Genomic DNA, 121,896 nt, shown 5'->3' on the forward strand with positions numbered 1-121,896 from the left:
TGGGGTTGTAAACAAAGTTAGAGACACTAAATCTGTCATCAAAGGATCACTTCAAGTTGGAATAGATTCATTTTCAAATACAACACCAGCTGTTTGTAAATGCATCTGATGTAGATTAAACCAAATATTAAAGCAAGACTACCAGTCTTTTCCTAATCTAATAATTTAGCTGCTTCACTTTTAGGTTCCTCATATGGTGTAAGATAGTTCAGGGTCACTTCTCACAAGGACACTTGAATACAACAGAGTGAAAAGAAAAAAAAAACACATTTGTAAAAAAACTAATTTGTTTTCCCAGGTCTGTTGTGGTTTCAAACATAACCACTGCCATGATTAGTATTATTATTCAGAGGCCACACATTTTCAAGTGACAGTGGTTACAGTTATGTACTGCACAGAGATCACCATGAGGTGGTCATAGTGGATGGTGTCTGCACAAAGCACAGGACATGGGCACTGGGGTTCACATCCTGACTCCTGCATGTGGTTAGATTTAGGCAACAATAGCTCTTCAGTAAAGGCTGGTGAAAGATTGTGGTTTGAAAGATTGTGGTTTGTGATGTGTTTATAAACACATCACATCCCATCCTTGGAGTCACTGCATGCTTTTTTCTGTATTAAACAAGGGCCATGATCCCATGCTCGGTGTGTCTAGCCCCAATAAAAAAAAGTTTAATGATATTTAGGCTGCAACAAGCAGAGTGTACACTTCATTGATATGTTCACTATTAACACTTTGTGATTTGCGAGATTCATTAATAAACAACATTTCCTCATTACAATAAGAGAAAACATGGTCCAGCCAGCATTACTTTCCTTCAAAAATGTATCTGCTATTTCAAATTAATAGCATATAACAGTCATTTCACGGGGACAGCTGCCATCAAAGAGAACTGTGAAAATTGATATCTGTGTTATATTTATTATCTGTCTTTTTAGCTTCTCTCCATCACGATTAAACCTGTGGCCACTAAAAAGTGTTATTTTTGCTGTACCTGTGCCTGTTTACCCGCCACACAGGAATTTACGTGTTTTACAGTTTCCAGTTTGTTTGATCACTGTGCTTCCAAGAGGCCCAGAGAGGAACAGAAAATATTCATTAGATCTCATGATGGCACAAAAATCAAACCCGCACAGAGCACAAGATGAAGAGAAGTGGCAGAAAGATGCAGATAAGAATAAGCAACAGGTTTTAGGCTCAGTCCTCTTCCGGCTGCTTACAGCAGAATAAGCAGATTGTTTAGACTGAACAGAAGAAGAACTGCATTTTTAGCAATGACAGCAACAACCATAATAGCTGAAGAGAAAATAGCGCCGCCTCTGGTCAACATAAATTCCAAGAAAAGAGAGACTGTAGCATCGCCCACACAGTCCTGAATGAAAGAAAAGGCTGAGATCTGTGGGATTACTGCATTAAACTCACCCTCACTCACCACAGATGAGAACATTCACTAAACATTTGGAGTCTACAGGAATCTTTCACATCATTTAATCACACCTATACTTAACATATTAATTTGGCATTTGAGGATTAGTTTAGTAAATTACAGTGGCGACTGTTGATTTCTATGATAGATAGAGTGCTTTGGGTTTTAGCACACCCGTCCTAGGAATGAGTCACAGCATTATACTTCTCAGACTGAGACAAACAGAGATTACTGGGCTTACCTACTGCCACACAGGTAGACACTCGTGTCAAACACACATTCATGACATACAAAGACACATGCACACGTACACCAGCAGCCAAAGCTTTAAGATACACACAATTAAAAAGGCATGAAAATGGATCCAGTACTGCTGCAACCGCTTTGAACTTCTGCTCATTTTTGGCATAAAATTAAAGAAAAATAAATAACTCAGGTAACTGCAAATCTGCTGTTTTACTGATGAGTATTTAAGGACCAATGCAGCGTTTGTATCACTAACAAAGATGCATCTGTGAGAAATTGAGCATTGTCACTTATTCTCATAAAAACTATTTTGCGATGTTGCTTTCAGTACGACCAAAACGGTTGTATCATAAGCAAATTTTATTATAAACTAGGTTTCATAACTGAAAATATATGGGTTTCACGAAAAGTACGAAGATATGTCATCATCAGAAAGAATATACTCCTTGTCTTTTTTTTTTCCATCTTTTCGACGATTTGGCAAGAGCTTACTACCTATATTTTCAGTTTCATCAGTGAGACGTACACTTCTACTTTAAATTTAATTGTATTTTTTTAATGCAAGATTAATTCCTTTCACTACAATGTCATTTCTTACATTTTGGAGTTTAATTTTTATATCCACAAACGCAAGTTCTCTCCACCTACTTTGCCACCTTTCTTTTCACATTTTAAGCCTTAAGAAGAGACATGAAAGTGTCTTACTACTGACACAAAACTCAAAATTAACTAATATGAACCTGTCATTTTTATTTCTTTTTATTTATGTTTTTTTACTTATTCATTTTCCCTCACTCCCCTCTAATTTCTACTGATTTTTAATTTATAATTATAATTTTTACTTTGCTATCCCTTTTCTATTGCTCTCTTTTGTCTTTGTTATTGTTCAGCCTCTCTTTGTGTTACACATTATTCTTGTTCTCATTTTGTTCAATTGTTGGAGTTGGAGAAAAGTTGGACAGTTGATGCTACTGTTTGTCCTCCCACCTAAACTCTCCATCACTCAATATCTGAGCAAAGAGCCACCTGTCCCAGCAGAGTTATTTGAACTTTGAATCTCTGTGCAGTGATGAGAGAACAAAAAAAAATTCTTTTAAAGTTGATGTATTTTTTTTATCTAACTTGCAGAGCAACATGTGTCAGACAGTGACATTGATTGAGAATTGCCAGTAAAACCTGATGATAATGACAATGTAAATTCAATTCATTCTTTCATTGATGATTAATGTCTTGTAAGTTAATTCCTCATTTGAAAGCAGAACTGTATGACACAGTTCCTCCTGTTACTGGACAGGCAGGGTCACCCGGCCTTACTGCCAAGAGTTTTATTAGTCTGGGTTTAAACAGAGAGTTTTAGTGTCCTTAGATGATCTCCATGTTGTTTCAGTGCCTCTGCTGCTACAACGATATTATACATCTGGAACAAACAAATACTCCCTGTAATAACTGGCATGAAAACGGTCAAAATTAAAGGATACAATGGTACAAAACACACACATTAAAAAAGAAGAATCTGATTATTATTAATTAAATTAATTAACGATAAAATGTATTCCATTTTATTTAATTCAATTAACCTTTATGGTCATTGTACTTTATCACTTCATCACTATTATTTATTAGGCTGTACAACAAAACCTAGTCTTGTCATTCAAAGATGGGGCAACCTGCTAAAAATAAAATGTACAACAAATAACTGTAAAGATTATGTGTAAAATTTGGTACACTGCTTTATACACCATAAAAATACTGTACAAGCAGACACAGTGATGGAACGAAGGAATACATTTCCATTAAAAAATAAGTTAAATGAAACCTGAACCTCAATGCGGACATTCCTGAAGCTCTGTTCTTCATCTGTTTCTTATGTTATCTTGCTTTAACTTTGATCAGATCAAAAAAACATCAGTGGATGGAATAAATCAATCCCTGTCCTTTCATTATTCTTCACAATGAGAATATGCATTTCAAACTGTTTAAAAGCTTAAAGGTTCAATTTTTACCATGAAAACTGAAGACTGACAAAAAAAATAAAAATAAAATTCTCAACACAAAGTCCAACTTAATTGTTGTTTCCAAAGATTTCAACCACAGCCACAGAGAAGCTTTAGTTTGTGATCATGTGACATAGGCGTGTGACAACAGGTGGTCATATATGGGGGGAGATGGTGACCTGTGTCTCCGTTCAAGATTTTTGACAATCCCTGTCTTTGGCGCCGAATGCGGATTTGTCTCCTTCATGTTTTTCCAGCTATGTCCAACCTCCGTCTTTTACATGATGAAAAATTCCATACTTGCGTCACAAAATGTGGATAAAAGAATTGGATATTGCAAATAAGTTGGATCTTGTGTTGTGTTGTGTTTTGTTTCTTTTTGGCCAAACTGTTCCCTGGTTGAATTTACATTCAGACCATTATATTCATGTGTTTGAATGACACTTTATACTACAGGTACAGTAAGTCAGTGGGAAGATAATAAATGTGCTTGTTTGAATACTCAAATTACAACACACACATACCATAGCATATATAGACAGACACAAAGAAACACTCACACACACACACCCTTGTACACACACACACGCAAACACACACCCCTAACCCTAAACCCAATTCCACAGTCGTCTACTGCATACATTGTCTGCTGCTCCCGAAAAACGAATTAGTCACACATATTTGCATTTGTACACAAAACCCGCCCAGCAACAAACACAACAGGCACTCGAGGTCACACACACATTTGCACACACATGCATGTGCGTACACACGCGCACAAATGTATGAACCCACTCACAGTACACCTATGTGCACAACTACACATACAGAAACGTGAGGATGTTTAAACGAACACACATGAAGACAAACATGCTAACATGCGCATTCTCCTCTGCAACACGAACACACACATGCACACTACACTGGTGGTCCTGCTTGGAGAAGAGCTAAAGCTCCTTCTCTTTTGTCTCTCGTGGGAGGCCCAGACAAAAGCAACAACCTGACAGGTAAACAAGCCGTCATGTTTGGGCAGACCTACCTGAGAAAGGCTCTCACCCTTCTCAGCCTCACCCAACACACCCTCCTCCCACCTCTCTCCCACCGTCACTGGCTCCAGTCTGCGGCTTTTTCTTTTCCGACGTTCCTACCTGCGTCTCCTAGTCTCCCGTTCCTCCCTGTGTCTTCGCCCTCCTCCGTCCAACATTCAACTTTGGTCTTTCTTGCAAACCTGAGCAGAAGTGCTGAGCTATCATGCAAAACCAGAATTGGGGCGCAAATTAGAGGCCTGACAGGGGCTTTGCAGTAAAACACAGGGGATATGTAGTGGCAGCCATATTGAAAATCCAGAGCACCAACTGAATACATTTAAGTACTTACAACTGAACTTGTAAATGTAATTCAGCAAATGTGACTACATACATGCTATTTCTACCTTAAAACTGGCCATTTGTTGGTAAAATGTGACTGATTACTACTATTTGCTAAAGATATAAGCTAGCTAAAATAAAAGCTATAAGTGACTTTGTCTTGTGTATCTGATTAACATGTTATCAGCCACAGCTGTGAGATGAAGTTGCAGTTATGTTACAATAACATACTGTAAGTGAAGGCTCTTATTACGAACTAACCACTTATTTGGAAATTTACATGAACCAGAAGCAGCTTTGCAAATACTGATGGACTTAACACGAAAGAACTTATAGGGATGATGGCCAAAACTATGAAAATAATGTCCAGGTTGTACATGGTTTATCATTAAATGAAGACATAGACGAAGTTGGTTCTAATACCGTGTGTAGTCAGTCACTTGAAAAATGTAATCAGTTACTCTGTATTACTGACTGAAAAACTACTTACATTACTTTCATTGCAGAGGTTTTCCTACCCAAGAATTATGTTTCCACTGCAGTGTTAAATATGTTGAATTGTTTACCAGTCCAAAAACAGCAGCATCACACATCCACATCTGTCAAATATTCAGTATTTTAATCAAAACGGGTTGCAAAATGGAAATGGAAATTTTTGGCCTACTGTCAAATGTATCATCCGTATTAACAAATATCGGTCAAACCCAAATCATCAGAGCATTAGGCCAATGACACTTGGTTTGATATGTGTATAATTCTCCTTCACACGCAGCTCTTGTAAGTGCACAGACATGCATGAACGCACACGCAGACACAAACTGATGAAGTGAATCCCTGCCAACTGCAGGCCTTCCAAACAGTTCAAAACATTTGGGAATAAAGTCTCGCAGCGTAAGACAAGAGTCTAACAAAAGCCACCCACACCTGCTTTATCACTGGAGTGTATTTCTAGTGTTTTCCCTCCAACTAAACATTGGGAGCCAGTTTGTTCATTCTGCAAAGCAGATGTCAGATGGTGGGAGATCAAGACCACAGGGACAAAGAAGGAGGAAGAGAGAGACAGCACCAAAAAAAAAAAATGAATGAGGAGTATATAAAAAAAAAAGCTTGGATAGTGAGACTGCTGAAAAGATGATGATCAGAGATGTAGAGGAAAAAGAAACAAAGGCTTCCTAAATTCAGTTTGCTCACCTGTTTATTAAAAGAAAGGAGAAATGATATATTCTTCCATTCTTGAATTCATAAGCAATAAAACACACCCTTTCTCAATTAAATACACAATTGCCACAATAACCTTATTTGGTCTGGTATAACTGGTGGCTAATGTGAGCTAGCTTTAGATAGATATTGATGTGCAATTACCATTACTGAGTCAGTTTGCTGACTTTATGACTCACACACGGTGGCTGGTGTTGAGCAAAAGTTATATAGACTCACCCACTTTAAAGTATGCTGCATATTTTGTTACAAGTCAGTGCACTTTATATTAAAATAATATACATATGGCACATCGTGTGTACAGCTGACGACTGGGACAGCTGGGAGTCAAACCATTATGTGGTTTAAAGACAGTATGTAAAATATGAAGTTGATTCTGTTGTGCACTTGGAAACCAGTGAAGTAATTTAAGGACTGGAATAACATGCCCATCATTGCATTACCTTGATGAGATTAACCCATGGTACAGTGTGGTCTTAAGCTCAAACAGTAAGCAGTAAAGACAGAAGAGCTGAGAGCTGAATGCTGTGTTGCACGTGAAGTCATGAGAAGCTGTTTGCATGTACAGCTGTGGGAAAACACTCTTTCCTGACTGAGGATAACCAGAGTCCCAGCAGTTCATCCTCCTCCTTCTACCCCCTAACTCCTCTTTAACCTGGCCTGCTGGGTCAGGCTACTGTGTGTGTGTGTGTTTGCCTAAGTGTGTGTATATACCTGTGTTAATCCACCTGTGTCTGCGTGTCTGGCCTAGTACCCAGCATGGAAAAGAATTAAGAACAGAAAATAGAGAAAAGGAGGAATTAAGTTGCTCCCTCCAGCATTAAGGGATACAATTTATAGAAGCTTCTTGTGAATACCATTAGTGCCAAAGCCCAAATCTTAAGAAAAAAAATATGATCTTGGTGATAAAAACTGTTATATTTTGAATATTTTGTGGTATTTCTTTAAAATAATAACTATTTTCAGTCACCATCCAATGTATGCAATGTCTGAAACAATGTTGATCACCAAAATGTTTTTGGTGCTGGATTCAGAGGAGAGTTTCAATGCTCCACAACAGTCAAGATGTTATTTTCTTAAGTTTTTTTCACTCTGGACGAAAATAAGCATCTGGCAGATGCTCTGTCATAGATCAAACCATTTTTTTATTGGCTATTTTTTAAATAACACTGTTATCAGGATAGGTCTAAATCTTTATGCGAGGACAGTTTTATCTCTACTCTTACATAAGGATGAAGTGCTCGTATTCAAAACACTTTACAAAGCGAGCAGTCTAACTGATATCCCTTTTACAGAGCAGAGATTCAGTATTTAAGAGATTTTGATTGATTAAAGTTTTTTTTCTCCACAAGTATGTTGCTGCTTTAATGAGAAGTCTTCAGAAGAAGCTCCAGGCCTCTGTGCACTTTTATTGGCCTTGCTAGTGACACAGTGTTTGTGCGATTTTTATCAGAAACCAGAACGTGAGAAGGAGCTAAAGTGCTTCTTGCTAAAGACTCTCATGTATGTCATGTAGCTTTACAGCAGCAGATACTGTTTTATCTGACAATCAAGATAAAACTGCCAGGGTTAGTTCACTGCTTCGACTTTTCCCTCTCTCCATTCCCATACCTGGATCATGTGGAATTCCCAGAGAAGGGCAGTAAATTGTCCAGCGGGGCGACGTTGTCCTCTCCCTCCTGAATACCTTTCACTCTGAGAAAAGGAGACAAGAGAGCAGGCATGTTGAGTTTCACCTACATGTCCTTACTGAAAAACACATACATCACTTTTTTTTTTCTGTAAGGGAGGATGTGAGCCTGAGGTGGAGCAGCGTCTTTGTGTGTGTGTGTGTGTGTGTGCGTGCGTGCGTATGCGTGCATGCATGTAAATATGTTCTTGGATGTGTTCCGTCCCCGACTTTCTCAGGTCCAACAACTTCCAGGATGAAGTGAATAGGGAGTGCAGTGCTTTGTGAGAAATGAAATATGGGGTTGACCTTTTGTTGATGGACAAACACGGCTGAGGTTCCAGAGCAAATATGTAGAGGAGGCTCATTCAACCTCAGTGGTTTCACTTGATCAATATGTGACGCTTAGTTGCCGCAGAGCAGTTCAAACCTCGCCAAGAACATGTCACCTCCATTAGCTAAAGTGCAGGATACTGTTTTGATGTATTAACCTTTCAGAAAGAAATGAAATCCACAGGTGGTTTTCTAAAGCGATGCTGTGGTCAGTTCAGGGCGTGTTGTCAGCTCTCTCAGAGAAGAGATATAAGTCACTGCACCATGTGCACTCATTATTGGATCGAAGACCCACGTATGACACTGTTCATGACTTGCAGACTCATTTTACCAGCGCAGGAGTAGTTTTGCTAAACTAAATAAAAGTCTGTAAATTTAACCTGACACTGTTGCAGGTTTTTCCATCTTCATATTTAACAAACACATGAAAGCGACATCAATCTTCTAGTCTAACTCTCACCAAGAAAGTAAATATTAAAGTATGTTGCAAATAATGTTTTTAAAAGTAAAAACATTAAATATCAAATAATGTTTTTACTAAGCAAAGTCACAATAACTTTGCTGCAAACACGTAGAAGACATGAATGAAGCCGCCACTTCATGTTACCGTGTTATGAACACGATGGAACTGCGGGGAGAAACAGTAGCAGAGAGCAGCAGCCTTGACTACAACCAAAGCATTTCTTTCCTAAAGTGTCTTTCCTAAAGACACATGGCTAAATCTTCTCTGCTGTAAACATGGTTCAATGGTTCCAGTTAAGACTTACAATTGAGAGAGTAAGAGGTTTTAGGAATCAGCAAGAATTATATTTCTGTGCAGCAGATAGGGAGTAATTTGTTGTTCTAGGATTTTACACACTGACTGTCGAAAGTCCTGGGCAGCTCTATGTGGCAGTGTTGTGCATTCACTCAAAGATCAAAGTGTTTACTTTTCTCACAGAGCGGTAATGGTGACAGCAAAAAGATTGGAAATGGGTTTTCTATATTTGGAAGAGCTAATTTGTCTAGCATTACTGGTAATGAGGGTAACACTGGAAACGGAGTTGGTCTGTTTGCTAATTTCTTTCTTAATTCAATTCACTGGAAGAAAATTGTTGTGACCAGAGGATTTTCTCACAGCAGCAAAGCAAATTTGCAGTTTAACGTCAAGTGTTCTTGAACTTTGACGGGCAAATTTGTGATGTTAAACAACAGAAAACTTTCTTCACTCTGTGACAAAACCCCAGGACAGGCTGAGAATGGAGGGAGTGCACAGAATGCACCATCTGAATCATTTTACAGCACATTCTGGATGGACCCAAAAACATAGGAGCACAGGGAAGCCTAAAAATATTTTTGGGTATAGGTGGGGAGGTTATTTTTGAACAAGAAACATCTATGTTTCATGAAAAATGGTTTTGAGCATAGAAAAGAAACATAATTCTAAAATAATTACTCCTCATCTTATATTTTGGCTAATCTCAGGGCCTTTATGGTTCCACGCTGCATTGTGATGCCACAGTGTTGAGCATCTGGTAAGAACTTTTCCCTTTTATGTATGTTTGCTCTTTTGTCAGGCGCTAGTAATGTAGCTAGTACGCTAAGTCGCTTTAAGCCTCCAGCACCAATTTACCAAAGACATCTAAAGGAATTTCACTCTGCAGCAATCAATTTTTCTCATCTGCGTAGCTAGAACAGCCTATTTCTGAAAAGGTGGAGCATGGCTACTCGCCCTACCTGCACAACAAGCACCTGTGAAACAGGTAACGCAAAAATTCAGTTGAAAAGTATAGATCAGCTTAAGGCATGCAGTTGGTATAGCCTAGTCAGTGAATGACCTCAAAACTGCAGTCATACAAATGTACATGTGTGCGAGTGCATGTGCTTTGAGGACATACAGCTGTAGAGTGTATGTGTATGGGTGTCCGTGCACATGCACACAGGAGTGTGTTTATAACTGTTTACACTCTCCGGGTTCAACCCTTTGCTCGGCCTGGTTCCACTGAGCAGGCAGGTACACCAGCAGGCAGGGAGGCCATGGCAGCTTCTTAATCATTTCTCCCTCCTTTTTGTTTCTCTTTTGACAGTCCTTCGCTCTTGTGTGACGGCCCACATCGCCGCCCCGGCCTGCTTACCTTTTCAGGGCTCCTGAAGCGAGACTACTAATGCACTTGCTGCTCTACTCGCCGCCTCACCGGCCCGCCCTGGGCTCCAACCTCCCGTGACAGTGCAGGACGCTCACTTTGTCTCCCATGTTTGTCCAAAAATTGTTTCAATATGTATTTTTGGGAACGGTAATGTTTGCATAATAAATCTTTGTGTCAGGGGAATACAAAGAGAGCTATAGGTCGAAACCTGGGCGGGTCGGATTGGACACTCTCTCTCTCTCCTCTGTATTTACTCCCCACTCTACTTTCCATTCTCTCTCTCTCTGCCAGGTTGTTTTTCCAGCCTGCTGTCAGTAGGTTTATATAGACATGTATCAGGCCAAGAGCAGAGAACTTCTTCTCAGTAACCTTTGGCAGTTCACATGCCCTAGGTCTTAATGCTTTCACATGCCCAGTTAGAGCAAGGTGCTGAGAATCTGCAGAGATATACAACATGCAACATCCACGTGCTATAAACTTTTAGTTGTTATACACATTTCAAACAGGATCCAAGGCCTGTAAATCTAACATTAGTGGTGGTGGGCCATGGGCCAAAAAATCCAATTATCAAGTTATGTGCTGAGTAAGCTTCAAGCGCTTGGCCCTCATGCCAAAAAAAACTTATCTGGAAATCACTCCTCATGTGCAGTTTCATTATATTTAAACAGATATCTTATGGTGGGAACCCTTTGAACAGGCCAAAAGGATTTAATTTTTTAAATTTTTACTCTAGGCAGCCTTGGTGAAGTTGAGTCAAGAGACAAAGAGGGGAGGGGAAGCAATGCACCTCAAATGATGGAAAATTGGACGCGCTCCCTTTCTCTTAGCCCAAAAATGAGGAAGTGGAGCAGCAACAATTGACACAGGCCAGAGAAACAGAGATTTTAGCCAGAGAACAAGTACCACATTCTCACTGGCAGCGATGTTCAAAAAGTCACAGTGACCTCAAGCAACTGTGTAAACATAACTCAGTTTTCTGAAAGCAGATCAAATAAATGTTGATGACACTGAGCTTTTTCTCCTTCTCTCATCCATTTGGTACAACATATTTGCACCTCATAAGTACAGAAAAAAAAAAAAACACTCCAGCTAGCAGTTTACCCCAGGGTCGCTCGTAGTGATGAACAAAGCATTGTCACCTGAATCTGCAGCTCCCCTCGGCTTTACAAACTTTACTCTCTTTACTCTTTTTTTATAGGCCTTATAGTTTCAGCTCATTGTTTAGCTGTCTGGCTGCAACTTTACTGTTTTGATTCACTCTCATCGCTCTCATTGTGTCTTTTTTGGCTGAAGCTGTTTTCAGTGAAAGATCTCTTAAAACCCGCTGTAGACTACCTGCTCCTTACCAAACAGCAGATGAACACAGTTAGTTGGTGGACATAGTGGAGCGTTTAGCAGCTAAAGAGCCAGATGTTTCCCTCCAGAGTTTGTAGAAACCAAAAACAGATCTAAAAGAGAGTGAATGTTGGGCTTAAACTGACGCCAGGTGGCCAAAAACACGACTTCTAATGAACGATAATGTTGCTCCGTAATTGCTGGATGTGTAAATAAGCAGCGGTTTGCAAAACAAGTTCATCATATCAACTTAAAAGGTGATGATATGTCAGTGTTGCATGTACAACTTGTTTCTGCTGCCCCCAAGTATCCAAAAAAAAAAACCAAATCAGTTCTTGCAGGTTTGATCTGTCAAAAAGATAATCAGCTGTTGATGAAGTAGCCCATCTGTTATAGTGGTTGTGTTAAAGTGCCCGAATGTGAAGACCCATGCAGCATGGTTGGGCTCTTTCACTGCAACAGCCAAAATCCTCCTGTAATCAGAGCAGCCACATGACCTTGGGGTTTTTATTGTCCCTCGCTGGTGACAGGAGCAGACTGAGAGAGGAAGAAGGGGGCGGACAGCTTTTCTCGATGAGCCAGAGGCTGGATTGAAAGCGGGGAAGCAGTGGAGGGGAGAGTGTAGTGATCTTAGTGGGACCGCGCAGGGCAACGCTATCCCAAACACAGCAGAGTGCTATAAGCCTACACCATAAATCTCCGAGCTCGCCGAGCCACAGCCAAGCTTGTTCAGTGCTGTGTGCCGCTCCAGAGACCAGAATCCAGATGTTGGAGAGAGTCTGTAAATAAAACAATCTATCAAAACTGAAGAGGGGAAAAAAAAGAGGACAATTTTTTTTTTAAGGACTTGCTTTCATGCAACCAATATCGGAAAAAGAAAACTACCTTTTTTAAGTGATTATCAGTGAGGTTGTGTGGGATGTACAGCACCAACCAGACACACATCATGTCCAATACAAACTCTCTCAGTGAGTGAAATCAGTACTTTGATCCCATTTGGGACAACACAGATCTCATAGCACCATTTGCTTCATGTAGCTCAAGGTGTTCCTGAATACAAAACAGGCCTGTTCCTCTGGATTAGTTTGTATCATTTATAGATGCAGGTGGATTGAAGGGATAAACAGATATGGAAACCTAATTGTGGAATAAATATCCGTGGCTTAAAATCTTATCGTGCGGAGCATAGTGAAGGTTTATTGTTTAAGACCTTTGCCTCTGGACATGAACTCCTGCTGGCCCGAGACTGAATCCTGAAGGACCTATTTGTATCCTGTGTCCCCGCTGCTGTTGGGTCTTTCTCAGCTTTCAGATGGCTCGATAAACAAAACATGACTCAGATGCCAACAAAACATTTTGATATTTAAGATCTTGAGTGTCCCTGCTGTCCCACAGAAGAAGAAGAGTAGTTGGGGGATTTACAAAAGCAAACGGATTCACTTAATCTGCCCAAATGAACTTCTTGTGTCAGATTTAGTCACTCGAAGGAACTCAAGTCACAGGAAGTGGAAAACTGACACTGCTCGTCAGCACAGTGGTAGATCTTTACCTAATTCCTACTTTTTCACGTTACAGGATTTTAGGATTTCTGGGCATTGAGGGTCAAACAGTTCTCAAACAGTTACCTTTTGCTGCCATTTGGAGCCGCCACCGTGCAGAGTACTTTGGTGATTAAGAATCTCAGCTGGTAGTTTTCTGACGGTTGCCTTTTTTGCGGATGTTTTTCTTGTACCTGACTTTTCCCAAACACAAGAAGAGAATAAAGTATTAAATTCTGTAGTTTGCTCCAAGGTACTACATGTATTACCCAAAGAATTTGAGGGTAAAGACATGTTTTGTAATTGCGGTAAAATATGTTAAGATGTATGTATAACTTGATCCATAATTTCTAGACAACTTTGTTTTCCCCTTCAATTGTCACTGGTTTTGTTAAGAAAGCAAAATCCACCCTCACATATTTGGTGTCTTTGGGAACTTTGGTGTCTCCGCTTGAATTCTAAGTAAAGTCTAAAACTCGATTTCCATAAATGAGGACACTAACGGGTCTGCAGGGTTGGCGAAATTAATGGAAGTTTGAAAGAAAATGCTGTGAAAAATCTTTAAACAAACAATTATTTCAGGATCAGATGGAGTTTATCTAGGTTACTCTAAACTGAAAACTCCAACTCAGGATGTGCTTTGTTTTCACAGCAGAAGTCACTAATAAAGAATACATTTGTGAAGTGATCATTTACTCCTGTGGGGTCATTTTAACATTGCTAAAGTTGGTGTAAAGCTCAAGAGTGTTTAACTTCCAATATCAGGATCCCTGGAAGCAGAACTCTCAAGATTCCGAAAATGGGAAAAAATGGGAAAAATTTCTTGAAGAGATGTCAAAATCTGGAACGAAAGAAGATGACTTTGCATTGATTACTTGCCTGTTTTTTACTTATTAAGCCAAAGGAAGTGATGGAAAGACATTTCTAGACTAGCTCAGTCAAAGTCTGGCACTAGAGCAGCCCAGTTTTGGTGGTTGACCACGTAAAATGCTCCTCCAAAAGGAAATATCACTTTAGTCAGCATTAGGTTTATGCTCAGATGAAAAACTGGAAGCTGGATGTCCGATTCTCATCAGCACTAAGCCAAAGAGGCCCTTCAAGTTTGGGTGAAGTGGAAAAAAGGGATGATGCCTCCTCTTGAAATGATGATCTATGCATCAGACCTGTTTACGTTGGTAATCTCTGAGCCCTGCGTAATCAAAACATCACTAATTTCACTGCTGATTGGAATCTGTGACATCTGCGTTTTCAGCACACTTCAAGGGGGGACTGCTTCAAAGAAAAAAAGGGAACTGGGAAGCATCTATTCTTCATAATAGCAGCAGTGATGAGAGGGTGACTTCATCCTCATCCGCTCACATGTTTTGAAGTGGATAGAAATCCATAGTAGTGGAAACTTCATGCAGTAAATATCCCTCCATGACTTACTGGCTGTCTGTCTAAACAGGCTGTTGTGTGTCTGTCTGAGCGTCTGGGCATGCTTGCTGGCTGGTTGGGTGTTTGGCTTGTTGACATGCAGGCGGGCTCTGCGGCTCAGCTCTGAGTTAGAAATACGGCTGCGACGTTACAAAAGGCTTTCCATCCTGTCAGGCTGCCCAGCGTCAAGCTCACAAAACCCTTCTGATTGATTCTACAGAGTCTGGACGACACACGGTTCAAAAGCACTTCTCTGCTCTTTGCTCAGCGGAAACAGGCCTTACATACCAATGCCACCAGCTCTGCTTTATTATGATTGTCCTGGATGGGGAGCTCGCTGGGAGTCTCTGGTTGAAGGGCTATAGTGAAGAGAAAAAAACTGAAAATGAAGTTGTCTATACAGCAGATTTGATCAGTTGAGCTGTGAACCTGATTCCGAAAAACACGCGACTTGGCAAGAGTGCGTGAAGCCTGTGTGTGTGTGTGTCAAATGTATCCTGAACATGCACACTTGCACATCAAGCCTCCTCCAAACTCAAACCCTTCTGCTGAGGGTGTGAGCTTGTTTTCCACCCCTCCAGTGTGTGTATCAGCCCTTCTGTTATTTAGGAATAACTATTTACACTGTGGAGGTGACCATCAGACAGGTCCTAGCCACAGACACATACCTCCTCCCCCTTCATACACACACACACACACACACACACACACACACTCCCAATGGGCTAAATAATCCCTCCACCTATTTGCACAGGAGAGATGAGGCCACGGCCTCACCTTCAGGGTACTACTTAACTCCTCGAGTCACTCGTTGAGTAATCACAGCATTCTCCTACCTGCCTGCCTACTACCTAATTATAGAGAATGTGTGTGTGTGTGTGTGTGTGTGTGTGTGTGTGTGTGTGTGTGTGTGTGTGTGTGTGTGTGCATGTGTTTGTAAGACTCATTATTTAGCAATGCAGGCCCCACAGGTAGACAATTGCACAGGCTGATACTGCCTATTATTACTATTTTGTGGATACAGTTGCATGCTAACGAGATGGGGTCAGTATTGTTATATGGAGGCCTAATGGGAGCCATAAGTGCACATTAGTATTGTGGCTTCAATCAAACTGGATGACATGCATGTTTGAGGCATGTGCGGACTTAGAGTTCCAGATGCACTAACATTAAAATGATTTGGTCAAATTCAACAGTTAATGTTAACTCAAAGGTGCAACAAGTGGCTTTTAGCTCGTTATTATTGTCTTTTGGTGCAATTCAGGCAAATTAAGTGCGATTTTGACTTTATTTTATATAACAGTTAAGCAAGAGCTGCCACTGACTGTATGTGTGCCTGGGAGGAAAATCAAGCTTCCAAATTGACTGGATTTTTCTGCACAGATTCAGGCCTGAGAATTACATCACTGCATCTCTCACCTGTATGTGCAGGACAAATATTGACATGTCCATTCTGATACAGGAGTATAACCTGGTTTGCTTTTGAAAAAGTGGGGGGGGGGGGGGGGGAAACAGCTGACGTGAGAATAGGTGAAAGAGCCTTCGGTGTCTTTGAGAGGCACCATGGGAAGGAGGTCTGTCCGTGTCCAGGAGGGAGGCCCGCAGCTCCCCTTTAATCCCCCCACGATCCCTCTCTCAGAGCCGGGCTTTGCTTCGTGCGCAGCTCTTGGCCGAGTTAAAAAGGAAAGCGTAAGGGTGGGACAAATTTCACACTTTCTCCCATGTCTTAGGCCAAAAGAAGGAGCTTGTAAACCAAGTATGTGGAGCTGGAAATATTCTTTGCCACACAGACGCTGTGGTGGTTAGCGGGGACTGGCTGTGTCTGGCCTGCACATCTTGGCTGTAGATGTTTGAAATCCAGCCCGAAATTGTGTTTTTGTCTCCAAGATCAACTGCGCAACAAGGAACCTGATAAGAACATGCGTGAAACAACAAAGAAAAAAAAAATCACTTGTAATTGCTTTTCAGGTGTTGAATATGTAAATTAACTTGCATTATTTTAACATCTTTATTGTGTTTATTTCATTTACACTTTCATGTTTTATTAAAAGTCTTAATCACTGAGCCGGTCCCTCCACAGCTTAAAGTCTAAATCTACTTTAATCTCGGTCTCGGCAACTTGACCTACTCTGTTACTTTGCCTTTTTAGGCCTTTTGTCTATTAATAAATCAGTGATGCAATACTCAAGACCTGACCCGAGTCATTAGTTTATTTGCTTTGGTTAAAGAATTTATAAAAGTGTTTTGTTATCACCGTGTTCATCGTCTTTTGTCTTTTCACTCTTTGCTGATCTCTCCGCCGCTGCGCTGCTGCAGCACAGACACACAATGGCCTGGATGTTCCAAGCAAGAGAATCTTCTTTTCTTTCAACAGAATTTTTTTTTTCTAGATTTTATTCATTCATTTATTTATTTTTAAAAAAGGGGGGATTAAAACAGCTACTTCAAAACATCTACTTTCCAGGATTTAAGCCACAAAACAAATAAAATATTGGCACAAATAAAAGGTTTTCAACAGAATAAAACAGCGCTTAAATTAGGACATCAAGAATTAATTGTTTAAATAATTATCCGTTAACGAGGGCTTTATATTGTAATGTTCAGAAGGCACATTGTTTACCAAGTCCATTAATATCGAGAAGACAAGTTTTATTAGTGATGTGAAAATTAGGTTATTTATACAAATGAACTGCTGTCGATTTGTATGAGGAAAATATTGTAATTTTTCGTGTTTGACAAACAAAGTAACACGTTAAGCCCATGTGATGAACTAAGCTGAAATTGGTCTGTTTTGGAGCTTAGCAAAATAAATAAATATCTCAAATGTACTACATCAAAAAGTAAAATATTAGAAGTGTTTTATTATTCTACGCGAAACGACTTCAGCTGAGAAAAAAAACCCATTATGTTTCAAGCTGTGTGGCGGTTTTTTCAAGTCCAAGACAACCTATGTGAGTTTACAAAAAAAAATGTATTCCACACAAATGATGGGCTCTGTTAATGCGCATCATAAAAACTCTTAATCCCCAACTTTTCACACCGAAACTGTTTTCCTTCACAGCGGCTGTCACACAGCGCACACACACACAGAGACAGAGGAAAATATGAGCGAACTTTCACAAGACAGGTTTTTAAAACTATAAACTGCCATCATTAGTAGTGGTAGTATATTACAATAATAATAATAATAATAATAATAATAATAATAATAAAGTTATTTATTGTCACTATTGTTGTTGCTATTATTATTATTATTATTATTATTATTATTACTTTTATTATTGCTATTATTATTATTATTATTATTATTTTACTCTATCTGCTTGTTGTTCACATAAGGGTGCTGAGACATGAAAGACGTGAAACTGAGCGTTAGGATACATTTTGGGATAAGAACAATGAGGAAAAGGGTGAGGATGAAGATGAGGACGACGTCAGATGAGGATGACCATGATAAAGGTGATTTTGAAAATGATGGGGATGAGGAGGCACTTGGATGAAGAGGAGATGAAGAGGAGACTGAGGGTGCAGGAGGAAGAAGAGGATGACACCGGGGGAGGTGTAGGTGACGGGGGGGGGGGGGGGGGGGGGGCGTGACGTCACCGCGAGGCGTGCTGCGGACCGCAGGCGAAGAAAACCAAGACAGCGCCGCGGAGACTCAACCAAAGCGCTGATTACCGCGGACGCAGCGTTTACGCCAAGCCGACGCACAAAGTGGATTTACTGAACACCTGCATGGGGAAACTCTGAGGCTTGATCCTTTTTTTCTGTCATCTGCCTCTGCTGGGAACCAACTGGTGAGTAAAAACACACACCTTGTCAGTCAAGTCGCTGAATTTTAGCTCTGGGGAAAACGGTCAGAAGCTTGGTTGGCACCGCGCTCTCGGCCGTTTCACCCCTCGGATGTTGCAAATATGAAACAAACCCGAGTCCGTGTCAAGCATGATGGAGAAAATTAAATGTTGGCAAGTGCTGAATCCTTTAAGCGGCGCTTGTTGCCGGGTCAGAGAGGCTGCAGTGACCGCAGAGAGGCCGGAGAGTGAGGGGACTGAGCACAGCAATGATTTCTGGAATTAAACAGCTGCATAGAAATATGAGTTAGAAGCCATCTAGAGTGTATGAGCGTCATTGTCAGCCAGATGAAGCCAACCGTTTGCTGTATTATTCTCACTGCACTGATGCCTTCAATGAACCAGAGACATATGTACATATACATATAAAAGGCGCAGGCGTGTGCGCGCAGTGAAGCACGCGGGGACAGAGGAAAGCTTTGTGAAGATTTACTGAGGACATAAAAACAGCAAAGGGATTCCTGTAGATAAGAGGAGCTGTTTCAGCGTGTGTGAGTGAGTGTGTCTGTGTGTGTGTGTGTGTAATAGCATGGCAAAGGTAAACTTCTGTAATAATGTCTGTGATGTTTGGTTAGGAGCTGACACCGAAGGCCCAAAACATAAAGATCTGCGTGAAAACGTTTCACAACACAGAATAAATAACACTGAAGTCATTTGCTCAAAGGCTGTTTGACTTAAAGCTCCTTCGGAGTAAAGGTTATTTTTATTGTAGTATTTCGTTATGGCTTCACAGCCTTGGAATTTTCGTTTTACGGTGTTAATATTATTTATTATAACCGTAGTTTTGTCGTTATTTATCTTGTCACTTTCTAAAAGTAAACTTTTTTTTTTAAATCAGATAAGGACGAAAGAGTACAACACGAATGTGAAGGTTCCTGTGGCAAAGCAATGTTGTGTCGCATTGTCACTGTTTGCTGCATTTGAAACTAACTTCAGTTTATTTAGTATATCACCCAAAAATGATTGATTATAACAGTAAAACGATTTGGTTAAAGAGGAGGAAATAAATGTATTAAACTTTTTTTTTTAAGTGTGATTTAAAGTGAGATTTTTTTTCATGATGCAACTTTTCTTGTTCTGCTTTTCAGGCAACTGGAATGGAACTGAATCTGTCGAAGAATGTGATTTCTTGTGGGGACCCAGGTATGACTTATTCTCTGCTTGTTTAAATAATTAAGTTGCATTTGAGAGAATCTGAGGCGTTTTTTTTTTCTAGATAGATAATATTTACCGTACGTTACAAAACTAGAAACTCTAATGGAAATCTGTGGAAAACAAAAGGATGCTGTAGTCTTGTTCTGGAGCAAGGTATGAACTTCTAACTGGACACAGGCCTTGCGTGCTGACAGGCATCTGCTTTTAGGCTTTTAGGCACAATATGTGCGATATGCGGTGAATTAATGTGCAGGGCACCGACGACATGTTGATATGAGGAAATATCACATAATAAGATGCAAATGGGAGCAAGCGGAAATCAAACGAAAACAGACTGAAAGAACTTTTCCAACAATGAAACCTATAGTTGAGTTTAACTAGAGTAATCTGCTTTACTTTTGTGTCTGGGTTCTGATGATGATTTCCTGGTGGGTTTTTTTTCTCCTTTGAATAGTGGAAAAACATAACGCCAGATGGACAGCAAGCAACAGAAAGCTCCATTCAGGAGGAAAAAAATAGTTCGGTGTAAGATTTGACTTTTAACACAAATAAAAAAGTTTCCTGTGAGCATGTATGTCATCACCGACCAAAGAAAGGGCGTAAAAATGGAGATGTGAAAACCTATTTAGAATATCCGGGGTTTTAGACATTTAAATGCCAGATATGCAGATGAAGCGGAGACTGGTTGTGTACAATCCATTTAAAGTTGAGTTTCCTTCAGGAAATAATAATTTATTGCAATAAAGCAGCTTCGGCTTAAAGGCCAGATGCTGAACAGTACGAATCCAAAGGTTGGAAACATAATTATTACAAAGACAAACTGGCAGGGGAAGGTTGCTGAGTAGGTGTTTGTATTTGTGCTGGTGGAGGAAACTCAGGCAAAATTTACTCTTATTAAAGTTGTGGTGGAATCTATGTGTCAAAAGGAAAGTGCCGGGTTTTACTGGTTTTGGGGAAATCAAAACTTATTTTTGTGTGTATTTTGACATATTGGTGACTAATTCATTTTGAGGACTAATACTATAAAAGCACAGTGAACTGCTGCTGGGATGAGTGAATATACAGTATTTTAAAAAACACAACCATTTTAATAGATGATTTGTTTTGTGGCTGTTATGGCCATTGAGGTTGACATATTTACACCTGCATCCCCTCTGTCAGGTTGTTTGTTGGTTGTCAGGCTCCAGGTCAAACAGGCCTTGGACCAAGCAGGGAAACCATCACCCAGGCAATAATCAGCTCTGTCCTTCTCCAGTTACCCACCGTGTCCTGTTACACCTCCTCTCCTGTCCTGTCCTTCCTTTTGAGTTTGCTCGCCAGCTTTTAATTTTCTATATGCTTTTGTGTTTTTGGCCCCGTGGTCAGCTTCGCTTTGCTTGCTCGCTTTACAGATAAGAGCGAAAAAATGCACCAAGACTGTGTTTTTGTGCGTGTTTGGTGTGTGATTAACGGCGTTCGCCGAGTTTATTTTCACTTCTTGGGAGGAAAAATATGAGTGTTTGCATTGCCACTGGCCTTTAACCTGTCCTGCCGGATGGAAAGGCTTTTTAACTCATCCATCACACGCAAGTGCCCTCCACAGCAGAGGAGGAGCGGGACACAGGCAGGGATGCAGGCTGAGGAGGCTGGGTATTTAGATTACCCCCTCCATCTATCAGCCTGTAATATCTGCTGGAGGACAAGAGGAAGGTAGAATCACAGTAACTCCATGGGAAATCTCCATGTGCTGTAAATCCTATAATATTCCTGCAGGGACGTCAAGGGTCAGTGAGTTTAGTGTGATATTATTATTTTTATATATTCTGTAACGTTAGGAGAAGGGCAGTCATCTTTATAATCCTGGCCTACACGACTCTCCAAAATACATCAGTTTTGCCAGTAATGTGTGATAGTCTCTTTTCTAAACGTGTCGCAGGGTGACTTCAGTTGTTTTTTGTTTTTTTTTAGGATACAGCTGCACTACTACTCTTTTTAAAAAACCACCATGTACTGACCCACCCTGCCGTGGGCACCTCACGGATGGATTCAGTGCACCTATTAACTCCTAACCAAACACGCACTCTACATTCAACCTTCCCAACCTGCATAGTAAATAGCACCTGCTGACACTACGAGATGACCAGGTGGTCGAGGTCACAAAATGCATCCTCTAATGCTTTTCAGCTTACTTCCGTGTTTGGGTCACACGCTGTCCTCTTTCCTCTCAAATGTCTCCTAAATGTCTCCTAAAAACTATTTTACGCACTTGACTACAGCTCAGAAAGCGAGTAAGCAGGTAAGGGATAGAGGTTTCCTGCCCAAGGGCATTTCGGTAGGATAAACGTGAGGATCGACCGTGTTCCAGGCCTGCACACAACAGGCCACCATGATCATGGCGCATGATACTGGAGCTGAAATCTGCTTAAGAAATCATAATTTGTATTATTATTAATCTGTTTTCGACACATTCAGATCTTTTCATTAAACTAATTCATATGACACACCTGTAATGTGTAGAAATGTAATACAGGCCCCTGTATGAGTCCCTGTCTTTATGCTCTGTGCAGAGAGGCCGAACAAATATAGATGGGAAAAGGCAAGTGATTGTTGAGAGCTTGCACAATTGTCTTTTGAAAGGGCCTTCAGGGGAGTTTTCCGGTCGGACGGGGATCTCATGTCAGAAGTCACAGTCATACAATGGCCGAAAATGCTCGAGACTGGCGCCGGTGACAGTCCGAGTCTCAGACGGCGAAGGCCCGCGCCGGTGCGCATTTACCTGACGCATATAGGCTACAGGCTGAGCAGCAACAAGTCAGCAGGTCAGACTGCAAGAGAGACTAAAAACTAGTAGCCTGCAATCAACTGTGAGAAATAAATGTATAAATTGATGATATTTATGTTTTGCAGGCATTTCGTTGACCATCTAGGCGCAAGAGCGCAGACGCACAATAAAGTATCTGTACTGAGATGATTGGCAATTTAGCCACTCGGGAGCAGCTTTTTCTTAAGAGATTCATTTTGCTGTTTGGTTTGGACAGTTTGACTTGTCTCATTTAATTCAGGAAAAAACATTAGTTTCAACATTGAGTCAGCGACCCACAAATCGGCTGCGCCAATATATTAGGCCTTTTTAACGTATCGCAGACGGTATCACTTTCTAATTTAACTGGCAAATGTTTGCTTTTCTTTTAAGAAACACGATTTTAAAACTCTGTAGGTCTGCTCCGGTACATGATTCAAACCGCAATCACACTTAACAGATCTTAGCACACACCAAAGGTCAGTGCGAATATAGGCCCAGTACGCTGATATCCCCGACCACAGCAAAAATGCTCTCATTGCATAAAAAAAAGAAGCTAAAGAAAACTTTGCTGTCCGTATTGGTCCCATCTGACTTCCCAAAATGCACCAGGTCTGCTTCAAATCTTGGAGTAGGCTGTTACAAGGAGGCCTCATCTGGCGCTTTCCTGACTTCAAACTAATTAAGAAGAAGTTTATTAATTAAGAAGTTTGCCGTTTTCAGACAAAGACATTTGTTGAAAAGGTCTCATTTCTCTTGCAGCTGTTGCTTTACTGCAGGTTTTACTGCATGTTCTACTGCAGTGCAGCACACACTGAGAACAGCAAGTCAACATCTGGGAAAATCTCTAGCTCTGAACACATATGTTTGCATATGTGTGTTCAAAGGGTTACTGTTCATTTCAACTGCTCTGTGAGGCAATGCAAAAACTGTGAATGCGTGATCGAGATGACAGACTATAATCAGAGCAGATAACACTGTGACGTTATAACATATGATTTGAAATTCTGATTTTCAAATTCAACCGTAGCTCTTTCCCAGCTTTATCTATATCACCCCACGCGACCTAATTGGATTTAGGTTCCAAATTGCCTGAATAGTTTCAGCCTCCGTGGTGGTTTAACAAACATAAACCGCCTATTTGGTGATGTCCGAACGCTTTCAACAAGCCACCACTGGCTACCATTTATGCGTCAGCGCCAACAAAAGGGACTCGAGGCAAATGTGTCAACCTCAGCAACCATATTCCAGTAACATGATCTGATTACAGATAATCAGATCATATTAGTGGAATATGCGCAGCATCAATCATTATGTGATTTGTGCAAAAAGGTTGGGATCTAGCTGCTCAGTCAGAGTGAGATGACAGGACATAGTTTAGAACAAGTTTTCTTTTCTTTTTTTTAAGTTTGAATATAAACCAGTGACTGTTTGGGCAATGTGTAGCGCTGACACATCTTCTGCTGTCAACAGGTTATTATTCACTGACTTATTAGGTAGAAAACAGCTTGGTGTTGGCGATAGAACAGAAAACAAAGCCCAGGTACAAAACACGGCCTGTTAAGTAATGAGAGAGAGAGAGAGCGAGCACTGATGTGTCTGGCTTTCATTAGTCCTGATTGTTTAGTTGTCAAACTGTACCAAGGGTCTGATAAAGCGACACTTGTCAGTTTACAGTGCGTGTCATTCATACACACAATAGTCTTCATATCATGCACTTTTCATACCGAGGAAACGCGACAGCGCCGTGCTAGATGGTAAATGTTTATTCAGCTCAGTACATAACCGAGATATACATTGCGTGGCAGTGTGTGGGTGCGTGTGTGTGTGTGTATAAGCGCACCCAGCTGCATTGCGCTGAACACATTCAAACATGCCTGCATGAATAAAAGGCCCATTTTACTCTCAGGGAGCAAAGCGTTGCACTGCGCGCTCTCGACACCAGAAAAAAAGGCAACTTTGCCGCTGTAAAAAATGTCCACGTTGAACAGAAATGCAGTCTAATACTGAGCCTTAAAGTCTATTAGATGAACTAACTTCAGTATGGTAGAATCACTTGATAGGAAAAGTCTGTTTTGCTCAGATGGGTCACTTTTTATTTTTGTTTTTAGCTGCATTTAAACACGACTAAAAACATATTTGCAGATTCCGACAAAATGCAAAGTTCTTAATTAATTATTGGCAATTTTTTATTTGCTGGAGCTTGACGTCAGAGTAAATGTCTTGTTTGGGTGGATATTTTCTTGCAGCGGGAAAGTGGGTGGGACTGCTCATTTTAGGGAGGTTAAACCAGCAGATGGGTGGGTCTCCTGTGTGGGTTGGAGAGCCGGAGCTTCCTCTCGATCACAGCGGGCAGAAGCTTTTCGCTGCAGCGGATAGAAGGAGAGCACACTGCGCCGTCACTGCTGCAGAGGAGGGAAAGGGGGGCTCTGTGATTTTTTTTTCCTTTTTTTTTTTTTTTTTTGGTGGAAGAACAAAACTCTGGAAATTCTCCCTGCATGGTTCATCCTCTCATGTCGTGGTGTGTGTCTGGCAGCGGGTGGATTTTTTTGTAGCGTAGCTGTTGAGGAAAGCTTTGTGCACCCCAGGATTCACCCCCGTTTCCTCTTTGTACGCATCCTTCTCTTCAAGGTGGGATGAATTTGGACAGAATCGCAGAGGCAGTGAGAGCACCGCCGCCCCGCGACGTGGCCCCCGCGTTTCATTTACCGAGAACTTCAAACAGCAGTCGAGAAACGTTAGAGAACTCAAGCAGCGAGTCTTCAGACACAGAGTTGGCAGGTACACAGTCAGAGTGCTTTTAGCAACTCGATTCCTTCTTCTGGGTGCAATAACAGTTTATTTTACGTCTCCTTAAGCAGTCACAGAGGCATGCCCGCCATTTAACGCATTAACGCCTATAACGCTACGGAAAAAGGAGACACTATTTTAGTCAACTTGTTTGTCCCAGTGTTTGCTTATTCTCACTGCTACGACGATTTATTTCCGTGTGTTGCGGTGTGTGCGGTGCATCACACACAAGGATAAAATCTCTCACTAACTAGTTGCAGTCAATCCCAGTTTGGTCTTTTTCTGCTCTCTAGGTTAATGCGCATAAATACAACAAAAAATCGTGAAAATCGTCCAGTTTTGATGCAGTTACAGCCCATTTTTTGTTTATTGCGCTGGCTGAACCAAATATTTGGCAGGATCCCGCGGTCTGTCAGAGAAAAATGTGCAGAACAGCCTGGCCTGCTGTCAGTAAATGCATTAAAACAAACTATAAATATTGGGCCCATCCACCAATCTAAACTGAAAGCCAGAAGGTCTGTATTAACAATTCTTGGAGAAGCTTTTTGTTCTTTTACTTTGCCACGTTTTTAGAAAAACGAAGGTTCTTTCTTCCCCGTCTCAGTCCATTTGAGGAAGAAATGGAGAAGAAATTCGTGAATATCATTTAATCATAATTCCCTTGGTGGAAATTATTTATGGGGCTTAAATTAAAAATGATTTAAGTTTTAAGTTTAAATTGCTTTTTTATTTTTGGCAGACATTCAAGGGAGTATTCCTTTTTTTGTGATTAACCTTTGCACGTGTTGACCCTTCAGTTTAATGAGGCAATCTTGTTAGGACACGAATACAAGATAGCACTTGGGAGATAAGGGTGGGCAGACCTCGTCCTAAAGAAAGTTATATTGACCGAAGGCAGATCTGAGTGTGTTTGAAAGAATCGATACAAAACTTCCAGACATGTTTGTAAATGTTTGGCTTTAAGCTGTCACTTCTCTTCTCGGGCTTATTTTTTATGAAGAACGTTGTAAACAATTTATTTATAGCTTCGGCTTTGCTTATTTCTTGCTGACAGTCCTTTTTAGTCATTGACTTTAAGCTTATCTTTGCATTTTGGTGCACTTAATTCCAGTCTGAATCATTTAACCTTTAAGGTGCAAATGCCAACATATTTACATGCTATTCAAAGAGCCTTATAGCTGTAACATGAAGTAATTTCACCACGATTTATGCTCCACAGAAAAGGAGAGGAGTGCTGAACACAGGAGCGATGACGGGAACGCGGACGACCCCAAGAAGAAGAAACAGCGGCGGCAGCGGACTCACTTCACCAGCCAGCAGCTGCAGGAGCTGGAAGCCACTTTCCAGAGGAACCGCTACCCGGACATGAGCACCAGGGAAGAGATTGCCGTGTGGACAAACTTGACCGAGGCCAGAGTCCGGGTAAGAGGCCAGAAGGCAGACCGCCGTCCATGCGTAAAGTGTGCGTAATGCGTGCGTAAAAAAGGGGATTTTACAAATGAATCAGAGCATTATTGATTGGTTTTTGTGGGTGAGGAAATTCTAAATTACTTAAATAAAACAAATACCAAATCGCCACAAAGCCAAATACCACAAAATAAATAATCACAATAAAATTAGCAAATTAAAAAGTAACTTCAACATTTTAAAAGAAAATACAAGAAAAAAACCTCATATAACGGCTTAATACCAGGGCCACATTGCGTATCATAAGCGCGCTGAGTCCAAATGATAACTCCTTGTTCTAGCTATAATATTTAAAAGCTTGACCATCGATTTGCCTAAAACGAGCTAATTTAATATGACAGTTTAGAAAAATCTCCACTGAGGCTGTCAACACGGACTCAAGACAGTACCATAACAACATCCATTGTTATATTACATGTGACATTGAGGTCTATGCCTTACACACTGTCTCGCCTCTCATCGAACGGCCTTTGCTTTTACTTAATGAAAGAGTGAAAATCCAGCCTTTTAACAGAGTAAATTACTGCGGTCACTTTAAACTGCTCAGTCAGTTAGAAACTAAATCTATGATATAATTCAGAGAAAACCCGTTGACAAAAAAAGTGGGATATTTAAAAGAAACTGTAGTGTTAACAGATATTAAGTTGCAGTCATCCCTGACTGTCAGCTGCAATGCATCCAAAAAAAAGTCAGTCTTCCGTTATTAAAGCATGTGCTTAATTTTCAACACCGCGCAGCAATTCTCACACCAGCAGGAATAAAACTGCACGGTTTGGGGTTTTTTTTTTCCCCAAACACACGTTCATATTTCATGTTGAAAATTCAGCAGAAATGCGGGCTGTCTTTAACTATTCGGGTCTGCTGGTAATGTCAGACGCTTTTTAAGGGTGTATGCGCGCGGCTAATGGAGCCAATAGAGGATTTGTCTTTTGATGACATCATCATCAGTCGAGACCAGACCCTTATTTCTCCCCGTGGAGGGAGACTGCTCCTGTCGCCAAATCAACCTGTGGCTGTGCAGTGATCAGGAACAGCGTGTGATTATATTTGTTCAGGGAGGGTGTTTCAGCAGCAGGACGGTACGTTTACAACTTGGAAATGAAAATATTTGAACAATCTCTTATTTAGCTTATTTTAATCATAAGCTATACACGAGTTCCTATAATAAGAACCGTTAAAAGTAGAAATAGCTGACGCACTAAGTGCCTAAAGAAAATGCAGACAACACTGTGCTGTGTTTTTATTCACACAGGTAGTGATGCTGGCTGCCCTGAAGAAAAAAAAATGTAGATGCTGGAAACGTGCGTTAAACACAAAACAATTGCATTCGGTTTTCATTTACAGCAACTGGCGCCTGGCGGCCGGGCCTTGCAAAATGCACCGTCTCAGATTGCATAAAAATGCATACAGCTATTTAAAGTGCAGAGAAAAAAAGTTTGAAAAAGAAAAAGAAAAAAAGTCTCAGAACAAGTTTAGAGAGCTGGATTTTCTTTCCCTGAGCCAAGAAGGGGTGAATTTTAAACAGAGCAGCCCTTTATTTTGGCGAAGTAAAAGACAACGTTGTAAAGAGCGAGGAGTGACACGACTGAATATTTCATATTCATATCTGAGGATTTTATAAAATGTTTTGACATTTTAAAGTGTTTGGACTTGATCTTTTAAGGTCATCGGTGTTTAATCAAGCTTGACAGATAATACACAGACTGAATTATATTTGCGGACTCAGATTTGTTGAAAGTTACCATCGTTTAATTGGCTCCAATGAGGTTTTTTGCTCGTTAAAATGACATTAAAAACCAAGGTTAATGTGTGCGTGTGGGGTTTTTTTTCGGTTTAGTACGTTGAAGCCTCACACGAGCCGCGGCGGTGATGTAAAACGCAGCCTGCGTGTTTCCTCCGCAGCTCTGTCACATCGCTCATGTCTTTGTGGACAATTTGTCCGCAGCACCCTGTTCTCTGCAGGACTATAAATAGCCTCCGCGGGCCCGTCTGATGATACCACTTGTAAACTGTTTCTACTATGAATTAAAAATGACTTGCAGAGTGCCAACTAACGGATATTTTGTCAGGTTTCGATAAGGGGTGAGGATATCCAGAGGCAAGTTTCTGATTCATTTACAGTCATCCACTGTGCCTGTTTAACTCATTGTGTAAACTTATTGGTTTTATTGTGGGCAGTCTGACCTACATACTAATATATGCACACAAAAGTAGGCATTCATTTTACTCGAATGCAACGAAGAAATAAGTAATTGCTGAAAGTAAAGCAAAATAAATAAATAAGTTTAAAAATGATTAACCATATCCTTGGCTCTAGCTTACGTAAAAATACATTTGTGTTGGGGTGTTAGACAACTGTTGTTTTTTTTTTATTTATTGTGACCTACGTTTTGACAAATTTCATAATGACTTATTTACATTTTGTCGAAGTGTACAAGGTCATTTCAATACAATATTCGGAATAAGAAATATTTAAAAATTCTCATCCCAAACATTTAATTAAAACTGTTTTATTTGCGATGATTGTGGAGTTTAAAAGTTGGCAATTTAATTATATTTCTACACTTCCGCACTCATCAGAGCTCAAGGAAACTTCCTGCACAAATAACTAAATATAAATCTAAACAAATGTGGCTTTAAAAAAAAAAAAAGAAGCGAATTATAAACAAAGCCAAACAAAAAGCAGCAGGTTGGAGCTGACAGCCTGTCACTGTTTGACCCTCCACAGCTGCAGTCACATTGAAGACTTTTGTTTTCAAACACAACGATTTTGTGCAAATTAAAAGGATGTTTTAATACAAGGGATTATTTGATGAATTTAAAGAGAAGAATTACAACCGGTCTAGATTTCGGTGATCAAAAACTGAGCATGAATTTTACTTTGCCCAAACTGATTTTTTTGTGACCATAAATAAATAACGGGTACATTTATGGAGATAAATTCTGAGTGTTTTCCCCCCTATGTTAATAATGTGTTGTAAACAAATCTTTAGACATCTGAGAACATTATTCAAAGGAAGCTGTATTAAATGATCTGTCAATCACTTTGGACCTGCAGCTTCACATTTTCAGTTTTACCGTAGGTCCTTTGAATGTTACTCTAAAATATGTTATTTCAAAGATATTTTAAAATGCTCAATGTAAATTAATTATAGTAATAGTTTTAAATAACAATGTATTTTTTTTTATTTCCGTGCTGTGTCCTAAAGACTAACCTACACCGAAGGCAGCAGCAGCTTTGTGGGCCCCACAGAGGGGTTTGCCGGGTTTAATGTCCGCAGGTCTAACCCTGTGTGTCTCTTCCAGGTGTGGTTCAAAAACCGCCGGGCCAAGTGGAGGAAGCGGGAGCGGAACCAGCAGATGGACCTGTGCAAAAACAGCTACCTGCCGCAGTTCAGCGGCCTCATGCAGCCTTATGACGACATGTACCCGGCCTACACCTACAACAACTGGACCAACAAGGGTCTCACCCCGGCGCCGCTGTCCACCAAGAACTTCACCTTCTTCAACTCCATGAGCCCCCTCACCTCACAGTCCATGTTCTCGGCGCCTAACTCCATCTCCTCCATGACCATGGCCTCCGGGATGGGCCACTCCGCCGTGCCGGGTATGCCCACCCCGGGTCTAAACAACATCAGCAACCTAAACGGTATCGGCACGTCTGGCATCAACTCGGCTATGTCATCGTCCGCGTGTCCGTATGGGCCACCCGGCTCTCCGTACAGCGTTTACCGGGACACTTGCAACTCCAGCCTGGCCACCCTCAGACTCAAATCCAAACAGCATCCAACTTTTGGATACAGCGGCCTGCAAAGCCCCGGGTCGAGCCTGAACGCCTGTCAGTACAACAGCTGACGGGCCAAAAGCGGGGCCTAAAAATTTTTACAAATATAAATAAATATATATGTGATGAACGGACACGGTGTCAGAGCTTAGAGGCTACCTGCGGATGGGGAAGAAAAAAAAAATCAAAGACAACTAAACTGGATTAGTTGCAATCATTTTTTTTTCATAAAAACAAAGTATGGATTATGCGGGTTATATGTGTTTACCAATGAACTTGCACAGCAATTAAAATGTCCAGGTTTTGTTTTTGTTTGTTTGTTTGTTTTTTTTGTTTTTTTTTTTGTTTGTTTTTTTTTAATGATGAAGACGTGTTACATTGCTGCATTGTACATATATTAATGTAAATATATACAGGCCTAACATATGAAACGGACGATGGGATTTTTTTCTTTCTTTTTTTTTTTTGCGCTTGCTTGCTTTTGAAGACTCTCTTGGGGGGGTTCTCCACCAAAGATTTTCAAGAAAAAAAAAAAAAAAAGTCGAGCCTGACGTGAGTCCAGACTCAATGAGGGGGGAGGGGGGGGGGGGGGGGGGGGGGGGTCTAGCCTATCTTGTACATATTTTATACTGCTTCTGTGTGCTTTCTATTTACCGTCTATGCAGGGTGCCACCGGCCCGCTTGACTCCATGACGCCTCCCGTTCAGTGACTTTATTTTAAAATGTTTTGTTTTTTTTTTCATTTTGTTTGCTGAAATAGAAAAGCCCGCATGTTTAACTTGAGTGCAACGTGTTTTGTACGATAATGTAAGTCTTTGCAGAAGTAAGTTCATTAGCCTAAACTGTATACAAAAAGGTGATTCCAAGTCCTCATGTGTTTATGGTAACATGTTTGTTTGAATAAACTCCAGGAAAAGAGAGGTTTATTTCAAGTATGTTTTAGAGGAGTCTTTGTTTTAGGAGACGGGGCCGCAGTGGTTCAGCTTTACCCAGAGAGGAGCTGAATAAATAGCTTGGCAAAATATCTGCAACCTATTGATCCACTCGGTTTTAAAAAGATTATCTCAGAAATATGAAGATTTTTACGGATTAATGGGAAAAGCCAGTAATTATCTGGGCTTTTTAAAATATATACATATATCTTATTCCTGCATTTTTTTTTCTTAATACACACCAAATTAAACTTTCTCTGTGGAGGGAAATACGTTTACAGCCTACGCATCTTTCAAAATTCCAGACCTTAATATCTAAACAGGATCAGTGTCCAAAGCCTCTCTTAATATTATTGGCTATTGTTACTTGGTGATTTTGCGGATCACTGCTCAGTGCAGAAAATAGTCCCTGTTGCGCCTCTGGTGTGTTTTATTTTATGATACACACTGTCAGATTTGTCAGTCAGATTTATGATTATTTTCACTTGATCTTTGCTCTCATCACACTGACATAACACACACGATTAAATTTGGACTCACTCAGGCTGAGGTTTGGCAAGCGTCCGCACCTTTCTGTGGGCGTATCTACCGAATCCAGTTTTAAGGAACATACTGTCCGTGGTTTGGCGCGCCTCAACCACAAACGATTATACCCAACCTGTATATTTTAGATTAATCACAGGATGAGGATTAATACTCAATTTATTTGAGCCGCAGAAAATGCATCTGAAACAGACTCTAGTGTCTCAAAATGCTTCAAACACCGCGAAAAATAAACTATCTTACTCCTTCTGTTGGCAACAGTCCCGGGCACGTTTGTCCATGTGAACACAAAATGAATTCAATCAATACCATATCTTGTTTTCTGACACCTGCAGAAATCCCCATATCTATATTACTCACCATTAGACTGATATTAGCGCGCTGCACAAGTGTAGCAGCAACGATTGTGTGCTTTAACTGATAGAGCACAGTGACGGGAGGATGTTAGGATTATAGGCACTTTAATAAACCATCACATGTAAAACAGTCTTCTAATTACTAATAAAACAACCTGTGATACCTGAAGAATTATCACATGATTTATATGATACTGTTAGGGGCCTGCAGTGTTACAAGTCAGCAAATCTCTGATGTAAACCAGTGTATATAGGTATAACACCGAGTTTTAACGACAGAGTCTGTTGTGCTTCACGTTTTGCTCCTGTAGCTTTACAGTCCACACTCCGGGCTATATAGTTCCCTAGTTTCTTTTTTCCATTTTAATTTTACTACGTTAAAATTCCTCTACCTATTATTCCTCTATATGACTACTTAAAAGTTATGTTATCTTGACCCTTTTGTATTAGATTTCCTACAGTACCAATAATAGACCTATTTCTCCATAGCCTGAAGTGTGTCTGTGATACTCAATAGCAAATCTTAGTGACAGTTTGGCAATTATTCTCACAGTAACTCTATACCATTCCTGTAACATGTTATCTCAATTTGTAGAGCGTGTGTGTGTATGTGTGTGATGCTTAAAGGAGAGTTTATGTTAAACTTAAGGTGCCTTTTTGGTAAATTCCCCTGGTAGTGATTATAATATCTTACCATAACAGGTAGCGTGTCTTAAGTGACTTTATCTTGTTTGCATGGTGTTTTTATGGCAATTGCCTTCTTTATGTGAATAATATGTCATTTTGGAAAATTTTTCCTATAATGATTAATATTCCTCCTACACCTTACAATAGTGTGTGAAACCCCAAGTATGTTTTATTGACCTTATGGTGCTTTTCCCTATACTACTTTTAGTACTAGTTCTATATTATAACACCATGTCTCAAAACTGAGATAATCTTGAAATTAAGGTGATTATCTCTTTTTAAAATATCTTCCAAAGTGATTCTACAATATTCCTATAATATTTTTAATATTTTACTTTAGAGTGTCTGACACTCCGAAGTCATATTTTGGTGCTTTTTCTGGTGAATTTACCTCCTACGGTGGCTTTATGATATTTTACTTTAACACGAAGTGAGGTTGTGATACTTAGGAGTCTATGAGTTCATGTAGAGGTTCCTTTTGTTGATTTTGACCTCCTATACTATTTTACCTTAGTGAGTTTGGCACTTTAAAGGGAGTTTATTCAGATTTAGGGGCGTTTTTGTCATTTTAAAAGTCTATTGCAACAAGACAATTTTTTTTATAAATTACATATTTATATGGACACCTGCGCTGTTTCTATTTCTGTTGCTCTTTCTTGAACTCTGTCACAAGGTTACTGAAGCTCTTCTGTCGTTCAGATTCATCATTCATAACAAGTCACAACAGTAACAGCAGCAGCGCGCACGACTTCGAATTCTTTCCTTGGGCGCGCCCGCGTGCACGGCGGGGGAAGAAAGTTTACTTAGGACGGGCATGCGCACTGGTTGTAATAGCAGCCATCCGCTTTGATTTGAAAATGTTTGACCAGAGAACAAAGTCACTCGAAGCTCATGGCGACTCGCAACAAAAACAAAGCGCGCATGGTGCCGTAAATGTTACCCATAATTCTCGTTTCGAGTTATGAATGAGACCGCGCGGCTCCGTGAACGCGCCTGAACCTGGAGGGCAAAGTTCAACACACCGCTTTATAGCCGGTAAATATTTGAACTAGAGTTTCTCTGGTAAGGAATTCCCCACTTCCCCTGAATTATTAGAGATATAACGAAAGGACATAATAGTACTGAAAAGAATAGAGTCTGACAGCTGTGTGTGTGTGTGAGAAAGAGAGAGAGAGAGAGAAAGATACTGGGTGTAAAAAATAATTTAAACTTAGGATGAAAAGATGAAAACGAGTTGGGCACTAAATTAATCAACAGATGTTTTGATAATCAAATAATTGCTGTGAGTAATTTAAGAAAAAAAGACTAAACATTCACAAATGTGAAGATTTGCTGCTTTTTTCTGGACTCTTCTTTAGACAAAACAAAAAATTTGCAGATGTCACCATGAGCTCTTAGAAATTATACTGAGTATTTTTCACTGTTTTCTGACATTCGACAGGAAAAAAAAGATTTATCAATTAACTGAGGAAATAATCAGCAGATTAATCATAGCCACAGAATCTAAAGGGAGGGTTGCAGCCGAACTGGACCACATTCATTTCTAACAATCACTGCAAATGAACAGCTATGTTAAATCAATACAGCATGAAGAAGAGATGATGTTGGACTTCATGTCGTCACAAACCTTTCCTGATTAGCTCTGTAACTGAAGAACTCAACCAGTAAGCTTTGGTTTTAAATTAATCATCGTGTTTCATCTTGATTTTTTTATTTGAATAAGCAGTTGACAAGATTGGCTTTGCACGAGACACATTTCGAGTTTAACTGTGTCCCCCCTGGCCACATTGCTGAGATGAGGCGGGATTCCCAGTTAGACATAGTAGGCAAAAGTCACAAGGACCCAAAGGGTGAAAAAATGCACTTGTCATGGTTTCGGTAATGTTATTTATTGCACATTTGTTTAGGAATTTGCGATATCAAGTGAAGTGCAATATCAACAAAGGCAAGTTGCACATTATAACCTAATGTTGTGGCCCTGTCTTTTGCCCGTTATCAAAATCTTGTTTGACTTATTTTAATTTTCATTGGTCATTAATAGTTTTTAATTAATCATCTCACTGCAAAATAACTGCCGCAAAAAAACCTGGTGGTCTCCATGTCTCTGGACAAATAAAGAACCTGCCATAAGGACGTAATGTCTTGGGGTGTAATTACGCTATCTCCAAAGAAACCAACAAACCAGAGTATTTGCAAATTAGCTTAATGGTTACAAGAGGGTGTCAGCATCATCCTCCTTTTCAAAAGTTAAAGCTGTCTTCATTACAGTGGCATGGAATTACGTATTTGATCTAAGTGTTTCACAGGCAGAATCTAGCAAATACCAACATGATGTAAAAAGAGGCAGGAACTTGTATTTGAAGCCATTATATGAATGTCATTACACTTCTGTGACTGACATCTGAACAGTCTCTACAGCCCTGCCCATCTGATGCATCCTAATTAACAAAACAAGCCCTGCTAAACCGAGGCCTTCCCTCAGCTATGACTACAGTGCTGCTCAGTTTCTTTTAGTTTCCTGCTGCTGTGGCCCCCGCCAGGTCCCTGGAGCAGCTCATCTGAGCCTGAAACCTGCGCAACAGCTGCTGCATCCTATAAACATACCGAGTCCCTGTTTACATCTAAACCTGTAGTTTATCCAGAAGCACTGCCCAGACTCTATAATACAACAATACTGACTCTGTAATCAAACAATAGCAGCAGGGGTCTATTAGGACAACATGGCAGCACCAGCCCTCATCTTTCTTAAAGAGAGTGATATTTATCTCTCCGGGTATGAGGCAGCTGCTGCACCCCAAAAACAAGACAGCAGTCCACACATATCTGGTATAAATACTCTGCTTTACTGCTGACCATGGGTCTCAAGTATTATGAGTGTTTATTCCAATCTTCTGTGAAGCCATTCATTTTTATTTGGTATGAAAATCAAATGGCAAAGAACAGAAACATGAGCGAGATGGTTAATCCATCACAATGAACATCTCATCTGCTTTTATTAACCTCCGAGTTACTGACGATAATAACCTTCCAATCAATCAATAAAAGTAGACACTGTGATAGATTATCTTTTCAAGTGCGCTTCAAGGTTGATTTTGACACCAAACTAAAATGAATCAAAAATAATGACTGCTTGGAAAATAGGAAACATGTTTTCAGTACAAGAAATTGTGGTATGCTTTGAAAATGTGTTTGACAGTAATATAAAATACACCTACATCGTTTGTAGTAAGTGGCATTAAACTTGCAGAAAACAAGACAACTTCACACAAAATGAACCAACAGGCTGAATCCTGAACCGCTGCTGACATTTGGTTGCTTTTGGATTACTGTTGCCATGAAACTCATATCAAAAACAATAGCCCTAGATGGTGCATGTTTAGTTTTTGCTAGTTTCAAACATACTATGGGTTATCATAGCTCCCTGTTCACTTTTGACTGAGCAGAGGCGTCTCCAAAGCACACACTAAGTGGTGTGTGCTGTTTGGCTTTCTGTCCAGTGTCGTGTGTCACTGTGGTGCAAGCTGACCGCAGCTCAGCCAGACTGTCATGGGTTATAAACTTATGGCAACAGCCACAGGTGAGTGACACAAGACTTAACATTCGGACTTAAAAGTTCAGATGCAAATGTAACATCAGTGACACTGAATCAGGTTTTTCCTAATATTCAGACCATCAGTTTTTTTCTGTTCACACTGAGCAAAAAAACACAAGTTAATGTCTGAGGTGCAAGATTTTCTGATTGTGTAAATTTAGGCATTAACTTGCATAGTAAATATAGTGGGAAGGCAAGAGGAACAGGTACAGCTTTAAAGAATCTGATCTGAAAACTATATGGCCAAAAGTATGTGGACACATTGAAGGACTGAGGTTTTTCATGGTTTGGGTAACTGTAGGCCCCTTGGTTTCACTTCACTTCCTTACCACACTCTTTCACCTGAGTAAAATGAACATTTAAAGCTACTGTTAGTGGCTTTAAATGTTCACATTTAAATCATATTGCCATAAATAATAATGGCAGTTTTCTTAAGCGTAAATACCTTTGGTGTTTTAAAAAGCTAGTATTAGTGCTAGTGGCATCTTTCCTCAGAAAAATCCTACAAATGCAGTAAAAGAGATTATTCATTTTACCTGTTCAATTCCAGCAACACCATGTCCCATTTCCACATACACAGATTTCATCAGGCTGGGCATCGTGCGCACTCATTGGATGGCATGTAAGTGATCCATGTCTGCTGCACCGTCCGTCTCAAACCTTAGACATTTAATTTTGTATTCCATCCTGTGGACATAGATGAATCATTTTATTTTGAGAGGTGACTGATTGTAGCCCTGTGCCACTGTTTCAATATGTCCAGACATTATCACACCAAGCTCCATTTAAAAATCTAGTAATTTTATGTGGCTAAATATACCAGCAGACAAACCCTTTAGCACACGTTTTCATCAAATTAAAGGAGACGTTTTTTTTTCAGCATTCAGTATTAACACAATCCACAAAACCTATTTAATCGCAAACTCTACTTTTAGACAAAATAGGTTATGATTCTCTCAAACAAAAGATAACAGATAACAGAAGGGGTAGGTTTCGTAGAGCCTACATGACATGTGAGGGCAAAACAGTCTCACCCTCACAACAGCTTAACTCTGACAAAAACCCACATGATGTTGTAAAAATAATTTTCCATAACCTTCTCATTTACAGTACATATCACTGTGAAGTTGTGCAGGTATCAACCTTACTGTACTTTTCAGTACAATAGTAGTGAAATAATTAAAAAATAAATAAGTAATTTTAAACAACTTTAAAAAAAAAAAAGAACACTACACAACATACAAACCATGTTAATTAAAAACAGAATGTATTGGCCCATTGTCCAGTACATTGCTGATCAGTGTTATTTTAGCACATTTCTATGTCTGACTAATTTAGCAACCGTTGCTATAAACACATTTCTAAGTTGGGGGAAAGTTTTGTTTGTTTCACTGCAGAAAAGCGCTGATGGAGATTCTTCTCCATTTCATGCAGATAAATTTCATGCTGTGTGTGTTTTAGTGTTTGTGTGACATAAGCTTCACAAGTCTGCAGTTCTTGGCAGCCATGGAATTCAGTGCTACACAAGGTCTGAAACAAACCATCAGGTGGGCCACTACCACAACCACTCAAAATAGAGACAGCTAGTGATGGGTCCGGCGGGTCCGGCAACACCGATGCGTCGGCGCATGCGTCGAGCTCATAGTGCAAAACCCCGTGACGGTGCGCGTAGCGCTGTAAGAAAGTCACGTGACCGACTGTTTCGAACTGACACTGACACGCCAAACTGTGTAGATTAAAATTTCACGTTATGATACATGTTCACATTATTTGTTGACTGTATCTAGAAATATCAAATATATTTTAAATTTAAATGAAGCTATAAATAATACAATATAAAATACAATGACTTAAATTATATTATTGTATATACTACGTCATCAAATCAGTGTCAGTTGTCTGTCAACTAGGTTGCCTGTAGGGGTTTTTAAGGTCCAGCAGGTGTCAGTATTCAGTGACACAGTATTGACACAGTATCAATACAGTTTGGCAATGTGTCCACGCTTTAAACGCTTTATGACGCTTCATCTACCCATCACTAGTAAACAGCAAATGTCTACAAACATGCTGTCTCTATTTTATAGCAAGCTAAGAACTGCTAACATATTAGCAGTATCATGGCAGTGTCTTACCTTTGTTTCTGATCCTCCTCAGGCAAAAGGATGTGAAGAGAATTTCCCTCCTATTTGTACTTCCTGGTTCTACCATGTTCAAAGAAAGGGGGGTATGTCTGGTTTGAATGAAAGCTGTTTTTCTGAAGCTAATGTTAACATACACATTTGACACTGTGATTTCTTGTTTTTGTGTGAATCATATTGTATAATTTGTTAATATATATGTGGCCAAACTGTCCATCTGTCTGAGAATTTATGGCAATTTATGATGAGTCCCCCTACTGTTGGTGTAGTCCACTGCAATTAGTTACTTGGAGGGCATATAAAGGATGGTCTGGTTAGGTGATAGTGGATTGAGAGTGGGCACTTAAAGGCATCAAGATTTATTTGTTTATTTATTTTGAGTAAGTTTTTTTGGAAATATTCTGTGTTCAGCTGTACTAGGAAATTACTGAGGCATTTATTTGTTTATTTTTTTACACAATAAACAAACAATACATTTGATACCTGCTTTTAATGATTTACATTGTCGGGAGGAGTATTGAGAGATGGACTATGTTTAATGTTTATGGATTGGATTTTGTACAGTTTTAGCACTTTTAATGCTGAAACTTTGAAACAGATTTGGTGCCTTTGAGTTGTGTATTCTTTGTCTGAAGCATGGTTAAAGATGGCATGTTTTTACATTAAAAAGTCTGAATGTGGACTTAATTCCTACAGGATGACTAAAACGTATTTAAAAAGCAAACAACAGGGTGGACAAGGAAGCTCACAGGAGTGATCTGTGCAACTCCCATTGTGTTTCCAACAAAAAGTCCTTGAACAAGACACCAGCACTCTGCTCAAAATCTTCCTGAACAAAGCATCAGCCAAATGTCCAGAGCAGCCCAGTAACTGCTTATTTTACTTCCTTCCTCCTGAGATATTTCATTGCATTTCCAACATTAACAATGTAGCCTAAACCTCGTGAGCTGAATATATCCATGTTCACAGCGACCTCTTTAATGTATTCAGTCTACAGTCAACCCGGGTGCTTCTAATATTAAATGCTATAACAAGCCAACCATCATGCTGTGCTGCAAAGAGATACACTTTGATTTATGGAGCGGAAAATTTATTACAAAATATTGGCTCAGACAGTCAAAAGAGCATTTGGTTGCTGCTGTTGCAAGCCCAAGTACAACAGCATTAATTACTATAATTATATGTGTCCTGAGAAAATGATGTAATTACCGCCAAGACTCTATCTCAGTACCGCAGTAATTCTTACAAAGCTGACACATGACAGTCATTTTGGGATTAGTGACTGTGCTGAGTCGAACTGCAGCAACTACAGAGCCTAGTTTTTTGTGTGTGTGTCTGTGTGTGTGCTTAAAAGGCACTAAAGAAAGCTGTGGGTGGCTGAGTGAAGAATGAAGCCTACTGTACGAAGGATCTGGTTTGACATACTTTATTTATTTTAAAGCTGGCCAATTATCTGACTTCTTAACTCACCAAAACTCCTTAACACGAGTGGTGTCCACAGTTACTGTACTTTCAGAGGCAGGGATGAAAAACAAAAATCCTCTGCTCATCTGTTCCTCTCTTTGAAACACCCACCTGCTGGGGGGTTAACATAAAGAATTCTGGGAGATGTAGGAAATCACTAAAAGCAGGCTGGGCATGACAGGAAGTCATGCCCATTGTATCTTATCTGCTGTTCATCAAATACCAATAAATTATATGGTTAAAGGTATGTGGGCATTGCATCCATTGGTGAACATATCATTCAAAATCTATGGCCATTACTCTGCTGCTATAACAGCTTCACCTCTTCTGAGGCAGTTTTCAACCCAGGTTTTGGAACTTGACTGCTGAGATTTGCTTCCACTCAGCCGCACAATCATTAGTAAAGTCGGACACTGATGCGGAGTGAAAAGTACCTGGCTCAAAGTCAGCATAACAATTCATCCCGAAAGGTGCTGGATGGGATTGAGGTCAGGGCTGTGTGCAGGCCAGTCAAGTCCTTCCACCAAACAGAGAAATAAAACATTTCTTTATGGGCTTGGCTTTCTGTACATAGGCAATGTTATGTTGAAACAGGGCAGGGCCTTCCTCGAACTGTTGCCACAGTCAGAAGCACACTATTGTCAAATATCATTGTGTGTTGTGGTGTTGAGAACTGATTTATGTTGCAATTTCAACCCACAAATTATGTTAGGATAGTTGTAGCACATTTCTATGTGTCTCAGCTAACATTAAGCTAAACTAAGACAGTAAACATGGTAAACACTACACCTGTTAAACATCAGCACTGTCATTCTGAGCATGTTAGCATGCCAATAGTACTGAACAGTCTCATGAAGACAAACTTAGCCTTATTAACAATATACGTACACTTTCATGTTTAGTCTGGTTCTTAGGTACAAAAAACAAATCCACACTACAAGACAGCCACAAAATAAAATCAGTTCACTGCTCCAAGGTCTGCTTTCCAGTATTAAAAAAAAATCATGTCTCCAAATTTAGTGATTTTACTTTTCTTTTTTTTTTTTTTAAGATAAACCATTTTTTAAAAGCAATGAACATTAAAATGCATTGTCACACTGCTAAAAACAGAGTTTTTCTTCACACATGAAAAGTTGACTGTGGAAAAACATGATTTCATAAGACATAGACAACTGTAATGGATTTTTGCATTGGAGAGCTTCTCTGTTGCTAATACGTTACTTCACTCTGGAATCAGCATGACATCCATTACTGAGATCCCTCACATCTCAGGGAAAATGTGTTTTCCTTTTCACACAAAAAAAAATAGTACTGACAACTTGTCTTTTAAATTGAAGTAGACAGCATGAAACTGCCATTTATCAGCAAAACAGACAACAATATGTTTCTGTTCACACAGATGAGAACAGCCAGTGATCATCCAGTAGTTACTGCTGAACCACATGGGAAACGTACAAACGGGGTGCATTTGATCAAATAACAAATGCCATACAAATGTCTCTACAAATGTTAAGCTCCCGGTTGCTTTTTGGCATCAAGCACACACTGTGATTACTATCAGCGGTGTGTCTGCAGCAAATCCCACAACAGACAAGCCCACATGCTAAACACTGGCCTGTGCACTCCCCCTGGAGACTCCAAAAGCAGACTTAAGTCAAGATTGACTTTCTGTGACATTGTTATCTTTATTTGGCAGTATCAAATTGCAACTACCAGTCCCCCGCCCCCCCAGCCCCATCCTCACATGGCTGGGGAGTAAAATTGCAATTCACACACTAGAGGAGAAATATGGGCCGCTATCACTCACACAGCAGCTACTTGGAAAAAGCCCAGAAAGCCTCTCTCCTGCTTGCGGTTTCTTCTCTCACTAAGTGATGAAGTTCCCACTCCATCTCTCTCTTTTCCTTTCTGTTGCTCTCAGGGGCACTAGACATTTATGCTGGGGAGAATTATTATTTTTCCATCTCAAGGTCTACACAAAAAAAAGGCATCCCCACCTTCCCTGTCCCACTCATCTATTATTGACTCTATTCTTTTCCATTCTCTGTTTGTCGCTCCTCTTATCCCCCCTCTCTGCTTCTTCTTTCTTCCTCATTCCTTCCCCAGTCTGTCTGTCTCCCTCTGGTTCTCATGTGTGTGTCTGTGTGTGCAGGCAGGACTGCTGGCGGTGCAGAATTAGAAGGTGAAGCTGAAAATGGATTAAGGAGCCAGAATCCAGGGAGTCCAGTAATGGGAGGCCTGGCTTGGCTGCCTGCTGCTTCTGGCCATCAGCTGAGGCCAATTATCTGAAGGGGCCACATCTGGCCTGGTCTGGCCTGGCTTGGCCTTCTAGGAACAGCTGTCTGGTCACTTAAAAGTGCCCCTCCTTTTTATACTCAGAAGACAGAGGGTGGCCTAGCAGTTAGCCAATTAGTTGATCAACAGAAATTAATTAATGAACCACCATTTTGATAATTGTTTATGTCCTGTAGCAAAGGAAAACTGTCAAACATTTACTGGTTTCAGCTTCTCAGGTGTGAGGACTGGATTGTAAATTGAACATTTGGAGCTTTTAGATACAAGAAAAGGAATTTGATGCCGTCACCACGGGTTCTCCATAACGTGATTAATTTTTCCAGTAACAATTAATGTAAGGGATTATAACTTGAAATTAATTAATTGCAATATAGTTACATATCCCACTAGTGCTCCGTTGCTACAACACTCTTAGTAACCAGAGAGATGATTGCAGGTAACTCCATTTTTTTTTTTATTAAGACTCTGAGTATTTCTTCAACTATTGCTGACAGGTTTCTGACGCAGCCTACAAATATCAAAGAAGCTGATGAAGGTATTGTCATACTCATGTGTTCACCAGAGATGAGATACACAGTAAAGTCCAGACAGAGACAAGGTGGTTTGTGTCAGTAACATTGAAAAGATTTGAAATGTCTCATATTGTTTCCAGCCTTGCAGTTGTCTTCCTGTACAAAAAGCAGTTTGACGGGTGGCTGCATGGGTCAGTGTTGTGCAATATAATAGATAACAGATGCAACAGTTCTATGATTTTCAGGCAGAACATGACTATACAGACGAATGAACGGGGGGTTAAGTACTCACAAATCATATTTGCAATATGATATATATATATATAATTTTGGCCATGAAATTTAATGTGACCAATGTGTGTGTGGGCTTGGATGGCCTTCACTGTAAACAGGCAAAACAATATAAAAATTTGACAAATTATTTGATCTAATGTAAACGCAGTCACTCTATAGCCCATGAGACTGAAGATGCCATGTTAGCCAAGGCCAAAATGAAATTGGTACATGGAATTTTAGCAGTAGAGAGTTTCATGGGTTTGAATGGAACTGTGATCCAGCAATGTCATCTGACATTTATTGTACATCAACTTTTCAGCATCACCTATTCAAATAAGAGGTAATCTGAAAAGCATGAAAACCTGGAAATCATCTGCAACACTGACAGTGAACTACACACAATGCATTCCTTCGACCAAGACAATATGCAATGCTTTACACCAAGAGATGCTATTTGTTATTCCATTTCAGTTTATCTCTTACCATGGGTGTGATCACTTTCATAAAAAGAAGTTTGGAAAATACAAATGCACCTAATTTTTTATTTCTTTCACTACTCATGAAAGAGATCAGACAAGAGTTAGCTGAATCAAGTGTGGCATTTCTTTACGGGTTCTTATAATCATCAAAGTGAAGATACAATAACATAACGAGCAGCAATCCCTGAGTGTAACTAAGCTTATCCCCACCACATACTACACTGTTAGGGACAAATGAAGATCCAGCTGTGCTAGAAGTAAAGCGGTTAAAGGAATAGTTTGACATTTTTCACATTTTGCTGAGAGTTACATGAGAAGACTGATATCATAACTCCAGTCTTGTGTCTGAATGTGTTCCCCAGTTGAACAGTGTTTCCCCATAATGCTCCCAGTGATTGGGGCTTATGTGGGGTTATTATTAAGCGTAGCAAACATAACTGTTTGGGGTCAGATTAAATTAGGCAAAACACATATTCACAGGGAAACAGACTTCAGTACAATACTGGACCATTTCTTGGCTTGGTGCAGTAACCTCCTGGACTCTCTCATGGTTGCTTGGCAACCTCACGAAGACAACTAGACCCCAGGATGCTGAGCCAGGCCAAGAAGTAATCAAGCTCATAATGGCCAGTAAAACTGCAACGTGTTGTTTTTACACTTTGGTTTTTATATGGATTAAAAAAGATGAGACATAATGTGTTAATTAGTGAGCGTTTGCTAAACTGGCTATAGCTTCATATTTCCCAAACAGACATGAGAGTGGTAGAGAAAGAGACTTTTTGCAACATAGTCCTACTGATTTGGCTTTCATCTCACTCTTTGCTGATCTTCTCCTGATGGCGATCCAGTCAGGAAAACACAGCAGCCCTATCTGACTCATCTCTTACCACACCGTAAATCAAATAAATCCCCTTCCTACTGACTTTGACCCCTTACTCATTTTGCTCCACTCTCCAGGGCCAAAAGAAGAACATGTGGTCCGGTGCAGGACTGACAGGGAAAAGTATCCTCTGGATCATTGGCAAGTACCGGACAGAGTGCTGCAGAGCAATTACACTCCATTCTAATTCCATGTGTGAAAATGAACACTGCTGAAAACAAGAAAACCACACAGTGACACACACACACACAATGAAGTGAAACCTGCCAGAATAAGTTAGTAACTCAGCACAAGGCTACATTCAAATTCATTCCAATTTTATTCTTGCAAAAAGTTTGCAGAAAATATGGTTTTAACAAAAATAAAAAACATGAAAAAAGAATATTTTCACAGATTTTGTTTCAGACAAAAACAAAGGCAGGACATGGACATGTAGAGAGACATTTGACATGTCTTAGCTGGGACTGAGGGGGAAACTAGAAAAACTGAAAAAAAAGCAATTAAACTTTCCAACCAATGACAAAAACATTACATAGAAAGTGAAATTTTGTCAATAAACTTGGCCATTTTGATGTCCCGTTTTGACAGTCCCCCACAGTCGTGTGTAGTCAATGTAATCTGGACCTGTGAGGACACATTAGCAGTAAGCATTGTTTTCCATCACAAAGCAATCACAGGTTAAGCAGAGTACATGATAATTAATGCTGTAATTATAGTCTTACTAACCATTATAATAATAAGTGAGCGGACTGCAGGAGTTGAATACTTCTTCATTAAGAGATACCTTCTTGTGGAGTATTCCTCTAAGTGTCTGGAGTTATGTAAGTGATGCACACTCAGTTGGCAGTTTATTAGGAACACCGAGCTAAAACTAATGCCGTGTAATACAACAGTCCTGCAATAAATCCTCCTGTCATGAAGGTTTTAACGTTTAGTTGCTACTGAAACTGGTGGTCATTTTGGAAGTTGATTGTGGCAGTTTGTGGTTCTGTGTATGTGTACCTAACAAACTAGCAAATGCATGTTAACTGTCTTGTTATTAGGCAGGAACTGTGATAAATTCAGAGGACATCCAACTCTTCCTTCAGCCAAAAACATCCTCTCAGAAACATATAAGGGGATGTTTTTGGCTCCACCCACCAAAGTCTGACTCAACCAATGAAGTTGCTCCTTGGAGAGCAGCTCCAGCTCAGAAAAAAATGTTGATAAACTCACACTTTAATTTTGACAGCCCCAAAAACTGAACAGACCATGAGTGAATATTAACAGAATATTAGCAGTAGCTCAATACACAGCATCTATTTTGTTAAGGCTGAACCTCAGTCCTTGTGGGATTTGTGTGTAAGTGTCTGGTGGAAAGTGCTGTGGGGCCCAGAGACCTGTAGCACCATGCTACAGCCACTTTAATAAAGAGTGGATTAGGAGCAGCATTCCTCTCAGTGCGGCCCGGTCCACCACACAGTAACTCAGTGGCTACAGGCTAATGCTGAGAGATTTTCAAGGACTGGCTTTGTCATATCAACCATTACTTTATTTCTGAGGCACAGAAAGAAAAAGTGAGAGTGTGTGTGAGTGTTGGGGTTCTGGGGGCTTCGTGGAGGGGCTGTAGAGATATTTGCAGAGCTTTTCACAAGAAAAACGATAGGATTAAAGTGTGAGGCCACTGAATTTTTGTTTTTTTTTGCTCTGACTAATGAAGTACGTTTCAAGCTTAGCTTTGAGTGGAGAGCTCTCCAGAACCAGTGAGGATTGTTTGACACGAAAAAATCTGACTTTATCCAGGGTTGATTGATCTCGGTGTGTCTGTAATTTGTTATAAACCAACCTTAGCGTTGTAAATATGGCAGTAACTCAAAACACACAGCCATGATAGCACTGTTTGATTCTACAAGCTGTGATTTCTGTAATGGATACTAAACAAATGCAGCACTGTAAGTGAAACCTTAGTCGCTATAACAAAGTGTGATTTGAACCATAATGTGGAGACAGTTATTACCTTATTATAAACATTGAACCATTCTGGGTGATGGTTCATCTTCTCTGCCTGCAGAGCCACTCGAGACATGAAGCCAAATGCCTGGTTAGGAAAAAACAATCAGCTGTCAATCAAAAACAGTTCAGGAAGAGGATTTGTCTTTTATCATAAAAAAAGGCTTCTTTATGCAACTCTTTGTTTAACTTTTTAGTCTAGTCTGCCCTCACTGATGCAAACTAGCTCAACAACACCATGAAAAAAAAAATGAACATCATAATTTTCACAATGTTAGGGTTTATTGCAGGGCTCTTTTATTAGACTGCATTAGTTTAAACTAGGAGGACCTCATAAACTGGCAACACTTAGACTTTATCATAAAATCCACTTGACACAAAACATTACCGCCCACCAATTGCTGAAAGACAAAGAATTTTACTTTAAGTCCTCCTATTTTTCATTTATACACAATAAACAAACATATAAAAAGAATACATTTACAAGACAACTATGTTTTAATATACTGTCACTCTTTATCTGAGAGACATAAAACGCAAGAGAAAAGGCTGACCTCGGGCACGGACAGTTTCAAAAGAGGTGGACAACATATTTTCATTTTTTGAGTTAAATGTGACTGCTAAAAGCTGCTGTTCTCCATTAACAGAATTCAGAGCAGCATGGTTACACTAAACATGCGGCACAGGAGGCTAGATACAAGAGGAGAGTAATTTAACTCTGTACAGTATATAAGTGAAAGTTGCTCCAAGTAACTGATAGTAAAAATGTAATTTCTAAAAAAAATAATAATTTTATTAAAATATGAAATAAAAACATTTGATTTGTTTTGACAAAATCTTCCTGAGAAAAAGAAAGACTGGATCTTATAAAATTAAAATACTCAATTGTAGTGAATGCCACTGTTCCCAAAAATGTGCTGAGACATTGAATAATAAACTGAGAATGAAAAAAAAACCACGCAGCAGACATATACAGCACAAAAAGCTATGCTGCCACCTGAGGCACAGGGCAGCACATGTAGAAAACCGTCATGAATGCATATGTGCATACTTCCATGTAAGGAGCAGAGAGCTTGCATGCACACACTCAGAAACATACACACTCCTCATATTTCAACTTCGGCATGTGGCTCTCTCCAATCACAGGCCATCCAGGGAGTGATTATGGTTATTCTAATTATCTACAAAGAGAAGAGTGAAATCCCTCGTCATGCCCACTGTGAGGAGAGGAGAGAAAAAAAAATCAGGTAGACCTATTTCAGAGCAATTTCCCACTGCAATCTCAATTAAGCCCCTAAATACTTCCTCTCTGCCTAATTAAATCAACTGAAACGCCATTGTTTACAGGCCATGGCTACGGCCCTGTCCACCACCTGACATGACGAAACAGAATTACTCTCACAGAGGAAATTGCATTTAGCCTTTTTAGTGCGTTGTAACCAATTTCTGAGACGTCCTGTTCGGTGCCCGAGCAGTACGACGCTTGTAACACGATCGGGCGCTCGATCAAATTGGTTATCAAGGAAACCGTCTCCCGATCAATTTAAGTAATTGGCATATTCCTGCAACTTGACCCCACTGGCACCAATTTGGAGACTGAGGCGGTCTGCTTTTTCTCAGGTCTCATTGGCTCTAATGGAGATGGCTAAGCAGCCTGTCATGTCAGGTGTTGTCCAAACATGTCCTCTCTCTCTCTCTTTCTCAGGGCCGAGCTCAGGCTAATCTGCTGCTGAGGAACATTGAGTGACAGGTAAAAGGATTGTGTGCGAACACTTAAGGGTTCATGCACGTTGTTCCATTTCAAAACACCATGTTCTTTCAAAAACTCACTTTCAGTTATCTGAGATATTGGTAATGGAGAAATATAAGAGAGAATGAATGTTGGATTCACATTCGCACACTCCAAATGAATGATATTGTTTCTGTAACTGCTGGATGCGTCCGTTCTTACCATCCTGTGAGCTGATAATACATCAGTGTTGTGTTCACAACTTGTTTCCACTGCCCCCAAGTGGTCAAAAAAGTCAGACATTAAATCTGCAATGACTATTTTTATTTCCTTGGCTAAATTTGATGATTTTGGTTAGCAGTTCAAATCTTGTATGCTGATTATGGCCAGGCTAATGACCGTAAGAAAGCAGGGTTGCATTTTAGTGGAACAATTTCATAAATGAATCACTGGAGACAAACTGGCTCCTGGCCTTGATCAGCATGTGTGAATAATGGGTGTACTCCCCTCTTTAATACAGGGAGGATCCCTTTTAACACTACATGTCTGCCAACTGGGTCACAACACTCAAAATTATGACAATAATACAGTGTATTGTAGATTCACTGACATTAAGATGGGTCTGCAACTACAAACATCTGCAGTCACATCTGTGTGATGCTTTTCCACATTTCCAAACTTGGCAGAGGAAGGAACTTCTAGTCTGGACTGATAATTGGTCACTTCACTTCGGTTTTAATTCAAGAAGTATATTTTCCTTCCAAAGCAACTCATGTCACGATGAAACTCGCCAGTGATTAAGAACAAATGCCGAATTAGTATCCAAATAAGTGTGTTTTTTATTTGCATTTTAAATCAATTGAACTGACAGTGAACCAACCCCGACCAGGGCTTATCCTCATTATCCAAACTTCAATGTGCCGTGCAATACACAGCGTTGCCTGCTTTTATCGAGAGAAGTGTCACGCTTCCCGAAAAATTACATGTTCCTGTTTTAGGACTCATTAACGTGCAAACGAACCACAGAGCAAAATGTAATGTGGATGAGAAGGGAATGTGAAACAGAAGATGGCAAGTTCAGTCTGTATGCAACATGAAGCCTGAGAAAACACTCTTCGTGTCTCAAGAAGACAATAATGAGAAGAGAAAAAGCACGGGAAGCAGTAATCTCCAACTACAAATGAATTGGAGTTGAGTGTCCAAAACACCTGAAATCCTGAAAAATCGTGTCCTACATCAGCCTCCTCTCACAGGTGGTGGTCCCTCGGGGGCAGTAAGCAGAGTAACAGGACACAATACTCGCGAAGTAGCGGTGCTACGCCTGTCTGTCACCTGTAGGTCATCTCAACGCCCTCCACTTGGGCCAAACAAGAAAATAAAACCAACGCTCAACTCCCAGCTAAGGTCTTATGTCAACAGAGGTCAAGGACTCTCCCTCTCAAAGTGCTTTGTTTACCCCGTTTGCATTGCACGGGCCACACTTCTCAAGTCAGCAGGTCAGCACGCCAGCCAGCTATCCATCCTTTCAACCAGCCAGCCATTCTTTGCAACCGGCCCAACAAGCTGTAGCTGTCAGAGTCAAATAATTTGACATGACATTATGCAGGCCCCCATCTCAAATAATCAGAAACACCCGAAGGCAGACCCCCACTATGCCCCTTTCCCCATGCACCCGCTTTTGAGGAGTCATTTTGGTGCTATTACGGCATGATTGTCATACAACACTGGATGAGACAATTTGATGTCGGAGCAGAGCGGTGTTCTCTCTCTCTCTCATTGCGGCCATGGGCTGGAATACAGGACTCAGTTTCAAACACATGTGTCTGTTATTTACAGATCGGTTTTCCACTGCCGCACGGTCCAGGGGCTTAGAAACGCCTGCTCTGTCTTGCCAGGACTAAGTGCATGCAGATTGTGCCTACTCTTACTAGCCTCTGACAGACACACACATGAACACTGATACAAATGCACATAGGCAAACCTCCTCGGCGTACACACAAGTATGCGCCGACACACACAAGAAGACAAGCCGCTCTCCTCCATTACACACCACCATGACTACCCGATGATTACCCTGCAAGCCCCATCATCACCCGCATCAGCGTCAGCCTCCTGGAAAACCTTTGCTCCTCCGCAGTGAAAGGCAAGAACGCTGTGAATTGCACGGTGGTGCTGGTGATGATGATGATGATGATGACCACACCTCTTATGTCTCATTTCTTCTCTTTCCCAAACAGCCCTTCACAAGCTTCCAGCTGGACGGGCAAGGCTGCCCGCTAAGTTGACATGTAACTTCAAGCAAAATATCAAATCATTATGAAGTGAAGCTGCCAAGCGTGGAGGTTCTTTCATGTAGTAGAGGGAGCTCTGCTGGGCATGTGTAACATTAATCTCCTCAAATTAACGTTCTTAAAGTTGAGAAACAAAGAGAAGGGCTTCAATTTGATACTCTGACAAAGGTGATACAAGCTCTGCTATGCTGTGATCACTCGTTTAGTGACGAATATCAAGTGTAACAAATGTTCACGCACGTCAGCTCCTATTTATGTAAAGAGTGTCATGTAAAGCTCAAGCATGGCGTTAAGGCCAACTTATGCAAACCCCCTCATTAACTACAGGGTTACCAGCGAGGGCTTAAAAAGACATTGGGCTCGTCAAAAGACAGCAGACGTCAGGGCCATCTTAGCTTACCCAACGACTGATAGCCAGATTATCTAACCACCTCCGCTTGGGCGCCACACCTCGCGGCTTCCCTCCAGCCATTTTCACAAGATGAGATGAATGCAGAATGCCTCCAATTCCCAGGGAAAGTTCCATTTTGGAGACGGAGGTGGGAACTGAACACCGCTGAGCCGATTAACCGGCCTTTCGCTCTGAGTAAGGGATATGGTGAGAGCGCTTGTGTAGGGTGAGTATGCATATGTGTGTGTACATACTAGGGTTCAGATTAGATTCTGGTAATGGTTTTGCCAATTATTTAATTATTTTTGAACATTTTCAACAATTATGAACATCTTCTTGCCAGAAAATTACCAGTCTACCAAAATTTTATTTTTGTCACGGTGGAAAAGCCGCTGAAATGAGAGATTTCTTTGAGGGTTAGCAGCTCTAACAAGTTGACTCACCACACCCATTCAATAGTAGAGAACGTCTGTGAAACTCTGGGAACAACATATAAAAAAATAAAAACAATTAATTACATTAGAGCTGATTATTTCCAGTACTGACTAACATATCAAGCAGTTTTTCAATGAATAATTTCATGACGCTGTAGCTGGCAAACAATCATAATTCTAAGTATTTGTGAAACTACGCACACTATATTGACAAAAAAATAAATCAACCGATTAACTGCCCAAAGAAAATATAATTGAAATCTGAATTTTGCATATTGTTTGTATGTCAGAGAAGAACTTACTACACAGACAGCGAGAAAACCAAGCAGATATAATGGAAGCGACTGGTATCAGCAAAACAATTCTTCAGTCCATCGCTTGTGCATACGTAGTGTGTGTGTGTGTGTGTGTGTGTGTGTGTGTGTGTGTGTGTGTAACAGGAGGGGATGGCTCTGAGAGTTTGGTTTACCCAGGGGCTCAGTTTTAGTTGTAGGACAACTTATTCAACACAAGCAGAGCAAGGCCCATAACGAGAGGCAGAGGCTTGAAGGAGATTTGGTGTGCAGGGAGCCCCTGACTGGATATAAAAAGGGGGATCAGCCCCCGAGAACGGAGCGGAGGGAGCAGAGGGGGCTGTCTGAACACGGCACCGATCTCCTCAGAAATCAGAGCAGCTGTCTCAGTCTCAAAATTGGAACTTACGTCCAGAAGCTGTGTGGACACAGCAGCTTTTTCCGGTGCTTGTAATGTGGTTACAGGATGTGGTGAACCACAACTTTGGTGTGTTGTTTGTCTCAAAGCTTGTCATATTCTTTTTTCATTTTCGTCCCAATATTTTTTACAGGAATATGACTGTAAATATTGTGAATTTCAACTTAATTTCTGTCATTTAAATATTCCAGCAAACGTTTTGACACCTAAGAGCTTTTGAATATGACTTCAAAACAGTTTCTAAAGCAGCTTTGTTGAATTTTACTCAGTCAGTTTGTGCACATTTTGAGGTTGAATGTGGCCAACTCACCTCCCCATCCTTTAAATATTTGGAGGCATGACTGCTCACCAATCAAAACTTAATTTCAATATACATCCTTGTCTCTTTGTCTCATACGTGGTCATATATAGAAGTCACTGAATGTTTAAGAGAGCATAAATGCAGCAATACGCACTACTATAAGAGGGTATCACCAAATTAATAATGCTACAATATATTTTATCATATTGGTCAAACCATGGGTTTTGTGCCCCTCTCACTTAACATGTCATTTATAAATGCTAATTTTCCCAGGACATGCAAGGGAATGCTGTTTAATATTTGAGTTTGCACATTGATAATGGTTTGACACATGAGGCCGTGTAATATGAGCTGCTAAATTAACTAGGCAACTACCTACTAGGCATCCTAAACGGGGCTAAAACTGTTTCGTAATTGGTCAATGAATCAATCAGCCATTTAGCGTCAGCATACAGTGAAAAACCATTGCGGTTTTCTCTAATCCAAGGTGTGAATGTCGGGAAAACTTAACGAACCCTTCCCTGGTGGACATCCTTATTTTCTAGTTTAACTCGTTAATAAAAATAGTTGAGTGTACTCTGAACACAGACATTTACCTGCTAAAAAGTTTCTGCTCCTTCGTAAAGGAATGGCTTGTTCAAGACAACAACCGATCATTTTTCCATCCCGAACACAGTTTTCGAGTGATTTTATCTGCAGGAAAAGAAGGAATGTCATCGTTGTCAACCTCAGCTAACATAACACAACAGTTGAGCATGCACAGCTCACCTCTCCTATACAAACTGCATCATAAAGCTACCCATTTCACTTGTGTCGCATGCATGTTTCCACTCCATCCACTGAAATGTAAAGCAGATGGTCATCTGTAAACATGCATAACATAAAGCTTGATGTGTAAACAATATCGGTGCCTGCAACTTAAAAAACACGCACAATTCCAACCAAAATTTACGGTATTAAAGACAAACACACAGAGATGTTTCCACATGTGATTGCAGGGATTCTCACTGGCCAAAGCAACTCCAGAAAGAGGATTTCACCTCTCAAACCCTATTAAATACACTGGACTTGACAAGCGAAATAACTCGCATATTCTTCTTAGACTACTACCTCTAGCAACACACAGTACACCCACGTGCTGCAGATAAATTACTGCGCTGGTTACAACAGCATCATAACACTTTCCACTTGCTGTAATCAAAGAAAAATAAACTCAAAAAAGCAAGTCCAGCTGTCATGTTCTTTTTAACTTCATTTGCAGCTCTGAGAAGCTCTGTGTTTCATGTGTGCAGCTCCACTTCAACAGATGGAGACCGTGGATTTACACTGTCATGGGTACAGCTCTACCACCCCCTAGAGACCACGAGAAGAAGTGATCCACCTCACAGAAAGGGGATTTGTTATTCTCATTATAAACTCTCAGAGATCTGATTTCCTCCGGCCCATCACTCGCAGATAAGTGGCGAATGGAAATCAGCCAGCATGTCGCTCCTCATCTTCATTCCCCTCTGCTAAAAGCCCTTTAAGAACAGCCATGAAAAAACAGCTAGAGAGTTGGTGAAAAAGCATCAGAGAATTGTGGGTGTGGGGGGTGGCTGGAGAAAGAATAAAAGACAGTGAAAAAGAAGGACAGAGAGACAGACGGAGAGAGAGGCCAACATGTAAAATTGGAACAACATGAGCTCATTCCCCAATAACATGGGGCACAGAATGGGAATGAGAGACAGACAAAGACAGAGAGACAGAGATGTGGAAAGGAGGGTGGCAACGAGCAAGAAAAAAAACACACAGAAAGCAAAGCACATCTACCAGAAGGAATGATGGGGTTGTTAGTGGTTTGTGAACCAGATGAAACATTTTAACCAATTTGATTGTTTGTGAAAGAAATCATTCTGATCGAAACCCCAATTGCTGCCAACTGGCTGCCTGGCGTGTCTCAGGGTAATGCAGCCTGACGTGTCGGGGTAAGAGGAGAGGCTTTAGAGCCAGGAGGAGCAGATGGGGGAGGTGAGTGCTCGCCCCCTGACTTCAAACACGGGGAAGTGTAAAAAAAGACTATTTTAGGGGCTAAAACAACTAACGACAGGATTAGAGGAAGTCCGCTAAGTGGCCTTGAGATGTTGCAGTTTACTTCACCCAACTACAGGACTGAGGCAAAGTAGCAAGCTGCCTGCCAGTGCTCTGCCAAAAAACATTTCTCTGAGCTTTTCTTTTACCCTCAGAAGTGTTAGAACTAGTATCAACTGCCATGAAGAAGAAAGGTTCTTCTGATATCATTTGACTTGCACTGATGTGATAAACCCCACCCATCTGGTACAACAAGCATATTAAATTAAACATTTATTAATGTTTGCAGTACTTGAGGAGATCCTGAGTTCCATTTGCTGAAAAAGGTTGTGAGATACAGTCAAAAGCACCGGAAAATACTATTAAATGAACTATTTTGAAATATACTGTTACTAATAATATGCAAAGGACGCACACTCATATTATTTCAAATGGGACGAATTACAAGTGGCACCAGCCTCAGAAACACAAAGTGCCACAATGACTGACAGTATCTAAACCGTTCTGATGTGATTTGATGTGACTATATAGCAACATAAAGGTTATGGCATTCAGTATCCACACTTTCAAGTTTTTTATGTCAGATGCCCAGCAAGCTTTGTCTTAGTTAGAGTATGATCATGTATGTCCCGCTGACATCATCAGCAACCTATCAATTTAGCTTTTCTTTGTAGGTGAGAACAAAAAAAAACCCTCCAGGAACCTGAAAGAAAGCAGTGGAAGCAGAGAGGAACCTGCCCCCTGCTACACCTGCAACCAATCAGCATTTAAACACATTTGTGTGTTTCCGATGATTAGCGAGCTGGCCGTGCGTCTGGTGGTCTGCGTCCAAATCCCCATCAAACAAACCCCCAGCCAGCGTACAACAGCCCCCTGAAGACCATAGCAGATCGCAGACGCAGACAAATTTCCACCGCTACAAAGGTTAAAAAAAAAAAAAATGACAGTTTCATCGCAGACTCTACCAGCCGCCTGGAATAACAAACTACAAAGACTGAAGCAGATGTCAGCTGCCTGTGTGTGTACTCTTTCTTTTGAGAAAAATTAATATACACACTTTTAACCAGATGCACACTGATGCAGATTTTGTTTCGATTTTGTGATCCCAGAGAATAGTTATGACTGTTAATCTCAATAATTTGAGGAACTAAATTATTTTTACCTGACTTGTATGTTCTCGTACATTGTATCGGAACAGAAACCTCACACACCCACACCTAACCTAAATGTACCTGTCTATACTGACTAAACTGTCAGTCTTGCCTAAATGAAATTTCAGCCTTAAATCCAAGTCTGAATGAAAAACTAAACCAAAGGAAGAGACTAATATAATTCCACTTTACAAAAATGTCCATTACTCAATGCGCTAACATTTGATCTAAAAAGATAAGAAGTACGTCAACATGAATACATGCACACACACCTGATTAAAGGTTTTAAAGTGAAGCTCTTTGAAGATGGCATCTCGGTCCTCCACCTCCATCCAGCCAGTGGACCTGAGCTCCATCACCAGATCCTCTCGTTCTGCAGGGGACAGCCAGTGGGAGTCTGACGACTGGAGAAAATCAGTACATTGTGCATCATTTAGTGGTTTTTGTCATGGTCATTACACTGGAATAAGCACTTACCCTGTGTTTATTTGTATTAGGTGCAAACACACATTCTGCTGTATCTGTTTCAGTTGTAAAACAAGGAATTCGACAAACCACATTATTATCAGTGGTTCTTGGTATGTATGTATGCATTTATTTATTTATTTATTTTTCAAGATTACTTCTAACCCAAGATCACTATGAGGCAAACATGCGGTGTGGAGCCACAGGTTTAAAGTTTATCACTTGCTTCTTGTACACAGTTTCCTGTGCTTTTCCGGTGTGCTATTAGCACCGCGTCCGCAAGGTGGCAGCCTAGCACCAAAAATGAGCACTTAGGCTGGCCTAAGAACAAACCGAAGAAGCAATGGCTGCACACAATTTACATTTTAGATTCACCTGTATAATTACTGAATGTGAACCTCTTATGTACTCTTTAAAAAAACACACCAAACCTAACTGTAAATTCTACATTTTATTACTGCACTGTTAGCTTAATTATTGGCAAAAGTGCACTCACAATAATATGAATTTAAGCCTTGACTGACTTGTTACAGCCTACTCTTCACTTCGGCAATCAACACATCAGACCTGTATATCAAAATATTCAAAATTATGACATCGCCGTCGTCCGCAGAAATCCCATAAGACGAAATTGTAAATGTTCGGGAGAAAGGAGCAGTAATAGATAAACAAAGTTTGAATTTCAAATTAATATTGTCTGAAATCAAAATATTTACGCCGAGCTGAAAAATAGCTCCAATGCAACTGAAATATTTAACAAATTCTACTAAATACATGTATTCGTTCACAGCGATGCATGGAAACAATTAATCTTGAGTTGTTCGAATGGAGTTTGGCGTGGGTTTTCCCCCCATATGCCAAAGAACACAGTGGGCTCCATGGGGGCTTTGGCCACTTTCTAATTCAGCGCCAACAGGTTTGTACAGGGCTTGGCTGGTCTCATGGGATCACACACTTACCTGCATAACCCCAGCCTCGTATGCAATACGTTAATAAGGTGCTTTTAAATGCTAACGCTACGAGATTGAGTGACACTGCAGAACTCACCATTTTAGAAGAGTTGTTCCTGGAGAGCGGAGGCAGCAGCAGACCTCTCAGCCGGTACAGATGGCTGCAGGGCCGTGAGCTGCCAGTCCTCAGGCTAAACATTAACCCAAACATAACCAGCGTTTTGTCTGCTGTCTTCCCTCTCCACTATCACCTCTTCTGCTCTATGCTTGTCCTCCCCTGTCCTCTCACACTATACCATAGCTGTTCGGTTCACTGCCTGATTAAAATCCCACGTTTTATATGGGAGTCTGGTTATGCTAAATAATTTTTTACACGGTGATATGGGAAGTCTTGCAAATCAGATGCTCTAGTCGGTGATCATGAACAGAATTCTACAAAATAAATTAATTCCAGAAGAGCACTGATGCATATATTCTTACTGAAAATAACCTTGAATTACCTGTTAGTGTGATATAATTTATGTCAACTTAAAAAGGTGGATAAGCTCTTGTGCTCTGGAGTATACTCGCTTTATGTGATCCTCCTCCTACCTCCCCTTAATAAAGTTAAAGTTTACTTGTACTTTGTACTTCAGGATCATGACAGAAAATGTAATAAAAGGAGCAGAAGGGAATTTGACTGAAAACAAACAAGCCCTCTGTAATACAGCCAACAGCCCAGAAATGTTAACGCCACAAAATCATTATATTCTTTATTATAAATCACAATGGCTCAAATAATTAATTTTGTCCATGAAATGCTTAACATATAAGCAAATTAGCAACTGTTAATCTAAACTGTTTATCAAATAATGTTTACATCAAGTAATTTGCAGTGTGTTTGTGGGGGTGTTTTCAGTCCTGATGCTCGTGCTCTTGTCCCGGTATGAGCCAGCGGATGCTGTCTGTTCGCAGGATGGCATACAGAGTGAAGGATGTGATGAAGAGGATGGAGAAGACCAGCAGCCAGTCAATGCTCTTCACTGGGACGCTGGGGAGGGGGCCCAGGCGGTCTGCATCTGTCACATTTCTGTCGGGGCCAGCTTCAAATCCTGGAACAGACAGAGTTTCATAGGAGATACAGTATGCCTATTGAGCAGTGCTGGAATATATACGGTTTAAAGAGTCACAGGGGTTTAGAGCAATGGTCTAAGGAAAAAATCTGTACTTCAGAAAAAACACATGGGATTTTTTTATATATATAGAGAGTATATTTTCACTTTTAATATTATTATTAATATTTAAACACATCTGGTCGTCTGGTGGATAGCTTAAGGTGCAGTTAAACACAGAGAGAGCATTATTTCAGACTGCTTCTACTCCGTTTGTACCTGTCTGGTTAGAAATGAAGGACGTGAGCGTCTCCAGCGTTCTGTCTGTGTGGTTGAAGCGAGCCATAGGTTTGGCCCCCTGGAATAGAAGGATGTTGGGCACAGCCACGGTCCCAAACCTTGTGGAGAGGCTGATAGAAGATGGAGTTGGACAAGACACATGACAACAAATGATGATTCAGATTTCAACATTTAGACGTATGTAGACAATCTTTTAAGATACATGAGGGCACAGAATATTAAAAACACCGTTGACCGTTTTTAAAACCATTCACCTGCTATGTTGAGAGGCATCAAGGGCCAGGAAGTGCATGCTGGGAAAGACCCGTGGCAGGGCATTGAAGTGAGGTGCCAGGTTGGCTGAGAACTGGCACCAGGCAGTGAAGAACAGCACCACGGAGCATTCTGTGCTGTTAGCGTTCAGGAACTCCATCAGGTCCTGAGAGAAAAAGAGGAGCAGGGACACAGACTGAGGAATGGGTTTAGCTTTCTCCTTATGAGAGGCACAGAGGATCTTCTGGACTTCACACACAGTTTTTTAAGAATTAAGTTTAAAATAAAACACTGCTGTCTATAGGTCTATTAGAATGAAAGAAAAGGGTTTACAGAAGAATACAGTGCTGTATTTCTAATACAAAATTGTGTTAAGCAGTAAGTTGTCTTAAATGTAAGAAATTAAGTTAATGGCACTCCTCAATTAGTAAGTGTCAGAGGGCAGCATGAATACCTGTGAAGCGTTGAGGACGTGCACAGTGAAAGTGTCCACTCCTGTGATGTTCCTCTTATCACAGTTCACCTTGTACGTCTTGGCAGTTTCTGTGGTGTTCTGCTCCTCGGTTGCTGTCACGTCCGCATGCACTATGTCAAGGGTGACCTAGAGGTAAACACCCACAGAGAAGTCAGCTGCTGGGTACTACACACTTTACTACACTGCTGTTTTAACTGACCTTACCTAAGGCCTGAAGAACTGGTACTCAGGACGACATGAAAATAGAAATATAAATCAAAACCAAAACAAAACGTAAAGGGAAGCACCACTAATTTACTCATGATAATCAGTTTACTTGTCACAAGAAGTACCACTGAGTGCCTGATAACAGTTTTAAGATGTTTTCTGTAGCTCTGGAGGGAACAAAGTATGAGAAAATAACCCTGATTATGTCATTGAGCCTTGAGATTTCAAATTCTTAACCAACCCTGTGTTACAGAATGGGGGCAAGGATTTTGAGAGATACAGGTCAGGAGATCTCTGGCTCTCTGGTATTAATTTGTTTTTCATTTTAGTGTCTCTCATGAGCCCCTCAATTGAAAACAGAAAATATTATTCTTAAAATCTATTCAATAATACAAACAAAAAAATTTAAAAAAGAAAAGAAATTAAGCAAACATATTCCATTAATCTCCTTGTGACTATGGAAAAGTCAAAAGAGCACTTCGCTAATTTAGGGTCCCAATCCTCAGACTGAGAACCACTGATGTGAAGTACTATGTATTTACTCTGTGTTTACCATTCACAATTATCTGCTGCCAGTGTGGCATTTTTTTAAAAAAAATCAGGCTATCCTGTTTGCTTCTCCATCTTGTCTCAATGTGTCGAAGTAACAAATATTCTCTGGCCATGTTTTACTTATCACCTTATACTGCTTCTAGTCACTCACCTGTTGTGACGGTTCATTGCTTCTCTCCTCCAGCGACGCTCCTTTAGCATGCAGCACAGACGAACCGCACTGGGTACTGCTCTCATCACAAGGCGGGGAGAAGCCTGACTGAAAGTCCTTCACATTTTTAGGGAAGAGAGACTCAATGTCAGATGGATCAATGGGGGTTTCAGTGCCCATCACAGCGTCTGCAATCTCAGCTGTCTTGAACTGTCTCTTCGGCAGAGACTCCAGGTCGTCTGATTCCACAAACTTGGGGCTATTTTCCAAGTCGGAAACTGCATCCTCCGACAGAGTGAGCTCCAGCGACTCGTCATTCTCTGAAAAAAATAAACAACTCAATTTCCAGTCCATGGTCAGTTCAGTTCATAAGACATTTCTCTCTGCATATTTTCTTGATAAACTATCAAAGTGATTAATCCATTATCAAAATTGCTGTGGATAAATCGTCAGTCGATCCACAAACGGTTGAACTAACGAACAGGGTAACATGTTAAAACGTTATGAAACGACCTTTTTGCTTGATCTTGTCATAACGAGAACACCGAGCTGAGACAAACACCTCGCTGACATAAACTTCAACTATCATGTTAACATTAACTATTATCTGTCAGTTCGCAGTGTGAAGCTAGCACTGTGTAGCTAACCACCGGCTATCAGTCTCTTACCTTGTGCTGTCGCTGAAAACCTCAAAACACCAGAATGATGCAACATAAACAATAAAATATACGATATGTAAAACGTGTTCAAAATCCCCGTCATATTTTCAAATGCATACAGCCATACACAAATATGAACGGCTATCACGACATGTTGAGATGTGAGGTGATGTTGTTCGGCTCATAGGAACCAATGTCACGAGCTGTGGCGGAAAAAAATAAATGCTACACCTCCAGCTTCCGGGTGTTCTTCTCGAGGTTTTTTTTTTTTTTTTCAAGTCATTGCATATCACCATAGTCCTGATTGCTTTCTGATTTGTTAAGCAGGTTAGTTTTTCAAAGTACAGTTCCATATTATGCTTGAAGTAGTGAGCCTTAGGTTTCCATTTCAGCATGACTTCTGTCCAGATCATTTTACCATCTCTTTTCTGTAAATTAATCTTTGTCCCACATTACACATCAGATAGACGTTCAACATCAGTCTAGAAGAATTTAACACAAATACCATTTTGTTGTTGTTGAGCTGACAACCTTAGGCCATTTGACTAATATAGCCTTCCTTTGCAGGAAACATGCACGATTACAGCAGCAAAACTATCTTCTGTTTGACCAGTGTGTCAGATTCAGCAGCAGAGACCACTTCCTATTGTGTTCTGTTGATTTCCATTTCAGTCAAAGTATCACAAAAATCTGTCGTTTTCATATTAAACTTCTGTCCTATGAATCCTTTGGTAACAGATAAACATGCGCTGATGAAGGTAATCCTTTGGTGGAAATGACAAGGCTATTTTACCGGAGACAGCACAATCATAAAATGAAGTTTTTGAAACATCAACTGTTTTGCTGAGGAAAACAGTTCACAAAAAGTTTTCAACAGACTATTTTACTTTCAGGTTTATTACACAACTTTTGAACATTCCACAACAATCATGCAGGAATAAAATGGGAATAATACAAAGCTTTACAGGCTTCGCCAATCACACTTTAGGAATATTGGGCTTCACATCTTCTCAAAAACACTCAAAATGTGAGGTAATTTTTTTTTTTTTTTTTATTCATCACCGAAAGACAACGGACGGATGTGTTGATTTAATGCTGAAGATGGTCAGAGAGAAAAAAAAATGCTCAAAAAAACAAACATTATTATCTCTGCCTCATGTAAGCACTGATTTAACTTGACATATTAAAAATAACAGAAATGTCAATAAATGAACCCCTTTATAGAGTCTATTTTAGGTAATCCACCTTCTATAATCATCGTTTAATCCCATATCCTTTTTGCGATGTCCTTCTCTGAGGGTCATGATCCAATGAGTCAGTGCCTTTCATCAAATAAACAAAATTCGAAAAAAGAAATAGTTTTTAGCAACATTTAAGTTCTTACACTTTGCCCAAGCATTTAACCAAATATTTTGGATAAGAACTCAAAGCCACATAGTGAATCAGAGGTACACAGACCTTGAGGGTGCTCTGAGGTGACACCTTCCATGCTGGCAAATACATCAGTCATTACACTGTCATCATTTCAAGGTCTTTGATTTTCACCATGTAGAACAAGTGTGTGAACAGTACAGAAAGTCAAACAGCTGAGATAATATGACACAAAATCGTTGTGATGTTCAGGTGTTCATATGGTGCAGAAAGCCCCACTTAAATTCTTTCCAAAAAATCTTAACAGTGTTGAACACTTGGCTGACGACAGCCATCTCTGATCTTGGTCTAAACATACCATTTTCACCTCCAAAGCCTGACACAGCCATAGCCAACATTTATAACTCAGTTTTTTTTTCATCTGTATGAAGCTGAAACATGTTCCTGCGGTTTTCTGTCCATATTCTGAGCTAAATATCTACTGCTCCTGTATTGGATAATAAACTTTCTACAGCTCCTAATATGCAAGACAAATGATTAATAACCCAGCCCTACCACACAGATTGAACTGCCATTTTGTTTCACTGAATCACTGAATAAATCTGACATGAGGGGAGCATTTCAGAGGTCTGGAACCAGGCTACGCAGGACATCATACTGTTCACTCCATATGCTAGATATTTGTTGTTGTTGTTGTTGCAGCTTTGAAAAATATTCATTTGTTATTTAATTAATTTTTTTAAAAAATTTAAACTAATACCATTCTAAATAAGCTCATGACCTTTGTGCATCTTTACATCTAGCTGTGCAGCAGCTGCTGGCAAACTGGTACCCAGTCAGAGCTTTATAGGAGCTAAAGTCATTGAAGCGACAGTAGATACACAGTCAGCCAAGAATATGGAAAAAAGAAACACAAAACATTTTTCAGCTTTTCAGTTAAGAAGCGTCTTTAAGTTTCAGAACCTATAGCAACAGAGGCTGCCTAGAAGATGGATTGGCACACACAAAAGGCCTTTTTCACATCAGATAATTTTTTGAAAGTGTTACTGAGAACATCAATGTTCCATTCACGTGTCCCAGTAAGCCATGACAGTGTGGCAGTGAGCCACCAGGTGCAGTACCAGGACGCTGAAACTGAAGCAGCTGAATGGAATTAAACCATTATTAATTTTATTATTTATACCTACTGTGACATGTCAAAATCTCTGCTGTGAAAAAGGCAGATGATGTGTAACAGTGCATCCTACCAGCATGTTTAGGCTCCACTTTGCTGTGTGAATCCAAAACATGAAAAAAACAAATAAAAAAAAACAAAACAAAGAAAGACACAAACCTCAGAATATGGGACAGCCAGGCATCATGTCAGTAATAACCTCAACCAAAAATGATCAGTTACATGTTAAACATGGCTACATAAGAATTATATATGAAAAGAGAACTTTTTTCAACATAGAATAACAGTGGATATAAAAACAAAGAAATGTAAAGAATTAAGTTTACATTGTCAATGTCTTGCAATTTACAATGCATTCAAGAAACTGCCATTTCAGTCATTTGAGCCGTGAAACGCGTACACCTGCACGGTTAGAGCTTCAGAAGCAACAATTATTGTATGAATCCTACAATAACACTATCTTTTTATGGGGTAGCGGTCTCCAAATGCTTTTTCATTTACATTTCAAACAGGAGTTTTCATGCTAAGGTTATTTTGTGAGATGTCGGAATATTTTTTGAAATCAAATAGCATAAATACCTACAGTTAGATAGCATCATATTCTTTGGTAAAGGAGAATGAAAAGGATGTTTGTATGTGACATTTCAGTAACTTCTGTTAACACTACACACATCAACAAAACAAGTGATAAAAGGCCCTGTACACCAGTATCAAAATACAACAATAATAAAAAGTGATAGTATCAAAGTTTCCACAGTACAATACATACGACAGATTATTGCACCAAATTGAACAATTTAAAATTCTGTCATGAGAGAGCAACTCAGTGAAGCTGTATTATTTCTTCACTCCACTCATACCAAAAACTGAATGATCATCAGGGCAAGTTGTATATAATAGAGTGGCAAGTAGTCCAATAGCCAACCGGTTATTTTGGATCAAAATTGTATTTGACTACATGTGATTGACTGTATTTACGATGCATTAAGCATGCTGTGAAATAACTAATGTCAAACCAATTAAACTATTGCATCTCTTCATTTTTGTCCTTAAGCCTGTTTGAACTAAATTATATCATGTTACATCAACATTTCACAAAAACACCAGCTTCCCCAAGAGTCAAATCCAAGTCCTCTACAGGGTTATGATAATGTACCTAAAAAAAAAACACAACATAATAAATAGCAACATTAAAAAAAATCAGATGATTTGACCTTGTGATTTTTTTTTTATACTGACGGATTGACTGTGCAAAGTAAGAAGCAACATGTAGAAATTAAAACATGAATACTTAATTCAAAATTTTAAAACATTGTTATAACTTGGTGTGATGATTGTAAATAAATGAGACCATTACTGAGATGATTAGCCACTACCACACCCTGTGGCAGTGGTCATAAATACTCCATTAGTCTCCACAAACATAGCTATGAGTTGTTATTCTCTGGCACATGTTGACGAGGACGAACAGTCTGGAAGTAATTTTTCTTTTTACTGTTAACTGTTCTCCTCTGTCTCCAACAGGTTTGGCTCTTTGCTCTGGAGGAACAGGGTCTGTCTGCAGATTTCCCACCGGCTCACATGGTAAAAAAAAAAAAAAAAAAAATGCAGAATATCGGCCAGCAGTGGGTGACAGCCTCCTCAGTGACGGTCTCATTTGTTCACGATAACTTCCTCAGCATTAAATGTGTGCAACAAAAACGAATAACATAATTGGTGCTTTAGTTTATGTAAATATCTGTCACACAAATGTCACATCAAATAAATGATAATAATAATAATAAATGTTTTTTAAGATAGTTTGGGTAAAATATTTTTTACAACTACAATGTAAATGCCATATCAATCATCGTCAGTGCATTCAGCGACACATTCATGTTGCAAAGATGATATTTTGAATTTTCTTGGGACAAATGTGACATTAAAGCAAAAACTACCTTTATCTGTATTTGAACTTTGCTTCTTCACTAAGTTTTTTTTTTTTTTTCAGACTAAATATGCATCCAGTGGTTTTTTATGTATAACACAAAAGATACAGTCTTTCTTTGGGGGACAGACTTTCATTACAATGTGAAGAGACAAAGTAAAGCAATGTAGTCTCTCTCAGTATATATCTATTAGGAGTCACAAAGATATGAAACTGACCTGATTTGGCCAGATTTTGTTGTATGAGTTGGGACATTACAAGAAAAATGATAAAATTTAGTTGGATTTGATAATAACCACAAAATAAACTTCTTAGAAATATTGCTGAGAGACATTTTAAGACTGGCTGTAAAACTGAACAAAAATATATCTAAGCAGGAGGAATCAAAAATTGTCAGGTATCGAAAGTTGGAAATAAATATATTGTCAGATTTTTAGTCCTGTTTACTTATTCTTTTATCAGATATTACCAGATTTAAATCACAATGTTGCTAATTTAAGACAGTATTTTACTTAGGTGAAGCTTTTCTTTTGCTGCTTTAATGTGAGACAAAATTAAACACAGATGCTTTTGAGAAATTTGGGGTATTACGTAAATCTGAGGAAAAAAATGGGGTTGTGTACAAAAACAGATATAAGACGTGTAATTTTGGTAACTGTAGCAGCACCCGTCCCATGGCAAGCTAACAAAACCATTTCCACCAGAAGTACACAAACAAGTTTCCCATTTTTACAGTGAGTCTAACAGCGAGTAGACTTTTTGAACTGTCTGGTGGCCAAGCTGAGCTACCTCAGATTTTACTATTAAGAAGAGCGATCAAGTATCAAGCATCAAGCAGAACATATAAACACTGCTCTTCCACATGTTTACTCACAAAGAAACTTTTCCATGGTGATTAACGAGCAAATGAGGCAACCGCAGTCCACATTAACCAATTTTTAGGAGGCTGTAATAAAAAGCAGGAGGTGAACTGAGCTGCTGCAAAATTTTGTTTGGAGTTGAATTTCTCACAAGAATCTGTGAGTTGACTCAGCTGCTTTCATAATATTTGCATGCAAATAATATGTAGACATTTTGTGAGGTGACCTTTAGAGAGTGAACAGTCTAAGAGTTTATTAGCAGGAGTCATGTTTCTTTTTAATGTGAAGTCTGTAGCTGTGAAAGGTTGAATTAATTCGATTTCAGTTGTGGGGTGCTGTTAGCCTGAGGGATTATCTGTACATCTAACGATGAAGTGCCATTGAGCAAGACACTTAATCCCCAACTTTTCTTACACATTGCCCCTTTAAAGAGCAAGTGCAAGAACAAGAGTGACTATCCAACAACATTAGCTAATAGGATATTCAAACTGTAGTGTGATGAACATACAAAGTAAAATTTATCCTTGTTTCGTGGTGTAAATCCCAGCAAATCTTCTCAACGATGGTCTCCTTTGTTCACAGAAATTAAACGTTTTAAAATGGATGTTTTAACCCTTTGTTGATGTTAAAATGCTACATATAGCACACTGAAAATTTAACTTGTCATGAATTCACACTACAGTTGTTCACACTACCTTTGCTCCATGAACATCTGGTTTTACTTCTTTCCCCAAGAACACAGATACAGCAATGAGTAGTTCAAACCTTTCACAGGCTTTAGATCTCCAGCAGTAGCACTGAAAACTAACAGTATTATATCAGGTGGCAGGCACACAGATGACACCAACATAAATCATAGAAAATTTCCTCCTCTCAGTCTCAGGGCAGTCTGAGAAAGAATACAGTCACCCCCAGTATCTGGCAGGAAACCTGTACACATGCGTCTCTTATTCCACTGATGGAGGGCGAGTAGAAAGAGGGTAGAGCTTTTACTCATTAGCTGTCTTCTCTTTGCAGGAAGGTTCACAGAGGATTTCTTTGTGTGGTAGAGGATAAGGGAAAGCCGCTCCGCTGCAGTTGCTACCATAAGCCAGTTTGTTGAGGCGAGAGAGGCCTTTGATGCTGCCAGGAGGCCGTCCAGGGCTGACCTTGTAACCCGCTGCTCTGGTCGTACCTAGAGGCCTTCCCGGGCTCGTCTTAAAACCAGCAGCTCTGGTGGTGCCGAGGGGTCGCCCCGTGCTGGTTCTGTATCCGGCTAGCTTGGTGGTTCCCAAAGGCCTCCCGCGTCTGCCCGTCTTCCCAGCAGCCTTGTTCTTCTTCTTGGGGTCGTCTGGTGCTTGATCAGTGCTTTTAATGCCTGGTAGTTTTCCAGGTGAGCGGTGGTCACCCCCTAGCACTTCCTGTCTCTGGCACACCATGGGCTTGTGGCTCTGGGTGGGTAAGGCCATGGGCGTCAGCGTCATCTGAAGCGACGACGGAGGGGGAGGAGGGTAGAACTTATTGGACTGGGAGGTGCACAGGTCAAAGTGGGAGGTGGGGTGGTGGCTGTCCTCAGCTAGGCATGACGGCCTGCTATTCATGCAGAAGTCACTGCTTGTCACCTGGCGCATCATCGTCTGCTGGGAGTTGGAAAAATGTTGTAAGTGGGTTGTACTCACACAAAGATAAAAGGACAAACCTGGACACACTTAGGGCTTTACAAGCTTGCATTTCTTAGGGTTTGAGTAAGTCCAAAGCCTAAGATTTGAAAGGGGAAATGAGGACATCCCTACATAAAGAAAGTCTAGCCTTGTTTGGGACTGTCTCATTCACCGCAGAGGGAGACAGTCCTGAATGATTTAGGGGCAGGCTAATGTGCGCTGCCCTTTATAAGAGCTGAGGAAGTTAACCAGAGCTGCATCTTCTAACTTCAGCAATGTTTTCTGTTCACCTTGCCATTGCTTTTTTCTGTCAGGGTGTCTGGATGTGTGCCTGTGCTTTCCTGAAAATCCTGCGTAGAATCCAGGTTCACATACTGTTTGTTGTATTTGTTGTGAATAAAATTCCCTATTATTATAAATGTATTCATAAAAAAGCCGTTTTATAAATAGATTGTGGTTCAGATGTCCAGCAGCCCTTTCCCTGAGGGTAGGCAATCACACAGTCCTTTGGACAGGTATCCCTAATGCAGAGGTGTCCAAACTGCTCCACAAATGTGGCTGCAGGTTTTTGTTCCAACCAATCAAGAGCACACAGTTTGACCAATCAACTGTCTGAAGACTGAGATCAGTTGATTAAATTAGTCAAGTCCGGTGTTCTGCTGCTTGGTTGGAACAAAAACCTGCAGCCCTTTGTGGAACAGTTTGGACACCTCTGCCCTAATGAATTAAAGAGCTAAAAAGACAAGCCAAGTGTCATGGTGGAGGAGGATTTTCCACAACCCGGCAACCCAAAAGCTCTTATTATTAGCATAGTAAAGTAAATTACATATTAACCATAAACAAAGCTATCAATTAAAGTCTAGAAATGGCACCTTACCAGAAAGTGATGCCACTTCAACAACACAATGCTCTTAACTAACGCGAGGCTATAAATACTTTTCATAAAGCAACAAAGTCGGAGTGCTGCTGATGAGATTCCTGTCTCATCTCCTCTGCAGAAGAGGACACAGGATGTAAGGAGGTGTGGACTTTACTATCACATACACTACACTGTCTGTAGTAATATTCATTCACAAAAAACATGCACAGGGATTCCGCATCTTTGCGTCCAGACGACAAAAAACCCCGCTGCTCTCCGCGTCACTTCGCCGCTTCGTAACAACAGAAGCCTCGTTTTTGGCCTGAATAACGGTTTGTAGACAAAAAAGGAAATAAAAAAGAAAAATGTTTAAAATCTTGACGGAAAGAGCGGAAAAGTGCGCACATACCTGATTTGAGTGTTTACGTCTGAGCCATATAATCGACCTAAATACACCCCCCTCGCCAGCCAACGTTAGCATTAAGGTTACTGTACCTCGATTGTTCGCAGATCTCGGAGCAGAAAGGGTTAAGGAGAAAAATGATCTTTCATCCCTCAAAGCGTGAGTCGATCCATTTTCCCAAATATTTTCGCAGCACACGACATCGGACATCTAACGCGCGTGTCACCACGTCGGATTGTTTCGGTGCGAGCGTTTATAAGACGCGAAAGCTACACAGGGTTTTATTTCCCAGCTCCAGGGGTTTGGATAAGAAACGCAGCCATTTTCCATTAAAAATTAATAAGACGGTGAGCGCAGTCTGAGCATGCGCAGAGAGGCTTTTCTCCTTCCCCTCCTGAACCAGTTTGACATCCAGACGCTGTTTTCACTTTAAAATCCAGAAAACTGCTCGTTTGCGTCCATCAAGCGGCAATAATTCTGCAAAAAAACGTGCTTTATTTTTTCATATTGTTGTCCTCATTGTCCTGAAATTGAGCCATGATCCAGTTGCACTGATCCCACTACTGATGAATAATAAACAAACGAAAGGCTCCTGAATAATTAAAACAGTCGGTATAAGTGCAGTTTCTACCAGATTTGCTAATGCAAACAGCTGGACACATCCAGTTTACTTCCTTAGCAACACATTGTTTTATTCTTAAGGAAAGTAAAAACATCTTTCATCTGAGGATTTCTTCATAAAGACAATGGCTGTTATGTGGCTTTTACATACAACAGAGTATAATCAGACTTAAAAAAAAAAAAAAGCAACATTAAAGAAAATGTCTTACATTCAAAGACATATTGTATTTATTATTGTAGATCTGTGATGTTTTGATGACACTGACGGTGAAAACGGCATCACATTTTGATATTTATGTTGGTATAAAAATCACTGGAAGATCAGGTGAAGCACAGAGGAAACTACGGGGGGGGATAACAAAACATACACTAAACTTAGGTTACTGAACTTATTATTAAAAATATAGACTAAAATATTCTTCAACCAATCTGATGAAACAGTAGAGATGACAAGAGACTGCTGAGAGACGGAAACAACGAGCCTTGGCTTTTCCTCTACAACACTTTGTACCGGCCTTTGCTCGTTGGCTGGTAGGAGTTTTGCTAGAGAGAGAAAAAGGGGAAAAAAGGTCAATGAGCAACTTATTTTATTGATACTTCTATCAATACCACCATACACTTCCTGCTCTAAAATCTAGTGCCAGAAAACAATGTGAAACAGGTTCCTATTTAGCCTGATATCCACATGATATCCACTGTTAGTTATTGATTTCAAGAAGCAAAAGGTACTTACTAATCTGATGAGCTCTTCCTTGATTAACCGTGTAATCTCTGTTTTGGCTTTCTGCACAGCCAGTTCATTAGCACCTAGAAAACAAATACAACATTCATATACAGTACATGCAGTTCAATCAGACACCAGCAAACAGGGAAACTTCCAGACGTAAATAAAGGATGTTAAAAGAAAGAGTGTAAAAAATGTGTGGAATGTGTAAAATTCCAAAAAGAAAAAAAAAAACTGGAAATAATTTCGACACATACTCTCAATAGCCAGGTAGATCTTGCGTTCTCCCTCCTTGGGCTCTTTGCCTGGAGGAAAGTAGGTTCCTCTGATGGTGATAGCAGCTTCAGAGTATTCACCAATCCTCTGCAGAGCTTCTTTAGATGTCACCTTCCACCTGGCCGTCTGGGGAAGAACAGAATAAGGAACATTTTATATGATTTTTATTAGATACTTTTCTATCTGGCAATGAAAAACCCAAAACCAAAGATCAAAAATAAAACAGGAATCTGCTGAATATTTCATGACAATTCTGCACCGTGCGCTGCTGACCTGAGGGAAGTCATTGATCTCCAGCTCTTCTTCATATCTCTTGACGGTCTCTGCCTGTTCAGCTGCCTGCCGCTCCTCCTCCAGCTTCTCCACAGGGGTGTAGTTCAGTTTGGCATTGATCTTCTCCGCCAGCTGCTCCGCGATGGTCTTGGCCGACACTGAGGGTGTCATGATGGTGCCACCCCGCAGGATGGCGTTTGTGGCCTGCTGCATCACATCCTGTGCATGAAGGGAAAGCCCGTTTGACTTTAGTTGGTATTTTTGGGAGGACACATAACACAAACTTATCAAACAATATGAAAAACCAAGAAAGAAACATGACATGAAGGGCAGAAAATAACCAAAAGAGGCATTAGGTGAAGAGATTGTGCGGAATAAATAAAAACTGGTGGTCTCTTTTATTTATATTTATGGTCATCTGGACCATCAACCTGAGGACAGTGACCAAAGGTGGGACAATAATCAGAGTAACTATACATATATATCTTATATATTCCATCAGTTTGACGTACCTGAGCCTCAGCACCCAGGTTCTTCTGAGCGTTGATCTTGAGCGCCAGCCTCTTGGCCATCTCCAGTTTCTGGATGTTTCCAGCAGACGTGGGTCCGAGGCCTGGCAGCCCTCCGGGGGCAGCTGCTGTGGTGGCAACTGTTCCTGCTGGACCAGCGGCTGCACCGGGAGCAGACAGATCCTTCACCCTCTTCTTGGAGTTGAACATGCTCTCGATTTGCTCCTCAATCTGAGGAAGGGGAAAAGTAGAGGAGATGATTGAGATGGTTTGGACTGGTATTGATTAATGAGTAATGGTTATATAACTGTAAGTGGGAGGACAGCACACTTAATCTTTAAAATCATGCCGAGTGCTGCATTTTGTTCCATAAACATGCTGCTAATTTAATTAGACTGTGTCAAACATTTAGATCATGTAAACAACAATGAAATTTAAAGGCTACTCACGTCCAGGGCTCCGTCCTCATCGTCAGAGTCCTGCAGTCCAAGTGCAGCTTTCTGCAGTTTCTTTCTTTCATTGGCAAGGGCATGTTCAGTCTCATCAAACTTGAAGCCTTTTCCTGAGAAGCCACTGCTGCTCTTAATGGTCTTACCCTCCTGTGTGGATGAAGAAGGAGAGAAAAAAGGAAAATAGGGGGGCAAACTTCAATATCAAGGTGATGCTGTAGATTTAACACTTTCAAAAGCTGTACAAAAATATCTTTCTACACATATTTCTAGGTCACCTGCTGGGCCTACTTGCTAATTGAGACACCAACGATTGCCACAGATTAAACCCATTTAACTATGATTCATTTCAAGTAGTGTTATTATCATTCTTAGCAGATATTCTAATACAAAGTACGTGATAAATGAATAAAGAGTGAAATATAAAACAGGTCACTAGTCCTGTGTAACTGTAAAGAAAGTGTTGAAATTCTTCCAACAGGTCTCCAGAATGATGATGCATAAATTCTGGGTAATGATGTCCATTAAAATTTTAGGTATTCAAACTGTGTTCTGCATAGCATTGCTTTGAGACTGCATTTAGCTTTGATGTGCACACACTTTTAACTGTTTCAGATTCCCCTTTCCCTCATCTTACCGCTTTCTGCTGGTCTTTGAAGGAGGCCCAGAGCTGCTCCAGCTCTGGCGGGACAGGAGAACCTGACAGCTCCAATGCTTTGATGATATCGCCAGCATAGCGAACCTGATCCTCTGTGATGAAGGTGTAGGCGTAGCCCTGAAAGAAGGAAAACAATGTAGAGAAAAGCAGACGTACAAGGATTTAAACTCTATCTTGGATGCTGCAGAACCAGAGAATAAACTCTTTTATATTCCATGCATTCTTCTTCCTTTTAAAAACCTGGTGCCTTCATTACCAACAATGCCAAAATCTTCCCTTTCCTAAGGTGTAGGAGAATCTATGGTGGCCCCCAGGTAACATAAAAAAGCAAGAGGCCCTCTCTAGAGCCAGTATTTGGTTTGTCTGTTCGGGACTATTCCTAAATATTATTTTATATTCCTAAACCCTGCCTTTAAGTGACTAACCTTGTTGCCTGCTCGGCCTGTGCGTCCAGCCCTGTGGACGTAGTCCTCGTAGTGGTTGGGACAGCTGTAGTTGACCACCAGGATCAGCTGCTTGACGTCCAGGCCTCTGGCTGCCACAGAGGTGGCCACCATCAGACGACAAGCTCCATTCTTGAAGTCATTGATGATGCTGTCTCTGTCGTACTGGTCAATTCCTAAGAGGAGCATGAGAAAGGAATATATGAAGGACCACAATGCCAAACATACCCATAACCATATCCAGAAAGCAGTCAACAGCCAACTCCTTAAGGTTATCCAACCGAGCTGAGGAAGATCAGAAATCAACTGTCTCTGATGCAGCTGTTGCTCTAGCAAGAGTCAAGTTGCCTTAACCAGATTACTCTCAATTTCTTTCATGTTGACATTTCTGGTGAGTTTACCGTCATAAATTTGGAATTTTGGATTACTACAGGAAACTGCTCATTAAACCTGTAAAAATATCAGTGTTTCACCTCGTCGTAATCAGTGCCTTACCTCCATGCAGTGACATGCACGGGTATGAGGCTTTCATCAGGTCTTTCAGCAGTCCGTCAGCATGCTCCTGTTTGTCCACAAAGATGATGACGGAACCCTTCTCCTGGTAGTGACCCAGAATCTCCAACAGCTTCAGGAACTTCTTATCCTCATCAATCACCAGCTACAGAAACAAATACAAAGAGAAAAGGAGAGAGGAAGGGTCAGCGAGAGGTGAAGGGTCTGATGGGTTACCAATATGAATTTGAAAAAAAAGGACAATAACAAAAACTGAACTAGAATATTGGTAAGCCAGCACCAGCGTCTGTCTAGGTTCTGGACAAAGACCCAACAGCTGTGTTAAAAAAAAGTTTAGAATGAGGGAGAGGTGAAAAATAGATAATTTACCACGTGTTGTTCCACATCGGAGCAGACGACACTGCGGCCTCCCACCTGGACCTCAATAGGCTTAGACAGGATCCTACGAGCCAGAGCCTCCATGGCTCTGGGGAACGTGGCCGAAAACATGACTGTTTGACGGTCTGGGCGCACGTTGTCCACGATACGCATCACCTGGCAGAGAAAACAGATGAGACATGGAGGTTAGTGAATTCTGTCCATTCATTCTTATTTTTGAGTTGTTTTTTCATCTTATGTTTCTTTGTTTTACACAGTAGCATAAAATACAAGACAACTGTTAATACTGTTCTTCACAGCAAAAAACACTTTTGAAACAGGTTCTGTTTTCTTTCTGGGGGCATCAAACATACAAAGTTGACAACTGCAGCATTAGACAAAAAAAATTATGAGAAACCATGTAGTCAAAATATAAATATGGGTAACACCTACCTGCGGCTCAAAGCCCATGTCAAACATCCTGTCTGCTTCATCCAACACCACATATGTAACTCTGCGCAGGTTGGTGACTCGACCTATACACCACAGGAGACGAGCACAGGGAAAACAGTTAACTTCAAGAAAAGTCAGTCCCCATACACATCCTGCCTTCTTCAGAACACAAGAAACTAATCTAACAAACACAGAAAACCTGCAGGAACTACTTGACAATAAAACAAGGCATCCTAAATTCAGCACATTCTTCAGTGGTCTAGTTTCAAGTGGCCAGGGTTTTATTTTATATGTATTAAAAAAATTTTTTTTTTGGGGTTGTCTCTGGTCTTGCGTACCATCTCAGGGGCATGAGGGACCTGTAAAAGTCAGAAAACAGCTTCAAGATACACTACAAGAGATGGAGCCCCATCAAGCATTATCTGACCAAGCGCCTTTTCACCTACAAGGGAAACATATTACAGATTACCTCGCATGTGTGGAAACCACAAAAAAAAAAAACTTATAATAACTGCTCAAAACAGGTTTACATAAAGCACAATTCAAGTCAGCAAATGTAAGAAATACTATTTTCTAAAAACATTTATATATTTATATAAATGCACTGTGCTGCACAGGGCTCTACAATGATAGTTATTCTCAGAAGACACAAGGACTCCAAATGAAAAATAAACAGGCAGGCAGATTATTTTTTCTATGGATGCATGAAAATCTTTTTAGGTTTTCCTTAATGTCAAGTTTGCACGTGTGCCTTTCATCTCCTCTAAGCAATTATGTACTAAAACAACAACACCGTAGAACCCTGGTTGAGCATTCAGACTACTCTCATTTAACATAATAAATTACAGATCCTGACCAATATATCCATATTACGATACAGTTATCAAACATTATGTCCATCTCTGGCTCGGAGACTGAGGAACCATGGAGGCAGCACCAGGTCCACCTACCTGTACTTGCCCTGATCTTCAGGAAACACATCACTGTCTTGTAGATATGACTGATCCCAAAGGTGGTCAAATAATGTCAACAGTTTAGTAAGTGGTACTGACTTAGTTCATTATGTACGTCATCATTTTGTAACATTTGTTCCATGCAAGGTAATTAATGAAAAGTTAACAAGGCATCAAAGGTGCTGATTTGCATTTACATCCCATCAGAATAAAGGAGTGAGAGGGTCACAGTGTATGAACTCACCACTGTTGGCCCCCAACATGTCAATCATTCTTCCTGGTGTGCACACAATGATCTCGGCTCCTCTCTTCAGTTCAGCAATCTGCAACCCAACAACAACTGACATTATTAATGCAATATTCAAAGAGTATTTGTCTTCACACATGACAGGTGTACTGTTGCATAACTGTTATTTACATGCTTGTACCAGTTTATGGTTTTTTTTTTTGAAACAGTCAAGGAGGATTTAATTAAATCATGTTTTAGCTTTAGCTTGCACAAAAAGATTCTAACATTCAGACCCCTTCAAGTATGTAATGCACTGAGGTAATCCACTGCGCAACCACTAATTACGACCTCAGTAATGAATGTATAATTGAAATTACACATTTCTGACGATGCCAACAAAAAAAAAAAACAGAGCACTATAAACTTCTTAAACATCCTAAAGTTTAAACTTCATCTGTTAGATTCACTTGTATTGACAAGCATTAAAGCCCCTTCCACATAAAATAAACAGACAACATTAGTGTATGTGTGTTTACCTGTTCACTGATACCCGTGCCTCCATAAACACACACCACCCTGAGCCCCAGGGGTTTAGAGAACTTCTTACACTCCTTGGTGATCTGCAGAGCCAACTCTCTGGTCGGAGTCATGATTACAGCTGTAGGAGAGGGAGCGAAACAGGATGAGGATCGAAAATTGTGTTTTCTTTCATTTACTAATTTAAGCTCACATTTTCAAACTATTTATAAAATCTGATGTTACATATTTGGCAAGAACATTAACTGAGGTAAAATGGACTCTGATGACTCTTAGGGTGGCTTATTAATCAGATTAGAACTGCTGTGGGAGCATAACAGCCAGGGGTTATTATCCCAAAGTGAGATTTTGTATTTTAGTCTTCCTTTGACCTAAATTTGGGTCATGAACCAAGTCTCTGAAAAGCACAGAAGAAGGACATCATAACTCCGTTTCCAACAGTCTAAGCTCTTACTTTCTGTCCTAACCCACTTCAGTTATTCATATTTTCTATTTCAACATAAACAGAATCAGGAAACATTTTTGTAAACATTGGATTAGAGTAATGACTAAAGAAAACATAAACGGATCTGTTCCTTACAGATGGGTCCCTCAGATTCCTCTAAGGGCCTCTGGTCCATGATGTGTCGGAACATGGGCAGCAGGAAGGCTATGGTTTTCCCGCTGCCAGTCTTAGCGATGCCAATGAGGTCTCGGCCTGACATGATGGCAGGGATGGCCTGGGCCTGGATGGGGGTGGGCTTCTCGTAGCTGTGCCTGGGTACATATTGGAGAGAGAAATTAATATGAATATTACTTGTTCATGTCCGGTCACAAAGAATCAAGTACCATGACATGTACAATGTAAATACGTCATTTCCCGTTTAAGCTGACCTGAAATTGGATATGAGTGGCTATACTTCTTAAAGAGTTACATTTATTATAGATTTTGTCATCTCACATACACAATAAGCAAACACTTAATATTTTTTAAAAATGGAAGCTACTCATTGTGCTCTGGCTCAAGATGACTGGCTAAGCATATTTTCATGAAATCAACTGTCATCTATATTTCCCCAAAAAAAGTTGCCTAGTCCATCACAAAAGCAGCCACCATCAGTCAGACTCACTTCTTCAGAGCGTTAAGGATCTTCATAGACACCCCACACTGCACCCAGGTCTTGATGGGTTTCGGGCAGCCTTTCCCTTTAACAGTAATGCCTTCCAGGTCCAACCTGTATGCGTTCACCTCTGAAAAGATTTTAAAAAAAACAAAACAGACAGAGTTAGAGTTAACAGGTTATGAAGTATGATAAAGACATCCCTGCATTCTCTGAACACTGTACAGGAGCAATACAAGTTTCTCACATTTACACTGTCACATTTAAACAGATCACAGCAATATTCAATAAGGCTACACTGAGCAGTACATAGACAAAATGGCTTCTGTTCCTAATGATTAAATACAATACTTTCAAAACAGATGACCTTTTCGCAAAAAATGTTTGCTGTCTATTTTACAAATGTAGTTACACAGACTATGGATAAATTACAGTTAGATTTTGAGGACTAGATAATTGGCAAAGTGAGAAAAGTGGAAAATCCTTCCACTTTGTGTTAAGAGAGGTATTCAAGTTAGGTACGTACAGTGGGGTAGGACACCAGTGGCAGTTTTCATATTAAAAAATCTCTGTGTGGGGATAACAGCTAATCAAAATAGAAATCACTAAATATTTCCAGTTTTCTGTTTACTGACCTTCTGGAGTCATCTTGGCCAGCTCAGGCACCTCCACATAGAAATTTTTGCGGTACGACTCGTACTGGATCTTCCCGTGGTCAACGGGCTCCAGGATTTTCCTTTGTTTGGTCTGGAAGCCTGTCAGAGCTGTCTGCAGATCCACCTCCTCCTCCTCTGATGAGTACTGTCAAAAACATACATTGAGACATCAAGAGAAACTTTAAGAGAATGTCAAGCTTGTAGCCTAATATATGTGAACTCTTACTTTTAATTAGAACATGTCACATATTTCACACACAAATCATTAAAGTGGCAGAAAACTCACCTCCATGGCATCCTGGTCATTCTCCATCAGCTCACCCTTCTTCTTGTGAGTGTGAGGCCCTTTCTTGGTTTTAACTACTGTCACCACTTTGGTTACAGTCATTGCTCCTTTCTGTTGAAAATGAAAAAAACATCGAAAAATACTAAAGAACCGGACTGTCTATGTCTATTTCACAAACTAAATACTTTGAATAGATGGCTTTCCTATAAATGTTCCATATTCCTGACGACATTAAACATCAGCATCCCTTCACACTCACCTTATCGTTTCCTTTCATTGCTCCCATGTTGAACTTCTTCACCTCCTGTTTCACCTCCTCCATGTAGGCATCCAGTGGATCCACGTCATCCTCCTCAACCTGCTGTTCCATGGGAGTCTCCTTCTCTTTCTCACCCTCCTCTTTCTTCTCCTGTTTTACCTCCTTCTCTTTCCTCTCCCCCTTCCCTTCCCCATCTTCGTCATCGTCTCCCTCCATCGGAGCTGAACTATCCTCGTCATCGTCTGAAATGAAGAGTCAATCGTAAAGCTCTGTAGCGCTAAAGCTAAGGTCTGTACTGGTCAAGAGATCAGTCAGCTGATAAAGGTACATTCATCAATTATAACCTGATTTGAACTGATTAATTTAATTACTTATCAAGCACAAATATCAAACATTTGCTGGGTATAGTTTCTCAGTGCCTTCACTATGCAAAATAACACCTGACTCCATTATACGGGAGCAACCTGCCAACTGAAACTTCAAGTGGATTTGGCTTATTCCTAATAGGTTACACATTGTTGTTCATAGAGATAACTTAGACAGCTTTAGATAGAAGTATTGCAGGCTATTTTTAACAATGCCTCCTCACCATCATCATCCTCCAGGCTCCACTTCTTGCCCTGCTTCATCTCCTCAAGTTCTTTCTTGATCTCTCCGATGTTTTCGATGGCCTTCTTCCTCTGCTCTTCCCTCCATTTCTCCACCCGCTCCTTCCTTTTCCTCATCTCCTCCTCCAGCTTGTTCTGGTCAAAGTCTTGCTGCATGGACAGACAAGAAAGATCTGAAATATTTTTCTTCTACTATGTGGTGACATTTTTGTGGTTAACAAGAATTGAATATATCGCACTTACATCCTCAACCTTCTCGTCTTCTTTCTCCTCTTTAACCTTTTTCTTGTCAGATACAGGATCCAGATTGTCTCTCTCCTTGCTCCTTGACCTGTATGGAAGATTACAAAAACAGAATAAAAGAAACAGTACTGTGTGACCCACAGATTTAACAGGGCAAGGGGCGTGACTACTGAAGATCACAGAGTGTTTGACTTCATTTTTGGGAAAATCTGCAAGGCCTTTAACAGAAGTCCTACCTCTAATCTCATCATAACCAGTTCACAGCATATTATCAAAGACAGTTTCTACTTAATGAGAGTGGTGAAACTACTTATGTTAACTGCACATACTGTATCTGGCCAAGACCCAATTTAAATGTATCACCCTGTGCTGCGACTTATGTTGACTGCATCAAAAAGATGCAATCGTTTACAAATTACACTTTGATGATTCTCCGGGTTTTTGTTACCACAACTCTTAATTATGTCATGAGATGATTTATTAATTTTAAACCTCACTTTTCATCTGTCTTTCTGCTCTTGCTGGGGCTGCCGGATCGGGACCTCCGGGCTCTGCTCCTGCTGCCCGACCTCCTCCTTTCTCTGCTTCTGGATCTCCTCCTGTCTCTGCTCCTGGATCGCCTAAATAGCAAAGGCACACATATGACATAAGAACAACAAAAGACCAGAGGGAAATAGCAGCAGTCACTTTCTCAGGAAGTTAACTTAAGCTGTGATTAAGCCCATTGATTTTTTTAACCATATGCATAGAAATTCACAACCTCCATCATGTCAATCATGAACACAAGTTCAATCCACTTTGGGTTTTGCCTTTACCTTTACAACTTTAACTGGAAAGTACATAAACATCTTAAAGTATGCGTGTTGATTATAGCATAAAACTCCGGTTTTCTCTTTAACACCCACACACTGTGCACAATACAGCATCGTACAACACACACCTGGCTCGTTTTCTGTCTCTGGACCGGGACCTGCGGCGGTCCCGGCTCCGTGACCTCTCCCTCCTGCTTCGGTCTCGGTCTCGGTCCCGGTCATCCTTCTTGGAGCGTTTATCCGGGGAGCGACTCTTCGATCGGCTACCGGACCGTCCCCGAGACGCCGAGCGCTTCCTGTAGTGTCTGAGGACCAAACAGCACAATAGTCACGTTGGCTGACAAAGTGTTGATAGAACATTACATTAAGCAACTTTTTAAATCCAAATTCCGCAGCTGTATGAGATTAACTGTTGGAAGATTCACACCAGCATCTGGACGTCTCAGCTAGCATGCTAATATTAGCCATCTAAATTAAAAGAGCTAAAGTTAAGCAGCAACAGGAGGAAAGACGCCACATAAACCGCACAATTCTTACATACCTCGACTCACGTCCCATTACTATTCCACGACGTTCGGCCTTGTAAAAAGTGAAATCACTTCTCAAATTGCAACGACTGTTGAACGCTGGATGGTTGTTTGTTTCTTTGAACCCGCACGTAAGAAAACTGCGACAGTTCAGTTCACAAACTTGTAGCGTCAAAAGCGTAGTGCGCCACCCCGCGGTGGGAGGTCAGAAAAAAAACACCTGTTTTACATATGTACTTTATTATTTTAAAATCTTTTGTCAACACAATGTTTCTACTGTTTTCTTCTGTCAACTGGTAATCACATTATTCCTCCACTTTTAAAAAAGAAAATAAAAGCAAAAACAAAATAATGATTACGGTGAAACCTAGCGCTCATCTCTCCATCTTAACATGGACGGGAAATATTGTCAAAATCAACAGTGTGATGTTAAAGGAAGAATATTTTTTAAATATCAATTTATATCTGGATTTTTAAAAATCACACAATCACGTATTATCAACAAATTGATGTTTCACTGTCTTGCATTTCTACTACTACAACTACTAAAGACCAGCCCGATCTGTAAATCTTATTTTAACTGAGATCTCATTTGATAATGAATTAGAATATAGAGAAATTTTTCTTAATTTTGCTGGTGGCCCTCATGGAGCCCCACAGGGGCCACAACGCCACTAAACTTCTCAACAAGTCATGACCCCAGCTCAAGGCTTTTCTTAAGGATGGCCTACAAGCAAGCTATCAAGGGTTTTAATAAGGTTTTCAGCAATGTTTATTAATACGCACTGTCCCTGTTACATAACCCGGTGAAATAAATCAATAAAGTGAGTCACAGTATGTCACACAAGTAGTATTTATTTGGTATGAACTGTCCGGTTATTAATTCCCGTGTATCTTCTTAATCAGAAACTGTTTACTTCATGTCAACACTAAATTTGTTCCTTAGGTTCAAATATGTACTGTAAGAGCCATTAAAAACAGTTATTCTGTAAACGTTATCAAAAACAATCAAGTAGGTCAGACGAGTCGTAAGATAAACCACACCAATTCATTTACATGAAGAAAATGTATTCACATTAATAAATTAATTTGGATGAAATTAAAAGTATGCGGCGAGAACATCGACAGCACAGAAGCAGAGGGTATACTGTAGATAAAGCATGTGTGAAAGAGGCTTGAAGAAAGCAAAGCAGGACACGTCACCAGGGTTACTCAACACAAATAAGCGTACAAGCTCTCACTGCCTCACACAAAACTGCAGTGACAGCACTTTCCAGTAAAACCCATAACATTTCCATCAGACTTTTCAGTAAGTACAAATACTGTATAAAGTTTACTGCGTTTTTTTCAGCTCATAGCCGTGCAAAACAATACACTCCACATTCAAGGACTAAATGCTTCTTCTGACTTCACAACTTAAACACAGGAGTAAACTTGTTCATGATGTAGGTGGACCCTTCTGAGCACTTGATGACAGGTCGCAACAGAAAACACAACTTAAAGTGCTGCCTATGAGGAAATCTATCACAACACGAGTACATATGATTCATATCCACCAATTAAAGGAAAGGTTACGTTCTTGAGACACCTATTAAAATCATCAGCAACTCACTACCGTTGCTCTATCAAACCAAGTTCTGATTTTCCGTCCATGTGTTGTGACCTTAGAATAATAAACTTTGAGTTTGATGCGATCGAGAAAAGCTCATTTGTTCTCGATCCATTCACACTCATTTAGCCACAGCAGCTTTGTCTCCTCTAGCCTTCTGCTCGGCCCTCTAGCTGAGTACAAGATATTAAGATCAAGATCTAGGATCACACGGCTGCGTCTCCTACTATCAGATCATTAGTGTGTTTAAATGTAGTCTGATTTCAGGAATGTATTTCCTTCCTGAACTCCTTCCCTCCTCGCGCTCGACAGAAAGCTTTAAGGTGACCGTGCAGCCATGCTGGAGGTCCTTGTGAAAATGTGGTTCTTTTTTTTCTTTCCAGCTGATGTATATATGGCAGGGAAGAGGGCCATGTGTGAAAAAAAAAATGTCAGGTCTCTGAGATTAATCACAGAATTCATACAAAACAACAAAAAAAGAGAAATAATTCAAAGATTTAAATCAGAATCCTGAGAATAAAGTCAGACATCAAATGTTCTGAATCTTGAAAGGAATATCAGAGCACGTGTTTTTAAATGTTCCAAACCTCTTTGTGATTAAGCCTTTTTTTCCTTTTAAGGAAGCTCTCTGTTGCACCGCCACAATGGTTACTATTTGTGATACAACTGTAAAGCCTCAAGGTCGTCCACAGCATGAGGCACAGACACTGCAACGAATCAGCAGAGGTGATGATATAAGGGAACTGTAAACCACCTGCTGTCTGTCAGTTCTCATGTTCTCTGATTAATTCAGTCGTCGGCTGTTGGTCATAACGGAACAAGAACCTCAATAAACCTCTTCACACGAAGGCTGTGGTCAGTTCATTTGCATTTTAGTCAATTCAGGAACTTGATTACGTCAAAATGAAATAAACTGAATCACTTTTAACCCAAAAAGGTTAAGTTAGCTCTGTGTGAAGTATAGACTCAGGTTTTAAAAGGCATAAACTGAAAATGCACTGACCCCCAACCGCTGCTTACTGACTGCAGGGCTGACTAATGTGACAAAAAAGGCATTCATAGTGTTGTATATTAGTTGAGAGATCATTTACCTCCAAAGTAGATTTGGTTTTACAGCAGGGTCAGAAACCAGCTGAGGAGTCTGGCTTGTACTGGCTGAGAATATGACACCTCACCAAGCTTACGCACTGTCTTTGGAGTTTACTGAGATATACATGAACTCAGGGCTGGGCAATAATTCAATATTACTGTCCACTGGCTTTCAGTGGAATTGCATCATGGCAATATGAACTTCTTGTATTATCTTGTAACAATATTCTGTCAAATCCTCTCAAAGAAAGCAGCAAATGTATATCTTTTAGTCTGGTGTTAAGTTAAGCTCCTAAGATACTGTTTTCCACACATGTAGTTTTTATAATGTATATCATGATATGCATCAACTTCAGAAGTTTCGGAAATATCACCCAGCCCTTGAGGGACTCTAGAGTTTCCCATTCGTAAGTTAAATGGAATCTGTGGCTGATGAACTGTATTGTTGTCATCTTTTCAGTACATTTACCATTTTCGGCGCTTAACCTGACAAATATCCACCAGCATTATGAATGGCTGTACATTCTTCACACACGTAAACACAAACTATTCTTCCTTTTCTGAGCTTCTGTCCCGAGCAAAGAAAGCTTGGAGATCTGTAACAAACACTGGACTCTGGTTACATGTAGTTTAGCCTTAGTGGAATCCTGCAGAGCTGAACTGACGAACACTCGCCCAGCTGACGCACAACCCCCAGTCAGCAGGGATTCGTTTCCAGACCATCAACAACAAACCCACGTCAGAAGGTGTAAATGAGCATGCTTTGTTGCTATGGGAGACAGAGGGAGGGGTCAACAAGAAGGCTGGGTCGCTGAGATCCTCCTGGTCCGTCAGGGAGTCTCTGAGCCAATGAAGAGAAGGATCTCGTGCGAGAGGATGAAGGTGAAGAAGTAGACGCAGAGGTCGGCGAAGACATCGCCCATCCTCCTGTAGGTGTCCATGGAGCGGTTGATGACCTCGGCGGGGATACCAGACAGCAGCAGGGCAGCGGTTAGCACAGTGGTCTTGGTCTTCTTCTCTACCTGGAGAAACAGGTAGACAATACAATGTCAAAAAATTTGCACATCTGAAACAGTTAGCCGAGACTGGGTTGTCAGCCATAGCACAAAGCAGTCAGGGCAACAGCGATGGGTCATGTCTAGGTGGAAACCTTAACCTTTAGCAAAATTATGCTAAAAAAGCTTACTGCTTTAAATTTTCCACCATGAAGACTCCAAAGTATCTCCTCACATTGATCACTACTTATTTGAAATCATGGCTAAAACATAAGAATCTGCACTTAACTCATACTGTTTACATAGACATTAAACAGTGCGAAAGGGATCATAAAAATAATTAACTGCAAACTCACCTTTGGAAAGTATTTGGACAGCCCCATGTAGGCCAGTTCAAGGGTCAGAAATGGAGCAAATATTGACTAGAATGAGAGAATATGAGAGTCACATCACTACAGCAGTACAATGTTTCTGGTAGTCAGATTTCTTATCATTGAGATGTCAGCATGTTATTGTACGTAACATCACCACAAAATTAATATCTGATACCATAACACGTGTTGTGGCCTAATGGTAGGAAGTTAGAATGAATAAAGAATGTGAAAATGGATAATGGTTGTTTACTTGCTGTCACGAAACCTTGTGCCTGATCTATCAAATGCATATAAATTACTTTAGTATCTATATTCTCATTGGTTGACACATAAAATGAGTCAATCTCACAGTTATCACAGCAACAAGGTGTCAACAGCGAGTAGACTCACCAGATACTTGCAGACAAAAACCCTGACAAAAACAGCGAGGAGGATGCTGCCGATGAGCCTGAAGATTCTGAAAGGATCAAATTCCTCTGAGTCCGACCCTCCGTCCTGGGGCGGCTTCTCATTGGCCAGCTGACCCCGCAGTTTCATGGCATCGTCAAAACGAGACAGGTACTTCTGGAGGCCTCGGCGCGGGGACCCGCTGAGGTCGTCTGATGCCCGCTCCCCCCTCGGTCTCTGCCGGACCCCTCCAATGTCGTCTTCCAGAGAGCCTCCAGGTAGGTCGCTGCAGTCTGGCAGGGGCGAGCCCCTCCTCTCTGGGGTGGCACTGAGGGAGCGGCTGCCGAGCCCTGAAGCCTCTGGTAGGAAAGGTGACGGTCTCGGTGAAGACGATGATGAAGACCACGGCTCTGTCCTTTCGAGGTCGAGGTGGAAGCGGGGTTCTGTGGGACGCCGAGATGCTCCTGCTGAGGATGTAAGACAACATCAGTGACATCACATTCAACTAATGATGAAACAATATGTCAAGTCATGTCAAATCTATTAATTGTTTAAGTTATTAATCAAAGACAAATATTAGCTGGTTCCACTTTCTCAAATGCATTACTTTGCGTTTCATGTCATTGTAAATTGAATATCCTTATATTTTAAACTGTTAGAAAGACAAAAAAGTGATCTGAAGACATCACCTTAGGCTATTGTGATAGCCATTTTCACTAATTTCTGATATTTCATAGACTAAATGGTTAATGATCAATCGTAAAAAATAATTGGCAGATAAACACTACATAAAGTGAATAACGACCCAGCTTCTTGACTGGCCCCCATGGATTCAAGATGACTTTTAAATCCCAAATCCCAAAATATGTGTGTGTGTGTGTGTTTACCGCACTTTGCATTTCACATGGCTGCGAGATTTTGCTTTTAGCTTTAAAGCTACTTAAATGATCTAGTGATAATCAAAATTGTATTTGCTGATTCACCCTTTGTGAGAGGACTAGCTGACTCATGAATGGGCTGATTCAGCTGTACGGGGAAACAAAGATGTCCAGGAAGTCAGATGTACAGTTACACTGGAGCTAGGGAGTTGCTGGTTTGAATCCCAGGCAGGGAGAATGCGCCACACATCTATTAAAAACACCTGTACTGAGAATGAATGTGGAAATAATAATATGGAGTACTGCCAGTAGAAGAAAGGTAATGTACTGACTGCGGACGAAGCAGCAGTAGCATCGTTACATACCGTTATTTTCAGACTCGTTTTTGGCGAAGCCCACGATCCTGTTCATCCTGTCCTCTGAATTCATGAGCAGTTTTCTCCTCCGGATCTCTGCTCTCTTCTGCGCCGCCGACAGAGAGCCTGTCTTCTCCTCGTTGGCCTCCCCGGACTCCATGTTGAAAGAAATCAACGTTAACTACGACGTCTGTTCACAGTGCAAACAAAAACAGTGATTCAACAGCTCGCTGTGCAAAACACAAAAGCCCCCAGCTCAATGAATTAAACAGTAAACATAGCAGAATGGACAGGAGAGGCTGTACGAAGAGCCAGATAGAGGACGCACAGTGATGACCTCAAAGCCGAGCATGACAAAGTGGTTTAGGTAGTTTTTCAGCCCTCAGCGCTGACTTACAGGAAACACAGGCCTTAACAAAGGGTGGGCCAGGACCAAACGCATCCACCCTACATACTTATTTTATTGTTAAAATGATTTTATGAGGTAAATGCATTATTAATAGGTTATTTGTGAATATATTTTAAGGAAGAATTTTCTTCTTGCCATTTTCTTTTAATTAAAAATCACATGCATGTTTTAACACAAGGCAGTGTTTGGTCGCAAATAACATTGTGTTCATTATGTGAATTCACTGAACTAAAGAGGTGACCGCTGTGCACATGCACACAACAGCAGCAAAGATACAAATACTGCAGTACAAAGAAGAGTGTCCATGTGCTCGGGGTGTGATCCAGGATAGGAAGCAATAATGAATCCTGATGCTAACCTGGAAAGCATGCTAAACACTAACCCTTTTCTAGTTACAGCCCTGTGCTTTGAGGCAGAGGTTCCCAGTCTTTTTTGCTTGTGACCCTTAATATGAGGTTGTTCATACTGAGGTAGAAAATTAAGACCTGATCCAGATCCATCAAAACCTGAATTAAAACATACCTAGACATGTTCATTAAACTCATACACCTGAATTACAGGACAAACTGAAACAGTGAACTATAAATGTATAAAATGAAAGTTGAAAGAGCAAAGAACTTTAAAATCAAACAATGTACTGATAAGGTTGGTAAATATGTGATGTTACTGCCAATGCTGTGTAACCACTCTGCACAGCTCTGGGGACGGGGTCTGACTCTTGTCCAGCAGTTTAGAAGAAGGTTAATGAGAGATATGTATGAATAATGAGAAATGAAACAGTGGCATCACCTTGTTGGATTCATCTTATCTAAAAGTGGAACGTATACTGTTGGTCAGTGACCATACAACACAACACCACTATGTGAAACAAAGTTGACATTATTTCACTTTGATAAGAAACAACCTTATTTAATCCTGACTTTTGATTATAGAAGCAGAATTCATAATGATCAATATGAATCATTAGAAATGGCAACAACTTATCAGCACACACTGACATTGGCTAATATCAGCTTTAGGAAGTAATATAGTGTTCAGTTTTATTACAGATATTTGTCATGCTATTTGAACTTGGTAAAACTGTCAGATTAGCAACAGTATCATGGTCCTCAAGATAGAAATAGACCAAAAAGTCTTGCAAGTACCAATATTTAGAAATTTACAAGTGGTATTGGCTAATTGGTATGGGAAAATATTGAGTACTGATATAAAATTTAAAAAAAAAACAAAATTATAGTGATGCTTCAGTTTTTGGCCATACTCTATGTGGAGCCGCTATACCTCACAATTTACCAGAGGTTTGAAAAAGCTATAGTTTGGACATGAAACTCAAAGTTTCATGTCCAAAACAACTCAAATGTACAATTCACCCAATTTAATACAGTTTTTTCCAAGTACCTTTCGTGTTTTTTAGTGATCCCAGCTGTCTTTACATCAGAGTGATGTTTCATAAACCAAGATTCATGTTTCATATAATAAATCTGACCTAAGTTTCCATGGAAGCACGTTTTTTAACCAGTGTTACATCCAGGCAGGGTGAAAGAGTTTTCACTGAAGTTCCTATTTACTATTGTACTGTAAACCAGTGAGTTTGTACATGTAATAGCCAAGTTTGTCATGTTTTGACATGCACAACACTTCACTTTTTCAGTCTTGTAAGTATGTGCACAATACACTAATCACCACATGAATTGGCTTTATGAAACAACGTTTTTTCCAAAGCTCCTTTACAACACACCCTCAGAATGAGTTAATCTGAGGAATGTCATTTGTCTGCTGGCTGCACTGCCAAATGCACCTTTCCAACCAGCTCACACAAAGTGGTTTGCTGCTATCAAACTGATTCAGAATATATCCGTCTGGAAAATGAAAGAAAAAAAACCCACCTTTTTTTAACAGCACAATTATTCTTCTGTAGGTTTGGGCAAGAGATCAAGTCAAAAGATTAAAGTCCAAGTGAAGTTGCATGTCATAACTTATTTTTTGATTAATTCGCTCTCTTGTGGACAGATGAAGCCACTTTTTTTCGTCTAATTTTGTCAGGTATGAAGTTATCAGGTTCACGATAGGAGTCCAACTCTAGCCCAAGTCATGTCACTCGAGTTCACACCTCTGCAATTGACTCTGTACAAACACAGGCTATTTTATTTTCATCAGTTTTTTTATGAAAGACAATTTTGTGCATGAAGACCAAAACATATTTGTCTGCTCCTAAATACATTTTTACTTATATTATACATAGATTACAAACTGTATGAAATCAGACCAAATCAAAAACCTTCATTTCAATCCAAGTCAAGAGAAATATTGACTATGCTGGTCCATATTCTGTTCTGTAGTCTTCATTTCCACTGAATAAACACTGTTCACTCACCAAAACACAAACTACATTTAAAAAGTCCGAAACATTTTATTTTCTTAGCGTCATTTCACCTTAATGTTTATACTAAAATCATCAGCATCTCTTCACCTTTATATAATGCAGTCTTTTCAATATACAAGTATCAATAAGCATGATTAAAAGATCACAATGGCTTTGTTATGTCTGTGTTAAAGAATTTCCCATATCCTATTATATTAAAATATTTCATATATAGAGTCTGCATTTGAACAGAGGTTTAATAATAAAAAGTGAGTTCCCATACAAGGCAATTATAGAATTTAATCAGATTGGGAGTCTCATAAATTAAACAATCTGAAAAAAAAGAAAGAAATAAACAAACAAGCAGAACAGTGATGTCATCAGAGGTGTTCTGAATGTCCAGAGAGAGAAAAGACGATTTCTGAAGGACAGATCGGACCAATGAAAACGACTTTCCACTGTGGAGTCCACACATTCAAGGCAGCGATGACAGTGGGGTTGATCTGCCTTCAAACACCTTTAACATTTCAGAGTTTACGGATTTGTTCGACAAACAATTATAATGACTGAGAAATAAAAAGCACATGTTCTGTCCTCCAGGTACGACATTAGAGTGTTGTTAGAGCCTCAGGTGTTCTGTATACAAATACTCCAGGTGACACCCAATAACAGTCTTTAAGCGCAGACATACGAACCTTCCTTATAACTCTACCCTTAAGCAGACATCCATCCATCCATCCATCCATACCTTTGATTTGTTTTAGTAAAGACGACTGTGCTTTTTAAAAAAAAAAAAAAACACTTCACACATCATTTGCTGCACCTATCTGAACAATACCTCAGTCAGACAGCATTGTTCTATGAGAATAAACACTGATCCATTCGATCACTGACACAGTCACAATCATCATCATCATCGCTGTGGATTTCTTGATTTTTATTTTCCTTCCAGCACATTGTTTCAGCCGGGTAAAAAGTGCCAAAAAAGCATCAGAATTGATTCTACGTCTCACTCTGTCCTTGTACTGTCCGTCACATGGTTTCACATCAGTTCAGCTTAGAAGGTTTTCCTTAGAGAGATGGGGGACCACAGCTGGAAATGGAGCAAGAGGCATCCTTGAGTCTGCCTCCCACTGCTTTCTCTCTCTCTCTCTCACACACACACACACACACACACACACACACACAGCATATACATATATACGCACACACATACACTGATGTGCGTCCTTGCTTCAGTGTTCCCTCATCTCCACAATCCCACTGAAGATTATTTGGAGATTTGCTGTTGGAGGTGGAGCAGGAACTCATAGTACGACAGGGCCGACTCTGTTCGGTCCTCAATCATGTTCTGCATAAAGCTGGCTTTCAGCTGGCTCTCGTCCCTGAGAATACCAAATGAAAAACATTAAAAAGACATCGATTGCAGCTGCTCAGTTTTCAATTTAAAGTGAGTAACTCCGCAGCCACAGTGGAAATCTGCCAGCAGCTCTTGGTTGGTTTTAATTTCGCCACAAACAAAAAGTGCCCTTACTTTGTGCTGCTCTTGCTACTTCACTACACACATTATGATCTGTTGCCCACCTGATGACATGCAGAGAGGGGAAGAACGGCCTCTGATCCCTCAACCAACCGATGAAAGCTCTAGTTCTCTGCGACTCGGCAGTGTCCAGCTCTGGGAGCAGATACTATGAGAGAAGAGCAACAGTCAAGTTAATCAGCTGTGACCAATATAAAATGCTCACAACACTTTGCTGGAAAATCCTGGAGCACAGATATATGTTACAGGCAAAGTGGAGGAATGAACAATGACTGTGTGACTGCTGCAACATGAGGTTTCCTACCAGGTTATCAGGCACGGCAGCATAGCTGGGAACTCCCAGGACTTGTGTGAGGAAGTTGGGGTGGCAGTTCCGTCCAATCCACAGATACATCACCTTTTGGAACACAACAAGGAATATTTTAAATACACTCACAAATACATAGTGAGTATTGTAGCACTGAGTGCTATCACTGTGAAAACCTGCCTCACCTCATTACTGGGTGCTTGAAATATTACATATATAAAAACTGAAGCTTGCGTTGCTGTTTTACTACACACTGGTACTTCACTGGGTAAAATGTTTACAAATTCTTTTTCACTGTATTGTTAGTCCAAGCAAGTATTTTATAAAAGAAAGATCCACCCGAAAATACTCTAAATCTCTCTTTCTTCCTCAGGATTTCTTCATAACTCAGCCTGGTTTGCGACATCAGCTTTGTGTTTCTGTTAGCTCGTAAAGACGTACTGTTCCAGCATCCATGAGGAAAGCTCCCTCCCTGCTGAGCTTCTCCACAGACAGCTGCAGCACTCTGGGCTGAGGGATGGTCCGCTCGTTGATGTTCAAAGCTCCCTGAGGATGCAGGAAAGAGACGAAAAAAATTTGATTACTCAGTAACAGAGGGAAACTTAAAATAACAAGTTCAGCCCACTGCCAAAAAAACGCAGATAGTGTATTGAATATTTACTAAAAAAAAGTCTTTAACACAAGAAGAAAAAACTTAAACTTCCCATCCACAACAGTGGTTTTCCACATATGAGTAAAGTTTTCAATTTTCCTCCAATCAAATATTCTAAATCATAAAATACTGAAACATAAAAATAAATAATATCAGAAATAACCAATAACAAATAATCTCTCTGTCTACAACTTGTGCCTTCAAGGAATATTTATCCAGGTCGCTACATTTTTTCACCGCTGCATTCCCAGAAATCTCCGCTAGCTTTTTGCAAGCGCTGAATGGAAATGTCATCCTTCTCACCTCATCGGTCAGATCGTCGATACGATACAGAGCAGGGTGGATCATCAGCATGGCGTAGGCCAGTGGCTGGTACTTCAACTGACACATGGCAAACACTCGGTCATCCAGCCTGGTGCTGGTGCCTGTCCTGAAGGCTTTCTGCAGGATGCACACACAAACACATGCAACTGGATCAATAAAGGCTCGATGCTGTGGTTACAACACTTGATACTGGGAAGAAATTTAAAGCACAAAGATTTGCCCAACAGTGCAGTTGCTCTGTAATGACTGGATCATGTGAAAAAGCTGACCTGTTTGAGCAGGGCGACGATGTAGAGGGGGAAGAGTCTGAGGCAGGCCGGGGCCAGCAGGCCGGGCTGCTGGATGGTCAGCACAGACTGCCGGTATGATGACAGCGAGTCAATGCCAGCGTTGGTCATTGCGTCTCTTGCGTCACTCAGACTGGCCGTCACTGAACGATCCACAGCTGGACAGACGGACACGTTTTATTTTATGATCGTTTTAAAACATGTTGTTTATAGATGCTCAATATGTTTTTTTGTTTTTTTTTAATGAAACTATAAGACTTTCAGTATTGTGTAAAGTAATGACTAGTTTAGAACAGTTTTGAGCTATCAGTCAAAGTAAGGCACAAACAACATTCAGCCTTAGATGGGTTAGACTGACTTTATATTTGCAGAAGTAGTGTTAAAAACAGCTGACGTTTTGAGTTCGAGCTAAATGTCAAACTCTTCTGTGCCCTGTTTTGAAGAAAGCAAAATGTGAGCGTCTGTTCTCTAAGTGAATGTGAGATGAGCTCGGACAGATCTGACTGCTCAATGTGCGAGTGTTGCTAGGCAACCGCAGCTGTCACTACTCATGTCCATCTGTCAGCGCTAACAACAGTGAAGTGGATGAGAACCCTGCGAGACAATTTACTACAACAACGAAGAATAATTTCAGAGCGATGCTTTGTACAAATTCAAGTTTATCCATACTGTACACATACAGACGCACACAATGCATAAGCTGACTAATAAATAATTAACTAAATCATTTAAGGAGGAGTTATGAATCATGGACTGGGATTTTACCATGCCCAAACATTTTCAGCTCAAGTGGAATTATAAAAATAACTGGGGGACAAAGTTGAAAGTATTCCTACTCTGAATTAAAGCAAATTATCTGATGTGACCCTACATAAAGAACCAGAACATTTTATCATTCAATACTGCCAGTTCAGTATGTATCTAACAAACTGTACAACCAGAGTAACAATGTCCTCCTTAAATAGTCTCATTGGACGTGCTCCCTTGAAAGAGTTACATAGTATAGTACGTACCCATGCAAGCCAGCAGCCCAGTAATAGCTTGAACATCGGCTCCAGCAAAGATGTCTGACAGAGAATTGACCACAGGGAGACACAAGGTGTGGACACGGATCCTCCTCTCTCCTATAAAAAAAAAAAAAAAGAGACAAATAAATGATTTCTTATTTTCACAGAGGATACAAAAAAAATTTAAAACAATCATGTCTGTGTAGGTGCGTGTACCTTTGCTGGAGGTGTACAGCAGGGCGGCCTGGAAAGAGACAACCTGCATGTCGTCCAGGTTTTCCTCAATGGACATCTGAACTGCAAAGCCAGCATCTGGGTTCACATTAGGGAGGGACAACAGATCTGTGGAGCGCACAAAGAAGTTTCCGTGGAACGTGTGGATGGATAGACCTGTAGAGAGACAGAACGACAAGAATCAATCAAACTGGAGTGGAAGCACCAAACTAAAACGCTCAACTGCAAAAAAGTCACCTCAACAAAAATAAAAGATTTATCTGCCTGGATTCTAGAGACACTATGTCCATTTCAAAATGACTGATGAATTCAAACTTCAAAGTCAAATATCCATCAGGAACATTTCAATGTACACAGGGGCTGAAGAGGCGGAAGATCAACATTGAGAACCACTTACAAATCAGAAAGGAATAAGTTTCAACACCAAAAAAAATGTAAATTCTCTGTCACATCTGGGAATGCATGTTTTAAGTCAATGCTTGACCAAACTCCAGCTCTTCTGACAACAGACCTTTGGTGCAGCGTATCCTCATGACAGCCTCGAAGCCGATCTTCCTGGTTAAGTATCTCTTCAGGTCCTTCTGGAAGCGCTCCACCTGAGCGAAGTTGTGCTGGTGATGGTAGGAAGGGTAGTAGTAAACGCTTCCTGCTGAGTATCTGGATATGCAGCCTGGGAGGGAGAAGGCACACAAGAGGAGAGATGAGGGAATGGTGAGATGCTGATCTTATTTTTTTACATTATAAAAAATACTGCAATCTCCCTCTCTCTCCTCTTGCAAAATTCTTTTCTGCTGTTGTTTCTTATAACCAGAAAATAACCAGATGGTAAATCACAAATTTATCAAACTAGTCAAAACCCAATATATAACCCTCCTTCCTTCTATCCTCCCTGTCACACTCATTCGGTGCAGGACTCACCAAGCGATGCCAAGTCGCAGTACTGAGCGCTGAGCAGGAACAGGTCAACAGCCACCTGCTGGCCAGAGCAGTCCAGAGCCAGCTTCTTGTAGAAGTCTGTCGCTGGGGATAAGTGCTGGATGTCCTGAAGGGGAAACACACCAGGTAGGCCCATGAGTTAAAAATCTGAACATATACCCAAAAGTAGTTAAAATCAAGACATCTTTGGTTTTTGAGTTAATCAGGCGGAGGAACAGATTTGAGGTGTTTCAAAAAAAAACCTTGTTCTCTGATTATATATTTTTCTTTGATTAATTGCTATGCAGGGGCATTTCATGGTGAATTGTGCCTGAATAAATAACTAGTATTAAGTTTAAAAGTAACATACAGCTACTTAATCCTACTGAACAGTGTCCTTCTCATTGATGTCCTGGAGAAACATCAGCATCAGAGCTTTTACCTTGGCAGATGCCCGCTGGTTGGGGTCCTCTCTGGACTGAAGTGTCCCCACACCGAGACTGGGCAGTTGCGTCTGAAAGACAGACATGCGCCCTCCGGTGGGTGACAGCAGCTTGAAGGCTGCTTGGAGAGCTGATCCTAGGGCAGACTGGGTCTCCATGGTCTTTTCAAATAAAGTTGGCAGACTCTTCAGCAGATCCTGCACAAGCTGAAAAACAAACACAGGGTGTGAACCTTATTTCTGTGACTCATTATTGATTCCTGTGGGAAAAAATTTGTCACGTTATTTTTTATTCATCTGCCAGGAGGTCGGAGCCCAGAGTGAGTTCACTCATGTTTATGAATGAAATAACATCTTAAATATACACTAGTTATCTGTGCTGCTTACTATACAGTGGAGAAATAGAAAATACGGGGCTAAAAGCAAGCTTAAAACTTAACTTAAAATATGACAGAGTGAGAAGGGTTTGGAATGTTGAATATTCATGTTCACAATAAAGCTTGAATAAAGATGCAGTTTCTTACTTCTTTGCATTCATTGAGGTTTACTAGAAGGCCGTCTGGTGTTGGTAAAAAGATATCTGTGAAGCACAAAAAGTTATGATTTAAACAAATACAATACCGTCATATACACACACCAATATTACAACGGTAATGAGACTTATCTTTAAAAGTGCAGTTACTGTAAATATACTGATTTAAAAAAACAAAAAAAACAAACACATTAAAATAAAGTCATCTCTGCCAAAGCACAAAGCAAGAATTTCTCACACTTCCATTTTAATCACCCAGGGAGTGTGTGATCTCTTTTATATATTTATATGTTGGCAGTAGGTCTGCAGACAGCTGCTGTCAAGTAGTTGTAATAATGAGCCTGTGACCTTTGCTGTTGGCTGTGTCTCACCTTCGATGTCTGACACGATGAGCATCTGAGGCTGGGAAAGCCCCTCCTGCAGGTTGTAGAAGTGGATGGTGCTGTCGAAGGTGATGAAGCCTACCTTTGTCCGCGAGTCTCCGGGAAGCCTGGGACACACACATACACTTACACAAAGCTCGCACATTTGCAACAGGGTTGATCTACTTTCACCTTCATTTACAAAGCCCCTTATTTACTATGAAAAGACGTCATTCTACTTCAGCTCAATTATATTACTTCACTTTATGGCAATAAATAAATAACTATTTGCCTACATTTACCCAGTTTCTAGCAGAAATATTTAAGCGCATTAACATACAATTAAATATCTTCATGAACAACCTTAAATATACCAGCTCATTTTCACATGAATTGTTAAACACTTAAACTGAGTGTATATTTCCGCCTTCTGTTAGCTTTCAAAGCGAGAAATGACAAAAAAGACACTGTGGGCTTTTCAACATTAGTTATAACTAGAAATCAAATGTTGTACATACGCATTGATGTTGTCGAGCAGTGACTGACAGAACACATTCAGGTAGCCTGTCTCCACTGCATTGTGGGATACGTCCAGAACGAAGAGGTAAACAGCAGGCTGTGGTGGCCTCAGCTGGACAAAATCAAGGCAAACACATTACTTAACACAAGGTAAATAAAAAAAGCACCATCAATCAAACCCGCAGATAACCATACAATTTATACCCAAAACTGAGCATGACAATAACCCTTCAGCTCTTAAACAGGAAAAACATCAATAAAACTGTTGAAACCCACCATGTATTCTGAAGGAGCAATGAACTCAATAGTTGCATTCTGGACCTCGGGTCTTTTGTGTGGTTCACCATATGATCTGCTGACTGGGTTGTACATAAACTCCTCTGGAACTACACACAGACACAAAACATTCAGTAAGATTTTAGTATCAAATAGTGTATCATGCATTTTGTGTGAAATTTAATTCTCAATGACAATAAGAAATCTACAAAAAGTAGATGACTTCTTTCATTTTTCTTATTCTAAAATCTCTTGTTAAAGAGAGACCTGGCCAAAAATAAACACATACATATAATACATACAATAAATAATACCCATGTATTACATGTATATGTTTCCAAAACAAAGTAAAAGCATTGCCCAGCAGTGATATTTTTCAGAAGATTTAAAAAAGTAAACAGCAGCTTCGAGGCCTCCTGGAATAATTCAAACCTAAGTTTTTCCTGTCACACCAAACACGTCGACCCTAAAACTCAGGGCACCTTCTCAGGAGTTCATACAGTTAATAACAAAAAAAAAATACCTGACCTCGTCAACACTAAGTTTTCGTCTTTTTGTCCACACTAAGTCACCCTCCAAATATTTCATGTGAATGTTGCTTAACAGACCTAAGAACTTCATAATAGGATATTTAAGGTCATGGCAAAACAAATAAAAGCCTTGTCATTTTACATCAGTACATTTTGCTGCTGTATTAGTTTGAACACTTATCAAGTGCCTCAAGCACTCTCACTGACAGTAGCTCTTTCAGATGATCATATCTCTTTCATCACATCTCTCCTCTTTCTTACCATCATTGACCCGATAGCACAGGTTGCACTTCCACCTCCTCTGGTCCAGGAAAGAAACGAAGGGGTTGATGTAGGTTCTGCAGGACCGACATCTGACGATGGTGCTGGATGTCACCACAGGAAGTTGCTGTAAGAACAAAACCACAAAACCCCAGTGTGAGAAGAGCCTCCAGGCAAACTCATTTACTTGTTTGCAGCTCACTATAACTGGCATTTCAATAAAGACTTTCTTGTTGCTCTCCAAGGTGTGCAACATCTCTGTTGTGTGTCCTCAATTAACACAAGAACAAATACAAATTCATTCTGACAGATTTTGCCCAGAGGCACATTTAGTCAGATTCTGCTCGGAGACGAGGCGGAGGGAATTCTCAATGTTTAATCAGAAAAAGTCTGATGTAGTTACTTTATTCCAATCAAAGAAACAGAATTGAGGATGAGACTGTAGATGATTTTTAAACTTATTCAGCAAGAGTTTTGTTGAGCACATGCACTAATAATTTCTCCTGGCACAACCCTCCTTCCCCCTACCAACCAGTCAGCTTGCAGTTTACATCCATATCTGTCCAGACTTATATATTTAATGAAGACTTTTCAACGTAGCAGCACAGAAGATCTATAAAATCACCACAGTTTCAAGGTGGGAACTCGAGATTAGTGTCACCAATTCAAACCAAATGTGATTTACGGCTTCCCCTTCTGTTCTTGAGTTTTGGAGGTGTTGGATAATGGCCAGAAAAACTGTTTTTGCATAACATTATGACATCACAATGAAGTTGATCTTTGACCTTTTGCATATAAAGTGTCATCACTTCATCATTTTAGCCTTTTAGACATGTATGTGAAATTTTGGCATGATTAGCATATTAATTCCTGAGTTATGGTCAAAAATGCCTTTTGTGCGGTCACAGTGACCTTTGATTTAAGTAATAAGGTTATTATAGAGAACAGACAATAACAAGGTTATTTAAGTCAATGTACATGCACTGACTGAGGTGCGTGCGTATTAATGATTGAACTGAGGTGTTACCGAGAGGTCTTTGAAGGGGTGGAGCAGCAGGCCCAGCGGCATCTTGGCTTTATTGAGCAGAGACTGGGTCTGAGGGATGCTGGTCAGCGTACAACGGAAAACCCTGGAGACACACAAATACAGAAGGTCATCGTAACCTGAACTGCATGAAGACAGATCACGTGGTCTCTGGTATTTCATGTGTACCAGCACAGTATGTAGGTGACTGAGTTAACACGGTAGAAAATGTAAATGAACATCTGGGGGTTTAATCAACATGCTGTTGGTATTAGTCCACCATCGCTTACTCTGGGTTGCAGTTAATCTTCTGCAGGTCCTGGGGCAGGCAGGGTGTCGGGGCAGGGATCGGGCTTGGCGGCAGCAGGTTCCTCTCCTGCAGCAGGTTGACCACTCTCAGGGCCTCTGGGGTGCTGGACTGGAGGCTCATGGCCGCCAAGGACGGGCTCAGCTGGGCCGGCCCCAGGCCACCAGGTGGCTGAGAGAAGGGATAAAAGTACAAGCTATTAATTTGATCTATTTACCAAAAACAAATGAGAACCAAGCCACCCATACTTTTGACTGACTGGTGTCAAACAAATGCATGACTGAAATGGCAGAGCACACTGCTCCAGAGCCATTAAGAACATGTTTTAAAAAGCAACACAAAATCAATGCAGGGTTGTGACGTCCCTCTCACCTGCTGGTATGGCTGAGGTGCTTGAGTGTAAGGCTGCGTGGCGGCTTGCATCGCAGGGTGCACTGGGGAGGTGGCATTGTGGGGAGCTGTGGTGTTCTGGTACCCAGGGGGGAGGGAGGGGTAGTGGCCCAAGTGCCGACCAGGTGGTCCGGGCTGTGGCAGGCCAGCTGGGGAAGAAAAGGGAACAGTAATAAGATCAGTTCGCATGAGTAATTAGACCAAGTCATTAGCAGGGATTACTGAAAACGTGAACTCTTTTAAATGATAAGGCCGGCCTTATTCAATATACTTCTTTATGTTAATAAACCCCAAAACACAAAACCAACAGCGGCAGTGTTTTGTGGTAATGAAAGAACATGATTTGGCACCCCGAAGAGTTTTTAATAGTTCATGGAGAACATGGGAGGTCAGTGACACAGAGGAATAAGCTACATCAATTCTGGCTACATAATAAGTTAGTTAGTGGGATCAATTCATTGTCTGTGTTGGTTGGGATTTTTTAAACCCAAGAAAATGAGAGATTTGTGTGTGATACTGTGTATTTACTACATTTCTACATAAAAATCAACAGTACTGAAGAAGCGACTAAAATATTGTAAAATGAAATGTACAAATGCTTTGCCTTCTCCAAAAATGTGTCACGTGAAGTGAGAGAGGACTATTTAAACAGGCAAATAGTCCTTAGTAAACCAAGAAATGTGGTTGGTGTGAAAAGAATCCAAAATGGTCTTACCCGTTTTGTTGTCAACATGATTATAGCTGTTTGATGCTTGGGGGCCATTGCCAGCCACAGTTCCTGTTCCAAAGCAAACACAGATGTGATATGAATAATTCTAGTGACACTTTTCAGTATTTCTGCCCTGACTGCACTAACCACAGGCGGTGGATGTGGAATAAAATGAACTACAGTGCACCATATGTACAAGACAGACACTAAGGGGTACTAAAACACAACATTATCAATAGTACTAGTGGTGATGCTGATGACGGAAACTGGTGTATGGTGTTTTAAGAAAACATTTGTGCTTTGGTGCTTATAAGATGTTTATTCAGCAGTCATATGGGAGATATGGAGAGACTGGACCACAGTAAGGCAAACAAACTACTGACAAGAAAAATATGTTATCAGGAATGCACTGCTACTAAAAAAAATACTGGGCTAAAGCAATACTAATACCCAGCTATGTGTCTCTATAAGTTATAGAGATCAAAGCAAAGCATCTTGATGAATATCAACATTTTCTGCATTGTTCTATTAAGGTAACAGATTGGAGCTCAGTATCAGCTGATTCTACAGAGCTTCATATCTGAAGGGATTTTTTTCACCCCAGTTTAGGGATGAAAAAAAAAAAGAATTAGTGCATCCCTGGATACAATGGACAACACCACGGAAAGGACAGAATGGGCACCACAGCACTGACACAGCATCTAACAGCTACTGACAGATTTGGCCACACCTGGACATTCAATATCCCCCTCCTGGCAGTCGGGCTCAGTGGGGGACAAAGTGCTATTAACAGCTGCCCCACACTGAGCTGGCATGTAGAGGAAGGAGGAGAGGGAGGGAAACAATGGACGGTGATCAGAAAAAAAAATGGCTTGTTAAAAATGAAAATACAGTTCCTGGCCCAAACGTGATATAAATCTGTGATTATCATCAGACCCACAAAATGCTTGCAAACATCTCATTAACATCACATATAATAATAATTGCTCACACCAAGCTGTTTGCACCGTTAAGACCTATGTCTATGTTAAAATTACAAAAAAAAACAAAAAAAACTTACCATCAGCTCTGGGGGGTGATGGAGTGGCATTGGCCACTGGGGGCCCAGTGGGAGGTGGAGTAGGTTTCATGGCTGGTGGTGGGCCTGTGGGTAGGGGTCCTGTAGGTGGGGGTCCATAGGCAGGTCTACCTGGCTGATATGTGTGGGAGGCCATGGGATTCATGGGTGGAGGTGCTGTGCCTGTAGACAAAGACCCAACTAATGATTATTTTCATTTTAAATGTATACACATGTATGTAATAAATTGATACATTTTGATATTATTTTTTGATCAATCATTTACTCATTTAGCATATGAAATGTCAGAAAGAGGTGCACAATGCTCATCACAACTTCACACAGAGAAAATGCAGCAAGTCCTCAATTCTCAAAAACTGGAACCAGCAATTTTTGTTTGATAAATGACTTATACAATTAATCGAATGTCAAAGTTTTTGAATCTTTTTTTCCCAATTGACTTATAACTTCACCAGTAATTCCTGTAAGATGATGATTATATGTTTTCATCGACAACCACAGTCATCTCAAGTAAAACTGTGCTGTCAGTGAGGTAATTAAGACAGAGTTATGACTCCCAAAACTATGTCAAGGTTATGGTGTCGTTTAAAACAAGCCAACTCTGGTGTGGTTACATATCATGTATAAGACTGATATGACGCATCGGAGGTGTTGTAATATTATAAGCTGTGATTTGAGGCAACAACAGCTGGTGGCACTTGTGATCCACAGCCGGCTAATGTGAGAAATGTCCATCTCTACTGACAAACCAGCCAGTTCAAATGTATCTGGATGTAAATAAACTCCTAATAAATTTGTTGATTTCTACATTTCTACATAAAAATCAATGCGGAAGGTCATGATTTTTAAGTGACTCAACAGTACTGAAGAATGGACTTATACTAAAATATTGTAAAATAAAGCAAGCACGTTAACTTCTGTATATATAGCGTAGACAACACCAATTCTTTCACAGTTTACAGCAGTGACAGAAAATGATAACTGTCAATGCTAACAACAAATTTATTTCGTCAATCATTTCAAGGACACTGGTAATAAATGTATTAGATTTGAGATTAGACTGAGATGAAGCTGCATCATAATGGCTAAACTGACTCTATTACACCTGCTCCATTTTTGCAATTTTATATTGGTGTTGGCATTTTACATTTATTCTGGAACAATTTACCGGTAAAATAATCACTGTTAATACTGGAGACTAAGCCATATAGAACTGCTCTATTAAACATTCAGCATAAACTGTTCAACAGAATATTGAGGCTGGTGGTGAAATGTGTGACATTTCAAAGCAAGAAAGCAGTCAGAAAAGCATAGAAATTCTTCAGTTAGACGCCATTTTCTTGGGTAGATGTGTCCTGGTGGTGCTGCTGGGGGAAAGGTCACTAAACTCAAGCAAACTCTTAATGTCGTGGGTATGCATCTGTACAGGAATTTTCAAGCCAATCGGATCTTAAGATTGGGAGATATGCTGGCAACAGACAGAATGAGGCAATCAATCTGACCTCTGCTTCTATGGAAGTAATGCTCTAAAGATGGTGTTAGAAAAAAAAATCAAGGTTAATTTACAAAATGCTATGACAAATCCTTCAGACGCTGTGGCCACAGATTACACAATCAACTTCTATCATGCTCATATCGCTGAGCAGAGCCACTTCCTTCAGAGGAAATGTTAATGACTAGTTGGCATACACTGCTACTGAGATTTTCTATAAGTGGTGTTTTGTTTTTGACTCTGTGAGCTAATTACTTCTCAGTGGAGACAACCCTTAAAATCTCAACCCTTAAATTAAACTAGTACTTACATCGATCAAAATGTCATAAATGCCCAGGAGATATAGTTGTGTGCATTTAACTGGTATCAACAGTAGAAAGCAATCATTTTAACGATACAACCAGCACCAGAAACTGAAATGAAAATTTGCATTTGTCCTGAAAGTCAGGTCATACTGCCACATAAGAATCACATTGGAAACAATAAAAATCTTATTTGAACTTTGTACATATTCAGAGTAAATGAGTCTGTGCCTGGGAGGGGGCCAGAGGCAGCAGCAGCCAGCCAGCCAACATGTTCAGTGTAAGAGCAGAGGGCAATGTCCAGCTCCAACATATCAGCATTCTAGATATGAATATCTGCAGCACATGTCACTGCAAGAAGACAATGATAGCAAAAAAACCAAGACACAACTGTGCTATAGAAAAGTTACTGGATGGGACAGTGGTTGATATTTTAAAAACTATGTTTAGTCTATGACTTAAATAATTGTGATATATAATAACTGTGATAAAATAAAAGTGATGAAATGAAGGGGAGCCTTGAGATTAAGTGGATAAAGTTAACTGGTCTGATTTTACTGAAACTTGAAAGGATGATTCATCTTTTTATTGATTTGACCAAATGAGTGTCAGAATCATCAGAGTCTCCTTTGCTGGGAATTGTTACCTCATCTCAATGTAATTATTTCATCAATCACTTGAAAATAAAATTATTAAAATAATTAGTATTGTGCGTTTGGACTGTTCAGTTTGGCTTTCAGTGGAGCCTGTGTGTTCCTACCTGGCTGTGTGTATCCATGCAAAGAGGTGGGGGGCATCCCAGGGCCTGGAGGTTGGGTGACACTATGAGACACTTGGGCTGGTGGTGCAGAGCTGTAAACTGCCGATGATGGTGGCGGCGGCACTGTCGAGCTTGAAGCTGGGTTCACGTGATTTGCCAAAGGCCTACGGGGAGGCGTGCTCATGGAAGTGGGTGCTCCCATTGGTGGGGGGGCTGTACTGTACTGCCACGAGGAAGCCATGGCCATAGGCTGCTGGGGGTTTGGGTAGTAGCTACTAGAAGATGCAGCAGGAGGAGGGGGTGTGGCCTGTGCAGGGGGCAGCCTTGGACCAGGGCTGGGGCTGGCAGACTGAGGAGGGGTATGGGATGGAGGACCTCCCATTGGGGGTCTGGTCAACAACGGCTGGCCTGGGGAAGCTGGGTAGGAAGTGAGTGGTGGGCCTGGCTGGTAGGAGCTGACTGGGGGAACAGGCTGGTATGCCCCTGAGGGGTAGAGTCCAGGGCCGGGGGGTGCGGGAGCTTTGGCCTGCATTGGATTGTAGGTTGGTTGGTGAGTCATGCCATAGCTGACCCCTGGCAGTTGCTGAAGGGCAACTGGATTCTGTGATGGACCTAGAGACCAGAGGAAGGAAATTTCAAGCAGGTTAGGGAACATGGGGTCAAAAACAAACAGCCTGATGTACATTAAGTTCACAAGTGTACACAAGGGCTGCAGCTCTCTACGTTACAGTCTTCTCATGCTTGATCAGAGCCTTTATGGAACATTTCTGCAAGGTAGCCTCATGTTTGAAGCGTAAAACCCATACCATTAGCTTCTCAGACAGATAAAATCAGCAATGCCACATATTCCATGTCTGAAAAGAGCTTTTGTTTGTGATCCAAGTGCCTTTTAATTAAAGAAAATCCCTGGGTCTAAATCTATTTAAAGGATATCTGAAAAACAGATGGCCCAGTAATGGGAGTGACGACACCGAGTGAAAAGCACTTAGATCCACCAAATGACCAATGAACTGACAGCCTGGGGTCTAATCTCTTTACCTGGATTTAATTCAACATGATCTGCCCTCTGTGACAGTGAGTGTAGGGCTCTGAACGAAGTATGGCCTTACTTTATCTAACACAGCAGTAGTGAAAAACCACAGACATGCTTTCACAGTTTGCTTTGACAGTATATTTTTTCAGATACCAGACTAAAATACACCATTTGTTTTTCAATTTGCCAGATGCCAAAAGTAAATACCAAGAACAATGGTGGCATACCTAGTAGATAGTGCAAGCCACTAAGTGACAAATGATTTAAAAAACTTATCAAATATAGTCAGTACAGAAAAAATAAGAAATTGGTCAAAGTAGTAACTCACATCAATTAATGTGTTACCTAAATAATCTAACAGGCATCAGTGCTTAAATTGCAGCATCAGTGTACTACTGCTGGATCCTAAATGATTACATAATGCAAGCAGATTCACTACTATCCACTTAGTCCTGCACTATACATAACTGGAAGCAGAGCTAAGCAAGCAGAGTGAGAAGGGATTAGAAAACAACTCTTCTCAATGAGCAAAGATAGATGAAAGCACATAATCCACCACAAATCTTTGTCCTTCCTGGCCGCAGGGGAATTTTAAGAACTAAAGCTCCTAGTCGGTTATAGCTCCTGTCCAATCAGAAAGAGCCTAATATGGAATCAGACTTCTCAGCCAATCACAAATCAACCCACTGAAAGGTAAACCACAATGGAGGAGAATTTAAATAAAAGGTTTGAAATGGGGAGCATCTGTTTAATATCTGTCTGTAGAACTTTCACTTCCCAAAACTGATATATATGGATATAAAAGGACATGGACTGACACATCATGTTATGGTCAACAGTTGTGGAAAGATTTTGATGTGGCACCATATAAATGACATGCATACTGATCACTTTCTTGTGACTGATTACAAAGCTACTTAAGCACAACTGATTGGTTCATTCACCTTAGAAATATCTCATGATAAGAATTCATTCACAAGCATTGTTTTTTTTTTTGTCCTACTGTCAGAAAACCACCTTGCTTTCAGACTGATCAGAGCTGGATTAACATCCTCTAGTGACACATCTAATTCAAGGGGGATACGAATAAGATCAGGGGAATGCAATGATCAGTTGGAAGTTCAGACACACGTTTATATAGAGCTTTAGAAAACCCAACTCATGCATCACAGAATGGAGATGCTCTTGCTCCCTCTGCTCAGTAGGAGAAGGCTCCCTCACATCCATCGATAAGAAACCCTGCACACAATCCCACCTTTGTCAGTTGTGTATAGATTGTTTACCCTCAGCGTTCATGGGAACCCGTAAGAAGTGCATGAGTAATCGCAAACTGAAGTAGGTAGTTGGCTGAGTCTGGAGAAAGCACTGCAGCAACACATCTGGATCATCCCCAATGTGCCACATGTACAGTAAAACGTACAACGCAAACAAACCAGACCTATTTAGCCTGCTAAAAACCGTATTGCCCAACAGCGATGGGACTAATAAATATGCAGACGGGATTACTCACTGCCAAAGAAACTACTCAAGAAAAATCTTAAGGAAACAGACGCGAAAAACAAGTCAAAGCTCGTTATGCATTTTATCATGATGGGAAAGTTCTGGTTAACAGAGCAGCTTGACAGGACAAGAACACAAGTGCTACGATCACACGTTGCCGTGATATCTACTATTTACACCTGGCTTGAATGTTATTAAGCTCATTCGCCCTTCGGTTTGTCAGCCTGTTTCTTTGCCACCTCGACAATCCAAAGGTAGCAAACTCTGGCTAAATTTTGGGAACAAGATAGTTGCACTAAGCGTACCTTAACAATAGCGACTATTTTGGTTATCTTAAGAAAATAAGGTATCACAGGTCAAGATTGACCGCAGTTATCCCGGCATAACTATATGTGACAGTTCGCTCTTGCTTGGCTGCCTTAAGTTACAGCGTTACCAAGCAAAGCAGTTAGCGAACAGTTAGCAAATAGCCACAGAGACAAGATCCAATACCTGCTGCTAGTTTTTGCTTGTTACTCGCGGTGATAGCTAGTTAGCCCTGAACATACTTTACATAAATTTAAATGTTACTCACCATTCGCATATGCCTGTCCCGTCCCTGTCCCATTCTGTGAGTTGAACCCCGCTGTTGACATCTTGAAACAGACACCAGGGTTTAATTTAGAGGTGCTTGGTTGGCGAATAGCTAGCTGCGTCTTTAGCTAGCTAACTAGCTGGCAGTCGCGGGGTAACGTTCAAACCTCGCTGTGACTATGTGGAGTTTAGTCAAAGCGTCGACAACGGCGACGTTTCCTAGTTTCTTTAAAAAAATTATTCGCTGACTTGCTGGCGATCACAGGGCCATGGCTCTTGCCGAAACCCCGTTCAACTAGCTACGGGTAAGTAACGATAGGCCTTGTCAGAGTAATCGTGTGAGACACTTCTCCTCTTTCACCGGAAGTTGGGATCACCCAGCAGGATCAACGTAAAAATCGTCGGGCATGCGCAGTGTTTACACGTGGCATTTCCTCCTGTGTTCAGGATTTTTTAAGCGTACTAGGAACAAGAGGAAAGAATTTATTTACCTGTTTCATTCTGAATTTATGCACAACCACCGTTTTTAATGCATTTGCTAATTTAGATAGTTATATCAGAATAGGAACGCTAATGTCTATCTAGAGATCAAACGATGACCAAAGAAAAGGTCACCCATAAAAGAAGTGAGATTTAAGTGCCTAGCTATATAGTTTTCACGACTTTACGAGTGAGAAAGAAAATACTATAAACTAGCAAGCCGGGGGCAATCGTTTCTGTGGTATTGATTGATCTTTAAACCAGTCAAATGTATAGTAACAAAATATTGTAAGGCCAAAAGCAGTGAAATATGTTTATGGAAACTTAAAAATAAGGAGAATTCTAGACCACCGGTGTATTTCAGTTCCCGTGCCGGAAAGATGACTGTGAAACATAAACAGGAAGCGGCTGGGCAGAGTTTTGGGGAGTTGTTGGACAGCCATTGCAGTGTCGTGGCTCAGTAACAACACACGAAATAGGAGAGGAAGACCTGGCATCTCGCAGGCTCTCTTTTTTTTGACCGGGAGGCTAATTTACATGAGTATAAGAGCGAACACACTCGTTAAATTAATCTACGCCTAAAACGGGTAAGGTTTTAAATACATTTTCTCCCCGATGCCCAGAAAAGAGTCTTATGTGAGCGGTCGGCATCTCGGCTAGCAAATTATCCCGGCTGCTAACGATGCTGCGTTAGCATTGCTAACATCAAGTTGGCTAACTCGCTTTTATCAAAGATCCTCTAGCTGGATACATATAATGGCTGCTAGCTGAGCAGCCGTTATATGTATTTTAACATCCACATTCATTGCTAGAAGGAAAATATTCGCACTATCTCACGTCTCTGTTGTTAGTACGTCGGTATTTCTCTAGCTAACTCTTAATTAGCTAACGGAGCCAGTAACCCCTCGATGCAACGTCGCCTCTCAGAGAATATGACACGTAGCTAGTGGCTTCCTGCTAGCCAGTCTGTTAGCCGGCCTCACCCAAGTGTTATAACATTAAACTTAACGCTGTATGTCAAACTCTGATTTAATTTGTTGTTATTCTGATATTTAGACTTTTTCAGTTTTAGTTGCCAACGCGGAGATCAATCACCCATGTAACGTTAGCCGTTAAGGTACAGGGTAAAGGTTAGCTAACATTGCTGCTACGATGATAGTGGTTGTGATAACTGGACTGCTTTGACAGCCAAGTCAGACTGCACCTAGTGTCTTTACTGTACTATAGATTCACAGTTGAAAATGCGCCTTACATTAAAATTTGTGAGCTAAAACACATTTCTAAACTAGCGCTCTTACATAACTAACATTTTCACAACACAAGAATTAGTTCAGAAGGTGCTTAGTAATAACTGTAAACTGTCAACACGCGTAGCTTGGGGATTTTTGAGCAAGTACTCTTAACTTGAAACAATGGTCGTTAACCCATTTGATAGATGGATAGATGGCTTGGATATGAGTAATTTTTGTAACATTCTCGGATTCCAGCTTCTCAAATGAGAGTTTGCTGTTTTTCTTGGTTTTACATTTTTATGATATTATATTGAAAATTTTTTGGTTGGGCATATAATGACACTGATTTGTGTGTGAGGATATTTTCATGTAAAGACATTTAGACATGTAAAGATCATGTTGTTTGTGGTTGTTGTCAGTTACTGTCAAACTGTTTCATATTCACAGCTGCATCACGCCACACATGGGAGCATCAGACTATAATGCCAGCCCAACAATGTCATAGCAGCCAGTGGGGGCGGAAGTGGCAGCATATGGGCCTGGAGTGTAGCAGCAGCTGACGTGTAGTTCAGCTGTATTTGCGTGGTCTTGACCTTTGGCTACCTTATACTTTAGCCCTGGAGTTGTTTGCACATTACGTAACCAGGGATAGAGGTTGGCACCAGCGTACCTTGTTCTGATGTCTCTGCAACTGTCACAGAGAAAATGAGATGAATTTGGAAAAGTGTGGGTGCGTGCATTTGCACGCCTGTGTCTTCAGTGGATCAAACATCACGGTTTCATGGGAGAAAAAACATTGATGTAACCCAAAGTTTATCCTGTGGCTATAGAGAAAGGAACTTTTTTTCTGCCCCCTTTTCTCAGATTTTCATGAACATGACATTCGCTGAAGCGTTTGTTCACATGACTTAAAAGAGGGAAAAAGAAGTCTGTGTGAACTAGAATGACAAGTTAACAAAACAAGAGCTTTTCATATTCAGAAATAACAAGTTGTTGCATGTAGCATGTCAACGAACTGTTGATTTCACTCAGTTACAGCATGCTCTATGAAATACAGTTACAGCATGAAATACAGTCTGGCTAGCCTGTTTCAAAAGGCTAAGATTAGGCTTCTTTTCCATGTCTGTTGCAGATGGCTTGTCTTGAACAAAACACTCATGATGCCTGCTGAAGGGCTGTCAGATGTTATGTGATCAGTGCTCTGAATCTTCTGTCCTCCTGTCCAAAGACTCCAACTGGAACAAGCTAATCATTGGCTGTAAAAAGCCAGTCATTGTTCTTATCACCAGTTTCTAATAGCTGCCTGATATGTTTAGGCAGGCTTCATATTCATAGAGCTTAGGGCCATCACATTAATGAGGACTGTGGTGATGGGTGCTGATTGGTTCTTATTGATCTTACCATCTGTTTCCTGTTGTGTGATACTTTTAGTTGTGTTCTATTCATTTGTTGCTGTTTTCAGGTACTTTTCCGTGTAAGCTCTGGGCTTGTAAACCATATAAATATTAAGCCATAATATAGTCCAACAATGTTCCCCTTAAAGAAAAAAATCTTTCTAGAACTGAATATAGTGAATATATTAAAAATACCATTGTTCACGAGAACAGAGGCACTGTATAATGTCACTGACAACCTGCATAAAATGTAACAAGTTATTATTAAATATACCAGCATTAGACAACTTGTAAGTTAATTTTGCTCACTCTCTTTATGATAATGATGCATGTTACAGCTACAATAACATGACCCAGTTCTTGTTTTGCTCCCTCTGTTTGTTTTCATGCCTTCTTATCTCTGTTTTTTTCCCCATTTGTTATTTTTCAGGATTCAACAACTCCGGATATGTCATTCCTATTCGATTGGATTTATAGCGGTTTCAATAGCGTACTACAGTTTTTAGGTGAGTACTGGTGATGAGACACACTAACTTACTTTAAGCAGTAATTCAGTATTGAAGGCCTTAAAATATTACCGGAAACAGTTTTGACGAAGAAGAAGAAATTTAAGTGTTACAACTACTGGTCTGTGTTACACCTCAGTCTCCAGGTGAAAAGCAGGGCTAAGACTGTTGTGCACAATAGTGGCCTTTGTTCCTAGAAACCCATTCCGGTTGTGGGAGAAACTGATAGGAAGAAGCAGAGTTTCTCTAAAAGTGTTTGGTTTACTTTATGCCTGCAGACATATATCTGAAACACAAATACCCTGATGGTTCAGCAGGTACCACTCTATAACAGGAACTCTACAAATTTAAAATAAATCGAAAAATATTTTCAGCACAGTTGCCTACTCAGCCAAAGACAGACAAATAGCAGTTTACTTCACAATCAAAGACACCGTACGGCTGTCTTCACACTGATCGGTTACTAATGCTCTCCATGTGGTAAGAAATGATTGAATCACCACTGCTCCTTTAAGTGCTTTTGTGTAGCTTGAATGGGTTTTTATATCTCTTGGTTAGAGCACTAACACAAGCTGCCTTATGGGTTTGGTTCCTATTGGGGCAACACATGCTACTTCTGTTCCTGTAAAGTGGCACAGCTAAAAGCATTCACCAAATGGCATATGTCATGGAATGTGCATAAAGGAAATGTCTCTCAGAAACATGACATGATTTTTCACCCCAGATTTTTAAATTTGCCTGTGTTAAAAGTGTCCATTTCGGATCTGGTGGAAAATCTTGTTATGTGTACCAGCTGCTCTACTCCCCAGCGTGTGCTGTTCTAGTTTCTCTGTCAGAGCTGCTCCTGCAAAGCAGTTGTTCCTGTTCTCCCAGTCAGACAGGTCGCATAGAGCTGTGAGTGAGAAACGATGACATCTATTTGAGCTGACTCAGTCAGAAATTTCACAAATCCACTGGGTATCTCTACGCTGAGTCAGAGAGTGGTAAACTCAAAGCTATGTAATCTTGTAAACAAAGATGAGGAGGGAGTGACCTTAGTTTCACCTTGTGTATTCAGGTAGTCGGTATGCCCATCTGTTTTCTTTCTGTTTCCCTATAAAGCACTAAGGTGGTTTTATTGTGAAGAATATTGAGTTTTATCAGAGCGACTGAATGCCATTCCTCCATAGAAAAACAAATCAATCTCTACTTTTTACAACTCCACACAGTAGTGAAGAGTGTGGCTTAACTTAAATAAGGGTAGCTTCATTTTGTTCCATTTAACGTTCATAATGTGAAGTAGAGATTAGAGAGTGGCAAAATCGGTATGTGGACTACAGCCACTGTTTTCATCATGCATCAAGGACACTATTTATATGTGTGAACTGAATGTTTCTGGCTTTGTTTCAGGACTGTACAAGAAATCCGGCAAGTTAGTATTTCTTGGCCTGGACAATGCTGGCAAAACGACGCTACTGCACATGCTCAAAGATGACAGATTGGGACAGCATGTGCCAACTTTACATCCAAGTGAGTTGGTGCTACCTTGTCTCTCTCTCTCTCACATGCACATCCACACATGCTCGCTTAGTAATGTACTCATGCAAAAAAAATATCAGGTTGATTATTCACATTTTTGTTATCCATTTTTAAACGAACATTTTCAAATTGTCCTGTTGAATGGGCATTTTGTTGACATATTTGTTCACACTTTACATGTGCTAATACACTAAATTATTGTGTGTCAGTGACTCTTGAGGTGTCAGATTTTTCAGATTTGTTCACGATCATTTTCTTTCCTCCAGCCTCTGAAGAGTTGACGATCGCTGGCATGACTTTCACCACCTTTGACCTTGGAGGCCACGCACAAGGTGTGTGTGGTTTATATACTAATGTATTAGAAGATCTGATACCACTTTACAATATGCCACTCTAGTACACAGAGCAGCCTATACAACTCTCATGTTTTTGTGTTTGTGTGTTGTTCACACAGCCCGCAGAGTGTGGAAAAACTACCTCCCTGCTATTAATGGCATTGTCTTCCTTGTGGATTGTGCGGACCACGCGAGATTGGCCGAATCAAAAGCAGAACTTGATGTAAGTACCTGCTACCTACTTTTATACCATCGCAACATAGAGCAGTGCTTTTTATAGAACCCCCCTAAAATTGAATGCACGGTATTTTAGCTGTACAGTCCTGATGCAGTGTTCAAACAGCCTTTTTACGTAAAAAATTGTAATAAAAACTGTTTAATGTTGTGCATAAAGCAAAAAATACTAATACCTTTCTAACCTATTAATTCCTCTCTCAGGCATTAATGACAGATGAGACTATCGGAAATGTGCCTATCCTGATCCTGGGCAACAAGATCGACAGATCAGAGGCCATCAGTGAGGAGAAGCTGAGAGAACTTTTTGGATTGTACGGACAGACGACAGGCAAGGTAAGTAGACCCAACAGTTTTTTCAAGCACATTATACGCTGCTTTAGACATCTTATCATACAATTTATAAGCCAAACAAATGCAAAGAAAAATATCACATCACGTCATTACCAGAGACTAGACCAGAAAAATTACTGCATGAAGATCCAAAGGTAGACTACAGGAAGATGAGTTTTCACCCCAATACACTGACACTGAAAAGTTACTCAGTTATGGTCTCAAAACAGACTCAAGTCCCTGCAGATAAATCCCAGATAAATCTAATTTTAAAAAGTGGATTTAGTGTAACCTTTTCCCACCTTTCTAACAGGGTAACATTCCCATGAAGGAGCTGAACACAAGACCACTGGAGGTGTTCATGTGCAGTGTGTTGAAGAGGCAGGGCTACGGTGAGGGCTTCCGCTGGCTCTCCCAGTACATCGACTAAAGAAGCCAAGCAGCCATAACATACCAACATCACCACCACCATCGGGGGGGGGGGGCTAAACCCAACCACTCAAGATGCCCGCCGTTGCCACCAGTACCATCATACTCAGCCCCATGTTTGGTTAAACAAGTCTGCCTCCACCTCCAGAGAAACCAGTACAACTTGATCCCAATAGACTTTTATTGGTCGAACATTTGGTTCCGCACTTACAGCATACATTCATACCTGTACTCGCACACACACACTCATTTCCATCTCTCTTTCTTTTTCTAAGAGAGTAACATAGCATTGGTTCTACAGCAAAGGGTGTTCAAATTCAAACGGATGAATCTTTTCTATATTGTGTCTGTCGTATGCTGCCCTCTCTCCCTCCCTTCCATCTGTTGAGTGTGATGATAGATGCGTTATAACTGTAAATCTGTACATGTATCAGAATCCCTGGCGCCTCTTCAACCTCTTCATCTCATTCTGAGCAATGACAGAGAGCAACATAGTTGTACACATTGCAGTACACTTTTTTAACAGTAAAGACATTCATTCAACATTGTATTTAATCACTGCGTTTTGGTTTGTCCTGATTTTTCTTTTTCTATACATGATTAAAAAAAAATAAAATGTGTGGCCACGTATACAGTCCTCACTATAGATGTGTGGCTGTTTCACCCATTTATTAAAATGGACCAGTGCATTTATCTTAGTGATCCATTTCTTTAGGTTACTTGGAATTTAAAATAATGTTCCAGACTTCTGTCTTGTGGGCACAGTAGCATTGAATGGATTTAAGTCAACTAGGCTCCCTTTTTTAAAGAGAAGCGAGGGGTGGTAGTAAAGCAATGGAAGGAGAATTTTAATAGAAAATAATACCGGCAATAACCCCAGCGAGGTTTGATGAAATCGTGTAGATAGCACAATGGTCAGTTGATGCAAAGAAAACTATTTAAGTAAATGAAACTTTTGAATGAATAGCTTGATAACATGCAGTAAGCGATGAAGGGAGGAATAAACAGATGGTTGTAACATCTTGTAGTCATCGATATTAATAGTTCATCCTACAGATGTATTTTGCAGCGCAGACCTTTTTACAGGGTGAATCTAGTGACCAAGCGTAGATAACAGAGGACACAATCCCATAGTGGGAACAGGTAGATAGGCCTAAGACACCTCTAAGAAAGGGACCATGTATATATGAAATGTACACGAACATCGTACATGGATTTTGTATTTATAAGTGGTATCCTTTGATCTATGTGCATTACCAGAAACTATTATGCATGCCTTGTTCTTTTGATTTTTAATGACCATTATTCCAGAGGGTACAACAGGAGGGATGAAAATGCCAAAATTTACAATGAGAGCTGATTGTCATGTTTTTTGTTTTTTTTGTTTTTTTGTTTAACGGAAACAATGGAATTGCGCGTAATACACACTTTTTCTGTCCTCGTCCCTTTGTGTCTCTTTCATTCCCTCATGACTATGTGATGAGCTGTTCCAACAAGGGTGGGACTTGCTGTTGTTTGCATCATAAAAATGTAATAAATGTTTGCAATGATTAACAGGCTTTAACAATGATCCACAATGCATACTGTTTTTTTTTTTTTTGTCATTCTTTGATCAGATCAGTGATGAACGAAGTACTCAGTTATTTTGCTTAAGTAAAATTATCATTATGGCAGCATCAGACATACTCCACTACAAGTCCTTCATTCAAAATACCACTTAAAGTACTCATTACGAAGAAAACTTGCCCTTGTGACTGGTATATTATTATACATGGCATTATTAGATTGTTGATATTGATTGCAGCAAGTAATGCTTGTAGTTGGTCAAGATGGAGCTAGTTTTAGTTTAGTCCATTGATTTTCTAGTTAGGCATCAGACCCCCTCCAATGGGTCAAAAAAATATGAGTCAGTGAGGCTGTTAATGGGGTACAAAAAAGATACAATTTTTGCCTTAAATATGAATTAACATTTTGAACAATTCATAATCTTACTCTTTATCCCCTTTAGGCTTCAAATGTTTATTTAAATACAACCCTTTGAGAAGTTTATAGGGGAGATCACTTTGCTAACAACTGCTAACAACTTATGAAACATGACAAACAAATGCATTATATTTAAAAAGCTCACTATATGTTTTGTGTAAAATGTAAAACATTGTTCTGAAAAGTAATCAGTAACTACAGCTGTCAAAAAATGTAGTGCAGTAAAAAGTTCAATATTCTGTTCTCCAAAATTTAGTGGAACAGAAAAAAGTCAACTTGACCTGACAGTTGTAGTTGAAAATACCTACAGCAGACAGTTTGTATTTGGAGGATGGTGAAATAGCAATCTATATACAGTTAACTCAGGTTAAGTAAAAAGAATACTCGCTTCATTTCCTTTAACTTCAATGCAAGCACTTTACTATCATGCCACTAGGTGGCGAACATGACATTAATACATATATTTTTAGGAGTGCTGTACAATTTATCTTCACTCCTTACACGGAGGATAGTGAATCATACTTATTATAAATGGCACCAGGGGACTTCTTTAGAAGAGAAGAACAGCACCGCTGAGAAGCTAAAATTGGCTTTTTATCCTTTCAGTTTCACATAAAGTACAGGTGTACCACTGATAACACCATTGGCTTTTATCCCAATAATTTATTCATCATGTCAGCAATTTTTCAAAGCATCCCAAGTTTTCTCTTTTTAGATTAAGTTCCAGGAAGCCACTTGTTTGATTTTAGTGTTCCACAAAAATCCCTCACAGACTTTACACCAATGTTTTACTGGTTTACTGCAGTAATGCAATAAAACAGTCATACTGTTTATTGGTCAATTGGTGCCACTTTTTGTCTTCAAGGTTTCCTTTTCTTACAGTAACAAAACTGGCGAATGCTACAATAATGGACAGCCACTAGTAATTCTTGAATGCTGGAGGTTCCTTGAATGCACCACAAGGATAGAATTTGAATACTGTCACTTTTCCCAGCTGTAGTTGGGAAGGCTTATATACTGTAAACCTGTGTCTTAAAATAAAGGCAGTAAGACGTACACCGCAGTGGACTGCCTCTCAAGCAAAGTTAAAGTCTCTGCAAGTTGATTTTCACACAGTATTTGAAAGATAATAAATTAGTCTAAAAACTATGATAAGCTATGAAAAATAATCAATAAAAGTCAATAATGTACAATAATGTACATAATTTATAAATGATTGGATAAATTCACATTCTCTAATCCACGTAAAACCCTTCAGTTCTCTTTTATATCAGTGAGAACTGAAGATTTATGTGGATGACCTATAGACATACAGAGTCTATAGGTCATCCACATAGTCAAAGTCTTTCTCAGGCACATTACAGCACTCTCCAGTCACAATATCAGCCATGCAGACTCCCACAGCGATCAGCGGGGAGAAGATAGCCAGGACAACAGCCAGCAGCAGATGCCCACACACCCCACAGTGATGCTTCTTTCTCTGAGCTGCCCCTGCATCCTCTCCCCTGTTTTCTTTTTTCTCCAGGGTTGCACTCACAGTGGGGACCAGGGCTTTGGGTTTGGGCTGAGGTCTGAGACATTGGCAGTGGGCCTCAGAACTGGTTTGTGGCCCCTGTAGCCGCCCTGGCTGAAGCACAGTCTGGATAGACTCATCACTCTCACTGTGACAGTGGGTAATGTGTTTGTTCTGTTGGCTCAATGGGTCTGAGGAGTTTGTGGACTTCTGAGTGCCCAGACTTGGACCTTCTTGCCCTGGATGATGTGCTAAGGGGTAGCTTGGGCCAGCTAGCTGAGCACAGGACAGGTTTTCTACTTCCAGCACAAGTGGAGACTGACAAGGCATGATGCAGCAGTATGAGAGGAGGAATCTCAGCTAGTTGGACTGTTACGATAGAAAAGATGGACATAAGAATGGTTAAAATGTCACTGTTAATATGGTATTGCAAGAAAAATTAGAGCAAATTAGACTGAAAAGCATCAAACAAAAAACAACTGAACTAATAACAACATCAACATGAAGGTATTTACAAAACAGTGTTCCAGATACAAGGACAGTTATCACCTATGTTAAGACTATGATAATACAAAGGAATAAAAAAATGAATAAATTGCAGTAGTATTAGAAGCAGTATTTAAGGTAGTAGTGTTTTAGTGGTCAGATGCCTTACCTCAGTGTGTGTGTCTGAGTGTGCGTGAAGTCTTGTGTCAGCTCTGCAAAGGAAACTGATACGGCTTGTCATCCCTCACAGCAATTTAAGGATATGAGGCACCAGAGGAGGTGGCTTCTCATTACTGGTGACTTTGCTTCTATCTCTGTATCAATCAGCATTCAAGACACACCTAAATCAAGTAACAACAATACACAGGAATTTAACAAGAAGGGCCTGGACATCTACGGTAAATGGTCCGTACAAAAGAAAAGAAAGAAGAAAATCCAATCTGATAATTTAAAAAGAAATACACTACATCCTCTTCCTGAATTTTAGAATAGCAGATGCTGGATAACTCAGAAATTTAACCGCATTTACTTGTGAATTTATATGTTAATTGTCATTTGGTCAGAGTATGTGAGGTGATTTTCCAATGGTGTAATTATATCTTTATATGTACAGCCCATTTTGCAGTTGGAGCTCTAAGGTGTGGATTATGAAATTCTGGCTGGGAAGGTTGTTATGATAAAAACATGAGTTAAAGTTGCTAAAACACCTAACAGTATTTGCTCAAGTACAACAGTGTTTGAAGTGCTCATATGATTATTCAGCTGATTTAACTGCTGATGGTACCACTCTTACACATCACAACCAAATAAATTTTCACTATAAATAAGAGAGACCAAACTCTATCATCAGTCTGCAGATATCAAAAGAGTCTTTGACAAAAGTTTCACTCTGAGATGCCAAGCACTGTCAGACTCAAACATAATGTGATGGATGATAAGATACAGACCGTCATGGGTTTTTCCGAAGCTAAAAACATGTTTACTTTGCCTCATTTTCATAAAGGTCTGTTATTTCCTGTACAACACACAGCTTCCGACTGCTAAAAGTGGTGATGATCCGGTCACAAACATAGACAGACACACACACAATTGGAAAAAAAAATGTCTTCAAAAATTCCATGGACAAAAAAAAAAAAAAGATTGTAGTGATTAAAAAAAGTGGCAGCATGACTTGGTGGCCTAACAACATTTTCCAGCAACAGCTTCCGTTTTCACTGGGTTTTCACGGTTTGAATTTTGATCCACCTACAAGCAACAGAGAGGAGCAAAAGAAATAATTATTCAATATGTCACATGTTCTTCATGTGGAGGTCAGAGGAGAGGGTTTGTGGCTGTAAGGAACTGAAAACAGCATACTAAACCATACTTAAACACTACAGAAGAAAAATAACTGCATTCACCTGAAGCAACCCTCAGCTTTAATTTTTTCTTTGTATTAGTATAGTGGCAATGTAGTGAGTATCTAGAAAAAAACACGTTCCTAGAAATCTGAGCTAGTGGAAATCCACATCAATACCTTTATTTACAGTGCTTGAACTTGACACGAAGAATTTTCCCCCTGAGAGCTGAAGCCCTCACACTCCTGAGGCACTTTGAATTTATAGACTGAATGTTGCAAGTGCAGCTATATTCAGTTGAAGTAATTCTTATAAATCAGAATGTATGATTTGAAAAAAAAAGAAAAAGATTCTGATATGAAGTGAAAAATTCAGTCTAATGACGTTTTAGCATATTAGCTTCACGAGCCCTTTGCTCAGAATAATTATGTTCACTTTATCAAAACGCTTAGTGCAGGGTTAATGATTTAAGAATATTGAACACCAGATACTATACACTCTTATTCATACAAGAAGGACGTTGTCACAGATTTTTATTATAGGTTTAAGACAAATGTTTTATATTTCATCTATTTTTTCCCTAATCATATGTGCAAGGAATAAAGAAGTAAAAGTAGATGTTTATCATCATTGCTTCCAGTGGATGTCAGTGTCCTTCATTCTAATCAGCACTGAAAGCTTAGTTCACCTTATTTTGAAACTACAATACCCCTTATATTGCAGTCAGAAACAGTTGACTGCTGACAGTGATCCAAGGGGAAAAAATTTATGAATGGCACCTTTAAACCCTTATTATATTGATTAAGGATTTCTTATATTTAAGATAGAACGGTAGCAGTGACTAGAGGGTTAAAGCCTCATGTAATATAGGCTACCACCTTGATAAAATGTCCTTGGGCAAGAGTCCCCAGAAGCTCAACATGTGTACTGTAGATGACCTTTGCCCTTTTTGGAACGGGGCAAAAGGATGATAGAAATGGGGATCAATTCAGTATTACATTACTGAGAGGAGAAATGTGTAATTGTCTAAGAGATACGTCTATGCACTTGTCGCCAGTTTGAAGAAAATGGAAAAGTATCAGTAAGTGAATTACAAATAGCAAGCAATACAAGCAGTAGAAGCTGGAATTTGATTGATTAAATGCTTACTACTCTTTATTTCTTGTCTGGCTTGCATCCTGTTTAAGTTGTGTTCAGTTCCTTTCTCTTTTAGTTCTGTAAAATGAACTTATTTTTAGCTACAACTCATGTGCAACCTCCCCTGCTTTGTCTAGCCCTGAGCTGGGCTGTGATGGTAGTCGGATAAAGAGAGGGATCTTAAAAACCGAAAGAAAAGGAAGCAATCTAGAAAACACACACGGATGATATGATAAACACTTTTACTATGTGGGGACCTGAAAATAAACACTTGGATCAGATAAACTGGGTGAGGCATTACTCCAGAGACAAAGCCAGGCATGTCTCCCTTGAACGCTACTTCCTTATTACTGAGAAAATAGTGATTTTGTCAACATGTAAAGAACTGTGCTGACATCAGGGGCAGACAAAGTGATGGACACAATACATGAAAAGGGAAGCACCAAAAATGATTAAAACCACAGTGAGAGTATACCAGGAAGTCAAATGATAATGAATGCAGACCAGCAGTATAACAACACACACTGATTTGATGAGTGTAAGGGGAAAAAAATAAGGCAACAGGTGTACACAAACCTGACCTGGGCAAACTGAGAATGAAGGATCTGGTGGGCCCAGGTGCCCCCTTTAAAATGAAGTGATGCTTTTCCTAGAGAGGCAACAGAAAATATTTTTAAATCTAGCTATCACTGTCACGTTAGTAAAATTATCACCTAGATTTAGCTGTGAAAAAGGCAAATTGGCCTGAGGTACAGTACTAGAGTAAAGGTAGTTACTTTACACCTCTCTGTGATGCTGATTGAGTTTATTCAAATCTGTGAAACAGCGCCTCCCATGTTTACAACGCCTGGTAATGTGCGCAGCGTGTGTGGTCAAACAGGGTATTGCAGTCTTCTCCCAGGTAAGCCAGGTGAAATTAAAGTCATCTGATTGCTGGGCTAACATTATCAACCAGTCTGACCGTAACATGCCATGTAAATATTTTTTTAAAAAAAACCCTGTTTGAGCCATCACTGATAGAAGCTTAACTGTGTGCTAATTTGTTTTCCAGTACCGCTAAAGTTAGTAAGCAAATAAGAGGAATTTACTGAGCCAGCAGCAATGCCTTATTCAACATTACCAGAGCACAACTTCAGCGTTGGGAAATCAAATGACACGGATATTGAACACCTTGCCTCCGTGAAGGAAAGGATACTGGCCTTCGTCTTCAATTAGCGTGAGTCAAATATCTCTTTTCTCCCTTTCTGTTTGCGCTGTTGTGCAGTTGTGATGGTTGAATGGCCCGCCGTGGATGTGTGTGCATTTATCATGTGGCTGTAGTTGGTGTAACAGAGGTGTTAAATGCTTAAATGTACGGTGCCTTTGTCAGCCTGGACGTTGAAGTTGCTGCATATGTGCTGTCTGGAACCCTGCAAATTCACATTTTAAATTTTAGTGCTGCATTGGTTTTGAAAAGTCAAGTGACTTAGTTAGCTGTGGTTGTTTGTAGTCTGTGCGTAAGGCTTTCTGGTTGCTTGTGAGAACTTTTTCATTGTATTGTTTATAAGTTGCTCTGTAATAATTTGCTTTAATGTGTACCTAGATAAGAATTACTATAGAATTACTACCATTTTCTATATGCCAAACATAAAGATGTGAAGGGTGTGTAAGTCATGTATTTCATACATGCATGCTGTAGGGTTGCAACTAACAAATTTTTTTCGTAGCCAGTTTATCTTCAGATTATTTTCTTGATTAACCAATTAATTTTTTGGTCTATAAAATGTCAGAAAATTGTGAAAATCCCAATCACAGTTTGCCATAGCCTAAAATGAATATGGCATCATCATATGTCTTGTTTTGGTTGATAGTTTTCCTTTTAAAATGAATTAGACTATGAATCGATTATCAAAGTTAAATTGATGGACTGATCAACAAATCATTTCAGCTAAGAAGATGAATGAATGTCATCTGTGACTGTTATTGAATATTATGATATATATTTTTTATAGATAGATATTTCTTCCATGTGCCACAGCTAAAAGGAGTACTTAGTTTCAGGGTTCATAATGCTCCCTTCTTCTAAACAAGCTCCACCTTGGATTCACAGATAAAAATTGGGTCATTGGGTCTAAAATTCTGCAGCAAAGTTTTTAGCAAGATGATTTGAACATGCTATGAAGGCGAATTGTACCCTTTCGTCTTTAAGTTGTTATAAGTTATTGTGGTCAGGTGTTCATTTCGTTTGCCCCCTCTCCCTCTTAATTCCCCAGCTCCATTTTTTTTCTCACTTGTTTTCTCTCTCTCTTTCTTCCCCACTCTCTCTTTCTGTCTCTTTCACCTTCTCCTAATCAACAGTCTGGTAAATCTCTGAAGGAGAGGGTAACACACACACAAACACACACACACACTGCAAAAACACAGGAAGCTATTTATAGTTGTTAGGGTGGGGGGGTGGGGGTTATACAGCAAATGGAGAAGTGTCCTTCACCGCTGCTGTGAACAATGCTGCTTGCCAGACTCACAAACACAGCACACAAACACATGTATGCCCACACACAACATGGACAGAGACCTCAGTTAGTATCATACCATACACAGGGCAACATACAAAATACAAACCAACATACATACTGTAAATGTACACACA

General features: G+C 40.2%; 8 protein-coding genes and 1 long non-coding RNA gene across 12 annotated transcripts; 2 read left to right on the forward strand and 7 right to left on the reverse strand.

Moving 5' to 3' along the window:
• The first annotated feature begins 18,345 nt into the window (after nucleotides 1-18,345).
• Nucleotides 18,346-31,442, forward strand: pitx1 (paired-like homeodomain 1). Of its 3 annotated transcripts, XM_041052325.1 has the most exons (5): nucleotides 18,346-18,466; nucleotides 19,609-19,663; nucleotides 25,086-25,235; nucleotides 26,464-26,666; nucleotides 30,018-31,442. In XM_041052325.1, the coding sequence occupies exons 2-5, from the start codon at nucleotides 19,618-19,620 to the stop codon at nucleotides 30,564-30,566; spliced, it is 948 nt and encodes a 315-aa protein (XP_040908259.1). In that variant the 5' UTR covers nucleotides 18,346-18,466; nucleotides 19,609-19,617; the 3' UTR covers nucleotides 30,567-31,442. The 3 variants fall into 3 exon arrangements, with proteins under 3 accessions (XP_040908259.1, XP_040908261.1, XP_040908260.1); XM_041052327.1 differs by lacking the exon at nucleotides 25,086-25,235; XM_041052326.1 differs by lacking the exons at nucleotides 18,346-18,466; nucleotides 19,609-19,663 and adding an exon at nucleotides 24,932-24,975.
• Nucleotides 31,443-44,949: 13,507 nt separating this feature from the next.
• Nucleotides 44,950-57,405, reverse strand: LOC121190788 (pterin-4-alpha-carbinolamine dehydratase 2-like). The gene is made up of 4 exons (XM_041051787.1): nucleotides 57,226-57,405; nucleotides 55,986-56,117; nucleotides 46,646-46,726; nucleotides 44,950-45,273 (listed from the first exon to the last, which is right to left on the reverse strand). The coding sequence occupies exons 1-4, from the start codon at nucleotides 57,337-57,339 to the stop codon at nucleotides 45,178-45,180; spliced, it is 423 nt and encodes a 140-aa protein (XP_040907721.1). The 5' UTR covers nucleotides 57,340-57,405; the 3' UTR covers nucleotides 44,950-45,177.
• A 460-nt stretch (nucleotides 57,406-57,865) lies between these two features.
• On the reverse strand, nucleotides 57,866-61,009 carry txndc15 (thioredoxin domain containing 15). Its single transcript, XM_041051692.1, has 6 exons — nucleotides 60,825-61,009; nucleotides 60,157-60,476; nucleotides 59,226-59,372; nucleotides 58,774-58,937; nucleotides 58,499-58,629; nucleotides 57,866-58,219 (listed from the first exon to the last, which is right to left on the reverse strand). The coding sequence occupies exons 1-6, from the start codon at nucleotides 60,916-60,918 to the stop codon at nucleotides 58,023-58,025; spliced, it is 1,053 nt and encodes a 350-aa protein (XP_040907626.1). The 5' UTR covers nucleotides 60,919-61,009; the 3' UTR covers nucleotides 57,866-58,022.
• A 2,503-nt stretch (nucleotides 61,010-63,512) lies between these two features.
• On the reverse strand, nucleotides 63,513-69,302 carry c12h5orf24 (chromosome 12 C5orf24 homolog). Its single transcript, XM_041050776.1, has 2 exons — nucleotides 69,142-69,302; nucleotides 63,513-67,763 (listed from the first exon to the last, which is right to left on the reverse strand). Exon 2 carries the CDS (start codon nucleotides 67,758-67,760, stop codon nucleotides 67,137-67,139), a length of 624 nt encoding a protein of 207 aa, XP_040906710.1. The 5' UTR covers nucleotides 67,761-67,763; nucleotides 69,142-69,302; the 3' UTR covers nucleotides 63,513-67,136.
• A 413-nt stretch (nucleotides 69,303-69,715) lies between these two features.
• ddx46 (DEAD (Asp-Glu-Ala-Asp) box polypeptide 46) lies at nucleotides 69,716-80,666 on the reverse strand. Its single transcript, XM_041051743.1, has 23 exons — nucleotides 80,550-80,666; nucleotides 80,137-80,313; nucleotides 79,694-79,816; nucleotides 79,197-79,284; nucleotides 78,935-79,103; nucleotides 78,346-78,587; nucleotides 78,087-78,197; nucleotides 77,780-77,945; nucleotides 77,154-77,274; nucleotides 76,625-76,800; nucleotides 76,044-76,165; nucleotides 75,523-75,601; nucleotides 74,326-74,408; nucleotides 73,885-74,049; nucleotides 73,498-73,660; nucleotides 72,985-73,178; nucleotides 72,539-72,676; nucleotides 71,902-72,051; nucleotides 71,456-71,683; nucleotides 70,944-71,162; nucleotides 70,652-70,796; nucleotides 70,404-70,477; nucleotides 69,716-70,213 (listed from the first exon to the last, which is right to left on the reverse strand). The coding sequence occupies exons 1-23, from the start codon at nucleotides 80,564-80,566 to the stop codon at nucleotides 70,166-70,168; spliced, it is 3,198 nt and encodes a 1,065-aa protein (XP_040907677.1). The 5' UTR covers nucleotides 80,567-80,666; the 3' UTR covers nucleotides 69,716-70,165.
• A 704-nt stretch (nucleotides 80,667-81,370) lies between these two features.
• On the reverse strand, nucleotides 81,371-86,546 carry camlg (calcium modulating ligand). Of its 2 annotated transcripts, none has more exons than XM_041052417.1 (4): nucleotides 86,233-86,546; nucleotides 84,993-85,453; nucleotides 84,585-84,650; nucleotides 81,371-84,255 (listed from the first exon to the last, which is right to left on the reverse strand). In XM_041052417.1, exons 1-4 carry the CDS (start codon nucleotides 86,381-86,383, stop codon nucleotides 84,064-84,066), a joined length of 870 nt encoding a protein of 289 aa, XP_040908351.1. In that variant the 5' UTR covers nucleotides 86,384-86,546; the 3' UTR covers nucleotides 81,371-84,063. The 2 variants fall into 2 exon arrangements, with proteins under 2 accessions (XP_040908351.1, XP_040908350.1); XM_041052416.1 differs by having other exon boundaries at nucleotides 84,993-85,456.
• Nucleotides 86,547-89,233: 2,687 nt separating this feature from the next.
• Nucleotides 89,234-106,701, reverse strand: sec24a (SEC24 homolog A, COPII coat complex component). The gene is made up of 23 exons (XM_041051689.1): nucleotides 106,352-106,701; nucleotides 103,245-103,856; nucleotides 100,673-100,852; nucleotides 99,619-99,681; nucleotides 98,886-99,052; nucleotides 98,497-98,684; nucleotides 98,210-98,312; nucleotides 97,183-97,309; nucleotides 96,392-96,501; nucleotides 96,115-96,227; nucleotides 95,606-95,724; nucleotides 95,227-95,282; nucleotides 94,703-94,909; nucleotides 94,264-94,387; nucleotides 93,857-94,015; nucleotides 93,328-93,501; nucleotides 93,118-93,228; nucleotides 92,087-92,262; nucleotides 91,797-91,934; nucleotides 91,283-91,387; nucleotides 90,839-90,931; nucleotides 90,579-90,682; nucleotides 89,234-90,379 (listed from the first exon to the last, which is right to left on the reverse strand). Exons 1-23 carry the CDS (start codon nucleotides 106,410-106,412, stop codon nucleotides 90,265-90,267), a joined length of 3,405 nt encoding a protein of 1,134 aa, XP_040907623.1. The 5' UTR covers nucleotides 106,413-106,701; the 3' UTR covers nucleotides 89,234-90,264.
• A 558-nt stretch (nucleotides 106,702-107,259) lies between these two features.
• sar1b (secretion associated, Ras related GTPase 1B) lies at nucleotides 107,260-114,381 on the forward strand. Its single transcript, XM_041051289.1, has 7 exons — nucleotides 107,260-107,417; nucleotides 109,887-109,962; nucleotides 111,352-111,471; nucleotides 111,747-111,812; nucleotides 111,935-112,038; nucleotides 112,254-112,385; nucleotides 112,696-114,381. Exons 2-7 carry the CDS (start codon nucleotides 109,905-109,907, stop codon nucleotides 112,810-112,812), a joined length of 597 nt encoding a protein of 198 aa, XP_040907223.1. The 5' UTR covers nucleotides 107,260-107,417; nucleotides 109,887-109,904; the 3' UTR covers nucleotides 112,813-114,381.
• Nucleotides 114,352-117,433, reverse strand: LOC121190499. The gene is made up of 2 exons (XR_005894995.1): nucleotides 116,963-117,433; nucleotides 114,352-116,676 (listed from the first exon to the last, which is right to left on the reverse strand). It is a non-coding gene; the product is annotated as an uncharacterized LOC121190499 (long non-coding RNA).
• Between the last annotated feature and the right edge of the window lie 4,463 nt (nucleotides 117,434-121,896).

Source organism: Toxotes jaculatrix, chromosome 12 (genome assembly GCF_017976425.1).
Source record: "Toxotes jaculatrix isolate fToxJac2 chromosome 12, fToxJac2.pri, whole genome shotgun sequence".
NCBI lineage: Eukaryota > Metazoa > Chordata > Actinopteri > Toxotidae > Toxotes > Toxotes jaculatrix.

Bases quoted from the DNA above. Each gene is read 5' to 3' on its own strand.
- pitx1 (XM_041052325.1), top strand. From the start codon at position 19,618: ATGGAACTGAATCTGTCGAAGAATGTGATTTCTTGTGGGGACCCAG. The intron at 19,664-25,085 runs GTATGACTTATT...CTTCTCTTCAAG, and splicing joins GATTTCTTGTGGGGACCCAG to GTGGGATGAATTTGGACAGA. The intron at 25,236-26,463 runs GTACACAGTCAG...TATGCTCCACAG, and splicing joins TTCAGACACAGAGTTGGCAG to AAAAGGAGAGGAGTGCTGAA.
- LOC121190788 (XM_041051787.1), bottom strand. From the start codon at position 57,339: ATGTTTGGGTTAATGTTTAGCCTGAGGACTGGCAGCTCACGGCCCTGC. The intron at 56,118-57,225 runs GTGAGTTCTGCA...GATTTTCTCCAG, and splicing joins GGAACAACTCTTCTAAAATG to TCGTCAGACTCCCACTGGCT. The intron at 45,274-46,645 runs GTAATAACTGTC...GTGTCCTCACAG, and splicing joins GGTTCAATGTTTATAATAAG to GTCCAGATTACATTGACTAC.
- txndc15 (XM_041051692.1), bottom strand. From the start codon at position 60,918: ATGACGGGGATTTTGAACACGTTTTACATATCGTATATTTTATTGTTT. The intron at 58,630-58,773 runs GTGAATGGTTTT...ATCTTCTATCAG, and splicing joins GATGCCTCTCAACATAGCAG to CCTCTCCACAAGGTTTGGGA. The intron at 58,220-58,498 runs GTACAAACGGAG...TGTCTGTTCCAG, and splicing joins CTTCATTTCTAACCAGACAG to GATTTGAAGCTGGCCCCGAC.
- c12h5orf24 (XM_041050776.1), bottom strand. From the start codon at position 67,760: ATGATGCGCCAGGTGACAAGCAGTGACTTCTGCATGAATAGCAGGCCG.
- ddx46 (XM_041051743.1), bottom strand. The intron at 79,104-79,196 runs GTAAGTGCGATA...CTGTCCATGCAG, and splicing joins AAGACGAGAAGGTTGAGGAT to CAAGACTTTGACCAGAACAA. The intron at 72,677-72,984 runs GTTAGTCACTTA...TCCTTCTTTCAG, and splicing joins CAGGCCGAGCAGGCAACAAG to GGCTACGCCTACACCTTCAT.
- camlg (XM_041052416.1), bottom strand. From the start codon at position 86,383: ATGGAGTCCGGGGAGGCCAACGAGGAGAAGACAGGCTCTCTGTCGGCG. The intron at 85,457-86,232 runs GTATGTAACGAT...TTACATCCTCAG, and splicing joins AAACGAGTCTGAAAATAACG to CAGGAGCATCTCGGCGTCCC. The intron at 84,256-84,584 runs GTGAGTTTGCAG...CTGTTTCTCCAG, and splicing joins TGTCCAAATACTTTCCAAAG to GTAGAGAAGAAGACCAAGAC.
- sec24a (XM_041051689.1), bottom strand. From the start codon at position 106,412: ATGTCAACAGCGGGGTTCAACTCACAGAATGGGACAGGGACGGGACAG. The intron at 99,682-100,672 runs GTAAGTTTTTTT...GCTTTGGAACAG, and splicing joins ATCACCCCCCAGAGCTGATG to GAACTGTGGCTGGCAATGGC. The intron at 90,932-91,282 runs GTACGTCTTTAC...GTGTTCCAAAAG, and splicing joins TCCTCATGGATGCTGGAACA to GTGATGTATCTGTGGATTGG.
- sar1b (XM_041051289.1), top strand. From the start codon at position 109,905: ATGTCATTCCTATTCGATTGGATTTATAGCGGTTTCAATAGCGTACTA. The intron at 111,472-111,746 runs GTGAGTTGGTGC...TCTTTCCTCCAG, and splicing joins TGTGCCAACTTTACATCCAA to CCTCTGAAGAGTTGACGATC. The intron at 112,386-112,695 runs GTAAGTAGACCC...CCTTTCTAACAG, and splicing joins ACGGACAGACGACAGGCAAG to GGTAACATTCCCATGAAGGA.